This window comes from Melitaea cinxia, chromosome 5 (genome assembly GCF_905220565.1).
Source record: "Melitaea cinxia chromosome 5, ilMelCinx1.1, whole genome shotgun sequence".
NCBI classification, from domain to species: Eukaryota; Metazoa; Arthropoda; class Insecta; order Lepidoptera; family Nymphalidae; genus Melitaea; species Melitaea cinxia.
The window spans coordinates 9,774,973-9,904,937 of NC_059398.1; the positions used below are offsets into that span (position 1 = coordinate 9,774,973).

Consider the following 129,965-nt stretch of genomic DNA (forward strand, 5'->3'; position numbering starts at 1 on the left):
TAATTTACCTATCCATTTTGTTAAAATAAGAGATGTTATTTTAGTTTTTCAATTAAACGTGTTTGTACGAAGTACTTAAATTCACACTGATATTCCTCTACGATACGAGTACAATTACGCATTTACCACATACGACGACAACGTTTCCTTATAGAGATAGGTCGGCAAGCGAGCGTTCGGCTCACCCGACCGCGTCGCCGACCCCAGACGACCCAGCCGACCCCAGCCGACCCCGGCCGACCCCAGCCGACCCAGCCGACCTCAGCCGACCCCGGCCGACCCCAGCCGACCCCGGCCGACCCCAGCCGACCCAGCCGACCCCAGCCGACCCCGGCCGACCCCAGCCGACCCAGCCGACCCGTCGTCAGAGCAGCGCGGCGCCCGCCTCGGCGCGCGCGTGCGGCAGCGGCGGCGCGGCACGCCACGCGTCCCGCGCCGGCTCGTACAGCTCGGCGGAGGCCAGCGTGGTGCGCGCGCGGTAGAAGGCGCGCTCGCCCGCGCCCTCGCTGTCGCCGCCCGCCACCACCAGCACGCCGTCCGCCGCGCCCGCCGCGCAGCCCGCGCGCGCCTCGGCCAGGCTGGCGACCTCCTCCCACGAGTCGTCGTCGAAGCTGTACCGCTCGACGGAGGCGAGCACGGTGCGGCGCGGCGCGTTGCCGCCGATGACGTAGAGGTGCGCGCCCAGCACCACGGCGGCGGCCTGCGAGCGCGCGTGCCGCATGGGCGCCAGCGCGCGCCACTTGCGCGAGCCCGGCGCGTAGCACAGCAGGTCGCGCGTGTGCCGCCACGTGTGCGTGCAGCCGCCCACCACGTAGATCAGACCTGCGCGGTTGCCGCCGATCTAATCGTTAAAACCTTCCCACAAAACTGAGTGGCGCATTTTAATTGAATCTTATTTTCGCCCTATTTTATACACCGTAATTTATGTGGCGGCAAATTAAAATTGCTCATTTTAATTTGTCGACACATAAATTAAGGGAAAGAAATAAAAGCAGGGTATGTATTAAGGATCTAACATTTCGAAAAATAATCAATTTAATTTGAAAATTTTCAGTTGACCCTTTTCTTTTTAGGCTGTCCATTCCACAAAATAAGCGAGTCCAGTTTTGTTTACACAGATGAAAGATCAGTATTAAAAATCGATTTTTTTTTTCACATTCCTAATGCGTATACTCGGCATACGACGCCCCTCGCAGAGTCCCGCCCCGCATTATGGTCCTTTTGGCTCCAAGTTATACAATAACGCCCTCGGAAAAAGTACACAGTAACTATATACTTGTACCTACTCTGTGTTACGATAACAATGGAATAACCAAATATAATCAGTAAATATTATATATACACTAGCTTTGCCCCGCGGTTTGACCCGCAGTAATTCGAAAAAAAAAACAGTCTAAGATATTATATAGCCTATAGGCCTTTCTCAGTAAACGGCCTATCAAACACAAAAATAATTTTTCAATTCGATTTGATGGTTCCTGTGATTAGCGTATTCAAACAAACTCTTTAGCTTTATAATATCAGTATAGATACAGATAACGCATAGAACCACATTCATTAGTCGATAAAAACTATATTTTACTAAATTAACGTTGCGTTTAAAAATTCTATATAAAGCATTCGATGATTAAATTTAAGTCGACCAAATGATACCTTCAAAATTGACGACGCCCATCCCGAAACGCGGTTCGGGCATCTTGCCGCAGAGCGTCCACTCGTCGGATATAGGATCGTAGACCTCGACGGAAGAGCCCATGTCGGAGCCCACCCATCCTCCGAAGGCGTACAGGTTACCGTTCCAAGCGGTCAATCCGAATTCGCACCTCGCCTCTTTCATTGGTGCTATGTTTGACCATTTATCAGTCTGAAAAATGTATTTATTGATATGCAAGGAATATAACAAACAGTCCCGGAATTGAATCGAAATCGTTTGCTGATTTTTTAAATATTATTATCATTAGAAGTGACAGTAGTGTGTAATGTATATCTTATGTATGTACAAAATATGTAAGATACATATTCCAAAGCTAAAAAGTACTTTATCATATCGCACCTTCGGTGGAACAAGGGCGTATCTTACAAAAAATCGTAAAATGAGTTAAATATGCAGAAATGCCCAAAAAACACTCTAGTATTTAGTGGGACAAAGACTCCCATTAGATTCACTTTGAAAGTCGCTACACGGCAATAGTGTCTTTGTCATTTTGGATCGATTTGGTGGGCGTTTTGGCGCGACATCGTCTCATTGGTCAGTTGCGCCGTTGACCCCGCGCGCAATGTTTTTATCTTGGAGCGCCAAAGCCGCGAAGGTAAATATGCCTTTTGATATTTGATATTCCTGGAGAGACAAAGTCATATTTAGCACACTTATGCCTTTTTCGTGAGCAAATGCTTGGAAAGACAAAGGCATTGCAACATTTGTGACTTTGTACTTCCAACATTTTTATTATTTTATAGTGTTATGAACAAATGTGGTGTTGTTATTCCAATACATGTTTTATAAAATAGGCATAAAAAAATTCATACTTTCTCATACCGAATTCCTTTCTAATTTTGAGTAGTTCATTACACTGTGACAAATGACATTTTTTTTTATTATAAAATGGTGTTGCTGTTTAAACTCTGAAGCTTTATTCTAAGTTATACAGTTAAATTTTCAGGGAAAAATGGGATCCCGAAGTCGAAAAGTTTTGATGATATTAAATGATGACAAAGACATTCAGAATATCGAAGAAATGCATGTGCCTCAAATTGATAGCATCCAAGCCACCTTCATTGAAGACCACCAGAATAAAAAAATAATCATCATCATCATCATACCAGCTCATGGACGCCCACTGCTGAGCATAAGCCTCCCCTAATGCTTTCGACGACGATCGGTCCTGCGTTGGTTCTTTTTTTTGGCAGCGGGTCTTGAAGAACTTAGACCCCACCGCACGGGCAATTTCCACCAGCCCGTCGTTGAGCCACATTTACGCAGTCGGCCAGGCGACAGGCCAAAGCGATTTTGGAGTTCGAGTTGAAAGCTCTCGGGGTTTTGAATCTGAGCAGGCGCAGGTCGGAGCACAGACCCTATCAGTCGACCCCTCTCAAACTTGACATTGATATTCAATGTGCCTCGGACAAGTCGGTGATCACTTCCTGTTTTCACAGCATTGATCACTAAGACATCACTAAATATGTGCTTGTTTGTCGACATGATAAAGTCTATCTCGTTCCTGACGGTGCCGTCGGGACTCCACCAGGTCCATTTGCGCCGTTCCGGCTTCCTGAAGAAGGAGTTCATTATAAAGAGTCCTTCCTTCTCCATGAAGTCAGTCAGTAGCCAGTCCCGGGAGTTCCGTTGCTCGTATTCAAATTGCTCCACTCACAACTCATCACCGCATCGTCTGCTTAGCTTCACATTGAAGTCCCCCATCACAGCAGTGTAGTGGCATGTAGAGCTATGTATGGCTGTAGAGATTTCCTCATACTTGTAAGAGTAAAGTAAAAACGGACTGATTACTATGGGCAAAGATTTTATAACGTTAATATTGACGCTAATTTTAAAGGTAAATTCCAAAGAGTTTCGCTAGAGTTTTTTAAGATTTTTCAACAGAAGTTCCTAAAAAACATGTTTAATTATAAAACAAAACATTTTTTGCAACAAATAAATTAGTTTCTATTTTTCAAAATCTTTAAAACACGAACGATAAATATGGTCATAATTACAAAACGATTTAAATGTTGGTGGAACAAAGGCATAAATGTACACCTTATTTTGAAAAAAATATTAATAGCAATTAACAAAAAATATTTGGCACTTGCAAACTACATGGCCATATTCACAAATAAATAGGTCGTATTTCATGCAAAGAACAAACACTTTGAAGCAGTACAAAGACGAATAATACGACTCGGAATGTAAAAAAAACTTTAAAATGGCTCTCCTGTAAAATTACAAAAAGTGGATTTGAGCCCTTGTTCCACCAAAGGTGCGATATGATCGACAAATAAAAATTGTCTCATATTCTATCTATATAAATAAAGTCTTGTGTTTTGCAAACGGGACATATTTAATTGATTTGACGAGATTATTGAGTTAAATTTTTATATAATTATATATGATATATATCTTGTTTTTCGGTAACTTAATCTACTACTCTACAACTCTACTACTACTAAAATAGTAAAAAATGCTAACAGCACTACCATTCAAAGTGCTATTTACATATTATTAACTCCCAGTGTTATATCCCGAGACACATTAGTATTAAAACCTACCTGTGGGTCATACACTTCTCCATTGGCTAGTATCTGGCTGCCCTGTTCACCCCCCACCGCATACACTCGTCCACCCAACATCGCAACTCCTGGCTGAATACGTGCAATACCCATCGACGAGAGCTCCTCCCATTCTCTAGAATTATTACCATGTAAGCTTGTATGGAACAGTCTATTATTTGTATAAAACGATAAAAATATATTTGGTATTTTATTGTGCACATAAATCAAAGTATATCTCGGCAGTTAATCAAAATAACTGGAGACTATGTTTGGTTTTTGTGTACATCTTATTTATTATGTGCGTAGACAGTTCGTACCGCCAAAGTTTGACTTATCAATAACAAACAATATTAAATTGTGTAATTGTATTACTTTAAAAAAAAAAATCAAATGAATATAATTTAAAAAAATATATATTTATTAAAGAATTCAAATTATTATTAAAACCCTTTATTTTTTGTTTATTATGTGGTTACTCTGTATTTTCTACTTTTTCAATAATGTGAAATATCAAAGCAATTGTGTTTGATCGCAAACAAAAAAAAAAAAACCGAATTCGATTACATCAACAATTAATTAATACAACGTTACCTACGTTCAGTATTATTATGATGCCGCTAAATGACATTGTGTAATTTAGTTTATTATATTAGACACTTAATTTTAAATAATACTCGTATTTATATATATTACAAACGCGAATATTAATTTGTATGGACATTATTCACTCTTTCACGCAAAAACGATTAAACTGATTGCAATGAAACGTTGGCTGGATGTCCAAAATGACAAAGCCTAATACGCAAGCTAGTCTCCTTTATTTTCATTACTAATGATCCTAAGCGATTGTAACAAGCGAAATAACAATTGCGTTATTTCGCTTCTTCGAACCTACTTAGACTAAAAATAGTCAAATAAATTCTTACTCAAAAAGTATTCATTAGATCTCTATCAAATTTAAATACTACATGATAAAAGACTAGATGACAAGCACCAGCTTTTGATTAAACAAAGCTTCATCAAAATCGGTCCACCTAATAAAAACTTATTGACACACATAGTAAAAAAAAAATACAGTAGGATTAAGAACCTTCTCCTTATTTGAAGTCGGTTAAATATAAGATCGTTCACCGTACCTCTTGTGCAAGTCGAACTTGAGCACCGATGAGAGTATGTTGTCGGCGGCGTGCGGCGGGTGCGGCGCGGCGTCGTGGCACGAGCCGCCCGCCACCACCAGCATGCGACGCGCGCGCGCCCGCGGCTCCGCTGACAGCGACACCAGCGCCCCACGCCCCGATTTCTACGCAACCAACCCAACGACCCAAATATGTTTTTAAACTTGCACGGTCACGACGAACAAGTTTTATTCTACGGGACTTACCGCAAAGTTTATTTTGAAACTTGAACGCCCATGACCATGACGCCGGCAATAACGCCGAAATATCGGGAGCATCAAAATAAAAATCGTGGTAAGTCTCGTAGTATAAAACGCGAGCGATCGAAATGTTAACATCGACTCATTCCCATATTCAAAATTGTTTGGTTATACTCACGGAATCACGGTTTTGCAAAACGAATTGTTTTTTGAATTTAGGAATCGGGCTTAAATTATCTACTTTGTTAATGTTGTTTACTGATGCAATGTTTTTGTAATATTGTAAATTGAAATCAATCGACTCGATGATAGTTAATAGAAATTTGATTTATTTATATTATATTCTTTATTGCACTTAAAAAAAAAAGAAACAAGTAAAAATCATATTTACAAAGAAAGTTGGAAAGGCAAAGGCAAGATTTAATCAATTTTATAAATCTTTTTTAGTAAAATAATTGTATACCTACAATAAAAAATTGTAACACCACAATCCGAATTCCGTATTTGTATGCCTGCATTATTATAAGTATAAATGCATTTTACGTGTCCAATAATTTACTTGTCTTTACTGATTTTAATCAGAAGAAGAAGAAGATACCAATAATTATGATTTTTGACACAGTCGCATAATCGAATACGCCATCCGAATCAGTCGTGAATTTTTTTTTGAATTTTTTTATGCGTTCTTGTTATTAGTGAAAATATTAATATATTAGTGATGGATAAGTTTATTTGTGAAATATGTAACGGTGATGTGTGTTTGATGAAAGTACAAAATAATGGTTTTAATAATACTACTAGTGCCATCTATGATTTGTTATGTGTGCCTACCTAGCTGTCAATAAAAATTAGTCTTTACGAAGTCACTACGCAAGTTTCATTAAAACTAGCTGTGCTCTAGACTTCGTTTGCAGAGTTATAAAATTTTTAAAATAAAAGTAGCCTAAGTTACTCCTTATTATATCAAATATCTGCCAGTGAAATTCCTGTCAAAAAATGTCCAACCGTTTCAGAGATTAGCCGAAACTAACATACAGATAGACAGACAGACAAAAATTGCAAAAAATGTTGTTTTGGTTTATGCATCCTGTATACATATGCATTTAGTAAAAAGCGGTTATTTTAATATTACAAACAGACACTCCAATTTCATTTATTTGTATAGATAAACAATAAGACTAATATCAACACAAAATCCAATATTTTAATAATTGTTAGACTTGCAAATTAAAATGCTAACATGAGTCAAAAGAAAAAAAAGATATAAAAATAGTGATAAAAATTTACGAATATAGCATATTCCATGTTTCAAGCTGCATTCAACATACTTTTTGCAGATACAATTATTATCACAAGATTTGCGTGTCTCAATATTTATTTATTTAAAAAAAAAATGTAATCTATTATAGTCATCTTACCATGTCGACTCGGACTGTTTTTAGAGCCACCACTATCGAAGGATCTTGTACTGTTTTAATTGCATCATCTAAAATTTGTGGTGAAATAAGAGGTAATCGAACGTGACTTAGTACTTCAAAACAGTGACGTCTTCTATTTGCAGGATCATATTCGAGCCACTTTAAGGCCGGGTATAATACCTATATGACAATCAGAATTTTAATTTTTAAACACTGTTCAAAACCAACACAGAAATAACAAAAATTCTACTTAAAATTCTAGTTTTGCTATAATTATGTAAATAGTTTTTAATTAAATGTAATTTTAACTTTCACCTTTTATATACACATTTAAATGAAGTGAAATAATACAATTTTATTTCAAACTCAGTTGATTTTCACAAGTCATTGTAATAATATTTTCAGGTCATTTGAAGATCAAAATCATTTATTACATTCTTTCTATACATGTAATTTTAAATTTTCAGACCGAAGTCGGTATTTGACAAATATAAATCACAAAAATCATTATCATTATTATTATCATCAACATTATTTCAAAATTTTCTATTATTTTTCTTATTAATCTAATATTCAAAAAAAAAAAAAAAAGAAACAAATCACCTGTGCTTCATTATCTACTTTTAGTTGTTCAGATGACAGAAGTGTATTGAGTTGTTGCAAAGGTAACTCTAATAGTTCATCTCCATTTGCTACCAAATTCCAGTTAGCCTGAGCATGTGCTAAAGCTTCTTCAGCCAATTCAATACAATTATGAGTTTCTGCAAACCTTTAATTACAAAAGATAATATGATCAGAAGCATAAATTTACTGTCAGTTAATTTAGAAAAAAAAATAAAGTTTATTTGTTCATCTATATTTATTTGAAATGTTACTAATGAAAATTGCATAATTTATACTAAAATTACTTAAAATATGACATTTATTAATAGTATAAAATCTTTTGACATTTATTTACATACAAAATAATCATGTATCATACAAAATAGTTAAATAGTACTAAAAGAAAAAAATAACTATTTAACAATTTTACCTAAAAATGCCAAGTGCATTTGAAGGATGTAATTCCCTCTTTAAAAATTCACCACATCCAATTACAAGCTCTCTAAGTTGAAACATATCAGCTGCTATCATTAAGTGCTGCACTGTTGCTTTATCAATCTCAATTTCCCCTGTTTTGTCAGAAAACAAACAAAAAATACATTCAAATACAAATTGACAAAATATAAGCCATATGATTACTTTATCAGAGCATTACCAGTATAAATAAAATCAATTATCATTGGAAGTATCCCTGGAGGTACACTGGGAAGAATCACACGACCTTTTTGACTTTCTTCTAAGCCCACATTGAACATTGCATCAAAGTATTCACAGCTCGCAGCCAGTACAACTCGATGTGCCTAAATAATTTTTAAATCATAATTATCCTAAAAATTTTCATTTATTTAACACTTACGAATAAGGCAATATTTTCTATTAATTCTAAACAATAAAAATTTCTTGAATTAAATAAATGAACGCATACTTTATAACAATCACAATAGAATTCTCAGTTTCAACACTTTTTGGTCTAATTAGATTCATTTTATGATATAAAAATCAAATGGATCAAATGAATTTTTTTGTGTAACAAAATGTCTATGGGATAGTTTTAGTAAGTTTGTGTTTTAATTCAATCTTATTTGATATTTTTAAATCTAGAATAACACATTGTATGTTTATTCAAGTTTCTAACAAAGAAAATGTGTAACTTTAAATTTTCATGAAATTACTTTTACATGAAATTACTTAGTACTTATGCAAAAAGTAGATATTGGGTAGTCCACAAAATGATGAGTCAGAAAAAACTACTTTATTTATAAGAAAGGACTGCTCTATTAGAATATATTTAAGCTTACCCTGACTTTTGTTTTTCCAGAAATGAGATCAATGTCACAGAATCTGCCATCTCGCCTAAAGTGATTTAGATTAATAGAGACTTTGTTAGCATATTCGCAACACTTGTAGGGTCTGGTACCCTCTTTATTAATGATTTTATCATATAAAGTTGAAGACATTATTTCGTCGTTACAGTGTTAAACTTATCATATCTTATTTTTAACATATCCCTACATTACGTTTAAGATTTTACGAACTTGGGACGAATAGCACAATACCCGTGTATAAATTATAGTGTAAAATAGAAACAATTTAAAAACTAATAAATCTCACTGATTACTGACAAATTCACACATCACTGTCAGTTATCATAAGCAAAGAGCACAGATTTGGTAAAGATAAAGGCCGCGTTCCACTAAGTGTCCGCAACGATCGCGGTGCCCACTTCCACCACCTAAGGTTCCACCCATAGAGCAACACGGAGGGGAGTAGCCATTGCGTCTGCTACCGATACAAAATAGTCTGTCATTTTTTGCGGGGGGAAATTACACACATGCACACTTTATCTAATTCCCACACAAAAATAATCGTCTGTCACTACGAAACTCACACATACCAAATTAAAGTCACACTTACATTTTTCACACACACATAGATACATTCTGTGTCATTACAGTATAATGACATGCTGCAACTACACTGACAAGTTGCTTACAGCCATGGTTGTAACAACTGTCGATATGCATTATCGATAAATTCAAGTACTCGGTTAGAGTAATAAGGTTTTTAAAGTGATACAAAGGTAAGATGTTATTATAAAAATAGACTTAATTTATTATATACTACAAATCAAACATCTTCATGTAAAATAAACGATTATAAAGAGTAAAGATTTGATTGTTTGTTTGTTAGCATTGAATGGGCTCCGAAACTACTGGACCGATTCAAAAACTTATTTCACTGTTGAGAAGCTACACTATCTTTGAGCGACATAGGTTATACTATATTTTCAAAAATATTAGGGATCCTTACTAAAACTCCAATAATGTAACCCAAGGGATAAAAAAAATAACCTAAAAAATTCCTTACATTGCGTACGCTGCAAAAACTAATGATAATAGAAATATATAATGTAGTAAGACTTTGTACAACACATCATTATCTACAATAATTGTATTTGCTCGCAAACGAAAACAAAACTGACTTCAATTACATTGACAAGTAATACAATATACGTAATATATACGCGTTATCAAAGGTTACTCAAAAAGTTGTTATCAGATCTCAATGAAATTTAAACGCGACCACATGATAAACATCAGCTTTCTGTTAAATTAAAAATCACCAAAATAAGTTCACCCAGACAAAAGTTCTGAAGTAACATACATAAAAAATACAGTCGAATTGAGAACCTCCCCTTTTTGGAAGTCAGTTAAAAAGTGTCGCGACAGCCTATGTCTAACTATTATAATTATGTCACAATACGTTTGGTGCAACGTTGTTGTGCCAAACAATGCCATTCTACAATAAACGATTTAAAGTTAACATACATTGTGAGGAGTTGATGATGTACACGGTGATGTCAACGAATCGGGAGTAGGGAGCGTAACACTAATGGCATCATAAGATGATAGCTTGTCATCTGCTAGATTTAATGATTTTTTGATGACTCTGAAAGGATTGACATTGTTCATTTTCAAAGTTGATAAATCTAAGCTTCATTTCACTACTATGACTAAGGTGAACCATATCTTGATTACCTTGTACATCAGACAAAAAAAAAACTTACAGGACAAAAACAGTGTGGCGTTAGTGTTGGTTTGGTGCCCTCGACTAATCCTTCTATTGTTCGCCAACACTTAAAAATTAGTGGTATTGATATGATCTGAACAAATTGCACTATTTTTTGTGGGCTTCCAAGTTAATCTGTTATTACCATTTTTTTCCATGTATCCCTTAAATTTGGATTTTTTGGAAAACCTGCCAAATTTTTATATAAAACATTATGGTGGAAGTTCACATTAAGTAATTCTAGTAAAATGTATTAATACTCATAATACCTTTATTATATTTAATTTAATGCAATTTTATTATATAACTATGTTTATTAAAAAAAGCTAGCAATATAATATTTTAAATAAATCAAAATCTCAAAAATGTCTGTCTCCTCTTTTGCCTTTGCCATTTTTATCGATAACCATCTACAAACAAACCGGTAACAACACTAACGCTCGGCGACAGTGACTTCTCGGAAATAGACTCCGATCAGTCGCTCGACTGATCCGCATATTGTATGCGGGCGAGCGGCCTGTGTTGGTAAACAAATCGAGTCAACACGAACGATAATATTTGTAATTTTTAAGTTTAAAAAAGGTTTAAAAGAAGTATTAAAGTAATAATTTGATTAAAAAATACTTACGTATGAAAGGTAACGGCATGTTTTAGTAAATTTGACGTGGCAGATCTTTTTTTGCAGTAAAAAACAGAACAATTTGGCATTTTTTGAAGGACGTTGATTCAATCGCGCAACTAGATTTAGTCTAGTAATCAGTGTGGCGGCAAGTAGTTTTATTGTTTGCATATGGCCATTTGGCCTTATACCTTGACAGAGGGGAACGCCTGTACATGGCTACTCCCCTCCGTGTTGCTCTTTGGGTTCCACCTAAGGCCCACGGTCGTCGAAAGCAGATTCTCGACGTCATAGATGAAATCACTGTTCGCGACCGCAAAACACTTAAGCGAAATATATAAAAGGCATGTAAGACCCACAACGCCGTCAATCACGACAGCTGAAATTGCCGTTCCACCAACGTAAAAAACGCCGCAGGCGTTGTGGGCGAATTTTATGAGTGAAAAGTATATTTGGGCGCTGTCAAGTATTAGGTGTCAGCTATATGATCACAATATGGCGGGATAGTGAAAACATGCAGCTGTGGGGTTTTGAGTGAATACTTCAATTGGATTGGAGTAAAACTTAATTCAACATGGATTCGAGAGAATTTATCGTTTCGTTTTTGCAGAACCGCATGAGAGATAACATCCTCAATTTGTTATTGAAAAAAATTTTTTTTTTTAATTCCTGCCACATTTTGATGAAAGCTAACTTTGACCCACCTATATTTTGTGGGCGATGTGGTCGCGAACAGAGACGTCATCTATAACGTCGAGTGACCACTCGCGATGACCACGGGCCTTAGGTGGAACGATAGAATGAGCACCGCGGGCGCTGCGGACGCTTAGTGGAGCGCAGCCGTAGGTGTTAAGATTTTTCTCACAGATTAGTATTTTGCTCAAGCTTCCTGTCACTAGTCACATCAAGAATTTTAAATGTTATTGTAACAATTAGGTACTATAATTAAAATGCAAATATTTTGAGCTATGTGCTACTATCTGTACAAGCCGTAATACATAAATAGATAAATAAATAAACAAACCTACTAATTAAGAAAAAAAAAGCTGATCTCCCGTTTTGAACCGAAAAAAAATCCGATGATCCGTTAAGAGTTCAAAAAATTTTTCAAGTTAGTTATAATGGTAGTTAGTGAGTTATTATATAGTAGCACTAGCAGCTAACTTAATTTTTGGTAGCGAATTATTGACGCTCGCTTCAGCCTGTAATATCCCACTACTGGGCCTCTTTCCCCATGTAGGAGAAGAAACAGAGCTTAATCCACCACGCTGCTCCAATGCGGGTTGGCGGATATATTCCCTACTATGAGTAACGATCGCTATCAGGTGTACATGATAATAACCGGGACCGACGGCTTAACGTGCTCTCCGAGGCACGGTGGGGAGACCCACACGGACTGCACAAACACAAATTATTGACGAGGGCATCGTAAATCTCAATTGCGAGCTCAGAGTGAAGACTGACCGTAACAGCAAAGAATATTTTAAGCAGTCCTCAATTTTTTATTAAATTTAGCGAAAGCAAAGAAAGCGCTAGCTTAAGCTTATGAGCCCATCTGATTTTTAGAAATAAAATTTAATACAAAAGCCTATATATACTATAGTACTAAAAGCTATATTTATAACTCAACTAGCTGTGCCTGCGGCTTCGCCCGCGTTGAAATCAGTTTGTCACAAAGTTTTCCCGGCAAACTTCCAGTGAAACTCTCATCAAAATCGACTTAGCCGTTACGTAAACCTTCCTCTTGAAGCCCTGTCTACATTGATGACACCGCATGAAAATCTGTTCAGTAGATTTTGAGGGAATCGATCACATACGCTTTTGAGGACTTTGTTTTATAATACACTAACTGTTGCCCGCGACTACGTCCGCGTGGTTATGAATATATGCATTACTATTAAGATGCTTAACGCAAATTATTTTTTTATTTCAGTCACTTGAAATGCTTAGCACTCTGAGTAACTTTATTAAAGGCACAATTTAGTATAATTAATAGTTATTTTTATAAAACATCTCTATACACAACATTTTTGTTTTATTTTCAGGCTGCAGTATAAATAACTCATCAGGCGAACTTATAGCTGCTGTATATGTTTCATACAAACTATCAAGCCCAATTAAACCCCCTTAGCGGTGGAATATCGCAAAATCCGTTCTTAGCGGACTTCTACTAACTATAATCTGCCTCCCTGCTAAATTTCATGTTTGTCATCTGTGTTTGACAGAGTGAAAGTGGAAAACCTACAAGAAAAGGAAAATGGGTATGTAGAGAAACTGAAAGAAAGTTTTAAAGGCATAAAAGAGATAGGTGTGATTGAAGATTTGTGGGATAAATTTAAGAAAGGGGTCGTGAATGTTGCTATTGAGGTATGCGGGGTAGCTAAAAGAAGGAAAGGAAGAAAGAACTATAATGTGTGGATGGATAAAGATGTACAAAAGGCTGTGCAAGAAAAGAAGAAAGCGTGGTTGGACTGGTTAGCGACAAAAGCTAACCAAAAAGTTCAAAAGGCAACGGATGACGAGATAAAGGAAGCAAGAACGAAGTATAAAAGATTGAAATTAGCGGCGAAAGAAGTTGTGTCTAGAAAGAAAGAAGAACGAAATGATGATTTTGATAGACCGCTCACTGAAGATTTCCAGTTAAACATCAAGTTTTTTCTGGAAATCCATCAAAACAGTCAGAGGAGAAACTTCTACCTCGGAACTGAGTACAATCAGGAGTCAAGATGGGAGCATTATAAAATGAGAAGAATGTGTGTTAAAGAGATGCAAAGAGTATTTTGAAAGTTTTGTTCGAAAGAGAGGAACTGCAGGTACAACATACGACACCTTCCATGGAAGATTATACTCTATAAAGGGTGATGAAAGTGAGATAAGCATGGATGAAATAGTGAGAGCGTTGAAAATTATGAGATTAGGTAAGACTGCAGGGTATGACAGGATTACCGTCGAAATGCTGAAGGCTGGACATGGCATAGTGGCGAGCCAGCTGTACCGCTTTTCAATTTGTGCTGGCGAAATGGGCAAGTACAGGAAGACTGGTGCAAAGCCGTAATCGTCCCATATTACAAGGGAAAAGGGTTGTGAATGAAACAGACGATAAAGTATGGGATGCACAAGCGGGATTTAGAAAGGGAATGGGATGTACGGATCAGGTCTTTTCTTTGCGGTGTATAGCCGCAAAATGTTTGGCCAAAAACAAAAAAGTCTGTTGCCCGTTCGTGGATTTAGAAAAGGCTTATGATAGAGTGATGAGGAATGAATTATGGTCAGCATTGTCCGTGAATGGTGTGAGCAGTGTCCTCATACGAGCATTGCAATCTCTATAAAGGGATTCTAGTGCTTGTGTGAGGATAAATGGGGCATACACTGAATGGTTTAATATCGAAAAAAGTCCTCAAAGAAAAGGGTCTAGAATAAAGGCCAGGTCAAGAGTACCCTAAACCGAAGAGCATGTATGAAAGGAATAATGAAAGTGGACGAAGCGAAAGAAGTATGTGTGGCTACCTACCACATCGAACTATTATTACTTAAGTAGTAATAGTAATTCAATGAGGCTACTACAAGATAACTTACCTGACACCGATACCTTTACCATTTAACCTTACCGATACCTTTACCATAAAAATACCTTCACCGTTCATAACCTTAACCATTACCGTTATCAAGATACATTGACGTGTTCGTGAAACAGAAAGTACATAGCTCTGAAAAGAACTGTTTTATGTTCAAGAAACATGACGTCTTTAGCTCTGAAAAAAACTGTTTGAAAATAGCACAACACACCATGCGAGCGGATGCTTTGATTCAACTGAGGTAGGGCACAGCAGGAATTTCCTGCTCAAAATATGGAGCAGCCCGACTGGGGTAGTACCTCGACCTTACAGAAGATCACAGCAAAATAATACTGTTTTCAAGCAGTATTGTGTTCCTGTTGGTGAGTAAGGTGACCAGAGCTCCTGGGGGGATTGGGGATTGGGTCGGCAACGCGCTTGCGATGCTTCTGGTGTTGCAGGCGTCTATAAGCTACGGTAATCGCTTACCATCAGGTGAGCCGTACGCTTGTTTGCCGACCTAGTGACATAAAAAAAAAAAAAAAAAAAAAATGCACCAGCAATCACATGCACAGAAGTCTTCAAGCTAACTTGTACGTATTCTTCATGCATATCTTCACGAAGTACAATCACTCCGCCGCCGAGTGAAGTACACGTAAGACATCTGTTCGTCGCGCCGATCGCCGCCGAAAAGAGCGAGCCGCGGGAACGTATATTCTATTTATAATTATCGCTCTGTGCTACCGTGCCTCCGACTCGCAACGATGCGCATGAGTCATCGACAGCGGCACGCGCGGAAAAAGAGAGCCACGCGCGAGAAAGAGACGCAAGGCTTAGACAATAAACATCTGCGATTGGTCATAAAAACTTATGAACTATTGTGATACTTACTTTTTATTATTAATCATTTTATATAAATATTACCATTTTTTATGCAAATATATTCGATCGACACCTTCTGATCAAGACTTTCATTCCGACACTACAATAGTCCCTACAGTGGTGACCCCGACGTGATACGTATACTTAGGTAGCCACATATGTAAGGATCGTAGCAAGTGGAAAGAAGTGGTCTCTGCCTACCCCAACGGGAAAGAGGCGTGATTATATGTATGTATGTATGTATGTATGTAAAAATACCGTTGTTACTTGTATCGGGTAATGCATAATTTATTTAAAAAAAACATAGAACTTTAAGAAACATAAAAAACAAATTAAAGTACCAAAATTCTATATAAAAATATTTTATAATTTAATTTTTACGTATAGAAATATAAAAATTATGTTTTGAAGTTTCTACTTCCTGTTGTCAAACTCATTTATGAATTTATTATGATTATCAGAGCGCATGCGTCTAACAATATTCGTCTTTCGGCCATATTGTTATGACGCATACAAGATCATAGGTCTCCGCCAGTGACGAGTCTTCTCGCAGTTGACGTGGCTACTACGTACCGTCCCGTTCGCCCACTCCGGACGCAGCATATACGGTGACGAGGAATACGTAACTGGTGAGTGCTCGTACTGAAGACATCTTGCGGTCTGTCACGCTCGCTTACATTTGGCTTGTTAATTATGGTTATTTTGTACGTTGCCATTTAACTATTATAAATATACTGGAACTTAAAGCTTGAAAAATATCTTGCGTATAAGCTAAAAGACGCAATAGGAAAATTTCCTTGCAATGACGCGATGATTCCCATTTAGAATGCTTCTATCGAGTGTATAATCGAAGCAGATAATAATATCAACGAATCGTTTTACAAGTTTAGTGTATCTGAAGTTCAAGGAATACACAGAATGGTGACCTTGAATATTTTAGGTGATCATAGTGGGCATGGACGGAATGGTGGAGGAGAACGGCACATCTGGCGCATCAGGCGTCGCAGATCCTTTGGCGAGTGCTGCCTCTTCAGCCAGCACCACGCCTCACGTCGTCGTTACCAGCATTGTGCAACTAACGTTGCCTACCCAGGCACCGTCAGCACAGGTGTTTGTTTTGATAATTATCAACAATGTAACAGTCAAAACTGATAAAAAAATATATTTGTAGTTTGTGATTTTAAGAATTGCAGTGTTTGTTTTTAAGTTTATGTGGATTTATGTTATAAAATTTCACACCTTGGATCACCTGTATTCTTACAATAGTGATGGACAAATAAATGTTTGGTTACAGGTCCAATCAGTAATACAACCTAATCAACAGTCTGTTATTCAGACAGCATCTAATATACAGACAGTGCAGTTACCTAAAGGAAATGTTATATTGGTTAGCAAACCAAGCTCAGTTATACACACTACTCAAGGAACTTTGCAAACATTACAGGTAATGTACATTATTATGAACACATTGAGTGTTATTATTAAAATTGTTATTAACATTATTCACCATTATTAACCTTTTGTTTTAATAGATCAAGCCCGAACCAAACACAGTAGTAAATACACAGGGACAGTCATGTAGTGATGAAAGCTGTAGTGATGATGAAAGTCCAAAAAGAAATAAATACAGAGAAATGTTAACTCGACGTCCATCTTATAGGAAAATACTAAATGACCTAGGAGGTGCCGAAATAGCTGGTACGTGTTTCAAATCTACAATCTCACAGCGTTAATGTGGTACATAAAAGTCAACTTACAATGTGGTTAAAGTGAAAAAGATATAAGGAATGTGCTTTTTATTTTGATCAATATAATGTATCGAATTGGGACTTAAAATCTCAACAAATTATTTTTAAACAATTTCTAAAGAAGTAAGGAATATTTACAAACATTTACACTCTTTATAAATGAATATTTATTTAGTGTGTCAAAATGATTTATTTTCAATTATGGTAATAAAATATAAAATAAGGATCAATGGCAAATTCAATTATATTGTGTGGATATCCACATATAAGGTAATGATAATAATTACAGAAAATCGCATGGGAACTAAAGCGGGATTGGAAAATGAAGTGTCGCTGCCACCTTCTTTAGCGTTTGCTCCAGGTTAGTTAAATGTGCTGCAGCTGACACTTTTGTTTTGTGTGCAACATGTGTCACTAACCTGTTAGTCATCATAATTATTTGTTCTTCAATTCTATGCCTCATAACATTAGGCTTTTTAAATTCTGTCAATTACTATTTTTAATATTTTTTTCTCAATCATCATTCGTTTTTATAGCATTGAAAACAACAAAATATATTTTGAGATAGCATTTTTTCTATACATTCTGTATCAATATTTTAATAGTAGCGCATTGTTAAAATTTTTGTAATTTTAATTTTGTTAAAAAAAAATTCTAACTGGTGTCGTTTTTACTTATGACGTTCATTTATAACAGTTTGTATCTATCATTTTTGTTTTAATATCTGCTCATGGACACGTAAATATAACATTTTTAATATAACAATATTTAAAACAAACGTAAATTAATTAAAGACATTACAAAAAAATTAATGTTGGGAAATTATTTTGAAATAACAAACATGTTATCCTTTGTAAGAAGGATGACGTAATCGACGAAAGCTATAAGACGATGACGTCATGTTTGTATAAATGTCGAATGAATAATGCTATGTAAATGTTTAACTCACTTTAAAGCATTTTGAAATTCAAATGAAAGTTATAATAATAATGTTTTACATTTATTTTCTATAGTGTAAATATTAGTAGACATTAAACTTTAAACGAATATCAATATATATCTGTAACAATTTTTATATATATTATTGATTAGATTTCTGTTGAAAACAGCACAATCTTTATATCTCACAAAAATTTTACAATTCGAATGTAATAACATTGGAGTTGACATTTTATAATACTTTAACGCCATTTATGTTGAAAAATATTTTTTGTAATATTAGATAAGATTTTTAATGGAACCGTTTTATAGTGATTCCAGCTGGTGCCTTGCAGACAGAAAGTGGTTTGCATACATTGGCTGTGTCAGGTGCAACCGGTGGTGGGGCGATAGTCCAATACGCGCCAAATCAGGATGGACAATTCTATGTTCCGGGTTAGATATTATTTTTAAATATTCTATTTCTGATGACGAATATTAAAATATCAAAAACATTGGGAAGTCATGAATAAATCGTACTATAATTGCAGGGCCAATTTTAGAAGATCAAACACGAAAGCGTGAACTTCGGCTATTAAAAAATCGCGAAGCAGCAAGAGAATGTCGACGTAAGAAAAAAGAATACATAAAATGTCTTGAAAATCGAGTGGCAGTATTAGAGAATCAAAACAAAGCCCTTATAGAAGAACTAAAATCACTTAAAGAACTATATTGCCAACAAAAAACTGAATGAGGTCCAGCCGGCTAACCAGGTGTGCCGCTGCCCTGCCGGTAAGAGCCTAGAGGCACACATATTTTGCGCAATTGTACTGCAGTCAAAGTACACACTTGGTTGCGTCCAGGTAAAGTGCCGACCGAGGTGGACTGAAAAGATGACTAATTATAAATTTCTTAAAACTAATTAGTTTTGACATTAAAAAAAAAATATTCAAATTACTATTGCAAAATGCATCTAAACATTTGACATTCATTTTATTTAATTAAATGAAGTATATAAAATAAAATTATTGGTAACATCTATACTTAAACAAGTGCTATCAAAAGTTATGAAATAATAGTTGAAGTTTATTAAAAATAACAAAAAATGTGTCAAGAAAATTAACACTGCTGCAGTACAAACTGCTAATTAAATTAACTGCAACTAATTTTTCCCAAAATAGATTATGATTTTGTTATATGATTTTTATGTTTTATATGAGTAATTTAGTTTATTGTTACTGAAACTAATATATTTTTTACCAAAAATTAGGTAATATTATCTTTACTACTGTACTAAATAAATAACTGAATAAATAAGATTGAAGGTTCAATTTATAATTGGTTGATTCATTTTGAACAAGTAAAGTTTTACAGAAAAATATATATTATTAGATTCAGTACTGTATTGTTAGACTATTAATATAAACTAATCTATTAATTTGAAACAAAACATCTTCTTTTAATTAAAATAAAATAATATCTATGTGACAAAGGTGTAAACAGAGTCTCTGTTCCTTTTATACCTTATTTTTATGTATACAAATGCATTGATTCATAAAAGTTACATGTACTAGACAATATTTTGTTATTGAAATTTTTCAAACACAAATTATTAACTTTTTGTCATCATATTGCACTTTTACGAAGACGAAGATTAGTTATTTAAGACCCTCATTTTTCAGAAGTGTTCAAACAACTTTCTAATACTAAAACTGTTAATTTAACTTTTGTTTTGTTTGTTAAAAACTTGAAAATTTGAGAATTTTTACTTCTCTAGTTTGAATGTATTATTTTAATGAATCAAGTATAGTCAACCAACTCAACGCCTTCTTAGAACCGTGTATTCTAATTGTTACTTAGAACACATACCTTTAGAGTATGTGGAGTAATTATCTAGGGTTGAGATGTAAGGATAGATTTATTATTTCCTTAGTAGGATCCAGGATTAATATCGCAAGCTCAGCTTCACATAAAATATGTATAATAAATACACTTTAACATAACGCCTGCGCTATGTTTAATGAATGGAAAATAACTCTCTACTGAAAGTTTTAATTCACTTCAACTGTTATTTAATATAATATTGATTTAACAAATTAAAGTAGTTGTATGCATTGATTTTACACTTTAACCTTTGTTATATTTTATAATGTTACCACTTAAATAGAAAGGTATTTTATATCAATTTGTGTATTATACAAAAAATGTGAGATGATTGTGTATTACAGAAAAAATATTTTTTTAAAATACTCTGTTAATTTGTTATCCATCATTCCAAATCAAAATTTGTCATCATGTATTTGTATACACAACATAAAATCAAGTGCGAGTTTGAATATATGCAGTCTAAAAAATCATGTTCCTCTTTTAATTTCTGTATTTGAAACATAGTTGGGATACATATATTAAAATAAATTACCTTGACTGGACACTTGTGCCATTTACTAATCTAAACTTTTCAATTTATTGTAATTGTGTATATTCAATTTTTTATGAACTGCTGTTATGATTAACATTTTTTTTTTTTTTGTTTATTGTTGCTCTTTAAATATATAACATCATTTACATTGTCATAATTTTCTGTGATGGGGCAAGAGGAAGTGATAGATTTTACACAATGTAATTATAAAGAAAACTATTGTAGTTGCTTAGGTATTCTTTACACCATACATGGGTGTTTGTAATGGGTAAGCCAAAGTTAATTTTAATTTTTTTTGTGCAATAACAAAATTGCAATGTACAGTTTTAGCAAAGTACCGTTATTCAGTCCTTTATAAAAAAAAAAAAAAAACAAATTGAAATTGAAAGAAATGTACATTATGTATAGATAGAATAGATTTTATGTATAGTGTATTTTAAAAGTTTCAATTGTTTTATATATATATATACATATATGTATTTGTGAACAGAAGCTGATGTTGCATATCATCTAAAAGAATTCTCAATTATGCTGATAAATAAAAAAAAATTATACATATTATTGATTTATACATCATTTTGGTTCACAAAAATGTAAAAAATATATTTGTGGAAGGGTAAATTTAGTTACTTTTGAGAGTAAATGTAAGATTTTTATAAGCTATCATTTGCCATGTTTGATATGTGTATAGTGTTAAAATAGTTGTATTTTATTATATATTTTTTTTTATCTTAATTCGAGGTTATTGTTATGATAACAATATTTTATTACGTTAAAACATTTCTACCATGGCAAGTGATAAAAGATTTAATGTAAGACATGTGAAAAGTGCCTTTAAATTTAAAATGAATAAAGTTTATATCGATATAGCTTTTTATGTTAACTTATGCTATTTATAAATATTAATAATATTATCTGTTTTGATGTATCATTATGTTTTTTTACTTTAATTACTAGTTTACATCTGCAAATGGAAACACTAAAACGATATTACACAAAAATATACAACACAAAAGTAAACAAGATAATTTAGTGATTAACTTCAATTACATGTCAGTCATTGATTTTTTGCATAAAGTCTGTTTAACGAGAAGAGATACCGAACGTAAACAAAGCCCATCATTTTTTCGTAGCGACGACGGAACAAACAAAATATAGTCTATCTCTTTCTTTCTTGTTTATCTATATTTTAACTGGCTTTGACAACTTACAATATTATTTAAGAAGTATCAAATCTTATGTACATAATTATATTTAATTAAGTAGTTCTCAAAATATAAATATATTTTGCATTTTAAAAATTTGTGTAAATAATAAAAGGCTACAAAACCCTGCATAGTTGAATGACCTCGCATTTTGTTTGCTTACGTTTGGTATCTCGGCTCGTTGAACGCAATATAGACTAAAAACAGTAAGAGTTGTCTACCTCATAACACTTTTTTTTACTAATAATATAGGTCAATTAGAGAGTGATGAATTTAACAGTAGAAAAATACTCATTTACACGGATGAAACAGTTGCGTACTTTAAGAGCCATTTCACAAAAATCGGTAACAATCCGAGAAATTGTATTATTTTGACGTCGTTAATCTCAGTATTGGATGCAATAATATAATTTCTATTTTTGAAATATTATGAGCAACCTCCGTTGTAGTAACATAATGAATCAGAATTCAGCCGCCTCCCTGGGTAAACGGTCGATATGTATATTTTGAAGTCCTATTTTTCAATAGCCTCTACCTTAAAATTATAAAAAAATATGGTAATATGTGGAATGTGTTTTTGGTGATACATAATGTAAATTTTTTCCATTTGTGTGTCTGTTAATCCGTAATAAAATTTTAAAGTTACGAATATTTTCCAAATTAGTACAATTTCAAAAGCTATATTTTCTTAAACAACAGAAATTTTAAGGACTATCTATACCAAAGTAAACTTACATCATTTAGGAACATAAAAAAATATATAATTAAAATATTTAATTATTTTTAATGCCGTTTGTATTAAAAATAAAAATATAGTATATAATACCACGCATCGAACCCAACCTAGTAAAACAGTCGAGCGTCAAATTTCTGCGCAGCTGTCTCTTTCGCTCACACGCGCCAAGCGACTGTTGTTAGTGTGATGAACCGCATTTGATACTTTATTACCATAAAAATAAAAAAAATATGCGATAATATAATGATAATTTGTGTAAATTAATGTATAATTTTTTTCTCACATTATCAATACAAATAGGCATTTAAATCTGTTTGTCTTGTTATTTGTTGATAAATTTTATATTTGTCGGTGTCATTAGGTTTACAAAAAAATTAAAGCCAGCAAAATTTGAAGGTCTACTTGCATCCAAAACTATGTAACTCCACCCATTCACACTCAGATTTTCTGGAGCATAATAAAATGCTATTTTATTTATATCGTAAATATTCGATTCATTCGTAAACTCCTAACACAAAATTGATTTTTTATTACCTATTATTTTAAATTTTTGACCGTTGTTATATAACATACTTTTAATATTCGTCATAATTTTTTATGACATAATTATTAATTTTTATTATACATTAGAAAAAGATCAAGATGGTTTTTTGTGGACTCGTGCGATGCGACCAAATTTACCTAAACTTGCAGAGCGAAAAATTGTGAAAGATTCGTTGGGATAAGTATGAGGAGTTTTTGTCAATTTTGAATCACTTTACCGCCAAACCACCATTTTCTGGCTTTTGATCTATATACCAAAACTAAATCAAATTTTTCGAATAAAATACGTATTTCTAAATGATTTTTAATAGTTTAATTTATGTGATTTTAGTTAAAAAAAAAAAAGAAAATTTATTTAATTTTACAGTAACTTTCTGTGCAATTGAAAATTATAACAGTCAGTTATTTTCTTTAGGAATCAATTCAATTTAAATTTTAAACATTTTACTTTTTCATTTATTTACTGATACCTACGGACAGAAACAGTAAACAGGTGGATCATTTTAAAATAAAAGTATAGTAAGTATTTAGCACAACAGATTGCACACAAGAAATTGCACCATATTACACTAAATCGTCTCCATCTTAAGATAATAATCCTTAACGTTTTTTTTAAAAAGTCAACAGTGATTTGGCCTCCCTTATGGGTAAGGGCAGACTATTCCATAATTTAATAGCCTGAACAGTAAAAGACTGACTAAAGTACTTGGACTTATGTACGGGTAGCTTCAGCATAAGTCTTCGAGATGTTCTTAATTCTGAAGCTTCGCCGAGATATATAAATTTATCTTTTAAATAAGAAGAAGAATTTGGATTAAATATCACACAGTACAACAGAGAAAGAATATGTAGGTTCCGGCGAGGGCTTATAGGAAGCCACTTGAGCTTGGAACGAAATTCCGAAACATGCTCAAATTTGCGTAGGCAAAATATGAACCGGATGGCAAGATTTTAAAGTCGCTCAAGCCTGTTAAGTTGGTCCTCGGTCAAATTAGCTTGCAACTGCATAATCTAGAATAGATAAGAGAGTTTGCCAACATAATTTTTGTAGGGATTGGCAGAACGGATTTAAAGCGACGTAACGAACTCAGTGTCGCAAAAGTTTTCTTAGTAATTACCTTTAAATGATGTGACCATGACAGCGTCTTGTCTAAGTGAATGCCGAGATCTCTGACAGTGGAGCAGTAAGGCATGCTAGTATCATTATAGGTAATAGGTGGTAAATTATTTCTTTTTCCGATCATGCCAGGACTGCCTATAACAACGACTTCCGACTTGCCAGGGCCGATACTAAGTCCATATCACTTGCTCCAATCAGAATTTTTTTTAAGGTCCATATTCATTAAGTTGATTGCATTCACAACATTCTTAGGCGTGGAATGGCGGTAAATCTGAATATCGTCTGCATCAGTGGCGTAGCGTGGTTTTCGGCCGCCCGGGGCGGAAAAAAATTTTGCCGCCCCCTTATTTAGGTATTTCAATTTAAAGTATACTAAAACTTGAGTGGCTACGACATATAAAATTTAGCCACCCCCTTTCATCCCGTGGGTGTCGTAAGAGGCGACTAAGGGATAGAAAAGTTCCAATAATAATAATAGTAATAATGATAAAGCTTTATTTAATTCCATACAAAATTCATCAATCCTTATCTCAATTTGCCCAAATCAAAATTTCAATCAATTACAAAAACAATACAAAATAATTAATACTACTTATTAGATTTTATTAGATTAGTGATCATTATTAAGACATACTATTTTATGCAAAATAAATAAATTAATCTAATATATAAAATTCTCGTGTCGCGGTGTTTGTAGTTAATCTCCTCCGAAACGGCTTGACCGATTTTCATGAAATTTTTTGTGCATATTGGGTAGGTCTGAGAATCGAACAACATCTATTTTTCATCCCCCTAAATGTTAAGGGTAGTCCACCCCTAATTTTTTTTGATTTTTAAATAAATTATTTATTTTTTATTTTTTTATGATACGACATTAAAAAATATATACAACCCTAAATTTTCAACCTATCTATGATCAAGCCCTATTTTTCCATCGTAATTTTTATTTTAATAATTTGTGGCGACATCTAACGCGTGAAATACGAACGACTACAAACTACGTAATTAGAGAAAACTGACGTATGCTACATCGCGCTATCAAAGTTTTCAAAGTGATTAAGTATATATACAAGATCACGACAACAACCGTCGGGGCCGGTAGCCCGCCAGACACAACACCTGTCTGATTGGAGGATCCTCCCTTTTCGATGGCCGACGTGATTCTTCACACTACGTTTCACACGCATCGCCAAACTGGTGACCCCGAGCATGAACATCAGCGCAGCCTTCGTAAGTTACGTCATCGTGACGTCATCATCACTTGACCCCGAGCATGAACATCAGCGCAACCTTCATTGTCATCATCACTTCCTCAAGCTTTCGAGCAGCGAGAAGCATCCAACATCTACGGCTTCAGCCAGCCAGCATCTACGGCTACTACGGGTATCCTGACCACCAGCATGCAGCGGACGCGCATTCCTGGTCATCGCCCACAGCTTTCTCAGCGACTTTGGCACAGCACACTGCACTTCGGCCGGTCAGCAAGCAGAGACGCACTTCTCTCCTGGTCGACGCAGCAGCCAGCCACTACGCAGTACGTGCAGTACTGCGTAGTGGCTGGCTGCCTCCGACTCACTACTCCGACTCACTGGAGCATATGCAGCATCACCGCAGACAGTTCCGACTCACCGTGAACTATGCGGCATCTGGTTCCGACTCACTGGAACATTCCACTGGCCCGGCAAGCATCACAAGATGAATGGATGACTTAACCTACTATCGACCTCCGGTCTCGGAGGGGAGTGATGTGGCGACATCTATCGCGCGAAATACGAACGACTACAAACTACGTAATTAGAGAAAACTGACGTATGCTACATCGCGCTATCAAAGTTTTCAAAGTGATTAAGTATATATACAAGATCCCGACAACAACCGTTGGGCCAGTAGCCCGCCAGACACAACACCCGTCTGGTGGAGGATCCTCCCTTTTCGATGGCGGACGCGATTCTTCACACTACGTTTCACACGCATCGCCAAAAATTTTCTTTAATTATGATTTTTTTCTCAATTCAATTTGATCTCCAGCCTTCGCCGGTCGATTACTATCAATCGATCAGTTATCCCCGCTAGATGTCTACATTACGTTGTCGCCTCTCATCCAGCAAACATTACGGAGTAGGGATGAGAATAAAGCCGGTCTTCTGTCTTACTCACTATATCGTTTTCGGCCATTTTTTATGGTTTTATTTGTGTATTGATCGTAGCAGTGACTGTTATACGTATTATTTTAATTTTTCTGTGCACTAAATAAAGCATACTTTCATTGTCTACAACGCTTTCGATTATAAGTAAATCCCCGCACACTTATATTATAGTAGATAGTTTATTGGCAAAACAACGTTTGCTGGGTCAGCTAGTTAATAAAATAAAATAGCAAAGTTCCAATACCACCGTGGAACTAGTGAAGCCGACCGATGGCGGTATAGCCATCCTACAGCTGGCTTTTTAAATACACAACCGAAGACGGGCAGCAGCGTCTTCGGTACGACAAAGCTAGCCCTGCAGTCACCAACCCTCCTGCCCAGCGTGGGCAAAAGGGTTGGCCCCATGAGTTCGCGGCAGAATTTTAGGCCCTCAGTTCCCGGCAGCCCCACTATTCCCGGCCACAGCAGCGGCCGCGGTAACGGTGGGGTGAAGGGTGCTGAGAATCACCGGGTTAAGGGAGACTGCCGCTTAAAACTACACGTACCCTTTGAAGAAAGGGTGAGGACACGATGATCTTGGACTTCGGGCACTTGTTCTACTTCCGTGAAGGTGATGGGTTTTCTCAAGGTGGCGTCGATTTTCTGGTCCACAAGACTCTCACTAACAACGTTGTGGAAGTCAGCAATGTGTCGACCCAGGTAGCGTACCTTGTACTTAAACTCACTGTCAGGTACTCCGGTAAAAGCGATACAGGTCTATACGCCGACCTCAGCACACTCTGACAATGAAGTCGAAGCCTTGTATTACGATATTTCTAGGGCCATGCATGGGACTACTTCGGCCTTCTACAACGTTGTTATGGGAGAGTTCAACGCTAAATTGGGAATACAAGACCGCGACGAATCGAGGATCGGACCACACGGGTAGGGGCGCAGGAATCGCAGGGGGCAGATGCTCGTCAACTACTACGAGTCAGAGGGGCTCTTCTTGATGAATTCAATTTTTTGAGAAGAAGCCCCAAAGGCCTGAAAGACCTGGCAAAGCCCCGATACTATGACGAGGAACGAGATAGTTTGATCATAGCGGATAAAAGGCATATATTCAGAGATGTCTCCTTGGCTAATTGGTTTAACAATGGCAGTAACCACCGGCTATTGCAGGGCACTTTGAATATATGCCTCCGAAAAGAACGGGCCCGCTTAATGAAATCTACTCTCCGACCTACGCTGCCCCAAATACTATGTGGCTCCGAGCAGTTTCAATTGGAACTCCAAAACCGATTCGATTCGCTGGAAACTACTGGCAACGTGGAAGAGATGACCGACAACGTGGTGAAGACGGTGTGTACACTAGGTCGTAGGCACTTTCCGTCGACGAAGTTAACGAAGCTGTCCAACTCTCTTCAGAAGTTGCTTACTGCTCAAGCAGTTTCGCCAGAACAGAGGACTATTTCCAAGAAGATACGAAAACTTGTACGCCGAGACCTCCACTGCTCAAATACGAGAGAGATTGCTACTCTGATTGAGCAATTGCATTAGTATTGTATCAAGAAAGCTGAAGGAAAATGACATGCCGATAGAATATGCTGACCTTCTCAAGCATTGCCTTTCATCTGGCTACATGTTGTGGAATAATCAGTTCTACAAGCAAGTAGATGGCGTAGCGATGGGCTCACCAGTATCCCCCGTTATCGCCGACATATTTATGGAGGACTTCGAGGAGACTGCTCTGCGTACCTCGCCCATAACACCCAGGCTTTACAAACGGTATGTAGATGATACTTTCACAATATTACCATCTGATAAAGTATCCATATTCTTACACCATCTTAACTCCATAAATTCTAAAATTCAATTCACAATGGAGTTAGAGGCAAATAAATCTTTAGCTTTCTTAGATGTATTAGTCAGTCTGCGAGACAACAAGCTTCGGGTACCGCGTCCTCATCACAGTGAACGTGTGAAACCAGCCACCGTCGAACGAGTACCTGCTGTGCTACCTTTTATGAAAGGGGTCACTGACAAGATTGGCTTCATCTTAAAGCGAGCTTCTATAAAAACTTTTTTCAAGCCGCCAAAAACAATAAGTCAATTTTTACCATCTGTCAAGTGTCATATACCCTTACAAGATGCAGGAGTATACAAGCTTGATTGTGACTGTGGTCTCTCTTATATAGGACAAACAAAACGATCAATCAAAACTCGCGTTTAAGAACATATAGCTGACTTGAAACATCGTCGCTATACTAAGTCCGCAATCTGTGAACACAGTCTAGACACAGCTAGCCATTATATTAGATTCGATAAACCACAGATCCTCGCAAAAGAACACCGATTCCAACCAAGGATGATCCGTGAGGCTATTGAAATTAAAAAACATCCAAATTTCAATAGAGAAGCTGGCTGGCAATTACCACCTGCTTGGGACCCTATTATTAATATAATTAAATCAAAAACCAAGCATAATTTACCACAGATTAAAGACTCAATTAGCACATTCTGCGTAGATAGGACTAAATAAAATATTGATGTATGTCGGGTAGTTTCGAATGACTTTGTAACGTTAGGACCTCTGACACCTCAGTCCTCCCGTGACCATGGTTGCTGTAAAGTATCCGAAACGTCGGGAATCAAAGTTAATAAACCGCGATAAAATCCGAAAAAAGTTGTTTCATTAAATGTTTAACAACCAAGTCATTCCGAGACTGGTATCGGTCTATAGTATCCTTCTCGAAGCTGTTCAGTATTATATTTACCTAGGCCATACCATCCAACTATGCCGTAACAACTTCGAGAAGGAGGCCGATAGAAGGATTCGGTTAGTCTGGACGGCGTTTGGCAGGCTTCGTCGAGTCTTCACTTCGAATATTCCGCAATGCTTGAAGACAAAACTCTCCGAGTAATGCGTCCTGCCAGTGTTAACATACGGAGTCGAGACGTGGACACTGACGAAGGGACTAGTCCACAAGTTTAAAGTCGCTCAACGTGCTATGGAATAGGCTATACTTGGGATTTCTCTCAAAGATAGGATTAGAAATGAGATTATCCGTGAGAGAACGAAAGTAACCGACATAGCACACAGAATTAGCAAGTCGAAGTGGCAGTAAGCTGGTCATCTGTGTCGCAGGACCGATTGCCATTGGAGCAGGCGGATTCTGGAGTAAGGACCGCGTCTTGGCGAACGCAGTGTAGGACGTCCTCCGGCCCGTTAGACTGACGATCTACGTAATTAGTAATTACCGGTGTGGTCCTCAATTGCAGGAGCATTGTGGAGCATACAATACAATACAAATATACTTTATTGTACAACCAGAAACAATACCTGTTGGATAAAATACGCAAGAAAAAAATAATAAATAATTGTGTTTGTAGGCAAACGAAGAAAAACCGACTTTAATTATATCGAAAAGTAATACAACGTATGTAGACAAAAAAAAATAGTCAAGTAAATACACATTATCAAAGATTGCTCCAACGATCAATGAATGAAATTCCGACAATCCTTCGTGGTTTCGTGGTTTTCACATTTTCAACATCCAATCCTAACCCGGTAACTCGTTCTTCCACTACGTCGACATCTTTTCGAAGCTTAGTCACCGCGTCGCTAACATCTTTTATAGCCCAAAGCGTTTTTTCTTGGAGCTCTTTTTGTTGCTCTTGTAATTCTTGCAAAGCACCACGAATTTAAGCCTTTTGTTGCTCTTGTGATTCTTGCAATTTGAAATTTGTTTGCTCTTGTAATTCTTGCAATTTGAAAGTTGTTTGCTCTTGTGATTCTTACAAAGCACTACGAATTTCAGCCCTTTGCTGCTCTTGTGATTCTTGCAATTTTAAACTTCTTTGCTCCGTTAATTTAATTAAACTCCCTAATTGAAGAGCCACTTGAGAGTCTGTAGAAGCTACGGTGTCGCTGGTGGGTGTGGTAAGATGGGTGGATCCAGTGGGCGGGGCTTGAGACAAAGTGGGCGGGGCCTGAGCCTGAGTAGGCGGGGCCTGAGCCTGAGTAGGCGGGGCCTGAGCCCGAGTGGGTGGGGCCTGAGCCCGAGTGGGCGGGGCCTTAGTTCGCGTGGGCGGGGCCTGGGGGCGTGGTCAGTGGGCGGTGTACGATGGGCGGGGTCAGAGGGCTGGGCTTGGCCCACCGTGGGCGGAGTGTGGTCCCCAGTGGGTGTGGCCTCCGCAGCTCGTTGTGCCCTTGTCCTGACGCCCTCCTTGAAGTCTTCTCTCGGAGTCAAATGGCATCTAAAAATCTCACTTCCGACACCAGTTGTTACGTGTTAGGGTTCGAAGGATTTGGAGAGAAAGACCTGCTGACTCTTTTGGAGACTTTATTCACTAGCACTAGGTCCAACGCAAAGTACTAGGTTCAAACACTAAGCACTAAGTTCAAACACTAAGCACTCACGATGTCTTCAGTCGTAGCCAATGTCGTAGGTTTCGCTGGTATCACTCTTGATCACTAGTTTTCATTTTGAACTCGCCTCGAAGATCGCTCAAACTGAACTGCATTCGCTCGCCTACCTGCGGCTATTTTTATCGGCCGACACGAGGCCCAGACAATTCTGGAAAGTTTGCGCATGTACCCGGTTTTCGAGACTATACTTCTATATAGTTCCACAGTAGTTCCTCTAACGCCATCTAGTATTGAGTAGAGAGTTTCATGCTATCGCTGTCTTTGTGTGGTTTCAATGGTTGCCGCTAGATGGCGCTAGTTTCTTTGTGTGTTCGTAGCAATCCAATAAATTGCTATTAAAGTCACCACACACTATAATATCTTTGTTACGTTAAAGAGTTAGCTTTGTTAATAATTCTTCTAATACTGCTTCAAATTGTTCGTAACATGCACTGGGTGGTCTATAGATACGGACATTGCGCTAGCTCGATACAGGCTATCTCTATAGTTCGTTCAATGGAAAGACTTACAATATCTCTACGTACCTTAAATTTTAGGTTTTTATTCACTATGATTAATGAGCCCCCATGTATGGCTGTCTCCCTACAGAACGAACTGGCAACTTGGCGCTTATTAAAGTTTAAAACAGCCTGGTATTCTTTAAGCCATTGTTCAGTAATACAAATTATATTAATATTATATTTATTTCAGAAAAGTTCTGTTTCAGGTTCCTTAACCAAAAGGCCCTGTATGTTTTGATGCACCAAGTTTAAACAATGCTTGTTATGTTACACGAGCCTAACCCCACGGTATCAGTGTGCCTTCGACTTACCTTCATACGAAGATAATTAAAACAATATATTTTAATATAAGAAACCCAGGTGTGCCCACAGCCTTATTTCACTGTACCGCATACGTGCAAGATTTCAATATAATTTCGGACGAAGATGGCAAGCAATGGAAGGCGACAACCGCAGAGACCACCGCAGCGACGGCTCCACCGTGGAAACCTTTCTTCAACTTCGTTTTATTTAATCATTCTTTTACTTAACATCAGTAGGGAATCACCTCTCTTTAATTATAAGTTTAATTGTAATTTGAATTAATAAAGTAAATGGCTTTTTTTGGCGTCTGCGGCTGCAACAATCGGAACTGGCGCAGCTATAATTTGTTTTGTCACAATTATTGAAACTACCATAGTTAAGGAAAAAAAATATAACTAACAAAAATACGGACATACGTCTGTAATAAATTATTATTATTATTATTATCTGCCCCTTATTATTCCTTCCTTGTTATTCCTGAGTCACAATCCGTGTGGTCCGATTTTCGATCGGTCTTGTGTTCCTACTTTAGTGTTGAAATATCCCATAACAACGTTGTAGAAGACCGAAGTAGTGCCATATATGGGCCTTGTAATATCTTCATACAAGGCTTAGACTTCATCGTCAGTGTGCCGAGGTCGGCGCATACACCACCTTTCGATTAAAACAAAAATCATCGAAATCGAAATTAGAACCTCCTCCTTTTTGGAAGTCGGTTAAGTTGGTGTTGGAAATTGAATATTTAACTGACTTCAAAACGTGCATTTAAATGAGTTATTATTGTGTCTAGTACATTATTGAAAAAAGTGATCTGAAGATAATTCTTCAAATTGTTTTTTTATTTTCCGTCAAGTGTTTCTCATCGGTTCCGCCTTGCATCAAACGTGTGCTGTTGAACACGCTGAGAACAGGGGAGCTACCTCCAAGTTTCAAACAAAGATGTTCGAAACTTGTTGAGAATTCCTCTGTAATTTTTCAGATAAGTTACCATTATTAAATCGCGTTCATGGAATCGGGCTTATTTATATTCCGGATGTGGGAGAAATTTTCATTAGTTCAAATTATAGTTTGTAAGATAGAGTCCGGAGACATGCACGAAGAGAGAATGATTTGACTTATCCTTCAATTTCATGCCTCCGACGACTACTATAATACTTCGTTATTAATCGCAAAAGCGGGAAAACCACACACAATAATTATGATGCACGTTTTTTTTTTCAAGTGATCGAGACAGAAAGTCCTATTTAATATTTTGTCAGTTCAACAACTTCTACAGATGGTGCTCCAGCAATGACACGGTGTCATATGCCCTGCTGAAAATTCCAAATAAAAAATGAACTGCTTTTATCTTGATCCAAATAGCTCAGATAAAAATTGTATGACAACTTTGGAATCCCTGTTTCAAAAACACAATACCTAGTTTACAATAACTTCCCATACAAATCATCGTTTTTAACCGACTTCCAAAAAAGGAGGAGGTTCTCAATTCGACTGTATTTTTTTTTTTTATGTCACTAGGTTGGCAAACAAGCGTACGACTCGTCTGATGGTAAGCGATTACTGTAGCTTATAGACGCCTGCAACACCAGAAGTATAGCAAGCGCGTTGCCGACCCAATCCCCAATCCCCCCAGGAGCTCTGGTCACCTTACTCACCAACAGGAACACAATACTGCTTGAAAACAGTATTATTTTGCTGTGATCTTCTGTAAGGTCGAGGTACTACCCCAGTCGGGCTGCTCCATATTTTGAGCAGAAAATTCCTGCTGTGCCCTACCTCAGTTAGTTTTTTTTTTTGTATGTTACATCAGAACTTTTTACTGGGTGGAGCGATTTCGACAAATTTTCTTTTAATCGAAAGGTGATGTGTGCCAATTGGTCCCATTTAAATTTATTTGAGATCTAACAACTACTTTTCGAAACATTTTTGAATATCATATCAAAAATTGACCGCTCCAGCGGGATTCGAACCCGCGTCTCCGACTGACCGTGTCGGTCGACACGAGTTCGAATCCCGCTGGAGCGGTCAATTTTTGATATGATATTCAAAAATGTTTAGAATTCCTAATGTGTGGGTACACAAAAATAAAAATCGTACAAACTACTTTTCGAGCTATATCTAATAATGCGTTTTTACTTGACGCTTTTTTCGTCGACCTGCGTTGTATTATACCGCACAACTTTCTACTGGATGTACCGATTTGAATAATTCTTTTTTTGTTAGAAAGGGGATATACCTAGTTTGGTACCATGATAAGGAAACCAGGATCTGATGATGGGATCTCAGAGAAATCGAGGGAAACTCTTGAAAATCCGCAATAACTTTTTACTGGGTGTACCGATTTTTCGATTCGAGCAAACCCAATTATTTATTTGGAATTTTCAGCAGGGAGGAGTTCATTGCTTGCTTAAAACATGCAGTACCTACTACTAAATGTATTCGCTGTACCTACATTGTATTATTCATCGTCAGTATTTGGTCGCAAAAAATCTTAATGAATGCCTGCATGCATCGCTCCATTACGGCATTAGAGCAATCAACAAGATAAGAAACAATTCATTAAATGACATTATTTGGGCAACTTTGTAGTGAAAATTATGACTACCTACTATAATCGCTTGCTGTTGCACTCAAATTAGCCTATTTAGCTTACGCTACTTAGCTTAGTACGAGAATTCCTTGAAAACAGAGATTATGAATGCGAGGAAACTTATTTGCGTCCGAAACAGACATCTTTGACAGACTTTTAAAAAATATTTAATGATGTGAACTTGCAATTGCAAGGTGATGAGTTGATTTTATGAAAAACTGTTCACAATAAATCAAGAGGAAGATATCTCAGGGTGCATAAAATACTTGAAAAAAGGAAAGCATAAAAAATAAAAGTAGTTAATAGGTAGAGTAGGGCGAATAAATATTAATATCCAAGAAAAAGATCAAAATGCGCTTAAAAAATTGGCAAGAAAAATCCAAAAAAGGAAAACATAATATTGGACTTTTATTGAATCCAATAGTTTCACCTCCAAGCAATATCGAAAACATTGATATAAACAATTAATGAGGAATGCAGAAAAGAACAAAGATCTGTTTCCTTCTCTATTAGAGAAGCTAATTCTGGAGTCGTATAACCCAATATCCATTAATACTAATGAAGTTATGTAATAAAATAATAAACAAATAGCTATGTTTACGACTTAAGTTGCTTTTATAAATAAAAAGAAATAATGAATATTGTAAGGAACAATTCACAAATATAGCCTAGGGAAAGTCATTCCTTAATACGCACTGAGAAAACAAATCTCGACGACAAAAACCGATTAAAAAACTCCTAGTGGTTTAAAAACTTTTGCTAAATATATATTAAAATTTTATAAGCACATCTAATAGATAAAATGAAACAAACAAGGTTGAAGCCTGAAGGCTACTTAAAATAATGTTAAGTATTATTCATGCTCATCTGATTACCTGTATTTGCATGAACCTAACAATAGATGAGTTAAAAACTATGCTTAGAATAAATTAAAAGTAAAAAACCTCTTTAAAAAACGACTAAATTGTGAAAATTTTTCTGAATGTGCTAAAACGAAAAAAATAAATTATTACTTTAAAATGATTACTATCTATTTATAGTCACTACATAATTTATATGACAGAAAAGCTTCTTAATCTAACTTAAATAGTTTATTCTGTAAGGATCTCTTCTGATTTCCAATATCTCTAAGTTAATTGTGTAATAAGTATGACATCAAAAGGGATAGTAAAAATAAATGATAATCAGAAAACGAAGATAACAACAACTTCTTTATTTAAAGAGTTGAATAAGTTGTACAATAAGATATCTATATTATAGATGTTTTTATCGTGACAGTTTTTTTTTAATTTTAGTGCACAATTACACATTAAGGAAATGTACAAAGCAGGTTAGAACTATTGTAAGGCTGTTAATGTAAAATACAGTAAATGTGATACTGTTACTTTTTTTTTTTACATTCAATATAAGAAGTTTGTATCTTGATACTTTACTTTTAATCATCAAAATTTTGAGACAGTAAAAAGTTTGCTGCAAGATTTTCATTTTTTTCACATGCAAAATATGCTTGTATAACCATATGTTCGGGAAATCCCAATGCTTTTAATCGTTCAATGGCCTCTTTATCTTGAGGGGAAATTTGAATAACATTTTGTGATTGTGGTGGTTGGTTTTCAACAGAAATTTCATCTGGTGCTATAGCAGCAGCAGCAGCAGCAGCTGCGGCGGCAGCAGTAGGAGGAGTATTTACAGGTTCGTTAAGCATCCTTACAAATGCCTGTTGATGTTGGCTTATAGCTTGCAAAAGAGCTGGATTAGTTTGGCCAATTTGTTGAAGCACAGTGTTAAGTAAATTAGGATTCTGTTGGATAACTGCTCGCATCTGCTGAAATTGAGGTTGATCACGTAGAAACCCTAAAGGATCATCATCAGAACTCTCTTCAGCCTCTTGTTCCTGGAGCAATTCTTCTGGAATGCCTGTTATAAGATATTCCACAGCTCTTTCACGATTATTAAAAGATGCACGAAGTGCTTGCTCTACCTGTTGTCTATTATATCCCATATCCATTATGCTTTGAACTGTTGATTCAAAATCAAGCTCATTAGATTGAATTGGTGGTTCAGCTGCACGTTCGGGTTCAGTTTCCGGTGCAGGTTTTGGTTTTTCCTCGACGTTTTTATCTTTACCATCACCACTTTCCGTTGAAGCATTTTCTGCGGATGCTGGTGCCGAGGCTGATGATGTTTGTGGATTATCCGAAGATTTAGGTTTAGTCACCATTATAACGATGAATTTTTTTTCATCTATGTTGTATGTACGCAGTTTATTGTCATCGAGAAGGATTTTACCCGCATAAATAAGTTTTTGATGGTCTGCCGCATAATCTTTACCTTTTTCAACTTCAATTTTAAGCTTCAATGCTTTGACCGTTTCATCGGGATCAATTTCTATTTGAAACGTTTGCTGCTGTAAAGTTTTTAGCGTTACCAACATTTTTCTTGTATCCTTAATATAAAGAAACAATTATATGATTTCACAAATAACTAAACTGACTCGACAAAATTATCCAGTAAACATAACCTCGTAGCCAAAATCGCTTTTTTTAATGTCATCAATGTTCGGATACACCGATGTAGTATGTACATGCTAATCTTTTTTTTAAATAAAACTTTTAAAAATAGTTTTCTGCTACACTGATGAAAGGACTAATTCCATTAATTTTTTCTATTAAATAATAATATAACCAAAATACGATATATTAAGTCTGTTAACATAGGAACAAAGAAACTAAAATTGTGTTTGATCAAACGAAAAAAAAAAACCGATTCCAATTACATCGACCCGTATAACAGTAAATACAACTTAGGTAGATGAAAAATATTAAAGTAAATAGTTAAATACGCATTATTCTCTAATAACTCTCTAGTAACTCAAAAAGTCTTCAGATCTTAATCAAATTTAAATGGGGTCAGAACTAGATTTCGATTAAAATAAGAAACATCGGAAATCGGTTCACACGCTCAAAAGTTCTGAGGTAACATCCACAATCAACAAGAAGTAGGTTAAAGTGATTTCGAATTATAAAAAATAAGCTGTGGTATCCCTAATATCCTTAAGACCTAAGGCAGTTACTTAAATATACTCTTTGTAAAGCGGTGTTTTATGATAATATTTAGTGCTCACTGGACCAAGCCTGTGTCAAATTTAAATACGCTTCAGCCTGTAATATCCCACTGCTAGGCATAGGTCTTTTTCCCCATGTAGGAGAAGGGAAGGATTAAAGCTTAATCCGCCACGCTGCTCCAATGCGGGTTGGCGGGGCAATCGTAAGTTGGCGAGAGCAACTCAGTTATTTTTTGCTTTTTCAATTGTTCGCTAATTCAGATTCAATGTCCGATCAAAAAATTTTTTGTCCATTTTTAGTTTTTTTTTTCACTCCGGTTGAGTGCCGCTTCATTGTAATTGGTTATCTGTCTTCGTTGCACAGAACACACATCGATCGTCATGCGGTCATAAATTGAACCGTGTATAAAAGCGTGATACAAATCACGGTCTTCACTCAATATAACAATGTATAATGATGCGTCACTCAAAACATAACCAATTACAATGCTACGTCACTCAAACGGAGTGCGCAATGCGCACCGCATCACGTGACTGCACCCATCGATAGCAGTGATATACAGCGGCATTGACGTGAATGAAAAGTTATGACACAATCGTGCCAATCTCTCACCATTGAAATTAGGCTCCGTTGCATGACATGTATATAAGACCGTGATTGGTATCATCATCCGTCAAATAGCGTTATCCATAACTGTGTAACAGGCCCTAAAACCACGCCCTAAACGGTTTATCGCATATGCACTTAATTACTTACACAGCTTTCCAATACCTACGCAATCCAATACTACGTAATATGATCATTCCTATAATAGACTCAGTCCTTCCTGTCATAACCCATATTTTCAACGAATCCTTAAGTTCCAATACATTTCCTACTAGTTGGAAAAATGCTCAAATTATTCCCCTACCTAAAAAACGATCTTCGCCTAATAGCCATTTTGCCTTTCCTGTCCAAAGTTTTAGAGCGTCTTGTCCATCAACTGCTAACTTTCATAGTTACTTGTTTGGTCGTCGGCAGCGTGTTCGTGTCCAGGATTCTTATTCAGACTGGTCTAACGTTAATGCTGGCATTCCGTAAGGTGGCGTGTTGTCCCCGCTCTTATTTTGGATCTTCATAAATTCAATAATTCTCCGCATATCTCCTCTCTACCACTTGTATGCTGATCTTCAAATTTATTCTCACGCTAAGTTGACAGATTTACCTATACATCAATAAACAATTTAAATAATGACTTGAAGAACCTATATAGATGGAGTAACTCCTACGGATTAAATATTAATCTCTCAAAATGTCAAGTCATTATTATCGGTAGTCCTAAACTTGTGTGTTGAATACATTGGTCACTTAAACGACCAGTTGTTTATAATAACGCCGTAATCAGTTACAGCAACAAAGTCAAAAACCTCGGAATTATCTTCGATGGACATCTTTCTTGGGCACCTCAGCTGAGTGAGATGAGCCGTAAACTATTTGCAGCTATCGGATCACTGCGATTACTGTAATATTTCCTCCCTTTGCCTACCAAAATTACGTTAGCATAGTCACTCCTTCTATCAATTCTTGACTATGCTAACGCTTGCTATCTTGATCTTAAAGAGGAGCAATTAAATAAGCTTGAGCGCCTTCAGAATCTTTGCATACGGTTCATATTTGGTCTTCGCAAATATGACCACGTTTCCGAATTTCGCAATTGTCTCAAGTGGCTTCCGATTCGCTTTCGCAGGAATACTCACATATTCTCGCTACTATATTGTATACTTTTTCATTCTGATACACCTCTGTACCTTGACGAGCGTTTCAAGTATCTTTGTAATACACACGAACGCACCCTTAGATCTGAGTCTACTTTGATGCTCGAAACTCCAGCTCACACCACTTCTTCTTACTCGAATTCTTTTCAGTTAAAGCTGTTCAACTTTGGAACGCTCTACCTCTTCATAAAACCAATCTCTGTCTTGCTGTATATGTATTTGTATTTGTACTCGATAATTGATATTGTTCTAGGTGACACTAATTGTCACTTCTCTGCGTACACTTCCCTACCGCTTTCACTACGTTGTGTCCTATATGCCCACAGGTTCTCTGGAAGAGATCGCTCCTCTAGCGATAGCTTTTTACACTGTTTTTTATTTGTAATATGTTATTGTGTTGATTCTTGTTGTGTACAATAAAGAGTATTATTATTATTATTAGAAAGGTCTTATAAATATAATACATTTTGTTTGTAACAAATAATAATGAATCAAAACCTTTTATCTGTTAGATAGTCATCCGTGAAATAGCCTTATCCACAGCTGGTGAAACATGGCCTAACTATCTTAAGAGCCATTTCACAAAAATCGGTAACAATCCGCGAAATTGTAATATTTTGACGTCGTTAATCTCAGTGTTGGATGCAATAATGTAATTTATATTCTTGAAATATAATAGAGCAACCTTTATTGTAGTCGATAGTCAGATCAGAATTTTGATTTATATTATGTGTATAAAATTATTAACCTTTTCATCAGCCTCCTCCCTGGATAAACGGTCGCAATGTATACTTTGAAGTCCTACTTTTCAACAACCTCTACGTTGAAACCATTTTAAGAAAATACGTAATATGTGGAATATAATTTTGTTGAATAATAGAACAGTTTTATTCCATTTGTATCGTTATTAATCGATAAAAAAAAAAATTAAAGTTAGAATATTTTCCAAATAAGTATAATTTTAAAAGCGATATTTTTCTTAGAAAACTAAGAAATTTTAACGAACTATCTTCATCAAAGTAAACTTATATCATTAAGGAATACAAAAAAAATAATTAAAAGATGTAATCATTTTTAATACATTTTATATTAAATAATAAAAAGATAGTATATATTACCACGCATCAAGCCCAGTAAATCAGTCGAGCGCTTGCGCTCTTAGAGGTAAGGTCTACGCCAAATTCTGCGCAGCCGTCTCTTTCGCTCACACGCGCCAAGTGCCTGTTGTTATAGCGGATAAACCGCATTTGATACTTTCATAATAAAATATAAATAAAATAAACATATTACGAAAATGACTGTTAAATAATATAATGATAATTTCTGTAAACAAATGTATAATTTAATTTTCTTTTCTCACATTATCAATACAAATAGGCATTTCAATCTGTTTGTCTTGTTATTTGTTAATTAATATGTTTGTCGGTGTCGATGTCATTAAATGCTTTTTTATTCATATCGTAAATATTAGATTCATTCGTAAACTGAAAAAACTAAATCAATTTAAAAAAATTGTTTCATAAAATTGATTTTTTTTTAATTTTATTTTAAATTTATTGACTGTTGTTATATAACATACTTGAAATTTTTAACAAATTATTTATGTAAAAAACATTTTATACCATAGTTATTAATTTTTATTATACATTAGAAAATGATCAAGATGGTCTTTTGGTTGTCTTACTATACTTACTAACACAAAGATCGCGCGGCTCGTACGATTCGCGCGATGCGACCAAATTTACCTAAACTTGCAGAGCGTAAAATTGTGAAATGGCTCTTAATATAAGGGGGCATACACTCGTTCATATGTCCATAAGGTAGGCATTAGGCATCTTAATGCCTGTGTTTTAGGTCAGTTGGCTGATAAGGTTGAGGTAAATGAATAGATATATGATACTCAGACTAAACGGGAATGAAAGCCACAACCCACAAGGCAGAAAGCAGGGTCACTGCAAACTGCATCAATGGGCTAGTCCTGGGGTCGGCAACCTGCGGCTTGCGAGCCACATGCGGCTCTTTAGGCGTGAAGCTGTGGCTCTTTAGTTCCATACGAAAGTATAATTGATTTTATATAAAAAAAAATATTAAATAATAAATAAATAATCCACTAAATTCTGAAGTTTCACTGCATTATACACCAAGAAGCGCTTTGTGCGCAAACATTTTCGGCCGAAATAGTTGAGGTTATGAATTTGGTAATCAAAATTGTTAACAACATCTTGTCAAAAACACTACCATCGCCAGTTTAAAGAATTGTTAAACGAAGTCGAGACTCAGTGTACAGACCTCCTTCTTCATAATAAAGTGCGATAGCTTTCCAAAGGTATTGGAGTGCTGACTACAGTGGCGTAGCGTGGTTGTCGGCCGCTCGGGGCGGAAGAAAATTTTGCCGCCCTCTTATTTAGGTATTTCAATTTAATGTATACTATATATTACATACATTATTATAGAGAACTTTTCGGCAAGAACAGTCATCATTACTTTGCTTTGCATGGGTGCAATGCAAATACTAAATATAAAATAAATATTTGCAATGTATGCAAAAAAAAGTGTTTATTTACGACATTACATTAGAAACCTCTAAAACTATCAGTGGTCCTCTACTATATTATGCATGTATTTTACATATAAACCCTCCTCTAGAATCACTCAATTTACTAAAGAAAACCAGGTCAAAATCCGTTGCGAATTTTTAAAGATCTAAGCATATACAGCGGGAAGCGACTTTGTTTTATACTATCTATGTAGTGATGGTGTAACTTTTTGAAAAATCGACAATTTTTTTTTCACCGAGGTTTTTTCAATCAAGTGTCTAGATTACACCATAATTTATGAAAAAATTTACATTGTTATTTAATACTATAAGAAAAATTGGTTGTCTGTAAAGTTGGTTTACAGACGATAGTTTAACGTGTCAACGACGACGTTTTAGTGCTCCCGCAGACATACAACTGTAAGTTGGCCGACTAAATCGCAGAGTATACTAATAGGTATAGTGACATATGCTAGCCCCCACATCTTCTCCAACTAAATTGTCCAACTAATCAATTGGATACCGATCGCATCAGAATCGAAATTCACTTCCGATCGACGTACAATTAAAAAGTTGTCCAACTGTTCGTTAGCACGGTTACCTTATACAAGCTCGCTGACTATCCAACTTAGTTGGTCAGTCGCACGGCAAGATGGAAGACGACTACACGCGTGCGCGTGATTTCCCTACGACCGGATCTTCGTCAACGGGTACGACGTCTGCGTCCCGATGAGTTGTTGCAAACGAAAAAGTAGAAAAACTTATAGATGAACCTTAATTAAAAAAAAATAGCATGTTTTAGAAATAAAAAAGGACATGGGTTTCAAAAGCCCGTGGATATATATTAATTATATTTAAAAAAATCCTTTCTTCAACGGCTATAGCGAGTCGGAAAGGTGTGTCCTGTTTGATTATTGCTGGCCCAATTAGATATACGAGCTCATCAAAAGACGAAATACTCATTCTGTAGTATGAATTTTTTTTATCTGATAACGTCTGAGTTTGGAATGCAATGTATGATGCTTCCCATATTCTAATTTATTACTTAATATAGGGATGCACCCGAAATGTTCTCTTTTGTTTTCGTCTTCTTTTTATTATTAGAGCAATTAGAGCGTTTTTTTCCGCATTTTCACCGCGCTAGCAATACTGTCACTGATTAAATCGAATAGTCTGCGGCTAACCAACCAACAAAATAAAGTTGATCAACTAAATTGTAAAAGTACGCAATTTAGTTGTTCGGTAGTCGGCCAACTTACAATTGTATGTGTGCGGGAGCACTTAGACGGCGCGCCTATGCCGTAATGACCTCGCGGAGCACTATTTTCAGCGTTATAAAAAAATTATAACAGAGGTAGAGTTCCGGGAGGCGAAATTTTTTATTGAAAATTTCTTCCTCTTTCAGGATTTTTTTTCAAAATTCCATAAATATCATTATTTCGAAATTATTGATATAAAACTAAATACCTTTTTATCTTATTTTGTTAAATATGCGTAATTTTTTATGTGCTAATAAACCATTTAAAAACATTTTTCTAGACGTCATTCCAAATCGATTGAGCTATCACACATATTTTTAGGAGCTTTATTTTTGAACTTGTTGACTAGACTATTTGTACGAAACCCCGGGTACGCGAGTGTAAAACTCGCACATCAGCGGTTTTTTTTATTTTAATAAATTAAAGTTTGAACAACCCATCAGACAGTCCAACATACAATTACATAAATATAATATTTAATATGTACCTACTCACACAGTTGAAAAATTAAATTTTTCCCAAAGTTGTTGAATTATTTCACAATCGCTACACGTAGGTACTTTAGATTAAGGGCCGTCATTTTGAAGTTAGATAGGTTAAGGGTTTTTTTTTTGTAACGAAATTATACTGATAAACGGTCAACTTTTGAGCTTAGATCATTCAACGGCCCTTAGTCTAAGCTTACCCGTACTTATTTGCACAAAAATCACAATTTGGAAAACGTAACATAATTAAGATACAAAACGACGTGAAATGGACAACTGACGATCCATCAATAAAAATTTCTTTGAATTGTCAAACTTTTTCAAAGAATCGCGTACTTGCCCATACCTGAAAGGGACTTGCCCGTACGTGAAATAAATTATATTCAACTTAATATGTATACAGAATGTAAGGGGCAGCTATGTTTTAACTTCGCCAGTATACTCATAACACTATTCTGGGTTTAAAACTAATGGAATTTCTTGTCAGAAAATTTCGAATTTTTTCAATGTTTTTGGTAGGTTTATTTAAAAAAAAAATCTTGTCGCTTTTTTACGTGGTTCCAAAAACAACAACGATATTGGTGGGGCTAGTTATAAACCACAGAATACGATTCTGGATGAATAAGAGCGATTTTTCACTCACCGGAGAGGTATAAAAAACCTCCAGATCTTTGTCTCTGTGGTTTTGCAATAAAAATTCTTGTTGTCTGATACTCAGAATAATGGTTCGAATAAATGGTTTCAATTAAAGGATATTTAGGGACTATTGTAGTGTCGGAATAAAAGTCTTCTCAGAAGGTGTCGATCGAATATTAAAACAGCTCTTTTCAGAGCTATGTGCTTTCTGTTTCACGAACACGTCAATGTATCTTGGTAACGGTAATGGTTAAGGTTATGAACGGTGAAGGTATTTTTAAGGTAAATTATCTTGAAGCCTCATTGAATTACTATTACTACTTATGTAATAATAGTTCGATGTGGTAGGTAGCCACAGTGCTCCCCCTCAAGTGAAACGTACTGGAAGCTTGACGGAGCGGCCGGCTCGCGTTGTGACTTTATTATTATTCGCAGTCGGTTGTGACGTCACGCTGCCGTGCGGCTTGTCGGAAGTATTCTGTGGCGAGGTACTATTTTGTAGTGACGTATCGTTAGGTAATTAGGTATGTTTTCTTGTAATAAGTAAGCGGGCTTGAGACGATCTATTGAGATATTAGTTTCACGATTTTGTAGTTGTAGCGTATATACTTTCTCTGTTCTTTTTATTACACGATACGGTCCTTCGTAGGGTGGTTGTAAAGGTTTTTTAATTGTGTCGACTCTAACGAATACGTGGCTGCAGTTGCGTAGGTCTTTATGTATAAAAATAGATTGCTTGCTGTTATGATGCGTCGTCGCTGCTTGCGGTCTATTTTGTTCTATTGCCTTTCTTATCTTGTTTACGTAAGTATAGTCGTCCGTAGTTGTAGGTATCGATGTAGTGAAAAAATCACCCGGTAGACGTAGGTTATAGCCGTATGTAAGTTCGGCTGGGCTAACTTCGGCGTCTGTGCGTAGGGTGGCTCGTAATCCTAGTAGTACAGTAGGTAGCTCGTCGATCCATGACCTTGTACTTGAGAGTTTCGTGCGTAGCGCGGTTTTTAATGTGCGATGCCAGCGTTCGACTATACCGTTGCTATGCGGATGATACGGAGTTGTACGATTTTTTGTTATTCCCATAATTTTCATTAAGTTATTAAATAGTTGACTTTCGAATTGTCGGCCTTGATCGCTAGTGAGTGTTTTTTCACCGTATGTCGATATAGTGGTGTTGTTAGCGGCGTAGAGTTTGAATGGCAGCGGTGTAGTGAAGTGAGTTTTTCTCCTAGGTAGAACGGATATGTTAGCTCCCGTGTCTACCAAGAAAGATATTCCTGTTTTCTTGTCTGTGACAAATAGGCGGTAAGAGTATTCTTGAGCGCCGGATTCCGCTTCTGCCAGCGTTCTCTCTGGTTTTCCGCTTGCTTCTTTAGACGCGAAGGAACACGGTGACCTGCAGTTTCTTGCCTGAGACCCGTGACGCTGGTGGTAATAGCACACTGACGATTGTGTGTTGTCTCTTGATCGTAATTTATATTGAGGGTCGTATGAGCGGCATCGAGAAAGGTTTCTTTTGAAATTATGTTGCGGTTGTCTTGATTTTAATTCAGCGATTTCTATGGAGAGTTTTCTTATTTCGTTTATTAAGAAGTTTGTATCAATATTCTGAGATGCGGACGTAGGAGGTGGTAGTGTTGTGCTGACAGCGGCGACTTCGCGATGTTGTTCTAGCATCTTGTCAGCGAGCAGTGCGAGTTCTTCCAACGCAGTCTTCGTGCTGAAGGAATCGCTCACGGCTAGAACTGAGCGGATGTGTGGTGGTAGATGGTTGGTCCACAGGATGCGTAGCGTTGCATTAGGGATTCTATCGCGGGCGAGATCGCGCATTCGTCGTAGTAGGTGTGATGGTTTCTGATCCCCTAGTTCCATTTCTGACAAGAGCTTTTGAAATTGCCGGTTGTCTGACTCTTCGTATGCAGTGATGAGACGTTCTTTAATCGCTTGGTATGGCTTGGATTCGGGTGGATTGTAGAGAAGGTCCGATATTTGTTCGATATCTTGCTTCTCTAGTCGAGCGATTACCATTTGCGCTAGTTGTTGTTCGCCTTTCTTCTGGTCGTGAGTGGCGGCTTCGAAGCTGTAGAACCATAATCGAACACGGTCTCGCCAGAAAGGTGGAATTCGCAGCGAAAGCGAAATGCTCGCGATTTCTGACGGATGGTCGACGGTGGCGGCTGCGGCGGGCAGGGATTCGGTGGTTCTTGATTGATCCATTTTTCACGAGCAGGGATTCTTCTTCTTTACTAGCAGGGATTCTTCGTGTTCTTCGTCGGGTCACCACTTTAGGGACTATTGTAGTGTCGGAATAAAAGTCTTCTCAGGTGTCGATCGAATATTAAAACAGCTCTTTTCAGAGCTATGTGCTTTCTGTTTCACGAACACGTCAATGTATCTTGGTAACGGTAATGGTTAAGGTTATGAACGGTGAAGGTATTTTTAAGGTAAATTATCTTGAAGCCTCATTGAATTACTATTACTACTTATGTAATAATAGTTCGATGTGGTAGGTAGCCACAGATAGCTGTCCCTCACATCCTGTATGTAATAGAAGTCATTCTCGCTGATTAAGTATTAGTCATAAACGGTGAATACACACAAGTAAAGACGTTAGCAATCGTTACAAAATATTATTCAAAGAAAAGGGATTCTCCGACTTTGCCACAATATAATTAAAAATTCCGTGCACCTTTCAATCGGTCCAAATTTGTAGTTGCGATAAAAATAATATAATATGGTTCAATATTTACAAAATATTTTATTTATTTTATTATTTAAGTATTGTTAAATTTTGCCGCCCCCTAAAAAGTGCCGCCCGGGGCGGGCCGCCCCTGCCACTACGCTCGTATATTCGTGCAGGCAAGCGGACATGATTATAATTAAAAGTAAAGTAAGAAGCCAGTTAAAAAAGGAATATTTAGAGCCATGTTTGAAACTTCAAACAACAAATACGTATCCAATCTTTCTAAAACCATGCAAAGCCAACGCTCGCATTGGATTTGTTTTCTAAAAGATAAGTTTTTTTTTACCAAAAAACTTTTATTACGCGAGTGCTATTTATTATTGAAAAAAAAAATTGTGCCTCTAATAATTGAAATTTCGTAAATTGTAATTTTTGACTCAGAAGGTTGCTAAGCCCTTAAATGTTAATAGTGACATATGTTAATAATAATTGATTTTGTTTGAAACATCCCACTGTTGGGTATATAAAGGCCTCTTTTTCTATGTCAGAAAAAGATTGGAGCTTGAATAACTATGCTGCTCCATTGCAGGTTGGCAGATATATTCCTTTACATATTTAAAATACTCTCTGAGGGATGGTGTGAAGACCCTTAAGGATAGATGCCTAGATTCGAAAGAAATATTCATACAAATACAAATATCTATATTCTATCATGTAATTGTGACTATTTGAGACAGACAGACATTTTTACATTATACATAAAAATAAAACTGCTTTCATTATTAAAAACATATTATGTACTCACATGTTTATAGACATTTAGTAAAGATTACAATTTGATTTTTTATGACAGTTATGATTTAAAATTACATTTTAGAGAACAATCTTTTCACAATCATCGAACCATTGCTGTGGAACATATTTAGTACCATTCTGCAACTGTTTAATTATATTAAAAACCGCCACATCGACTATAGAAAATTGACTCTTGAAAATCCATTTAACATAATTTTTAAATAATTTAGGAATTAAAGTTAGTTTATTTTGATCTGAAGAAGTTTCAATTTGGTAGCATATGTCTAATAAACCATCAACTTCGTAGTTAGTGTAGTCATAAGGTACAATATTAGGGTAAGTTAGACATAAGTATCTTAATATGTTGCCAGTGCCTTTAATTGGAACACCAAGGGTTGAAAGTTTCAATTCAGCTGCAGTTGAATCTGAAAAGATTTAAAAAAAAAGAAATATTAAGAAAAGAAGAAAGGGATATTAAATGATTTCAGGAGTAGGTCACACAAAAAAGGTAAAGAAAGACCATATTAAAATAACCAGTATCCAATCTAATTAAGTTCCATCATATCCTATATATGTAAATATTAGCTGACCTAGCAGCCTTCATACTGCCTTATTTTTTTTCTTGAATATAATAATTATATATATATATATATATATCAAAATAAAATATAGCCTATCTTTCAAGTTGGATCAAACTGCACACGGTGTACAAATTTGATTAATTTGACAACCAATATGATGCGGTAATTTATATTAACTTAAGATTTCTTTTTGTACATATTCTTTTGTTACTATATTAACACATTTTCATTGCTAAACCAAAAATATAGGTATTTGGAGGGCCCGATACTCTTTTTCAACAATTTACACCTACGTACATAAAATATTGTTTCTAGAAATATTTATAGTAGCTCAATTTGCTCTAGATGCCCATCAGGTACACATTTGCAAAGTGCTATGGATGGCACAAAAATCTTCATAGAAAATTCTTTAAGATACTCCATACAATGTCAAGTGATGGGCCAAATTGAATCAAGATTTATAAATAAGATGTATTTGTTACTTTTTTTTTTCTTGTAATAATCCCCACTAACTTTGATAATTATTTCAGAAAGAAAATGCAGGTAATGGCTTTTAAGAATCAGAAATTATTTTAACTATAAATTTTCAAAACATTAAACACTTACCTTTGAATATCAACCTAAAATTAACTTTGGAATCTATTTGAAATTTATATAAGTCTTGAAATTTTTTAAAGAAGGCTTCAACTTTTGTAACTTTTGCACTGGGTACCGTTGAATGGATGTGCCATGAAACATTAAGAGTCTGAGATCCTTTTAAAAATACATTTAAAAACCATGGTAGACTTTCAGAATTAAGAATTAACACAACTTCTTCAGGATTAATCTAAAAAAAAGCATGAGAATAATATTTCTTAGATATTGCAACCCATATACTGTGGACCCGCAGTAATCCAATATGTTTAGTAGGGTGCTATCAGATTATAGAATTTGTGGAATTACAGAAATACTGCCTAAGACTGCCATTAGTAGAGAATTTTTTGATTTAGAGTAACTTATAATGAGACAAATTACATATAAAAAGGCTACTAAAATAATCAAAAATCATAATAATATAAATGAAGCAATGAGTGACAATGAGCACTAAAATTCACAATAGTAATGGCATATATCGCTGGCCCCGGGCAATAAAGCGGTAAACGCCGGTTACACCCTTTTTAATGTTATTTAATTTTTGGCTTCTCTGAGTATCAATCTATCACTCTTATTTTTTTCAGTTTTTTTTATTAATATTTCGTTAGAATAAATGACAATAACCGTTTTATTGCATGGATAATTCTCTTACGACTAAGCTATGTATTATTGCATTACTCTAAGAAAAATAACAAAACCGGTGAACATCTTTACAGTAATTGTTAATGATCTTGCAATTAAAATAGTATCATCTATGAATTATATTATACATTTTTTTAATTATTTCATTAAAAAATTATACTATTTGTTTTTAAAAAATTATTTTTAAAAGCTTAAATTGGTAAAAAAAATAGCTTTCATTTGACATATTGAACGTCTGTTTTGGATCACTGTACACTGCACTATAAACAAATTAGCTTCTTGTATTTCTCCTGTAAAATTTGATTTTTGATATTACCGCTTTATTGCCCAGGGACAGCGATATGAGCTACAAAATGTGATAGGCCTGACCACGGGGGGCACTGGATTAGATAGAGTTCTGTTTACCACGGGTCCGTTGTGTAATTATATACTTTTTTTTAATAATACTCACATTGGTTGCAAATTTATTTATGGTTTCATGTTGATTTTTTATTGTGCATAGAGAACTTATTGTTTTTATTCTTTCATAAAGAATATCTAACTTCTGCAGTAGTTTATCCTGCCTCTCTTCCAAGTCCAATAATTGATTATTTGGCATTTTCTAAAAACAATGTAATTGGAAAAATTTTGGTTAACCATTTATGAAATAAAAAAGGGTATAATACTAAATTATCTTTTTTAATTGTTATTTTTTTTTTTATTATAGCTCAATTTTAAATATTTGAAATAAACCTTAAGAAACTTGGTAACCTGCTCGCAAATTTTAATATCGGTGACATTTTCGGAAACTTCGATCAGATTTTTTATAGTATACATGCACTTTGGCAAAACTATTTTGTTTTCGAAAGAAATAATATTTTTCATATGATACATGTCGATTTTTATAAACCTATTTATTGTTTAATAAATTTAATTTAAAATAGATTTACTTCTCTTCTTACTCATAATTCTTTTCGCCACACTTTAATCCAAGAGCGGGGGGTGGACAACTGGACAGTTACATACAGGCAGTGTTGCCAACTTTATTTTTACCAACCCACCAAATGAAGCCGTGTAAACCACCAGAAACCACTAAAACTTATTGGCCTCTCAAACCACCAGAATTCCACTAAAAAAATCAAAGACAACGGCTCCCTACCTAAATATAATTTGAAAATACAACAACAACAACGTAATTATTATCAAGAAATAAAATAATAATTATTTAAGTTACGTACTACAGGAAACAATAATTAATGTAACTACAGAAAAAAAGGAAACAATTACGTAAGTACATAACTACTAAAGAAGATCGTCTTCTGATGAATCAGCTTCATCTGCAATTTGTAATGTAATTACTTTCTGCTTTAGTAACAAAAAAGTAATATAAACAGATAAATAATTGTGTTTGCTCGCAAACGAAAAAAAAAACCAACTTCAATTACATCGACGAGTAATACAACGTAGATCGACGAAAATATAGTCAAGTAACTACGCGTTATCAAAGATTACTCAAAAAGTAGTTATCAGATCTCAATAAAATTTATATGTAACCACATGATAAACATCCGCTTTCGATAAAATTAAAAATTATCAAAATCGGTACACCCAGTAAAAAGTTATTGCGGATTTTCAAGAGTTTCCCTCGATTTCTCTGGGGGATCCCAGATCATCAGATCCTGGTTTCCTTATCATGCTACCAAACTAGGGATATCTCCTTTCCCAGTAGAAAGTTATGCGGTATAAAACAAGGTAGATCGACGAAAAAAGCGTCAAGTAAAAATGCATTATTAGATATAACTCGAAAAGTTGTTGTTAGATCTCAAATAAATTTAAATGGGACCAATTGGCACACACCACCTTTCGATTAAAAAAAAATTTGTTGAAATCGGTCCACCCGGTCAAAAGTTCTGATGTAACATACATAAAAAAAAGAAAAAGAATACAATCGAATTGAGAACCTCCTCCTTTTTTGGAAGTCGGTTAAAAAGTAATTTTAATTACATGTTCCGATTCATGCTTAAATAACTTTCGTTAAATTGAATCCAGAAATAAAATTGTTAGAAACAAATTATAGAGAATTTAATTATTAATAACATTGCTCTCTTTAACAATCTTGATAAAGTTAATAGTTTTTAAGATAAATGATAAATAATGATTCAGGACACAGAGAGGCTGGTGCAGCGAATACTTGTGAGAGCGCGAAATTAACAATTAAAAAACAAGTATACACAATGAAATTTTTTAAAATCTCTATTAAAAATATCATTAATTACTGTAAAAAGAATTTTTAAAAAATATATATTTTATATTTTAGTTTTTTTCTTTAATATATTTTTCATCACCAAATTTAACGCCACCCAAACCGCGCCCGAAAGTTAGTTAGTATTAAACATTCGAAAACAAAATTTTCGTTCGTTAATTAATATCCGCTCGCACAGGTCTTGCCTCTGACACACAGGTTTGTACAAGAATTCGTGGCTATGATGTACATAACAGGTAGACTAATATAAGGGAGGTTAACTTTTTGTTATTTCTGATTCTACCTTAATTCTGGTGCTGCGGGAAGTGTACTCATGCTCCATTCTGCGACTTTCACGCGTTATTTTCTAACAAATTTATGTAAAAATGATCTTTACTACAAGATCAAAATACGATACGAACTGACCTTTAACGACTGACAAATAGACACTTTTAAACAAAATAACGCGTCAGACATAGTATTCTAATAAAATTTGTAACATTGTGTGCTAGAATATAGGTATAGAAATTCGAAAAATACCCAAAACCGAATCGGAGCACCCCACTGTCCACGTGGTCTTGGTCTGCCTTACCCCTAGAGTTTTTTTTTTAAGCCGGAGGCGCGGTGGGAGGGCAGCCCTCGGAAGGGCTGCACTTCCCGCAGCGCCGTAGCCAAGCGTTATTCTAACCTGAAAGGTGGTAGGTTAATTTTTTCCGATTTAAAAATTGAACCTTAAAACTTCAACCACGATATCTATGTAACAACGGGGTTTACACCAAAATAGTTGTCCGGGGATTGAAAAACCCACACTCCCTCCCACCCCCCACCCCCGCTTTCCCCTCTAACCCCATCAATTTCTTGTCGGCGATGTACACATTTACCTGATTCCTTAGTAACGTACCACACATCTTGCACTTAGCTACTGGACCACCAGTGCTTTCCACAACTTGCAACCAATCCTGTAATCCTGGGTCACGTAAGCAATAATCTCGAAAGTTTTGGGTGTAATGTGGCTTGGGCGTTATCAAACACTATTTAAAACTATTTCAAAAATAATTTTACAGCGCTAAACAGTTGAAAAACAAATTAAAGCAAGATTGAGAAGTAAGTATAATTTACAGATTAGAGAGCGATAGCGAACCTATAGCGAACTGTACTGTTCACTGAACTGACTGACGACTGAGTAAATAAATAACAACTTGGTCTTTCGAATCAAATCAAACTTAACCCAATAGTTGAACATGATATAAAGTTTATGTCAAAGAGTAAAATAACTTGCATAAGTTTATGTTCATTCAAGAAATTCATAAACAATTTTCGGAGAATTCCCAACAGCCGACAGGTTTGAATTCGTTCGGTGTTGCCTACGCAACAAAAATATACCATTTTTGCCTGTTGTGTGTGCCTGTAAAAAAAATCCTAGAAAAATACTCATTCTTTAGTGGTAACCTATGAAGCTTACCACTAACTGGAACAAACCTAAACCACTAAAAAATCCACTAGCCACTAAAACCATTTTTTTCCCGCCAAAAGGGGTGTCTAAACCACCAGATCTAGTGGAAAATCCACTAAGTTGGCAACACTGCATACAGGGCTGCCAGGTGGACAAAAAGTGTGATCGTACGTCAACTACAAAAAAAATCGTATGCCAAGGAAATTTTGAAATAAGAAGATCGTACAGCCCTTTAAGACTAAGTACTAATTTTTTATTATAAATTATCAAAATTCGTTTAGTTTTAGAAAATAAATGTAATAAAACTATTTGTTACACTCATACAAAATTTTCTGTGGTCATATTTTTTAATAAAAGAATTTGTTGGGTTAAACTTCGTAAAATTTTCGTTTCTTCTTAATTGATTGCTTAGCTAATAATTTGCACTTACGTGTATTATTGGATAAACTGTTTCTAAGTTTTGTTTTGATTAAATAAACTTCGCTGAATGCTCGCTCACAATCTGCACAGTAATGGTTAAAACATAACAAATTGAAAGCAAATTGAGCCAGTGTTTTATAATTTTCAAATTGTTTTTTATTTCAAAATGTGTTTTTTTTTTCAAGTCGCAATTAATACCGAAAGAGAAAATATCTATATTATATATATTAGTTTTGTTAGAAAGCAAACAAATACAGCTCTTATATGATTATTCAAAGAGACTTCATTCAAGTAAAAGAAATAGGCACGCGTTAGGTAGTTGGGGTAGTTCTCCTAAATTCGTGCTTGCCGTTGGATGACGTTTTTTTAATTATGAAATGCTTCCAGGTAATAGGAATATAAAAATCGTACATTTTGTGTACGATCTTGGTCTAGCGATCGTACATGACTAAAAATGCAAAAAAATCGTATGAGTACGATTTAAATCGTACATCTGGCAGCCCTGATAGTAACCTTCATTTTCATATGAAATGGTGCCATATGTTTTAAGATTCCGATAAAATGTGCACAGATAATAAAAACAGATAATAATTTAAATCAAAATCAAATGCCTATGAACCTATGCTATGAACTATGAATTTAATTTTTACAAAATGGCGAGAACTCATTGCGTATAACATGCGTGTATCTTGATTATTTGTTCTCGTTCAATTTTGTAGCTTTTTGGTTGTGATATCTAGTTTTTACGTTGAGTTGAGCTTCGTATTCCTCCGTAAAACTACTAGGACTTCGCCACGATTCGAGATTCCAATTCGCTGCCAGTATGAGTGGCCGGTATAGTATTTTGAGTTCCAAAAGACAATGTTATGAATCGAAACAGGTGTTTCTATTTCTAGATCTATACATATGTCATCAATCAGAGAAGCAGAACCTTATCTCAAGAGCTCTTATATCAGTGTCAGTCTCTCTATCAGATTCTAAGTCCTTCTACTGAAACTTCTTTTGAATTCTCAACTTCGGTTGATACTTATTTCAGTGCACGTTTTATTTCGTTCGCTGTAATTTTTCGTTCTTTCTCAGTTTTTTTCATTTTTTTTTTGCTCGTGCAATGCCTTCAAGTCTTTTTTTTCAAGGGTTTTCTTGTCAAGGGTTTATTTGTCTTCCGTTCTTAGCTATTGTAGATGTATTTTTACCCGACTGCCAAGGAAGGGTTATGTTTTTCGCGCGTATCTTGTATGTATGTATGTAATATTCTTTACTACCTCATATTTCCAGAACCACTGAACGGATTTACATAATTGAGGTATCGTTAGGTTCGTCATAGCTGCCCAAGTGTTCTTAGATAAGTGACATTAAAAAAATCAAACATGGCGGCTGCGCGAAGCCATTTTAGTTAATGAAAAAAAATTTTTTTTCTCGAATACTACAATATGGGTATCAAATTGAAGGGCACAATACAAAGATTTTAAAAAGGTATATCATGATTATTATTACCGTAATACTAATAAAGAAATACAATATTAAAGTTTAAAACATGTGGACTTTGCTCTTTCCCACGCCTATGCCATGCCAAACTCGCCTCCTAGGCGACGATCAACTTCGGGGTGTAGCCTTTCTAATAAAATACAATGGTAAAAAAAACATACAATTAAAATTACAAATAAAAATTAATAAATGTCACACCAATTTACAATTACATTAATAAAACCAATAACAAATACATAATACCAAATACAAACAAATAATTTTAATAATAATTTCATTATATTAAAACTAATAGTTGTTGACTTAAGCAGTCACCTATTTGCTAAAGGTCAGGCTTACGTTGCTTTGAGCAGAGTGAGATCTTTCTCTGGGTTTGCTATCAGTCCTCTTGACCCTAAAAAAATACTTAATCAACCACATGATGTAAACTGTTTTAATAATTGAACCGATTACGTAATTTGTCTGACTAAAAAGACATAAATAAAATAATAATTAAAAAAAACCCGCCTGCGTGAAGAACAACTATTAAAAAATCAACTGAAAAAGCTGGAACAAGATAAAAATTCAATATGCACACAAAGTCAGCGAAATAAATAGAAACAATATCAAACATTTTGTGCTGTACATTTAAAATATATTAATACGGTAGTCCTTCGAAACTTTATGCAACGTCGTAGATAATATGCAGTCGGAGGCATGAAATTGAAGGATAAGTCAAATCATTCTCTCTTTGTGCATGTCTAGGACTAATGGACTATAAGTCCGCGACAGCATATATCTATCATTTTTAATTAAGTCATTTTCGCAAAAACCGTGAAACATAAGTACAATAAAAGTTGATAACATATTTCAAATACACATTTGGTAGTAACGAATTGATTTTTAAGGTCACAGAACCAATTTTGGTGAATTTTGGTATTAACATTGATATTGAGAAGATAATAGGCTACTCGAAGTACTAACTAATTTTGCGTAGAAGATGTCGCGGGTACCAGCTAGTAAATAAATAAATATCTACACAATACACACACTGTCGTCTGTTCCTAAAGTAAGCAACTTAATGCTTGTGTTATAGGTAAAAGCTGACTGGTATAACTACATTTTTTTTTTCGATAAACATACATATTACACCAGACTCGGGGTGGGAATCGAATCCACAACCCGCGGAGCAGAAAACAGGGTCACTACAAACTGCGCCAACGAGCTAGTCAAATGAACGGTAGGTTTAAATGACATTACAAGTAACATAGGTGGATCCATTTTAAAATGAGTAAACTGTTTTAACCTAATTTCAATTCTCAATTTTTCATTGAAGTTTTTTAAGAATATTATTAAGTATTTTATCAATTTTTCTCCATATATAACACTAGCCGACCCGTGCCCACTTCGTTGGGCGTTAATCTATATCTATATCTATAATCTATAATCTATAATATATATAATATATATAATAATATATATAAAAGCGAAAGGTCACTCACTCATCACGAAATCTCCGAAACTATAACACCTACAAACTTGAAATTTGGCAGGTAGGCTCCTTATAGGACGTAGGCATCCGCTAAGAACGGATTTTACGAAACTCGACTTCTAACGGGATAAAACGGGGGTCGGAAGTTTGTATGAAAGTCTTATGTTTTTGAAGTAAGAGACTTGAAATTTAAACTATATAATCTATAGATGGTGAGGAGGATATAAAAGAGAAAGGTCACTCACTCATCACGAGAACTCAAAAACCGCTGGATAGTCCCTATCTATCCAGGTTGGACAAAGACAAAATTTGGCAGGGAGGTAGATTATAGTTAGTAGATGTCCGCTAAGAACAGATTTTACGATATTCCACCGCTAAGGGGGTTTAATTGGGGTTGATAGTTTGTATGAAACATACAGCCTGAAAATAAAACTAAAAATGTGGTGTATAGAGAGGTTTTATAAAAATAACTACTAAATTATACTAAATTGTGACTTTTAAAAAGTTACTCAGTTTGATAAGCATTTCAAATGACTGAAATAAAAAAATAATATGCGTTAAACATCTTAATAGTAATGCATATCTTCATAACCACGCGGACGTAGTCGTGGGCAACAGTTAGTGTATTATAAAACAAAGTCCCCAAAAGTGTATGTGATCGATTCACTCAAAATTGGCAAGAGGAAGATTTACGGAACGGCTAAGCCGATTTTGATGAGAGTTTCACTGGAAGTTTGCCGGGAAAACTTTGTGACACACTAATTTCAACGCGGGCGAAGCCGCGGGCACAGCTAGTTATTATTATATTAACCAAATAACATACTTTAAAGAACAAATTTTATAGCACTTAAATAAATATTATGTTGCTCCCGTATATTTATTATTTTAAATTACAGAACCAAATAACATACTTTAAAGAACAAATTTTATAGCCCTTAAATAAATAATATGTTTGTTGCTCTAACGCCATCTATCAAAAATCGAGAAAACGTCGTTGATAGACTATAAAATAAGACTAAATTAATAACGTCGAAAGACTAATAATAATTAATTTATTAATATTAATTGTTTTCTAATAGCGATAGATGGCGCTAGTTTATTTACCATTCTGATATTTTATTTTAATCTTTTTCTTATTTACTGAATTTTTTGTTCAATTACAATAAAATATAGCCTATAGCACTCCTGAATAGTGTAGTTTTCTGTTAGTGAAAGAATTTTCATGATCGGATCAGTATTTGCGAAGATTACCCCCTACATACAAACAAAGTTATAAACTTTACCTCTTTATAATATTAGTATAGATTACTGGCTTTGTAATTTTATAACTAATTATTTTATTTTTAATTATTAACTAATAGTATTAATTAAAGTTAAAAAATAAAACATTTTTATGAAAATACCATACATCACAACAACATGTTACAACTACGTTTGATATAAATTAGACTGGTACGAATAATTTATATAACTAGTCGACTACCTCCCTATTCATTTACATTTCAAAATTATATTTATATTTTTATTTTGTATTCATTTTTCATTTGAAGATTCGAAAAAATGTTGCCTGTGGAATTAAAGTTTAATTCCATTTTTAGTTTTTCTTTTAAAAAAGGTGTTTTAGGGTAGAAAATTTTGTTTTTTATTCTTCATAATTTTTTACTATAAAAACGTAATAAGAAGTATTAAACAATTTTATAAGTAAGAAACAAATGGACTTTAAATACTGGGGTAAAATAAAAATGGCCGCTGTCTACTGAGCCTGCCTGATAGCGATGTGAATGGACAGTGTTGTGCGCATCTCTGAATTATAGAATTCATGATAAAATTACAACGGATGTAGCACAGAGGGATATGAGAATGTACATCTTTTATTATTTATAATAATTGTGTGTATATTATGTTTACTTTTTTAATGATATTCTATTGGTGTAAAATTCAATAACCCTCAAGTTAGAAAAACGACATGGCGGCTTGACAATCGACCAATGAGAAGCAAGCATTAAGCGTTTCAGAATTGCATGCACCTATTCATATTTCGCGTCATTACGTTTTGGTGCCTTGTTTCTTAGATAATAATCCACATTTGTGAAGTGTTAAGTTATGAACAGTTCATTTTTTTGAGAAAACACTAAAAAATACTGTGCTGAATCGTGGAGCCATTGTTTCTGCAAAAGCGTCTCATAAGGCTGGCATCATGAATGCCTTAGATTTAGGATGAACCTAAATACAATTATGTAGGTACATCGTTTTGTTTTGGTAAACAATTATGTGTTTGCAATACACGTGCGAATTTGTTCAAAATTGACAGTTGTTTATAAGGATGACGGGCAGAGGGGCTAAAAAACGCGGGAGGCCCCCGAAATCAGGAACTTTTGAAAAAAATAGGAAATTTCAATATCATTTATTAAAGAAACCAAAATATTTACAAGCACAAACTGTGGGATCGGGATCTCTCGCAAGTACTCCGTCTGCGTCAAGAGCGTCCTCGCCACAAGGTAGTGACATAAGTAGACGAAGTTCGAGAAAACAAAGAGGTGGAAAATCGCATAAAAGCAAAAGAGGTGGATTGTCAAATGCGTATTCCCGAAGGGGATACAATCCTCATGCTGCTGATTATCATGAATCGGAGTATCATTATGGATCGGACTTCGGTGATGATTACAGCGATAGATCAGAACCTGAAGAAGATCGTGCAAGTGAGAGTTCAGACGGTTCTATAGGTGATGGTGCTGGAAGTGACAGTGATTTTTCGATAAGTAGCTATAGTTCAACTGGAGGAAATCCTAAAAAAACTAATACCAATCTTCTAAGACCTCCAAGTCCAGATCCTCTCTGGTTACAACAAGAACGACAGATACCACAGTTAGACCTTCCTGCATCATCTGATGATTTGATTATTTCCCACCAATTAGTTTTACAAATTGTAGGTATATATGAGGTATTACGGCACTTTAGACATTTAGTCAGACTGTCACCATTCAGACTAGAGGATTTTTGTGCGGCGGTGAGTTGCGAAGATCAAAGTAATTTGCTCATTGAAGTACACATTATGTTGCTTAAAGCTTTGTTACGAGAAGAAGATGCCCAACAGACACATTTTGGACCCCTAGACCATAAAGACAGTGTAAATATTTCTCTCTTTTTGTTAGACACAATGACGTGGCCGGAGGTTTTAAGAATTTATGTCGAAAGTGATAAATTCTTTGATAAAAATGTAGCTAGGATCTTAAACTCTTGTGAATATCCATTTACTACTGTGGAAGATCGTTTGGCTGTGCTTCAATTTTTGTGTAATCAGTTTTTAATTACAAATCCAGTACGAGATGATCTTATAAGTGAAGGTTAGTGTAAACTGATGTTTTTTATATTCATTTAATTCATTAATCTGTTGAAATACAATTTTATATACATGTGTTAATTGTTTGCTTTACTAAAAAAAATTTAACTACCACATGTATCTTACATATTTTACTATAACAATGAAAAACTAAGAGAGTGAATAATTTTGTAATACGTTTGATGACATTGTTTTTGCATTACAAAAAAATATGAAATGTAGGAGATTTGAACTTAAAATACATTGATGTATCCATTTTCATTCATGTTATATTGTGTACATTGTAAATTTGTAATACTTAACTGCTTTGTTATTCCTTAAAGTTGTTGTCTAATGTTTTATGAACCGCAATTTTGATAACTTCTGTATCAATTATGCTACTAAACAAACACCTTTTATTTACTTATGTAATACTATAAGAAATTTGATTGGATGATTCGGGCAAAATATATTTTGAATACTTCCCTATAAATTCATTCATACATGGGACATTTAATCAAATCATATATGTATATGAATGTTGCACACCTCAAACATCCGTTCTTGTACGTCCTAAAATTGGCTGGTAGAGAATGCTTTTATTATTAAGCCCGCCTTTTGTACAATTCTTTAATGTATTGTCCAATAAAGTAGCAATAAATAAATAAATAAATGTTCCATGTGTATTTAGATGTATTATATTTGTTGATTTTTAGCAGTTAATTTTTATACCTTAAAAAAAATTCTTATAATTAATGTTATTTATTATGTACCACTAAACTAAAAGTGATTTAAATAATATATGTGGCTTCTAAACTTATTGATGTTTATATATTTCAGTTCCTATACATTATGACGATCACTGTCGAGTATGTCATCGTTTGGGGGATCTATTATGCTGTGAAACCTGTCCAGCAGTATTTCATCTTGAATGTGTTGATCCCCCGTTAGTGGATGTACCTTCTGAAGACTGGCAATGTGCTCTATGTAAGCAACATAAAACTGTTGGTGTAACTGATTGTTTACCTGATGCAGAAAAACAAGGTTTATTGTGTCGCCACGAACATTTGGGTTTTGATAGGCATGGAAGAAAGTACTGGTTTATTGCGAGAAGGATTTTTGTGTAAGTACCTCTTTATTGAATAACATTTCAGAACATAATAATATATTTTCAAATAATTATGGAATTTAAATTAGTCACTTATTAACTTGATATTAAATTACCAATTTAAATGATTTAGTATGATGATGTATTTAACATATTTTTGTTTTAATGAAAATAGTGAGGCTGAAAATGGCGATGTATGGTATTACACAACTGCCCAACAATTTGAAAAATTGTTGGAAGTTTTAGATGCAACGGAAATGGAAGCTCCACTTGTCCGTGAATTATTAGAAATGAAGCAGGAAATATTACGGCAAATGGATGTAACTGAAAAATTAACTAATCAAGCTAAAGGTAATCGTAAATCGTATCTAGAAGTTGAGAATGCTAATATTATTAAATTGAGAAAAGTTAAAGAAGAACAGAATAAGATAGATCAAGAAGCTGAATTTAAAATAGGTGTGAAGGATGAGTCAGAAATATCTATGGTCACCGATGGAGATGTTGTGAATGAGGTCACTATAACCAGTGATGAAATAATAAAAGACGATAATGACGACATTGAAGAAGAGGATCCCAAAAAAATAAAAAATAACTGTACACCTAAGCTGAAGTCCTTAATACAAAAGAAGAATGATGACAGTGAGTTTACTTTTCATACTGTTTTGCAAATATATATTACCTAATAATTGATATTTTTAATTAAAAAATGATATGAATAAAATCTAATTGAGTGTCTTTTGCAGTTCCAGAACGAGTTACAAGATTAAAATCAAACCAAATTTCAAATGGAACCTATTTATTCAAATTAGGCAATGAAAATTCATTTAAAAGTTATGTTAATCAATATACGAGTAATCCATTAGCTTTAAATAAACCTCAAAGGAATGAGGAAAGAGATAAGAAGCGATATATTTCACACAAGTTTTCTTTGTCATCAGGACAAGAGTTTAAATGGGTTGGCTTGTTAAATGGTAATATTAAAAATAAATTCTCTTTTCTTAAATTGTTTCTATTTGATAACATATGAATTTATATTAATGTAAATATTTTCAGCAACAAAACCTTTATTTGTCGCCACACTGAGGCAAACATTGCTACAACTAGAATCTAATATAGTTCTGCAATTTATGCATCCAAATTGGACATTGTTACGGAAGCCGTGGGTTCAGGCTGTCCAACTTAGTCAGGCACCAAGGGACTTTGCTAGAGCTCTATGTGTATTACAGGTATTTATTATATTTTTATTTAAAGTTTATGAAAATTATTTATTTAAACAGCTTTCATTAAAAAAAAAATTATCAACAACAGGCATGCATAAAAAGTGCTGTATGGGTACCAGCATGGCATGAGCAATTAGGCCATGTAAGACTTATACGTACTACTGCAGTTGAGAGAGAAGAGCGGAAAAAGCTGGATAAAAGAGAGAAAAAAGAGAGGGATGAAGAAGAAGAGCGATATAGAACTGCTTATAACTTTGTGAAGTATTCTCTAGGGCTGAGACACCAGGTAACATTAATTATAAATAAATAAATATCTACACAGTACACACACAGTCGCTTGTTCCTAAAGTAAGCAACTTAATGCTTGTGTTATTGGTACAATAATACATATATAAATATATAAATCAATATATACATTACACCCAGACTCGCGGTAGGAATTGAACCCACAACCCTCGGAGCAGAAAGCAGGGTCACTACAAACTGCGCCAACGGGCTAGTCAAATTAGTATTCTTAAATATTGGTTTTCAATTTTTTAAATGTATTTTCTCCATATGTATTATATGTTTCAGGTTTGGAAACAAAAAGGTGAAGAATACAGAGTACACGGCCAGTGGGGCTGGTTGTGGAATTCTGGTACAAGAAAATTTAAAAAGCGTAATACTAATTCTAAGTTGAGTTTATGTAATGGTCCAGCTAAAGTTGCAGTCAGAGTTAGAGAAGGAAGTGTGATAAAAGTATTAGCAGTGGAACCAAAGACTTACACATATTTAACATCTAATGATACTGTTGACAGAGACGTCTCTGAAAAATGTAAGTACTTTTGAGTTTTTAATTAATTTTGAACATGCAATGTAAACAGATCAATGCACTGTTTTAATAAAATGGAGTTATTTCCTTAATCTTGATTTTGCTTAACAGTAGTGTTTCATATTGTTCGACTAGCTATGCCCATGACTTCATCTGCATGGAATAGTGACTTTGGCCAGCATTTTTTGGATATATTTTTTGGTTTATTTTGAATTATTAACACAGTAGTTTGGGTATTTACATGTTCAACATGATTATTTAAATTGCCATAACTTTTTTGTTTATGAACCAATTGACATGAAACAAACATTAAATGTTAAGTGAAGCTCACAACAATATATTAGTCAAAACCACATCTAAATCGAATAAGTCGAATATATATATTTGTTTTATTATTGGTGTGCGTTTTTTTACAATAGTTTAATTTCAGACCAGCACTTTTAAAACTCTCTAAAATTGCTAGGATTGTCTGGCACTGACAGCTTTTTGCTGTTATAAATATATAAAATATACTAGATGTGCCCGCAACTTCGTCTGCATGGAATTTATCAAAATAATTATGGTTGAGTTTGCAGTTTTAAAAGAAAAATAAAAACTAAAATAAAAAAGCCTAAGTTACTCCTTATTACATCAGCTATCTGCCAGTGAAAATCCTGTCAATATCGGTCCAGCCATTTCAGAGGTTAGCCGGAACAAACACACAAACAGATAGACAAAAATTATAAAAAATGTTACTTTGGTATATGTAGCGTGTATACACATACATATGAATTTAGTTAAAAGTGGTTATTTTAAGATTACAAAGAGACACTCCAATTTTATTTATTTGTATAGATGTATAGATAATAATTAATATACAATACATATTACAAGTTTTTTTTTTCATTAATTTATCGACAATTATATTTATACACATTCATATTTCTCTTATTATACTCTCTCCCTTATTTTCTGTGTTCATTAATAACATCTCACATGCTATCTCTTCATCCTACCACCTGTATGCAGATTATTGGCAAATATATCGTCATTTTGAGCTGACCGAGCTGCATGAGTCTATTAAAACTCTAAACGAAGACCTTTCGGCTTAATAGTCGATTTAACCTATGTGCTAAATCGTTTGGTCTTCTTATTAATCCATCTAAATCACAGGCAATAATATTGTGGGTAGCAGTCATTTAAAAAACCGAATCGATAGTGCTATTCCTCCCATCTTGTACCGTGGCACACCTATACCTTATTGCGACAAAGTTAGGAACTTGGACTTGATTATAGACTTTTTTTTTATGTCACTAGGTCGGCAATCAAGCGTACGGCTCACCTGATGGTAAGCGATTACCGTAGCTTATAGACACCTGCAACACCAGAAGCATCGCAAGCGCGTTGCCGACCCAATCCAGCAATCCCCCCAGGAGCTCTGGTCACCTTACTCACCAACAGGAACACAATACTGCTTGAAAACAGTATTATTTTGCTGTGATCTTCTGTAAGGTCGAGGTACTACCCTAGTCGGGCTGCTCCATATTTTGAGCAGGACATTCCTGCTGTGCCCTACCTCAGTTAAGAGAATAACTTATCATGGATAGCTCATGTCAGCGAGGTCAACAGAAAAATGTACCACACCTTTTACTCTCTGAAGCGTCTCCAATTCTTTTTACCATTTAAAACCAAAATTTTGCTTGCGCAATCCCTTCTCTTTCCCATTCTCGACTATGCAGATGTGTGCTATTTAGATGTGATACAGGAGCTACTTAGTAAATTGGAGCGTCTACAAAATCTTGCTATACGCTTTATTTTTGGGGTACGCAAATATGATCGCATCTCCTACTTTCGTACTAAACTCAAGTGGCTTCCTATCCACCTTCGCCGTGATATGCACATCCTTTATAACATAGTCCACGATCAAGTCTCCTTCTTACCTTCGATCCCGTATCAAATTGCTTTCTATCCCCACATGCTCTAGGCGTTCTTGCATAACAACTATGCTTGAAGTTCCTAGGCATAACCCACTTCCGATTAAATTCCTTTTCTGTAGGCGCTGCTAACCTTTGGAATAATCTCCCAAAATTCATTCAAGAAAGCTCATCAAAGTAGTGCAACTTTGCTCCGCGTTCACACCATCTCTCACTCCCATGGGTTGACTGGAAAAAATCTCTTAGAGATAAGTTCGCCCTTGCAAACTTCCTATATTATAATGGCTATTGTAAAAATAATTAGTGCAATAAAGAATATAATTATTATTATATTTCTAAGATAGAGATATTATTTTTATTAGAGATATCTCTCAAATATATTTTACATTTGCATGCACTACATTATTATCTTATACACACATATATATACAACTACACTATTAGATCCTGAAAAGAACCAAGAACTCCACGAATGCGTTTTTAGCATTGTCTAGAGATTTCAATGCCAATCTCAGCTTTGGTGGAATTACTTGTCCCTTATCGACCTTGTCCGTGTGGGTGTCAGTCTATCTGTTGCGCGGTCTACCCTAAGAAATTCCTTAATAGCTATCGCTTGGTGGTTCCTTTATCTCCCGGGTCCAGAGGCAAGACGAGTTGTACGCCATTTTTGCGGGAGTATTTTATAATATGGACAGAATTCTGCAGCGCCATCGAAGCAGGAATTCACTGTTTTCGTTGGTGTAAGAAGTGGCTGCGGCAGATCTTTGGGCCGCTATTCTAAGTTGGAGGTAGTCAGACTCGTTCAGTGGGAACTCCACGAGGAGCGGCTCTTAAGAGGGGAATAGTATTTGGACTGAAGATTTTAGGGAGCTTAGAAGATCTAAGATCTCCCCTCTGATTTCGTATACTATAACCTCGTGTTTTGCTGGGCCATGAGGCATCCATAATGATTGGCTATTTCATCTTTTACAAAGCCGACCCTCTTAGCGTCCATACTAAACTTATGTGAGCCATCGCCCCGAATGTCCCACCAAATCTTGCGCGCATCGAGCAAACCCTTGCGAACGGATCCTGTTCCATTCGGAAAGGAATTACGACTATTAGGTTTTGATATATTGCTTTAAATCAAATTATGTTAAGTATTTGTGCTAGATGAATGAAGTATATGCACATGTAAAAAAATATTACCTTAGGGCTTATCTATACAAACATTAGTTTGATGATGACAGGCATGGTATCAAATGTTTGGCTTGAGGTTAACCTTTACATTTTCAAAAGTATATACTTCGACATTCAAAATATTATTTTTTGTTACCAACTATTGAATATATTTTTTTTATGAATTCATTGCAAATAATAAGTCAAACTTCACTATTTTCTCATCATATAATTCATAAAACTTCTTTTCAGTACCAGCGTCAATGAAAAATATGAAAGTCATAAAAGAAACTGATGATTTTGAAGAAATCGACGTAGAAAAAGCTCTAAGTTCTTCAACAAGAAGATATTATCCCAAGATAGCCAGAAAATCTAAGTTGGATGATTTTTTAGCCCGCCGTACATATTTAAAGTTTATGGAAGAAAAAAAGCTAGGTAATCTTTTGAGCAATATAAAAAAAGAAGTAGACATTAAAAATGAAGAAGAGAAAAATGTTGATATTGAGAATGACGAACCAGAATTTGACGATGTTTCAACAGCTGTTGATGGAGACATAAAGACCAGAAATGTAACTGTTGCTACTAAGAACGTGGATGCCATCAAAGAGACATATATAAGTTTAAATAATTTAACAAAGCATTATAAATGCTATTCAGCAGGTTGTAATAAACTAGAATTGTCTGCAATATCCACAGGTGTAAAAGTAGATTGTTATTCACCACTATGTATGGAAAAAGGTAAATTGTTGAACCAAATATTTTCTTTTTTAAAGGATGGTACTAATAATTACAATTTTCTATTTGCTGACTCAAAAGACAATAATAAAGCTTCCATATTAGAACAGTATTTACTAGGGAAGGCACCTAATTCCAATGAAAAAATACTGTCTGACTTATTGTCTGCAGTTGCATGTGCACAAGAATGTGATAATAAAAATTCAGACAGTTATGTTAAGAGAAAATGCAATGGAGATCGTAATGACATTTTTAAAACTGAAAAAGGAAATGATAATAATAATTCAATGTGTTTGATAAAATCTGAAAGTACATTAGAAGAATCTGCAGTTCCTGCAGTTGGGAACGAAATGGATATTGATATCACTAGCAATACTCATGAAGATAATGAAGTGGAGATTGGGCCACTTAAAGAGCTAACTGACCATGAGCAACAGGAGAATTTACAATGTGATGACAACAAAGATCGTCCTCCGATACCGAAATTAAAAATTACTCGTGGAAAGTCTTCAAAAATATCTAGTAACTCCAATTTATTTTCTGTTAATGAAAAAGGACATGACTCTTCATATGAATGTTCCTTAAAAACAGAAAAAGGATCTCTTAAACCTCAATATCGTGCAGTTGTAAATAGGCGTTTTGGTTTGACTAGAAATGTTAAAAGAGAAGAGAAAACTTGTGAAGAAAAAATTGATGGTGCTGTTGTAAGGGTATATTCAAAAGAAAATCCCAGTGGAAAGGTGTATCTCAAAAGAGTTCAAACCACAGCTGTAGAGAAGAAAAAGAAAAGAACTCCTGTTAAGTATCCACTATGTTCGTCGTTTCATACAAAGAGCAAAGCTAAAACTATTATGGTTTTACCTCATCATGAATTGAAAAAACTTTGCAGGCAAGCTGGACATAGTACTGTAGCAGGTTTCAGCCATAGTGCTAAGCCAAATCAACTTGTATGGCCCTATCCTTGCGCCAGACCGCTCTTTAAGACTTGCTGGCTATATCGAACTGTTAACTTGCAATGGCTAGCCAGTGCCGCATTGCAACTGCGTATAATGTGGGCGTGCTTGCGATGGGACGACATGGCAGCTAAGCCTGCTACAGGTGATGGTAAACATCAACTCACGACGGACACAGAGATTGTTTCACTGGAATTATTGAAACATCGTCACATAGGTCAGTTTTCCGAGCGAACGCAGTACCTTCGTAGAAAAGTCGTTATACCATTAGAACTGCCAAAGACAGTACGAGAGGTAACTTCTATTCGAAGTGGCTTACGTAAAAGGAAACGTGCTGAATCTCCTCAAAATACTGAACCTCAGGTAAAATTTAGAGCCTTTAAATGTAATTCTTGGTACGATAATGACAAATATAAATGATTGTATTGTTGTGTTTCTGTATATTTTTAGGTAACTGAAGAATGGGTGGACGAGGATAAACTAGAATTATGGGAAGTACGGCAGTACGGCGAGCGTGCTGAAAGAATAACGCCCGTGACTCGCACGTCGACTGGCAAGTTACCGCAACGAAATATTGCCCCGGCGTCTGCTAATGCCTCTGATCTAAAAGACAAACTAGAGCAACAGTTACGTGAACAAAGAGCTGCACATCAACAGAAAAGAGCTCTTGAGTTGTCACAAGGTTTGTATATTATTTTGGTTTTATATTGTTTCGCTAAATTCACTAATGATACAAAGTCTGAGCGGATCCATCATTTAATTATAAATTGTAATCGGTTCACCAATTTATGTTGCAGATAAGTCTAAATCTACACCTAATCAAAGTTCTACTAAAACTACTTTGACATCGTTGCTCACGACGAGTGCCAATACACCGACAGGCCAAAAAACTGTAATAGGAACTAGGAGAATTATTATGACGAAAGGTGCAGACGGCACCACGAGAGTCATAAGTCAGCCAATCGGAGCCACTAAATCGATTTTGGCTTCGGAAGCGACAAAGTCGCATAGCACACCACATAAAGAGGGGCCACAGAAAGTTCAAATTATACGAGCCCCCGACGGTAAAATCACAGTTCGAGGCCTACTGGCCGGGCAACAATTGATACAGATGCCGGACGGCAAGCTACACGTAGTGATGCCCGGACAGCAAGGTATCGCCGGACAACTGGTTGCGGCGTCACCTGTTCCAAAAACCGATGCAAACTCCGTCTCCAACGACACCACGGACAAGGTCGGCGGCGAAAATAAGAGCAACACTCTGAACACCGCGGTCGCTCAGACGCCCCGAATCGCCAGCCAAGCGTCGACGCCGAGCGTGCTGCCCGCCGGCCGCCACATCGTGGTGCAGCCGGCGCAGCAGGTGGTGGTGCAGGCGGGCGCGCCGGCCGTGCTGCTGCCGGGCGCGCTGCTGCCGCGCGCCGCGCCCGCGCCCCGCGCCCCGCCGCCGCGCCCGCGCGCGCCCGCGCAGCAGATCGTCGTCAGCAACCCGGCGCTCGTGCAGCAGATCGCGGCCGGCAAGATCCAGCTCGCCACCGTCAACGGCCAGCAGGTGCTGATCCGCCCCACGGGCAACAACCAGGCGCAGATCGTGGCGCACATCGGACAGAGCCCGTCGGTCGCGCCCGCGGCGGTTTCGGTGGCGGCCCCGAGCCCGGCCCCGGCGCCGGCTCCGGCGCCCGCGACGGCACCGGCGGTGCGTCCGCTCGCCGCCCTCCCCGCGACCGAAACGCAATCACAGCTCACCGAGGATCAAATGATGGAGAAGCGTCTCCTGGCCGGTCAGCCGCCCGGCACCGTGATAAAGACCGTTACCGCTCAGGTGATTATAGTTCGACGGCTTCGTAAACTGGCGACGGACTCTTCGAATCTACCGCTCGACTCACATCGTTCGATTTGTTAAAGGTCATGCAGACGAGCAGCGGCCCGAGCATCGTCCTCCAGGGCCTGCACGGCTACTCGCTGACGCCGCAGCAGCTGGCGCTCGTCCAGCATCAAGTGAAGCAGCAACTCCTAAAAGGTAAAAGTCTGAGCCGACGGCGAGATCCGGTAGCGGTCCCTCCGACGTTATAAATGTGTCGTCTCGTTTCAGCGCAAGAGTCGACGGGCAAGCAGGGCATGCTGGGCCCGCGCAAGATGTACCTGGCGGTGCAGCCGGCGCCCAGCGCGCCGCCGCCGCTGACGCCGGTGACGCCGCAGCCGCTGGCCGCGCTGCCCGCGCTGCCGGCGCTGCCGATATTGGCGCCGCCCGCGCCCGCACACCAGGTAATCTATTATTTTTAGGAGCGGGGAGCGGGATGCGGGGTATGTGTCGAAGCGTGTCGTAAATTCGGAAGGGAAGTCGTCGCTTACGGTGTCGTCTTTAGTCTCGTTGAAGGCGGGAATTTATTTTTGGTAAAAATAAGAAAAAGTTATGGAGTATAACTAAAACCGTAAGAGGACGATTTCTACTTCTGTTCGAAATTTACCGTCCTAGCAAATTCTAACGATGAGTGATTCGAACACAGTATTAGAATTTGGGTTAATTCATCCCTTAGGAAAATCGAGATGAACGAATGTGATTAAAGTTACTGACTTAAGTTACGCTAATCTGTAACTATTTAAAAATATTTTATTACATATAAAACCTTAAAGAATTAGACACAAAAATTATTTTATAAAAAAAGTGCGTTATAATTTGTATTCATTTCCTGTACAATTTTATGTATATAATCCACCCATCCAATATTATTATAATCTTCATTAGTGAAAAAAATATTAGGCAAAAGTTTCATCCTCTGCATACATTTTTTAGTCTATTAAAATGTTTTCTTCTTGTTAGTCAATTATTAAATACTTTATTTTGTGAAGCACAATCAATTCTCGTGTCTCGCTTAGTCTTTATGTGACATTTTTGTAATACATTACAGATACACAACATCACCAATATATAATTTCTTACTGTTTTAATTTACTAGAATATCAAACATTTTAGCGGTCGAAATAAACGTTATGTTTGGCTTGAATCCATACTCTTTTTCGTAAACAATTTGTAAATTGAAAACATATTTAGATATTGCTAAATATTTAAGCATAATTAATAAGGTACTGTGGTAAGACTGGATATTTTTAAATATTAGGAACATTTAAATATGCAGCAATAATTTTAGTAGTTTAATATATTCACCAAAGACTTCAATGTAAATTTGTATGTAGAAAATGTAATTATATTTTAAGAATTTACCTATCACAATACACAATTATATCATTACAACTCGATATCCAATCGATAGTCAGTATATGCCGTTTTTTTAATATTTACGACTTAATTATATTATTTTATACATAGCATAATACATGGCACATACTGATTTACAATTTAACTTTTATAATTACAATTTTACAAAATTATTGAAAAGTACTAGCGCCGCCCTCCTTAACATAAACTCTTAAATGTTTTGTTTTTAAAATAATATATAAAAATAGTATTAAACTTATTGCGTTTTGGAAATGACAAGAGTCTAGATCAATAGTCTAGATCTACAAACTGCACTAGCGTTAAATAAAAATTATCTTTTTTATGTTAGTTATTAATAATTGATTTTATTTATTACAATCACATAAGTGCTCAAAATATCAGATCATGTAATGCAAGCAAGCAAGCAGCGCAAACAGCTTAACCGATCACATGATCCGTTCTAATTTTATCAATTTCTTTCTGAGTCTTCTAGTTGTTAATTAGTTGAGTTTCAAGTACCTTATAACGTACAGGTTTTTCACCACGCTGTGATTACCAGTTGCGAGTGGTACGGAGAACGCACCGTCACGGCAGATGGGCGTTAGACGTGTTGGCATAATAAAATAATAATTAACGGTATATTTAATATGTATTTAAAACAAAACTCACGATATAAATTTTAAAACTAGTGAAGCCCAACTTTTCCACAATTTCTCAACAACATCATTTGATAATAATCTGGTTTATAATAGGCTCTTTTTTTTAAATGAGGTTGAACCTAAAAGTTTTTAAGAAAATTACAATAAGTTAGACTTAGTTTAAAAGGCTTTAAATTGATTGCAATCTTCAGTAGTAGTATCTGAAAAAAATATGTACATAAATTTAAATCTCTTCAAAATCGTGTGTCAAATAGTAAGTCATCACTGTCAGGTTAGCCATGTCCCTTGACTAATTAAATCTTAGTAAAACAGCACGCTGTGTAAATTTACCAGTTGAAGTAAGCTATTTAAACAGTCGTTTTAATTTACTGTGATTTAATCTGTCAACCGCGATGAGTCATTATTTTCTCAGCGCGTATGGGTATTAGTTATTTTGACCTACCGAAAAAGATTCTTGGACTTTCATATTAATGGAATGGCAAACTGGCAAAATTCGCAACAAAATTGTCATTACAGTTTTTATATTTTTGACAGATTGAAATGTTTACAACATGTTACTGACTATAAATGTTAAATCAAGTGTCAAATCTTTAGTAAGATATATGTAAGATATACTCAATCAGAGGTTACAATCCCAGTCCGTGTTACTCCCAAAAACTCTAATCGAAAGTTTTATGTTAAAAATAAACTAAACTAACAAACTGTGTAAAAAAAAAAGATAAATTAATACAAAGTAAGAAATTTTTAGTTGACGCTAGTGCAGATTTTAATTGGCGTGCCCATTTCAATTTAGAAGTTAATTAAATTAGGTTTACACTTGGTTTTAAATGTTGACTTTTAGTACAATATTGTTGCGTGTTTTTTTACTGTTGACGTAACTATTTGTTTAGAACTTTCTCAAAATTTCTAAAATTACAAATAATAAATGAATAAAATATCAAATTATAAAATGTATGTCTAAACAAAAGTGGGAGGTTTTCAATAATTTTGTATTACTCTTATTGCTTGCACAAATTTCATGGTTTATACAAAGTATATGCCGTTATTGCATTGGATTTATAGAAACAAAAAAATATTCTTGACATTGTTCAAATAGTCATATTACGAGTATGTATTGGTTTGCACATATCTAGAAAATTATTCGAATACCAAACTAGATTGAAATAAAAGTAGTAATTATTAAGAATATTTGTTATTTTCTATTTTCCAAATTCTATTATTAATTATTAAATTTGTAAGTAATGGTTAAGATTTGTTACTGCTTATCTACACTAGTACGAATTCAATAAACTGATATATTATAACACTATGAGTTCATTTATTCGAACTATATATAAGATTTTTCTCTCAGAAATTAGAAGTATATAGAAGATTTTAGTTGAAAAACACGCTGTGGATAGCACTGCTTGTTCTCTTCTCTATTTGTCTAGTCTACATAAGGTATATAAATCAAAATAATTACAATATAATTTATATTGTTTAAATTAGTGACAAAGAGAGCAATCTGTGTTTTGACACAGTTGTTTAGAAGTCATAAATTTGTTTACGCAATTAAATGTTTAATGAAACCTGATTTTGGCAAGTATTTAGAAGGTTTCCCCTAGTAAACCATATTAGGAAATTTAAAAATATATATTGGCCAACTGTAACTATTCCTAAATAATTAGCTTCAGCTTTCTACCAGACATTTATTTTTACTTTTAGAGAATACATATCGAATAAATAAATTCAATAGTCATACTTTATAATATTTATCAATATTTTTAGTGTGTTTTTCGAAATATTTTGTGCAACTGGTAAGAGGAATTGCTCATACACCACCTGTTTATATGTATGTAGATCTAATATTCAAACCATTTATAATAAATGGGTAGTGCAATATGATGATTGAATAAAAATTTTAAATAATTTTTGACTTTTATTTATCTCAGTCCTTTTATTTGTTTACGTAAATTGATTTTCTTTTTTTATTTATTTTCATTTACAATGCTTGTGGGGGTGTATGGGCAATCGATTACTAAATGTATATATATTTAATTATGGAAGTTATTATAGAAGTAACCTAACATCATTTGTTAAAATAATATGTAAATATTTGTTATTGCTGCTATTTAATTGTATCTATTTGTTCTTATATATTCCCACAAAGAATTTTTGTTATTTTTTTTCTATTAAATTTGGTTTTTTAACGTTTATTCGTTTATTTTTTGTTAGCACGTTTTAAGTGACATATTTTATTACTTTTCCTTTTAGGATAGTAAAGCAGAAGATAAAATAAAGCGACAACCTTTATTTAATGGTGAAGATCATGTCGCTGAGGCCGTTAGTCATAAAGAGGCAATACCATCTAAGCCTGAGGATATACCAGAAAATAATACTAAAACTGATATTATTAATTCCGGCCACGACGGAGCCCAAACTAATAAGTTTGTTCTCACTCCAGATTACATACAGCAAAGTAAGTATTGTTTATTTTAATAGATACAAAGATACAATTATGTATTTTTTAATATTATTTACTACACGTATAAGCGTTAAACAATGAGAAATGAAAGTAAATTTTGAGTGTCGTAGTAGACTCGAAAATTACTGAGTACCATAAAAACTCGATATTTAGTTTGCATTCTTATTATTTATAGAACATACATAGTGAAGTATACAGTGCGCTACTACTACTAGTTATTTCCTATTGCCTCAAATGTTTTTACATTAAATGCAAGTAAAGGGTATCAAAATATAATTACATTGTTAATAGCAAAGACGTGCAAGTTCATCTCGTACATTTGAAAATTTCTAAAAAACCAGGGTGAACAAGGGTTAGGGTAAAACTATACAGATCCACAGTCCACTGCTGCCAAATTTCTTTTTTTTTAATTCTATGAAAGAGTTTGTCTTTTAATCTACCCTATCGTTTTACTGCTAGGTGATCGGTAAATATGTTCTCGAATTTCTTCTGGATCATACATATTTCCACGATAATTTTCTTCAACGCCGATCACGAGGTGAAATTTTAACTCGCGACCGTTTAGGGTCGACGCCGCATTCTACACAAAATTTTATCTCGATACCATTCTTAAAATATCTCTATCTATTATTTGGTCATTTCTTACAGCGATAAAAAGCGCGCTAAAGCAGGAGAACTTAAACCCCGAGATCGAGGAGAAACTCCTTCAACTGCAGCGCTACCAGGAGAAGCAGATGAAGCCGGAGGCGCCGGTGGAGCGCGAGGTGCGCGTGCTGCCGGCGCGCTCGCCCTCGCCGCAGCCGCGCCGCCGCGGGCCCTCGCGGCACGACGACGACGACGAGTGGGTGGAGAGCAGCCCGCGGAAGCGCTGCCGCGCGCGCGCGCCGTCGCCGCCCTCCGTGCCCACCACCCCGCCCGCCGCGCCGCCCGCGCCCTCCGCGCCGCCCGCGCCCGCCGCGCTCCCCGCGCCGCCCGCGCCCGCCCCGCCGCCGCCCACGCCGACCGCCAGCGCCCCGCCCGCCGCACCGCTCGCCGCGCCGCTCGCGCCCGACGAGCGCCGCCGCGCCGCCTCCACACACTCGCGCCTGCTGCTCCTCTACAAGCACAAAGAGATGCTCAAGAAGGACATAATTAAGAAGCGGGGCCTGCTCGAGAAGGAGCTCGGCGTAGAGATTCAGGTAGGTTTCGTCAGAACGCTCACGAATGGGAGATCGCTCGACGATTTTAAAGCCCTACGTTAAAAATTTACAGTATACAACTATCACAATAGCTTACGAATTGCACTAAAAAGTTACCTCATACCAGAAGTTCATGTATCTATAGAAACACTTGCACGTTTTGGCTTCGATGGCTCACCGGAAGCTGGAACGTTCCGCCCTGGATCAGATCAGAATCATTGTGGCATATAGCAATCACTATTTCATACCATCATCACCATTTTCCGCGATCGTTAGGTTAGGTTTTAAAAATGACAGCGGTATCTCCGGTCCCCGGAGCGTGCACTATAGAGCCGTGTGTCGCAGAAGGAGCTGTCGGCGGAGCTGGCGCTGCGCACGCGCGCGGAGCGCAGCAAGCAGGAGGAGGTGCGCGGCAAGAAGCGCGCGGCGGCCGGCGCGCCCGACCGCCGCGGCGGCAAGAAGCCCGCCAAGAAGGAGAAGCTCCTCTGCGTCTGCCGCACGCCCTACGACAACACCAAGTGAGTACTTGCAAGCGCGTGTTTACTCTTAGTCCAAAATGGCCATGGCGGAACGGCATTCTGCAAGGGACGTCGCAAGTCGAGCACGATCATTTTTTTGCCATAATGGAGTTTTAAGAATAAACTCACATGTGTAAACAAGATACCTAAAAAAAAACGAGTGTGCTTTAGAACACACGACTGAAGTAAAATTTCTTTGGTAATAGGCCAGCACTGTGTCCAGAAACGTGCGTACGTATACAACTTGCTATGAGAGAAAGAGAGGAAAAAAATGTGTGCTCGCTCCTCTCTCTCTTGATCCGTTCGTCTCGCCTGATCACACTTGTCGTAACGCTCTCGTCACACATTCACCAGCTTACTCTCCAAGTCAAGCGTGCGTAACTGAAGTTTTACTTCAAAAATTACTCTATTTAAGCGATATAAAAAATGCGGCCTAAAAGTCAGCTGAATATTTTCTAATTAAATCGATAATTTTATTAATCGGGTATTATATTTATAAAATATTGAATCTTTATTAATTGATTTTTTTCCGAAATGTTACATCCCTATAAGATACGCTGCTTTTGCCTTTTTTCCTTAATTTATAGACGGTAAGCTTTATTGGACCGGTGCACTGAATCTTAAAATACGACACTGGCTGCCTGAGTTAACCGCCCCAGGGCTCTTTGTGTCTATCCAATAAATCTCAATTTGTACATTTTATGTCGTTCGATACAGGTTCTATGTCGGTTGCGAGCATTGCAGTAATTGGTTCCACGGTGACTGCGTCGGCGTTACGGAGGAGATGAGTAAGACGATGGAAGAGTACGTCTGCTCGGAGTGCCGGCGAGCCGAAGAGACTCAGGAGCTTTACTGTTTGTGCCGGCAACCCTATGACAATTCGCAGTATGTGTTCGATGATCGACATCGGCTCTAAATATGATATAATATACGATTATCATTTATATTAAATTATCTATATCTTCTCTTACGTATTATTATAATATCCTGTCTTTACAGGTTTTATATCTGCTGCGACCGCTGTCAAGACTGGTTCCATGGCAGATGTGTCGGAATTTTGCAATCTGAGGCTGATAACATCGACGAATACATTTGCCCTAATTGTCAGAAAAATAACTCTGTTAATTATGCTAACATGAAGGAACTCACACCCAAAGATTTTGAAAATCTGAAAAGGCTAGTAAAACAAATACAACTTCACAAAAATGCGTGGCCTTTTATGGAGCCTGTTGATCCCAGAGAAGCTCCAACTTATTACAAAGTTATAAAAGAACCGATGGGTTTGTACTTTTTATTTATTTTAGTTATGCATAGTTTAGCTTACAACAATGTATCAGGGGTTTGTGTTGTGATTAACATTATTATTAACTAACTAGCTATTTATGCATGTTAAATAATAAAACAGAACAAATTTTATCATTATATTTTCATTATGCTGGCCGTGTTGACCCATTTCGCTAGGTGTAATTTTATTTTCGTTTAACAATACTGTAACTTACGTTAATTTTGTGTTCCCGTATCTCTAAAACTATGCTTCCATAAACATACAATTTAAGGTAAAGTTTATTATCGTACAATGTATTGATGATGAAATAACTTTTATTCGTAAGAAGTAATATGCCAAGCTTTTGTCATAATGCTCATATTTTAATATATATTTTGAGATCTACTGAAGACGAAAAATTATTGTAGCATATTGTATTAACATATACTTACAATAACATAAGCAGATATAGTAAAGCGAGAGTGCTCTTTCATCTCTCTTTTTTTGAAACTTAACAGTATGACACTCTCAAATAATACAGTTTTCTACTGGAAAGAGAATTTTCAAAATTGGTTTAGTAGTTTCAGAAATTAGTCCCTACAAACCTAAAATTATACATTACTCTTTATTATATTAGTATTATTAGATTTACCAATATTCATGAAATATTATTATAGCGTTTTAAATCGATTATATTAAAACGTTTTATACATATAATAATTATATTATTACTAGCTGACCCCGCAGACGTTGTTTTGCCATATATGTTATTAAACACCCCCGCCCCTTATAATTTAGGGGTTTGAAAAGTAGATGTTGGCCGATTCTCAGACCTACCCGATATGCACACAAAATTTCATAAAAATCGGTCCAGCCATTTTGGAGGAGTATTTTAACTAACATTATGATACAAAAATTTTATATATAAGAAGATTATTTTCATATATGTAATGATTATATTTAAGAATAAAAAAAAAATAAGGTGGTACGAAGTTTGCCGTGTCAGCTAGTAAATATATATAAATCCAAATATTACACCCAGACTCAGGCGGGAATCGCCATCGCCGCCAACCCGCAACCCACGGAGCAGAAAGCAGGGCCGCTACAAACTGTGCCAACTATTAAAGCTATCTAATTAATTTTTTTGTTATCTTTACAGATTTGCAGACAGTGGAAAGAAAGGTTAATGAACAGACTTATAGTACATTGAGTGAATTTATTGGTGATATGACTAAAATATTTGACAATTGTCGTTATTTCAATCCAAAGGACTCTGAATTTTATCGATGTGCTGAAGGTTTAGAAGCTTTTTTTGCCCAAAAAATAAAATACTTTCGTGAAAAGTTGTTCGAATCTACACAATGATAATAAGTGCAGTGCATTATGAATAGAGACAGTGTATCGCCTCAAAAGGCAAATATTTAATTTCGTTAGCGTTTGCTATATTTGTTATCTGTAACACTTGTATATTTAAAAGAACATGTGATGAAATTCAAAGATAAAAGTAATTTGTAAAAATATCGCTGGAGATCAGTTGAGTCAGTCAGTTCAATTTTCATGTTAAGTATTTATTGTATTTATTAATGCTATACATTTATAATAATCTACATTAAAGCTGACACTCATTTGAAATGAAGCTCTATTATAGAGGATATGATTATGTATAGTTTGTGAAAAATTGTATTAGCCGATATGACTATAGCGACCTTAATTCTAATTAACTTTAGTTTAAGTATTAAGTAAACATTGTATGTAAGAAATAAATTTTATAATATAAACATTACGAAAAATTTTGCTTACTCCCTTACAGTCATGTGTTTGAAATCATTACTGGTTAGTGGTACTTGGTGCGTCAAAATTAGTCTCCATCAGAAGGTATCGATTTAATTAATGAATTTATTAAACAAAAATGGCAATGGACAAGTATATATACAGAGACATTTACAATTAAAAAGTGCATTAACCAATCAATAAGTTAGTTTTTTAACCAATCAGAAGATTTGGATTTCGGTTCTGCGAGTACTTGCGCAGACATAACCAAGTAGCCAGGATTATCCACCAACAACTTGATATTCGATACGGCCCCGTTGAAAATGAATAGCCTAATTATATTACCTAATTATAGGTATAACCCAACGCCATTTCTTGAAAATGGTCATGCATTGCTCTACTGGGATGGGTCTATTGTCACTCACACTTGGACATAAAGCCAATAAACCTGATATAGTGCTAGTAGACCGATCAGCGCGCCGAGCAATTATTGTTGGCATTACAGTTCCACATGACGATAATCTCGTAAAGGTGGAAAAACAAAAATCTAGTAAATTTTTAGACCTTGCCCACGAGATTACCAGCATGATGAATGTAGACTCGACAATAATTGTTCCTATTGTTTTGTCGGTCAACGGTCTATTAGCGACGATTTTCGACCAACTCCTTAAGAAACTCTGGCTTGACTTGAATCAGCCCTGAGAAAGCAATTGAGAAAAATTGTGTGAAAATTGTATGAAAATTTTGGAATCCCTGTTTTAAACACAATAGTTTACAACAACTTCCCATACAAATCATCGTTTTTATTAGGAATTTCCAGCACTGTGTGGGCGCGCAAAAACCGATAATTGCGGGTTCGATCCCCTTTCGGATGGATATTTGTATTTGTACAATAATTTATTTCCGGTCTGGTTATCTTATCCTTGTGGGCCTCCCCACCGTTCTTTGGAGAGCACGTTAAGCAGTCTGTACTGGTTGTTATCATAGACACCTGATTAGTGATTGCAATCCGGAAAAACGGATTCGGTAATTCGGCGGATCTGCATTCTATTGAAAGAGCGTGGTTATTATTATGAGTCCTTTGACGATGAGACAAAAGACTTGATTGTAAATTTTCAGACATTTCAATTATCTATAGATGCGTTACGGTGAAAGTATTTACGACTAAAGTAACACTGAAGTTGCTTGACTTATTGTACGAGAATTAAAGAACTTTGCATTGTACTTAGTTAGTTGCAGATTACTAAGAAATTATAAGATTCAACCTAGGGATCTTCTCATAAAGTCAGTCAATTTTGCAACTTAATAATTGTCGGATTCATCGCTGTTATACATAGAATTAATTAGCTCATAGAGAGAAGTTGGGTTTTTTATCGACTTGGAATTTGAAAAAATAAAATGTTTGCTATAAGCTTAAGTAAAAGTCGTAAAATACGTGCAAAGACTGTGCAACTACTTTAGTTACTTTATTATTATTATTATTTTTTATTTATTTATTTGAAAACCAACAGCGTTACAGCGTATATGTATATATAATTTAACATAATATTAACAGTAATAAGGCCAATAATAGATTTGCTTATCTGTACATGTCGTACTGTTACAAAAGGGCAGTATTGAAAGCCGGTATTAAAATTTAAGTTAATAGGAAAGTATTTTTCTTAAATCTGTGATAGTAACATAAATAATTATAATTGTGATTGCTCGCAAACGAAAAAAACCGACTTCAATTACATCGATAAGTAATAACGTAAATAGACGAAAAAATTAACAAACAAACTAGTCGTCACTACGATTTTCGAGGATTTCCCTTGATATCTCTGGGATTCCATCATCAGATCCTGGTTTCCTTATCACGGTACCACACCTGGGATATCTCCTTTCCAAAAAAAAAGAAATATCAAAATCGGTTCATAAATGACGAAGTTATCCCCGAACATACATAAAAAAAATATAAGTACCTACGGTTGAATTGAGAGAACTCCTCCGTTTTTGAAGTTGGTTAAAAATACGTAACCCATCAGATTAAACATTACAGCCTAACAACAAGACTTAGAATGAGTACAGTGAATCCAATCGTATACTAATAGACATTGTAACATAATTTTTATAATTATGAACAATTTTATTTGTTTGTATAGATAATAAAACTTGTAGTAGTTATATAATAAACACAACAACATACACATGCAGACATATAGCTTGTATGTCACATCATCATCACTTCAGCCTATGGCAGTCCACAGCTGGACATAGGCCTCCCCAAGTTCGCGCCAGACATCCCGCTTTTCCGCAATCCTCATCCAGTCTACACTGGCAATCTTACGTAGATCGTCGGTCCAACGGGCCGGAGGACGTCCCACACTGCGTTTGTCAAGACGCGGTCTCCACTCCAGGACCTGTCTACTCCAACGGCTATCGGTCCTGCGGCACAGATGACTAGCCCACTGCCACTTCAACTTGCTAATTCTGTGCGCTATGTCGGTTACTTTTGTTCTCTCGCGGATAGTCTCATTATTAATCCTATCTTTGAGAGAAACCCCAAGCATAGCCCGTTCCATTGCACGTTGAGTGACTTTAAACTTGTGGACTAGTCCCTTCATCAATGTCCACGTCTTGGCTTCGTATGTTAACACAGGCAGGGCGCATTGCTCGAAGACTGTAACTTGTACGTACCTATTACATTTACTTCGCTTGTAATGATTGCTTATTGGAATTCTAATTTGCTTTTTTAAAAACTTCAATTAAACTATTTTTTAACTGAGACTGTACGAATATATTTATGTTCTTACACATCTCATTGAATAGACGCGGCAGTCTAGGCAGTCACATATTTATAGGTATATGTGGTGTATGTGTGGTAGTCAGTAGTGTCTTACAAACTCGGGACAATCCACGCGGCCATGGACTATGTCATATAATAAAGAAAGACTAAGTATTTTGCTGTGTGGCTACGGCAGTAAAAATATAGCCAACCCCCCCTCTCTTCCCGTGTGTGTCGTAAAAGTCGCCTCAGGGATAACACAGTTCCACTACCGCCTTGGCACTTATAAAGCCGATATAAAGATTTTTTAAAAGCTTTTTGCGTGATTATTGAGTTGTGAAATGAAAATGTCATTTTAATATCAAAATACACACCAAGGTCCCTTATGTGGCTTGTCCCCTCACTTATTTGACCATCAAAATGATAGAAGAAACTTTTAAGATTCAATGTACGAGTAAACGTTATGCATTGGCATTTTTCAATGTTGACATTCATCTCATTATGTTCGTAGTACGCACAAAGTGAATTCAAATAAGATTGCAAATGAAAGCAATCACTTAAATTTTTTATTTTTATGTATACTCTTTTCTTGTCGTCATTCATCATTGGGAAGGCTTTAAGCAGGCTGATATGTCTTGAAACCACCTATGACGACTGCTTGTGAGTACTAAGATAGGATTTTATCCATCTTAACAAATCTCAATGTATTCCCAACCTCTGTAGTTTGTATAGAAGTATCACGTGGTCCACACGGTCGAAAGCCTTTTCGACATCCGTGTAGATAACATCCACTTTACCACCCTACTCCATATTAGATAGTACAAGTTCTGAAAAACGTGTAAGATTGGTAATCGTCGAACGTACTTTATGAAATCTATGCTAGTTGTTAGGTATGCCTTTAACGATAACGGGATATATAGCATCATATATGTACACATCTTTCGAATATTTTAATAAATTAATTCTTGATTCCTACTTTAGAGCCTTTTTTGTAAACAACTATATGTGCTTTTTTCCAAATACTGGGAAATACGCCTTATTTTAGATACTTATTTAATACTAGCTGTGTGTGACTTCGTCTGCGTGGAATTTAACAAAAAAGTTATTGTTCAGTTCGAAGTCATAAAATAAATAAATTTCTGAAATAAAAGTAGCATAAGTTACTCCTTGATACGTCAGCGTTCTGCCAGTGTAAGTCCCGTCAAAATCGGTCTAGCCGTTTCAGAGATTAGCCGGAACAAACAGACAGACAAAAATTGTAAAAAATGTTATTTTGGTATATGTACCGTGTATATAGTACGTGTACCATATGTTTTTAGTAAAAAGCAGATATTTTAATACTTTAATGTTCACACGGGGACTAACGCGAACAAATTTTTTTTAGGGTAAAATATATTACCTTGAGGCCTGACGTTTCTGCCAGGTTACACCAGCGGTGGTCGCAGGCAGACTGATCCAGCGATGTCACGACTCCGCCGTCAGGGTAGATGTTTCTTCATCCACCCTCAACTCGTGATTATTGTCAGTTGTACCGCGATACACAACAAGTGCGTTGGTAATTATATTTTACCTTAAGAAAAATTTTTGTTCGCGTTAATCCCCGTGTGAACATTAAAATATAATAATGCAACGCGAAAGTTTAAAAGTTGTTACAGATATTTTAATGTTACAAGCAGAAACTCCAATTTTATTTATTTGTATAGATAAAAGTAATCAGGGCTGATTGCTGATTTGAGGTATACCATCGCTGCCTGCTCCTTTGTTAATATCTAATTGTAATAAAGACTTCCCTACTGTGTCTTTATCAATGTGAAGCTTCGAGATCGAGTCTGACGCAGGCGTATGTTCTTCTTTGTTTAAAGTAAAATTTGTGATAGAGTGTAAATTAATTATTACAAACTGCCAGGTATTTTTATTCAAATTTAAAATAAAACTCCACAACTTAAATTCATAATTTATTCAATTACTAATCTTTGTATATTTTAAATATGTGTAATAAAAGAATAATATAAAATTAATTAGCTACAATAATGGCACCATTACTACATTTTTATTTTCAAAAACCATTACATGAATAATTTAGCAACAAAGCCAATCATACATTTTTGTGTATTACGATATTAAAATTAAGTCAGAATATAAAATTGGTGCACAACTATATTTATCTTTGAATGGAATGACACCTATATTAAATTTAAATACTTACTGCTAGTTTTGTAAAGTATTTCACTGCAAATAAAAATAGATCACAGATTTTTTTAAAGAATTGTGCCAGATGAACATACCGGAGATACATGCATCATAGGATAGTAGTATTATCTCTATATACACCAATCAATAGTGGATTATTCTAAAACTATCAGTCATTTGTAAGTTCTTATACATAGACAAAAAATTAAAATTTTAAATTTTAATAAATAATATTGCTTTCATACTTCAAACAATATCACTATACATTAAAACCGCGATTAAAAGCCTATAAGATATTACATAACAAGAATTTCTTACAATTATCTCGTATGTACTAAGTACAATCAAAAGTTCGTTAACTTCAACACGTATATTAGTGTTAAATTACGATCAACAAGTAAGAATAAGAATGTTTTAGCACTTTTTATAATTGGTGGTTCGACAATATGAATAATTAGCTTTTAAGTTGCTATGAAACAATATTTCAAATCAATATTTTAAAATAGATGTTTATGTCATGTAGTTTAGATAAAATTAATACACATTGTAATCACCTCACTCTATATTAATATCTTTATAAAATTGGTGTATCACATTCGTGAACAATTCAATTTTTTTACTGTTTCAATTCTAAAACTACTACAAAATGCTTCAAAAAGTAATATATTCAAAACGTGCGAAATTTGTAATTTTGTAATATCATTACAATAATTTTGACTTAATTAAAAGTGGAATGATCTTTTTAAAGACACACGTGACGAATATAGTCGTATAAGCAAGTTTTGTTTAATATTTCATCAAACATCAATACAAATCAAATGTACTTAATAATTAAGTTTACTAATGCGTTTCAATCATTCAATAAAATAAAATTTAATTAATACATTAAATGTTCGAAAATGAATAAAAATGCATTCGAATAATGATCTAGCGAGATCTTCCTTGAACAATTTATAACTCTATTAAAATTACTTCTAAATAATTAAGTATAAAATCTTAAAATAAAAAGGGAGAAGTCGAGAAGTCAAACTATGTCCTTATAATTAAATATATTTCTATATTATACAGCTACTAACTGAAGTTAGTTAAAAATAAAACTTAACATTTATCAATATGTACAAGCATGTTTTCTAAAACAAATTCATTAGGGCTTCTACCCGTGTCCGACTTAGCTGGTGTGACTTGCATCGAGATTCTGTTCGATTCAATGCAACAGTCTTCCATTTGCTGTCATCTCTTTATCACAATAAAATAGACGCTACGAATTAAGGAAATAAGTAAATTTACAAAAGTAGTCGAATTTACAAAAGGAATTTAATATACTGATGAATGTGTATGGGTCCATTTGAGTAATACAAGAAAAAAAGATCTAGGTCGTTTCTTGTAAATGTTCTACTATCTATCGATCGATAAAAGGATGGGAAGCACCGTGCGTTTCAGCATATAATTGCATAACAAATATCGATCATTGACAGTCAGACGCGGGAGGCTCATGAGATTGGGGCGGCAGTGCGTACTAAATGTGCAGGGCGGGCGCGGGGGGCGCGGGGGCCGCGCCGGCGGGCTGCTGTCATACGAAGGACGAGAAGCCGGGCAGCGGCGCCCGCGAGCGCGCCATGTTGTTCATGACGATCTGGCCGCCGTTGAGGCTCACCACGGCGCTGCCCTCGGGCTCGGAGTCCGTGTAGCTGGAGTAGTTGCGCACGGGCCGCTGGCGCTTCCACGACTCGCGCAGCGTGTCGTTCACGTTCGCGTAGTGGTTCACGAACGAGTGCGGCTCCGATCTAACGCTCTCGTTTTCGCTCTCCGAATTCTATATGCATAAATGTTATGTTACGTTAGTACTCGTCGCTCGTCTTGTGTAATGAGAACTATTCGATTTATGTACATCTAATGGCAGTTTCAAATTTATTTATGAAGCGATAAACTAAAAAGAATAATTTTAATTGACAGATTTAGATTTAAGAAAAAAGATAAGATGAAATAATTCAAAGTAACGCTTGTTAGAGAAATACCTACTATTTACAAAAAACTGAGGATCATAGTGTAGATACATAAAGTGTAGTCAGTAAATATATTAACATAAAACTGCAATATTTTTAATCTGCAATCTATATAAAATTTTATAGTCATTAATATATATTTATTGACCAACTATGTCTACACTTGTGCGTTTGAGAATCGCCGCAGCACCCTAGACTGGTCGCGAAGATGAGAAATTGCAACATTTTTTAAAATTAAATTGCACTTGTATAATCATTCTAATCAAAGTTCACCGGGAGTAGCGACGAGACAACGCAACCAAGTACCTACATCTCAAAAGTGCTAGCCGGGTGGGAAGCGTGACAAAAATAAACGAATGCGATAGTTAGATTACATCGAAATAGTTACCGTGGGAGCTCCGTTCGACCGTAATGAGGAAAAGAAATAAGACTAGTTTAGTGAGACTCGGAGAAGTTAGACGACGCTGATTTTGATCGTGATCACCTGGGAGTCCGACGAGCTCATCTCGGAGGGCTTCTCGGTGAGCGACGAGTCGTCGGGGTTTTCGTCGTAGCCGCGCAGGCTCTCCTCGTCGCTATGGTACTTCACGGAGGCGGGCAACGGCCGCGGCGGGGACTTGGCCAGGGCGGGCGGCTTGCGGCGCAACGTGCCGCCCGCCCCCGCCCCACCCGCCGCCCCTCCGCTGGCCGAGTTCTGCCGCGAGCGGTACAGGTCCAGTGCCAGTGAGCCGCGCTCGTCCGTCTCGCCGCCTAGCGACTCCTCCAGTGTCCTCTGCGCCTCCTCTGCGGGTGAGACACGCTCGGTTACTATACTAATTAGTTTTGCTAATGAACCGATAAATTTAAAACATGTTTAGTTCTATTACAAGTAACAGGACTTGAGCTGATTAATGCATGTACATAATACTTTTTTTTACTATCCACTCGTGCATATTTATCAATTTAAATTTTTAGTTAAAAATTACAATGTAAAGAAAGAGAAGGTTTAAATAATGACATTTCTTACTTTTGTACTTGTAACTTTTGCTTTTGACGCAAAGTATTGCGATGACCATAATTATGATGACGATGGAAGCCGCAGCTAGTGCGACCATAAACCAGGTCCTTCGATAAAACGGCCGATATTGTAGATACCCATATTCCAAGTATAGTTTTGAGGGTGTGACAATGACTTTGTCACTATATGCCGGGTTGCTGATACCGTACATATTGTATGCTATCACTCGGAATGAGTAAGCTGTTGAGGGCAGCAGGCTTTGGTAAGAAATAGTGAATTCTTCCAATATTCCATTGCTCGTTCGAGTTATTGTCTCCCATCGTGTGTCGTCTAGAAATTATAATATAAAGAAAAGTTTAAAACTAATTTTATCTAAGCAATGAAATTCTAATATTTTAGTATTAATTAACATAATTTTATTTTATAGTGGCATTCATGAAAAAAGAAAAAGATGTTCTTCTAATTTCATGAAAATTAAATAATTTTTACGCGTGATAAAATTAATAAAAGTACATTTCCAATGGGTTAGTGTCGTTCCATCTAAATCTCTTTTAAAATAAAACACAAATAAAAGAAAAAAAGTGAAAAAAATAACTATGAAGAAAAAGGTAAAATAACTATGAAGAAAGGTAGCACAGCCTTAAAATAGCTGCGTTTCTATGTTTTTACTATACACATTTTTTTTTATTCTAACAGCAAATTAAATATTTAATACAAATTAAATTATGTATAATAGTAGTTTAGAAAAGAAGTAGTTTTTCGTAGACGTATTTGTATCATATCTGTATAGTCTATTCGGGTTAAGAAAATAGTAACTTATCGCTGTCACTTAGATAAGTCAGACAAGCGTTTTAATTCAAAACGATTTAATTTGTCTAGGGGCGTCGTTAAGCTAAGGAACGGCGGTAAATCTTAATTTTCTTAAGAAAAAGGATAAATACAGAGGTAATATTGAAAACATACGACACTTACAGGCTTGCCACGTTTCCTTCGCTGCATGAAAGATAAAATATGTCTCGTATTTATGTGGTCCAAAATACACAAACAATATAAAAGTGCATCGAATACGAGACATTATTGATTAAGACCGAAGGTACAAATTCAAAATTCACATCCCAGCGAGCAATTCCTATATAGCATATATATAGACGTACCCTTCTTCCTCGCCTCGAAGTAGTAGCCGAGCAGCGGGCCCTTGCCGGAGGCGGCGTTGCTCCAGCGCAGCAGCAGCGCGGCGGGCTCGGCGCGCAGGCGCAGCGCGGCGGGCGGCGCGGGCGAGCCGGGCTGCGGGCCCGTGCGCGCGCGCGCCTCGGCCGCCGCGCCCGCGCCCACCGTCAGCGCGCGCACGCTGAAGCGGTACTGCACCTCCTCCTCCAGCGCGCCCACCGCCAGCCGCCGCTCCGACACCTTCTGCTTCACCTGCTTGCTGAACCCTGGCCGCCGAGTGCCGAAGTATTCTAGCTTAAGCGTTTCCTCAGCGACAGTTGTACATGGGAGTAGCGCTCTCGATATATACCGTAACATTACTCGACCAAATTTAAAATTTCACATCTCTTTTGCTTATTAATTTTTTTGAACCAAATGAACATAACGCGCGTCATTTGTACGAAATTAATTCGATAGAAATCAATAAATACCACGAATAGTTCGATGACGAGCATATCGAATTGTTTACTATTACTCACGTTCATCTTGTTCGATAGTCTCGTACGTGACGAGGTAGGAATGTATGAGGCCGTTCCGACGGTGAGGAGGGTCCCACGCCACGACGAGACTGTTCATAGTAATCTCAGAAAACGTAATATTCCGAGGCGCAGAAGGCAGTCCCTGGTGCGTCCGCACGAGGATCGCCTCAGACCTCGGTCCGTCTCCAGCGGGATTAAACGCTAACACCTATTAAATGATATAATAGTAGTTTATGCAACTGTCATATAATGAAGGGTATTAAAACACGAGTGTGAGTTTATGAAACGAGCGCAGCGAGTTTCATAATAGTAACGAGTGTTTTAATACCCGTGTTATATGCAGTTGCATACACTACTTTATCTTCACTAATGCAATTAATCAAACAACAAGAGTAAAAGCTGACAATAGTTTATTTATAATAATTGTTCAAAGGACAATGCCCATTTTCTATGAAGCCGTGCTCCGGTACGTGCTTTGACGTGTTCAGACAATTCATATATTTAAGTATCCTTTATTAATTGAAAATATATTTTTAATAATATTCTTAAATTGATTAAATCCGTAGTTTATACTTTAATTAAAAAAGATATTTTATTTGTATTCCGGGTTTGTGCTGTCAAAACATATTAAATATAAATACCAAGTCGGAAACGCAACTATAGAAATAAACGCTTTTTTTTAATTAAATTATAAACCCCAACACGACCAGAAAATTGACATATTAAAGTTTTCTTTATTAATTAAAACTAGATTTTTAATAATAGTCTAAAAGTGATCAAAGCCGTGTTTTATAGTTTAATTAAAAAAAGCATTTGTTTGTATGGTTGCTATGACGACTTGCTATTTATAATTAATCTATTTTGACATAAGAAACGCGGAATACAAATAAAATATTAAATTAAATTCACGCGTACGTGTATTGTCACAGTGATTTTGCCGCCATTAAAATCTAGCCAATGAGAGCGCAGCTGCGCGCATGCGCGCGATGTTATAATGAGATTTTACGATATCGATGTGGATATTATACCATCATGTGAAATTGCTTAAATTGAGTGTTTTGTTGTCTGCGCTATAACAGTAGTAATTATAAGTCAAGTATTGGAAACATAAGTAGAATGTTACAACATTAGTGTAGATAAAAAATATTAGGTTGTGATTAAAATAAAATATATAGCGTTGTTATGCTCCGATTATAATACTACAAACCTGAATTCGGTACTGTGTAAACTTGTCAAGAAACACGAGCGAATGCGAGGTGGAAGTGGCCGGCACCACTTCGATCTCTTCCTCTGCCTTTCGTCCCGGTTCCGGCTCCTCCGGAGACTCCGTCATTAAGTAAAAAATCTAGTAACAAATAAAGAGAAAAATAATTTTACACACTTCATACTAACAATAAGAAGAAAAATTTATCGTATTCCAGTAATATTTACATATTAAACTGTCGAATAGTCCTCAAAACGTACAACATTTTTTATATCGCGTCATTTTGGATTTGAGGGTTTTTTCAATGGTTAATGCAGCATCACAAATGTAGGGTGTCGTGTCAGCATAGGATTTTAACAGACAACCATTTCTTCATTTTTGAGTTTTATCTAGTAAAGAATTGAATTTGTATCGTCTGCTGATCTCAAACCGTAGAGAGTGAGAGACCGCTCGGGGCCAGCAGCGTCCCAACCTTGTAGCCCAGCAAGTCCCCGTTCTGCTGCGCCAGGAGCGGCGGGCCCCAGGAGAGCGCCACCTCGGTGGGCGACAGCGCGCGCGCGCGCACGGCCTGCGGCGGCGCGGTGGGCACGGCCTCGCCCACCCACACCACGGCCGGCGCGCCGCCCGGGCCCGCGCCCTGCGAGTTCACGGCGCACACGCTGATCTCGTAGTTGCGGTCCAGCGCCAGCTCCGTCAGCACGACCTCCGAGCTCTGGGAGACAATCGCGAGCGTGAAAATATTTCGAGTTGTCTATAAATGTAAAATGTATTTTTTATAAAGCGAATAACACCACTCACTAAAACATTTTTTGACTAACCCATATTTTGGATCTCTAAAATTCATTTATATCGTGCGCTACAACAATGTTTCCGTCTTTTAAAACTCATTTATGTAAGTGTGTGTCAAGTCGATGTGATAATGGAGAGAGTGAATAAAGTGAGTCACCGCCGAACGTGGCGCCTGCACCGACACCGAAATATCGGAAGTTTCAAAGTATTAATCGCGGTAAGTTCCGTAGAATCCAAAAGTCATAACGGAAACCGAGGCTAAGCTACGCTAAGTAAGAGTAAGAAGCGCGCACCTTGATGCCCGGCACCTCCTGCTTCATGGTGGTCTGCAGCGAGGCGGGGAAGTCGGTGAGCGGCTGGTAGGAGACCGCGTAGCCGCCCGTGCGCGCGTCGCCGCTCCAGTGCGCCTCGCCCAGCGGCGCCCACTGCACGCGCACGCTGCTGGGCGTGATGGGCACCACGCGCAGGCCCTCCACCGCCTTGCTGGGCGCTAAGGGTTGGCTTTCGTCAGAGGTGGACTTGCGTCAGGTTTGTGTCACCGAGTTATCGATTGTGACTTTCTGATTGAACAACGGTAATGTTACTTTGCACTAATATACAATTGTCGATACTACGGGTGTAGAACATAATGCATTGTAACAAAAATTAATACTCAATAATATTCAGAGTAAATTTTATTTCATCAAATTCGATTTTAAGTATGTCAAAACGAACCTTTTTTTAACAGACCTCAAAAGAAGAAGGTTACTCAATTCGACCATATATATATATATATATATATATATATATATATATATAATGTGTGTGTGTGTGTGTATGTATATATTTATGTATGTTCGGGGATAAGTTTATCGTTTATGAACCGATTTTGATAATTCTTCTTTTTAGAAAGGACCGATTTTGATAATTTTTAATTTAATCGAAAGCCGATGTTTATCATGTGGTCACATTTAATATGGAGTAATCTTTGATACTGCGTATTTACTTGACAAATTTTTCGTCTACCTACGTTGTATTACTTGTCGATATAATTGAAGTCGGTTTTTTTTCATTTGCCTGCAAACACAATTATTATATTACACCAAGCACAAAATAATAGAGGGAAACCGAATGGTTGCTGGATGTCTGTCTGCTTCACTTGAAATATAATCTTATTCATATAAATTTAATATTAAGGGTCGCACATACCTGCCGGTAAAGTGCGGACGGTCTCGGTAGCGTTACTGTAACGACTGGGTCCGATGTCGTTGGTGGCACGGATTCGGAACTGGTACGCCGTGTAAGGCTTCAGGCCTTCCACAGTGTAGGAAGTCGCGAAAGGGTCGACGCGTTCTGGAAGCGTTTGCCATGTCCCCCCCTCCTCCTTCTGCTGGATCGTGTAGTACCTAGGGGGCAGATGTTACTGTAGCTTTGTGACGGAAGTGAGGGATTAGAGAGGTTTCAGGGAGAGAGGGATTAGAGACTTTTCACAGCAGTAATAACTAGTTTCTGTTTATATCGATAGTAAGTTGGGTTACAATTATCAAAGATCAAAATCAAAGATTGCTTTATTTACGTAGGCTTCAGAAGCACTTTTTTAATCGATATTTTACAAATTAAAATTATATTAGTATTAATTAATTATAGTTAAAAGTGAAGCTAACACCGATTCGTAATGTAGATTTAGCAGAGAAGAATCTACAAGAAATTCCGCAGATACTCTCTTAAAAAATACCGTGTTTTATTATAGAGCATGTCTATTTATTTGTATCATTGACAAAGATAAGTGACGCGTGTGCCAGCCAAAGAGTAACAAGTCGCTGTCGACATTTCGTCGCGCCGCAGAGCCCGAGCGTACCTGAGCGGCGCGTAGCCGTCGTCGCCGGGCGCCCAGGAGAAGGTGATCTGGTGCGGCTGCAGCAGCGAGCGCGCCACGAGCGGGCGCGCGGGCGGCGCGGGCGCGGCGCGGTTGGCCGTGGTGAGCACCAGCGCGCGCAGCGTGGCGCCCCAGCCCAGCCGCGTCTGCGCCGTCAGCGCGAACGCGTAGTACTGCTCCGCCTGCAGCTCCGTGGCCCTGCGGACGCTCGGGCGGGTTAGTGCTCGCCTGGGCCGGGAGACGGGTAGCGGGCCGGAGCGAGACACTACCGTGCACTACTGACCTGAACGTTCTATCGGAAGGCAGAAACTCCTTCGAGAACATGTGCTGCGTTGAACTGTTGAGATGATAGGTCACTTTGTATGCTAAGATCTCGCCATTAGGGTCTTCGGGGACGTCCCAAATGATACGCGCCGTAGTAAAACTAACGTCGGGGAAAGATACGTTTGAGGGTGGGCCGGGTGCTGTAAAACGAAAATAATAATTATCGTGTTATAAATAACGACTATTTAAATTTTAAAATTTTGTCAAAAATCAAGGCACTCACTGTCCTCAAAAGTTCTGACGGTGACGGGAGGATCGCTGAGAGCCCCGTCGCCCAGTCGCGTGTAGCCCAATACTTGAATTTGGTATACGACGTACTTCCGTAGTTCTGTCAACGTAACCGTGTGAGTTTGGTTCGACAATATGGGATGGCACTCTACTTTCTTCTGCTCTGGCCGAGGTGGTGGTACCACCGCAGCGTAACACACCTTGTACCCCTCGATAAGACCATTTTGATCCTGGGGTAAAATATCGCCCCATACAACAACTACTGTCGTAGATGATGTTGCCTTGGCTGACACACCGACTGGGCCACTTGATGGAACTGTAAAAGTTTATTAATAAGTTACAAAATACCAGAAATTCACAAAATACCGATAAAATGTGAAGTAATTTTAGTTAACCTGCTTCTCTGGTCCTCTCCGTAGCAGTTGGGCTAGCAACGGAAGTACCGACTTCGTTAATAGCGGTCATCGTAATTTCATATATAGACCATTCTTCTAAGTTTGAGAGAATATGCGAGTTAGCCGTATGATCCTCGATTATACTGTAAAGGGTGTCGTTACTGCCGCTGCGTTTATACGTTATGTTGTAACCTTTCGGATTACCATACCATTCGCTTTGTTGCAAGGGCTGAAATTTACAAAATATGGTTATCAGTTTGAAATCCTAGGGTATCTCGAGATAAATTCTGGTATAGTGACTTACAATCCATCTAACGCGAAGGTTGTTGGCACTAACGGCGCGCACGGTCACGTTCCTGGGCGGATGTTGCGGAGGAGCTTGGATCGTTTGAAATTCTTTGCAGGGCTCTGAAGGCGGGGACGAACCAACGACGTTAGTAGCGATTAATCTTAAGCGGTACGTAGTGAACGGTACCAGGCCGGTGACGAGGATAGACTGCGCGTCAGGGGCGCTTACTTCGTAAATTGTCACCCACGATGAGTTACGGGCAGTTTGAGCCTGTGAAAATAGCAGTTATAGCTATGGATACTATGTACTTTGTTCCATGTGTTCTGACGAGCATATTATATCTTATTTTTTTTAACTCTGCATTTCTAAAATTAATGTTCTCAAACAAATAGACAATTTAACTTAAACATCAAGCAGACTCATTTGTGTAAAATTTTGAAACTTGTAATATCATTTGTGGTCACCGCTACACTTCTGTAAGCCGTAGCGCAACGACATATATCTTACACATATACTTCTATTAAAATACCACGAAGAAAAGACTGTAAGCTAAATTCGCACAGTATTTCTATTTTATATCTTTTAAAGAGAAAGTTTCTTAAGGCTTAATATCGAATTTATGTTTTCCGTTTATGAGCTTGTTTATCACAGTGGCTAGATGTTCAGGGGTACCTGCACGGTCCAGAGCGAGACGGAAGAGTTCCCGTCGAAGCCGGGCGTGAACTGCAGCAGCACGGAGTGCGCGGCGATGTTGGACAGCGCCAGGCCGCGCGGCGCCGTGGGCAGCACGGGCTCCACGCCCGACTGGATGGCGGCCGAGCGCGCTGCGCCCTCGCCCACGCCCGTCAGCGCGCTCACCCAGAACTGGTACTGCGTGCTGGCCTGCGGGGACTCCACACATTCTAATACTAATACAGGCGAATCATTACTTCGCATTAATCTACTTACTAACACTGATCTCCATTTTGGTAATATTTACTAATATAGAAAAAAAAAAAAAAAAAAAAAAAATCAAAATAAAATATTACTTTATTCAAGTAAGCTTTAAAGACAGTTTTGAATTGTCTTTTTACAAATTAAAATTAATTATTGTTAATGTGAAGATAGTAATAATTCGGGATGGTATTTCCGCACAGAAGAATATGCAAGAAATTCCGCAGTTAATATTAAAAAAAAAAAAAAAAAAATCTGTCTAGCATGAAATTGTAACTAAATCTAATTATCAACATAATCTTGAACCGAAAAATTCGCTTTAGGTATATAATTTCTAAAAAAATGTAACTACATATTTATAATAGGGTACTTTCGGTAGTGAAAAATAAATTATAAAATTTGATAATACTTAAATACACTTAAATATTCTGATTTGGAATCATAAAAGCGCATTATTGTTTTATTATATTGAAATTAAAAGTCGTATATTTTAATCTGTATATCACGTGACCTAAAACACGGCCCGCCATGGTATGACGTAATACGGGCAAAAACAAAATTCTGTCAGTGCCGTAAACAGCTAGGTACATAATTATCTATCAACTTTAACTCCAAGGAGTAATAGTTGTGCTCTTTCGTTAGTGCATTTCATTTGTAGCTATTTATTTATTAAAATGCAAAAAGGTTTTGTAAAAACAGATAGTACGAATCTGCCAGAAATTGATTCAATGATGGTTGCAAAGTTTTTTTGCATGTAACCTAGACTTCTGTTCTGTCGAATTTCGGAATGTTAAAACATGTTTGTAAGTATTACTTGTTATATTATACTGTTTTTTTTTTTTAAATGTAAGTGCCAGGTATACCTAATTTGAAAAATAATGTTAGATCGTGTTAGGTTATGTTTTATTCCTCATGTTACTGCCAAATTAAGACTTAATAGTTTTTTTTTTAATGCTAGTATTTGTACAACTAGACACTACACACCAACGATAGCTATTGTAATTCATTATTTTACACAAAAACACCAAATATTTGTAGCTGTTAACGTTGAACGACAAAGAGTATATGTATAAGGTATTGAATTTTTGACGTATTGAACGAGTTCGGTCTTACATACGTCTTACATATCATACAGGACTTTTGTTATTAACCATATTACGTCACCAAAATGGCTGATAGCGTTTTCGCGAAAATAAAAAAGGTTTAAAATGTAATTTCATTTTATGGCATGAAAGCGTGTTTATTTCGCCGAAATATATTTCTTTTCTTTTTGTGGCTTTTTATTGTAAAATCAACGAAGAAGAAAATGAATGGAGCGGAGTGTTAGAAAATGTACGAAGTAATAAAGGAATGGTGAAAGAGGTAAGTATAGAGGAAGTGAAGATGGCAGTGCAGAGTATGAAGAATGGAAGTTGGGCCAGATGGTATACCAGCGGAAGTATGGAAGTTTTTGAAGGCGGATGGATGGAAGTGGCTGACTTTATTTTTCAATAAGTTGCTGCAAGAAGAGGTCATACCCGAGGAATGGTGCTACAGTTCACTGGTGCCCATTTTTAAAAATAAAGGTGACATACAGGACTGCAGCAGCTATCGGGGAATAAAGCTCATGTCACATAGTATGAAGATATGGGAGAAAGTGATAGCGCGACGAATGAGAGAAGAATGTGAGGTCACACAGAACCAATTTGGATTTATGCCGGGCCGGGGAACTACGGACGCCATATTTGCACTCCGCCAACTCTGCGAAAAATATCGACTCGCACAAAAAGACCTACATATGGTGTTCGTAGATCTGGAAAAGGCATACGATAAGGTCCCCCGTAAGGTTCTGTGGTGGGCTATGAAAGGGAAAGGAGTGCCAGAGAAGTATGTACGACTTGTTCAGGCGATGTATGATAGAGCTAGCACCCACGTCCGGTCTGAAGCCGGGGTAACTGACAAGTTCAGTGTGGCTGTAGGTTTGCACCAGGGGTCGGCTTTAAGCCCGTATCTATTCCTCCTGGTAATGGATGTTCTAACATCAGACATACAGGAGGAAGCACCCTGGTGTATGCTGTTTGCTGACGACGTTGTTCTTGTCGGAGATAATGTCCTTGAGGTACAGAGCAGACTGGGAAAATGGCAGGAAAGACTGGAGGGCGCGGGATTGAGGATAAGTAGGTCTAAAACCGAGCACTTGTTCTGCGATTTCAGCGGTTCGTCCGGTTTTTCCCATATTGCCTTGGATGGTGTATCCCTACCAGTCTGCTCCGACTTCCGCTACCTTGGGTCATTAATACAAAATGACGGCAACATAGACCGTGACGTGAAAAATAGAATAAATGCGGGATGGATGAAATGGCGACAGGTCTCTGGAACAGCTTGTGATCCACAAATGCCCCTTAAACTTAAGGGGAAAATCTATAAAACGATCATAAGACCTGTCGTAATGTATGGATCGGAATGTTGGGCAACAAAAGTGACGGATGAAAGAAGAGTGCACGCAGCCGAGATGAGAATGCTAAGATGGATGTGTGGAGTAACGAGGAAAGATCGGATTAGAAATGAGTATAAAAGGGGAAGTTTGAAAGTAGCACCCGTGACAGAGAAAATGAGGAGCAATAGGTTAGCGTGGTATGGGCATGTAATGAGGAGGGATGACCGCTATGTCGGTAAAAGAATGTTAGGGATGAATGTCGAAGGACGAAGAGCGATCGGCAGACCGAAAAAGCGATGGATGGATTGTGTGAGTGAGGATATGAGAAAGAAAGGAGTAAGCACTGAAGTGACGAATAATAGAGAGGAATGGAAGAGGAAAACATGTTGTGCCGACCCTACATAAGTGGGATAAGGGCAGGAAGATGAAGATGATGATGATTATTGTAAAATCAACGTTTTGAAGTACTTTTTCAAACATAGTGGAATGCCCTATTGCTTTTAAATTATAACGTCACCTGCAAGTGCTCCACGCGTATGCTGGTGTCGTTGGGTGGTAATATTTCTTCTTTTAACGATTCGGGATTGTCCTTTATTTGGTATTTAAGCTTGTAACCGATGAGAACGCCGTTCGACTTCTTCGGCGGCGACCAGGAGACTCTGACCGCACGATCCGAGACATCATCGAATTGAAGGTTTACTATTTCATCAGGTGCTAAAATAATGAATATAAATCAAAATAACAATTAAACAATAGGCCTATGGTTTTATAATTTGGTATTTGAAGAATTCAAACTTCTATAGCATAAAATGTATCGAAATAATAAAAATGTAATAAAAAATATTCCTTAATAGTGTATTTTAAGATTAAACTTACTATCTTCTTTTGTCCTTATTAAAACGAAATCACTTCGTGGACCGTCGCCCGGCTCCGTAAAACATAAAACAGATATATTATATTCTGTAAATTTTTCCAGGCCGTCAATAGCGGCAGTCTGTTCGGTGAGGGGATCCAGCAGATTTGGTGGCACGCTTACTAGTTTTTGTTCCACACTATCGTTTGTAGCTTCGTCCCATCGCCACGCTTGAATTTTATATCCCTGCAACAATTACCATTTACCAATTGGGTGTAATATTTGTATTTATATACTTATATATGTATTATTTCTATGTATATTTATAAAAAAAATATATAGTTATAACAGTCGGCTATTACCTGTAACACAAGCATTAAGTTGCTTACCATAGGAACAGACGACCGTGTGTGTATATTATAAAAAAAAAAAAAAATTACCGTCTTTTAACAACTGAAGTCGATTTTTGTCGAGGAGAGAGGCGATAAGGGAAAGAGTTTTTGGAGGATGATTATGATTATCATAACTACTGATAAGGGCTCAAAAAGTTTATTAAAAAAGTAAATACCTGATTGATGCCGTTTATTTTTTGAGGATTGGGTGGCGTCCACCATACTTGTATGGCAGTGGAGTTAAAAGCCTCGCAGCGGACACTGTCCGGCGCCGCTTCGGGCACTCCTTCTTTCGTCTTGATTGTGTAACTGTCCGAGAACATACCGACACCCTTATCATTGTAAGCGGCTATTTGCACGTTGTAATCTTTCCATGTTATCAAGTCTTGAATGAGATAGTTCCGTTGCGCTTCATTGGTAATGTTCTGATACGTCCACGGGCTGTTGTCGTAGCCTTTCAAGCGATACCTGATCACGTAACCCAAAATGTGACCATTTCTATGTTCCTCTAACGGCGGCTGCCATTGGGTTATTATCTCCGAAGAGGATCGCGCCGACCCCATAAACCCTACAGGAGGTCCAGATGGCGCTAAAAATGAAATATAATTATATATTTTTAAAAATATTGCACAATTATCAACTAAAATCTTAAAGATATCAATTGCAATTAATAAATTCATGCATTACTGATGAAACGTTAAAATATCATTCAACCTGAATAAATAAAAAGTAATTTACTTTAGGTACTTTAAAAATACTATCATTGGCGATGAACATTGAGGCAGGCATAAAACATGCAAACAAAACAATTACGACGGACAAATAACAAGGCAAAGTATCGACAACACTTTGCAGGCGGACAAACGAAAAACGTAAACAAAATGTAATCGTACAATTATTAATGCTTTTAGGTACCATGGGGCTTTACTTTTCTGCATACCTTGGCAGCATATTATGTCGCTGGCTGCTTGATCATAAAAAGAATAAAATGTATTTTTGTTGTTGACAGATGATATAGAAATGTGAAATAGGCTATATCTAGTTTACAAGAGATTAGTGCAGTACGAATGATGACCATTTAAATATACACATTTATAGCATATAATTTAGTTATGAAATTATTATATGTTACACGGAAGAAAAGTTAACTACATATGTTTTTAATGTTACCTTCTTGAGGTAGAGTCAAGACTTCCGTCGGTTCGGAAGGCGGGCCTTCTCCTACTGTATTTACTGCAGAAACTCGAAATTGGTAGGAAGTTGCCGCCTTCAAGCTTGTTAGGAGCACCCATCGCTGATTAGCAGATACATTCATCGGTTCTGTTACCCAATTCAACAATGGGTCTGGGGTGGGTCCTAAGATAAAATAGATTAAAATTAAATCACCCGTTTAAATCTTTAAGTAGCGGAGTATGTTGACACGGCAAATGTAGGAAATGCATAACTCGGAAGGAAACACATGTATATTTATCAGTTTACAGTGGAGCAGCGTGGCGGATCACGTTCAAAACATTTCTGAATCTGAAAAATGTATTAATACGGCTGAAGTAGTATACTGAACAAGGAATTACCAAATTCGGGCACGACGCGACGCTGCACTATGTACTTCTGGATGGGCGAGTTGCCGTCGAAGCCGGGCGTCCAGGACACGTTGACGGCGCGCTGCGGCGTGGCGTCCAGGCGCTCGGCGCGCACGTTGGTGGGCGCGAAGGGCAGCTCGATGACGGACAGCAGCGCGCGCCGCGTGTGGTTGCCGCCCGGCGACGTCACCACGCACGCGTACTCGCCCGCGTCGCCCGCGCGCACCGCCTGCACCTGCAGCGCGCCGTCGCCCGCCACCCACACGCGCGACCCCGCCGTCATGGGCCTGCGCGCACCGCACGGCTTAGGGCTCGTCCGTTTACCACGCGAGGCTCGAAAGGGGGGTCCAGAATAACACAACGAACAAACACCCAACCTTGATGCCTGTCTAGAATTTACATTGTACAAAAAAAATCACGTGATTTTTGAGTGGGTGGGAGAATCTAAAACTGGACGACCCCTTATATTCATCATCGAATTCGAGAACAAATTTCACTTTTTTGCAGTGCTCGTCTGAATTCGAAAGCGAAAGTAATAGAAGCCATGCATGAAAATTAATAGCGTGAAGGTGGAACTCGATCTCGTGGCGGTTAAATATAGGCCTTACTGTTTGTTATGAAACCAGTCGATGTTGTATTTGACGTTCGGGTCGCTGGAAACTTTGCACTGAAGCGTCGCCGTGTGACCTAGTAGAACTTTGGTGTCGACGGGAGGAGCGATTATTTGAGTCCTTACTAAAATATCAAACGTTTAGTTAGCATTAAAGTCTTGCTTAAAACATTATAATTTATAACTATTCATTACATAAATGCTAACCGAGTATTGTAAGATACGCTTCGCCCGAAACATTGCCCGCGTCGTTTGCACGTATGCAAGTGTATTTTCCACTATCTGCTGTTGTCGTGCTGGTAATTAACAAGTCTCCTTCCTCTAAAGCTTGTAATCTTCCGGACAGGTTTATTATAAGAGAATCTGAAAAATATTATTAAAAAATCTACTTTAACAACTCGAACCTAATATTTAGTTTTTGCTATTGGTTGTTAATAGTTTATGTACATTATTATTTTAAATCTACATAATAAACGTAATTATCGTGTAATAATTACAAGAAATATACATACAATAACATCGATGGTAACTTTTACAGATAATAAATAATTATCAGTTAATTTCATATTAATTTACACCAATGAAAACTGTGTATCTATGGGATAGCCTACAAATCGGTGCTCGTATCTTACCGTTGAAGTACCACGTGACGTTGGGTGTGGGCGCGCCGACTGCCCGGCAGGCGATGGTGGCATCCTTCCCGTCAAGCACGGTGAGGTTGGCCGGTGCAGTCTGCATAATGGGCGGAGACGCTACAAGCCACACACGCCACTTAGTACGAGCACTACATTTTTACACTAGGCTAGAGAGCTCTAGGCTAATATACAGTGTTATCAATTCGTTGTTACAAGATTCATTATTTTTAAACTTTACTATTTAATTTGTAAAGTTTAACACGTATCATGATGGTATTAGGCATATCTATAGAAACCTGACCGTGTTATTGTGGACAAAATAATTTAGAATTTTGAGAGATCATAAACTTTCGAAGTTGTTAACACCAACCCACATTGCCTGTTTAGGCGGTTATTATTATTAGTCGCGTGTAAAAACAAAAAATCTTCTTAAGTCTATATATATTTTTTTTTATTATAATATCCAAAGAATCTTATCTTAATCTCCTTTTTTCTATTACTTTTTACAATTTAATTATTTTTTATATTTATGAATTTATAGTAAATAATGATTTGACTAGCCCGTTGGCGGAGTTTGTAGTGGCCCTGCCCTCTGTGTCGCGGGTTGCGGGTCGATTCCCGCCTGATGTAATATTTGTATTGATAATATATGTATTATTTATATTTATAAAAAAAATAGTTGTAACAATAGGCTGTTACATGTAACACAAGCATTAAGTTGCTTACCATAGGAACAGACGACCGTGTGTGTATAAGATATTTATTTATTATTTTATTTATAATCTCTCGTAATAAAGTAAAAACTATGTTCACAACAATACAATTTTAATTTATAAATAAGATATATATTTCTACAAACTAATATAATTATGAATCAAGTAACATTGAATATAGGTCAGTATTAGTAGTCACACAAAAACTTATTAAAACTATCAAACTGCGTCGAATTATAAAATTTAAAAGAATATTAGAAATAAACAATACAGGCAAATTCGCATGCAGTGGATTCTACACGTGTTTCTACATTGAAATGTTACACATAAATCATAAATCCAATTTGAAATGTGTTCTACAATCCGGCCGTACGAACGTGTTCCTGACTCATGTCGAGATTAGTGATGCGTAATGAGTATTTAATAAGCACTATTAATATTTTTATTTATATCTTTTAAGCTCGACGATTTATTTGTTTGACGACATATACTTATTACTCTGTACTGTGCATTTATACAGTAGCACAGTAGAGCAGGTGCTATTAGTTAGGTAACTAATTAAAATTATAGATTAAATAATATATACTATGCAAATATAAATTACTTTGAAATAGTATGTGACACTCGTGTAATGTACGAGTATGTGACATTTTGAAGCTTCATTATAAACCATACATACGTCCGTCGACACACTTTTTCATACACACACATACACATTTACAATATTAGAAGAATTTACATGTGATTAAATGTAGTCATCATTTTTACATATTGTTTAACTCATTTGTATGCGTGCTTGTACCAATATACTCAACCTTTGTATATACGTGGTTGTGTAGCTCGGCAAAATAACTTGTGTGAAGTCAGTAACTCTGGCGCAGCTTACGACTCATTAACAATAAGTTATACGAAATAATTGTGTTTGCAGGCAAACGAAGAAAAACCGACTTCAATCAACGTAGGTAGTTGAAAAAATAGTCAACTAAATACGCATTATCGAAGATTACTCCAAAAGTTGTAATCAGATCGATTAAATTAAAAATCATTAAAATCGGTACACCCAGTAAAAAGTTATGCAGATTTTCGAGAGTTTCCCCCAATTTCTCTAGGATCCCTTTATCAGATCTTGGTTTCCTTATCATGGTATCACACTGGGGATATCTTCTTTCCAAGAAAAAAGAAATCAAAACCGGTTCATAAACGACGAAGTTATCCTCGAACATACATAAATATATATATATATCGACGGTCGAATTGAGTAACCTCCTCCTTTTTTTGAAGTCGGTTAAATAAAAGGAACGCGACACAAACTACGCTCAGCGTGCAAACACGTTGTCTAAGCCAATCAATGGGAGAATTAAATAGAGAATGTATGGTTATTTTATTTAGTACTTTTTATTAATACTAATATAATTATTATACTAATATTCTAAAATGGTATCTCGGAGGGCTAAAGTTTATTTTTGGAGCCACTAGTAAAAAGTATATATGAAGTCAAGTTATTTCTAAGTGTCATAGGCGACATTTTATTTCCGTAATTATAATTCTATTGGCGAAAAATTATTTGTTTATAAAACAAGTTGAAAGAAAAAAGCACTACTGCGCCGCTTTATCCAATTACGTTGTTGTGATGGTATAAGATACGGGATTTTAATTTTGAAAACAAGAAATTGATAATTTAAAAATATTTTCTTTTATATAACGAGAAACTCATACGTGACTGTATTTTATTGTTTGTACGTAAGCTTGTTGTATGTATGGTACTAATAATAAGATAAATTCAATCATCTATAATGATGTAAGTGGCCATTAATTAATTTTGTAAGGATCATTTTGGTAATTTTTGACCCCTACCATCATGTAAGGGTACGTAAAATTTTTCAAACCGCTTCGTCCAATTATTACTTAAGATTCAGATATGCGAAGTAAATAAAGTACTTTAAGTACTGTTACGTATAAACACAAACAAACATCTCAATACAGTTCTTTGCCTAATGTATACGAATCTTCAGCACTGAAATCGTTATTAAGTTGATTACGTTTTTTACCTTCCAGGCGAAAATTAAATATTGTGATCCCTGCCAAATCACTTGATCACGCGATTTCTAAAACTAAATTATCGACTTGGAAAATATTACGTAGAATCTGTTTGAACCTCTCTCCCTATCCCCTCGGTACCCTTACGTAATTAATGAATGGCTCCTATCAAAACACCAATAAACCAGTACCTACTCACCGATTTACTATCTACTATACACATAGTATTTATACTTTTTTTTAAATGTTTAAGTTATAATAGACGAGTCGCTTTGAGTACGTTTGTCCTGTTAAACAAGTATTTCATTTATTTCGTAGAATACAGAACTTTTTAAGTTCCCATTTGCTACAAGGTACCTATTACCTTTCACGTTACTATCTCAAAATGACAACAGAAAAGACAGTTTCGGTAACTTTGAAACAATGTCGCAAGAATATTGCAGGACTGCTGGTTTTATACTTTTCTGTTAAAGATTAGTTTTAAGTTTTTATTTTAATTTCGTTTTCATGTGATCACACGAGAATATAAATTATAGAACTATTATAATAGTACTTTAGTAGTTCATATTTTGTCAACAAAATAATTTAATGAGTACCAAGAACACATTTTTACAGCGTTCGAATTAATGAAAGTTATAAGGTAAATAAAAATATTAATAAAATATCGTATAAAATTAAGAGACAAGTTTACGAAAATATCCTGAAAAAAAATTAGATACACAAACAATGAATACATAAATAAATAAACAATGGCTAAAAAACTTTAAATAGTTATAAAGTACACAAACTTAAATATATTTTAAAGAATAGAACGACAGGTAAAGACATCGCAAAATTTTATTTTCAAATGCAAGCTACTTGATACGATATTGAAATATAATATCTTTGTCAACTTAATACTTTAATGCGCTGCATGTCCTGCATGCTAGGAGCTGACAAGTAATAACAATCGACTTTTTTACAATTGGTTGTTATAATTTATTATGAAGTTTTGTAATTGTGGTGAGTATCAGTTTAAAATGTATTTTCATATTATTTAAACAATAATTTAAAATAAATGACACGCAAAGACATTAGAGTTAGAACAGTAATATATTACTTGGTTAAAAAAATTATCATCCACATAACTTTATTATATACATACTAGTTTACCCCGCAAATGTTGTTGTGCCATTTATGTTATTATAGATTTAATAGATCTTGGCCAATTCTCAAACCTACCCGATAACACAAAATTTTTCATAAAAATCGGTCCAGCCGTTTCGAAGGAGTCTGTTAACTAACATTGTGATACGAGAATTTTATATACAATAAATAATATTATATATTGGAATACTAATATAGTTAGATGATATAACTAATATAATCTGTGAAATCAATCGCTAACCGAAACCAAAAATATGAAAGCACGCAAATCAATAGGATATATACGAATAATTACCTACGCTTGTACATACTCGTACTTTATATATGATATTTTTGATAACTTTCAAATTAATTTACAAATTAAAATGATGGATTTAGATAGTGTCTAGAAATTAAAGCAAACAACACTGTGGTGTAAAACAAAAAAAAAAATTATAATAATAAATGCTCAAAATCCAACAGTGCGAAATACACCAACAAATTGCTTACTGCCGGTATCAAATTTGAACGTTTTTGCTTTATTATCTGCAGTCCTCATTCTTATCAACTTCATGTGACTGCGTGGAACGCGAATATTTTCCTTGGCTGTTTAAGTATCAAGGGATTAATTAAGTTATTTTTATACAATAGAAAATAATAAAAGGGTAGTACGTACTTTTTATCTTTAACCACGTGTAGATCGAGGACTCCCCAGCGTCGTTACTAGCTATGCACTGATATATTCCCATATCTTCCATCTTGAGATTACTGATAACGAGCGATCTGTCGACTTCCACCCTATATCTACCTCCTCCATCGTCGACGTCCGCATTATCGGACTCCTCGGTATCAGCTCCGACACTCGCAATTTTCTTCGCGTCCTTGTACCACGTGATACCGGGCATGGGTATACCTTGCACGTTGCACTCTAAGACAATAGTACTGCCGAACTCGCCAAAAGTTTCCGATTTTAAACTGGTCACCATCACCGGTTTTTCGAACACCGTAACGGACGCAGAGGCTGTAACTGTAGCGAATCCGCCAGACTTTAATCTCGCTTGACACGTATACCGGCCGGTGTGGTTTAAATTGGCCGATATGAGACTCAGCGTGCGGTTCCATTGATCATTTAGGTCGTAAGTAATTCCCGCTAAATCGATCAATATCCCGTCTTTAAACCATAAAGTTTCGAGCTCGTGCAGCGGTCTCGCGTTGGCGATGCAGTAAATATTTGTGTATTCTTGGCCTTTTATTATCTTCGTATCTCGCGGCTTAATAATAATTTCGGGTGCTATTTCTTTGTCATCGTCTCCGTTCACTTTTAACCTAATGTACGGACTGTTTTCTACCTTTCCTAACTGGGTGTTTATTGCTCGCGCTCTGGAAAATAGCAAGTATTAAGTCTAAAGATAGAAACGTAAATATTTATGGAGGGAATGAATATTCACCAACCTATAGGCTCGCTGATCGTCTTTAGACGCGCATAATATTACTAGTTGGTGTTTATCGGTGATAGCATACTTTTGATCGTACCGCAGGACACCGTTTACACCATTTTCGTCCTGCCAAATAACGGATGGCGGCGGTTCGGACTCTATGTGTGGAAAATCGAGAATCGCCGCATTACCGGATTCAACAGTTATAACTTCTTCTAAAGCGTTTTCAAAAACTCCCATGACTGAAAACGAAAAAAATATATAAATATATAGTGTTTTTATTTGTTTAAGGTTCCCGCACTAATTGTATTTAATAAATGTAAAAAATTTACTCACATGCAACAACTATGTTATTCTTTTCACTAAAAATTGCTCCTACATCATTCCTTGCGATACACTGGTATGCGCCCGCGTCTTGCCGTTGTGTATTGTGAATTTTATAAAATAATTCTGAAGAGTAATCCCCTAACGGTTCACCGTTTTTTAACCATCTATACATGGGTTGCGGTATTCCTATAAATAATAAAAAAATAAATATGTACATTTTTGCTTTTAACATCACTTAATGATTTTACAATTAAATTTTATATCTCTATTTACCTATCGCGGAGCATTGTAAAATCTTTGTTGTTCCTTCTCTAACTATGCTATTTGACGAAGAGGGTTGCATTGTAAACCGAGGCGGTTGCATTAGACCTGGAACAAGAAAATGAATTAGCTTTAATAATATATAAAAACGAACGTGCTAAAACAATCTTAAGAATAAAGTATGAACATTTCTCACCATTACTTTTTATTTAGGTTAACAATTTAATAATTTAAATTTATTTAAATTTCAAGTTATAAAAATATTAGTAGCTTAAAAATTAAGTTACATAATAGGTTAAACACTCGTAGTAAACATTATTTGTGTAAATTATCACCACAGACATTCCAATGGTTCAGTTTGTTTTATGATGCTAAATGCATCTTCTCATACACAACGAGCATGATTCATCGAAGTTCGTAAGCGAAAGAGTAAAAAATGCAATTAGGAATCCTCCCACTCAATTTAGACGATTTGACCATCCAGCGACATTAATAAAACGAATCGCTCGTTGACCGAATTTATCTTCATGAACGAAATATGCGAGACTTGGTTAATAAATTATATTATTTAATAAATTAACTACATATATATTATTACACTAAATGTTAAAAGCTAAGCTAGCCGCAATATATTAGTAAATATAATAAAATGGTAGGAAAGTCAAAAATGTACATTGAATATTTTTTTAAAAGAATACTTGGGTGTGATCTACAATCGATACCGAAGCCAAAAATATGGTTTTTAGAATTTTTGTCTGTTTGTTTGTATGTATGTCCGGGATAAACTCAAAAAGTACTGCATGGATTTACTTTGAATTTGGCACGAATATTATTAAGAAGTCGGGTCAACATATAGGCCACATATTATCACGCTATCACCTACGGGGAACGAGCAGTGAACCTTTATTTCTTCAACGCATTCTGTAACAAAGTGTAATCTAACGGCTCATATTTGAATGTCGTTGTTATTATGTTAATAACCATACTATAAGCTAGCTTTACACTATAAATAAAGACTTTCTGTAGTATATTTAGTATCAGCATTGCATCCGTGCGAAGCCGGGGCGGGTCGCTAGTTAGTAATAAATAACTGTTTGCAGGCAAACGAAGAAAACCCGACTTCAATTATATCGACAAGTAATACAACGTAGGTAGACGAAAAATTAGTCAAGTAATACGCATTGTCAAAGATTACTCCAAAAGTTGTAATCAGATCTCGATAAAATTTAAATATGACCACACGATGAACATCAGCTTTCGATTAAATTAAAAATCATTAAAATCTATACACCCAGTAAAAAGTTAGGCAAAATATATAAATATATAAATTAGGCAAATAGTTGCATAGACCCAAACGCCTTATCTTTTATCTATAAGTGGGGTAGCAAGCAAATCCATGGTCGACCTGATGGTTATTAGCGTAAAAAGTGCCTTTATATAGATGTTAACAGAACCAACGATGTTGAAAGAGAGAACAAAAAAATATCGTTCCTATTCCCGCTGCCATACGGAGCTTCTTCATTAGCTCTGGCTACCTTACAATATAAACAGAAGACTGCCTTGAGAGCGGTATAGTATAATCTTTTGAGAGGTTGAGAAACTATTAATAAGGCTGCTTCAGATTTTTAGTATGATACTTCTGCTGCTGATGCTGTGCCTCAACAATAGTACAACACACTTATGACAAATAAATTACCTAAAATAAAATGATAGTAGGGCATTCAGATATATATTCATCAGATCCTGGTTTCCTTATCATGGTACCACACCGAGTATATCTTCTTTCCAACAAAAAAAGAATTATCAAAACCGGTTCATAAACGAAGTTATCCCCGAACATACATTAAAAAAAATATATATACGGTCGAATTGATTAACCTCTTTCTTTTTTGAAGTCGGTTAAAAACCACATCTTAATCGAATAAGCCGTTTCTGAGATTAACGTGCACAAATGCACAGAGAAACAGACAAAAATTCTGATAATCATTGTTTTGGGTGCTATTTGCGTTGACAAAGCTCCTAATAATATGTTTTCTCATATTTGTTAAACGTACAGACAGTGACCCGTTACATTTTTATTATATGTATTGATAGCATATCATTAAAGTCCATCTAATGTTTGTCATGTATTTTATAGTCAAATGACGTACCAGAAATTGAATGCTTAAAAAATTTCTAAAATAGTTAATGTTCACAATAGTGAATATTTCAAATTATGAGTAGACATGACCTTGTTATGTAATACTAAGTAATAAGTTTATGTTAGTATGGAAGCGTATCAATGTTCACGACATGATGTCGTCATAAGTTTCTTAGGACCTGTCTCCATGTTGCTGATAAAGTTTGTCTGACATATAAGTCTTTGATGGGGTATCAGACATTTTAATGGCCCGTAGAACTTATTTTACTTCAACTTACAACTATAGCTTTTGGTTGCACAAGAAATCATATAGAAGAATCAACAAGTTGCAGAAGAAATCAAATAGAAATCGGTTATATTTATCTCTAGGTAGACGTCGGATAACTATTCGAGACTTATCAGGAATCGATGAAGTAAGCCTGTGGAATAGTAATTCTTTAATAGGGTTATAGTGGAATAACTTTGCTAACCAATTTATAATATAAAACATATTTAAGTTAGTTAATCAGCTCGATTAAAGTAACCACTTTGCTAGCCTAGTGAATTGTTTTCAACAGCAATCAACAAATAGCTTCTATTATCATTATGCTTTACGTTGTTGTACTGCTTCTTAAGGAGATTATACAACTCGCCCTGGAGTGATTTTTTTTTAATCTATTTTACCCCTACCCGCAATGCCTCTGTATTGATTTAAGTTTTATAGTACGTAGTTATATTAATGTGTTTGCTAAATAAAGTAAGAAATAGTTTGTTTTTCTTTGAAATAAAAACAAAAATTGTTTTTCATTAGTCTATGAGCTCATTGGTTCAACGGAATCCACCCAAAACTAGGCAATTTTTTATACTTTGATCGGTAATCTGGCAGTAAAACACAATCTGGAAGGGTGATAAAAATAAATAAGAGAGGATTTCGATTTTCGATTCCGCCTTTTTGTAACTTAAAGAAAAGAGTTACAAAAAACATTATTCTCTATAATGGTTTTATAACTAAGTATTACTTCAACCAAGTATACGTAAGTATGTAGAAACGTATAGTTGACAAGAGTAATTGTAAATTCAGTTACCACCACTTGTTACGTTTTAACATTACATGAACGGAAATGATTATTTTGCTATTTTTTGTATACGAGATGATGTCGATGTTGACGACGTTGACGTAAGTATCGTAAACTAGTCTTCCCATGCAGTTTTATTCGTATTCATTATTGACATTTATGATATCGGATCACACTAATAGCACCCGTGATTAGCGCGATTAAACAAACAAACACGACATAACTATTACATTAGTAAGTATAGATAAACAGACTTTATAACAACATATCAGCGTAATTTAATCTTTTAAATCTTTCCCATGGTTTTGTTAGCATCGGAACTTGAAAAGCGTTTTATATCCTATAGTTGAAACAATAATGAGAAACTCATTTGTGTAACCACAAAATGTTATTCGGACGGACGTAAACGTCATACATTTTTTGTAACAATATACAATGATGCCATAGTACGGTTTAAAGAGTAGGTAATCAAGGTTGATAAGCACGATAAGATATCAAGTGTACATCACCGAAATATAAACGTGATTAAACATAACCTACTTACAAATACAACATAACACTCAAAATAGTTTTCGACGAGTATTACTGGTTTATTGTCTTTTTACAAAAAAAAAAAAAAAAAAAATACTAAAGAAAAATAAAAATAGGTAATTGATTAGTGTACGTGTAATTACTATTGTTAACGTTGGTTAGGTCAGCGTGTCGCTGACTTTTTAGAAAAAGTCTGTTAATTTTGTCAGAAATACAAAAAATACTAAATTATCTATATAGCTAACATTCAGCAAAAATATATAAGACATTCCTGACCGACAAAATATATAACCCTTTTTGAAGTAGGTATTATTAATATCTTGAGAAAACGCTAGCAGTTGCGATTTCTAAACGTCAGTCATTTGTGCTATTTATTATCTTCAAATTCCTATCTTATTTATTAAATTTTACTGATTAACTACCACGATAGAGCCGCAGTCAGTCCTACTTCATAGGAATAAAAAAATAGAATTTAAATGCAGTCGTTAAAGTTCAAGAATATAATAATTAATTTTATTTTATCTTATTTTTTGTTCTTAATAATTTCCGTTTATTATCTACCTTATTGACTCACGCTATAGCGCGTGAGGCATTAATATTATCGTCATTATACAAAAATACTTCATTCACCTAAGGTAAATGTTTAATAGTAATGAAAATGGTGTTAAGCTTAATTATAGTTTTAAGATGATGTTCGAATATTTTGTTGATTATAAGCTCATCCTGCAATGCGATTGGACTTATATTTTTATATTAGAATTTGCCTATCAAAACCTATCAAAATTAGATAAGGACTGGCCTTATATATCTGTTGCCTATATTAACCGTCACTTATCCAAATAACGAGTTTGATAAAAAATTAGCTCTCTTTGTAATGTGTTTAATACGCAGAAAAAAAAACAATTACTTTCAGACCGATAATATATAAAGATTACGATGTGTAATACGTTTGTAGTACGTAGTGAGTGTGTATATGTGTATACTTTATAAGTATATTTCTTAGAGATAAAATCTATTCCTCTGTACGACGTTTAATATTATTTATTAGAAACTTCGAATAGTTATTCTACACATATTTATAATATTATTTATTAGAAACTTCGAATAGTTATTCTACACATATTTATTTTAAGAAATCCGTAACATATTTGTAAGGTAAATGATCTTTATTCGACTAATTTAGTCATATTCCAAAAAATATATTTAAATAAGTAAAATATATTATAATCAAAAGTAAAATATATTCATATTTACAATTTATTATAGACAATATTTATTGATAATTAAGTGAAGAAAATTCGAAGAACTCAAACCAATCAAGCTAAAAGTTAATGTTTTATTTATACAAATTGCATATTTTTATGAACAAATACTTTAAATTATACATAATTGTCGTTAGCGACTAGCAATCCACCTGAACGTACTCCACCCTTGTAGCGAAAGAGGCTCTGGCGGCATGCCAATGTCCGAGTCCACTCTCGACTAACTGTTAAAGTATTTAAGTTCCAGGTCCATTGTCTAAGTTTCAATCAAAGACGCACTACCAAAAAGCTTCTCACTTTGAAGAATCATGAAATAGTGATAAGTTTTCCGAAGCAAGAATATTTTATATACATAGGTCGAATTCTCTCTAAACAAAAAGATTCTTTTCGTTTTAATGACATTTGTTAACTCCTAAATACAGAGATTACAAGAATAAAATAAAGAATAAGTCCTATGATTACAGTTTAAATTAAAGGAAATATAATTTGCATTTTCTTATTATAAGATGTCACTTTATTAGAGTTTTTTTTTTTAAAGAGAAACAGTCGTTCGGGCGAGTTTAATTTAAACAACACGCTGGTACCCAGATGTTTGCTGATAAATGGTATAATTCATGAGAATCATTAAATTTACGCTTCGTCCGTTTAAAGATACTGCTAATTTTAGGAATTATACACGAAACTTTAAAGAATAAGCGTCTATAGAACGAAAATAATAATCAATCAAATGTAAATGATTGAAGTTACGTAAGATTTAAAATGTATCCGATACAGACGTGAATTTCGAAGTCGAGTGCGTTTCCGTTACGTGACTCACACCCATGGCACGTTCGACCGATGCTAGACCGCTAACATACTAATCGAGAGGCTTGAAAGGCCATTTTTATTTCCAAGAAACTTGAAGTCCGACGGCGGAATTGGAATTTGTAAATGCAAGTACTAAGTAGGCATACATTTATTTAATCTTCCATCGTGTATTGTCATTGACCTGTTTATAATAAAAAGGTTCATAGACAAAAGTTCAGTATTGTCTACGTTTAGTATTGAGTCGTCGCGCTTCGTCAGTTAGGCAGCTGGTCGTGTAATTTGAGTCCGACCACACCCGCCGCGTATTCTTGCTTCACACACTAGCCAGGGAAACCTTTCGTTCTCGCATGCCTTATTTCAATTTTACAAAGAAGCCTTATAAGTCGTTCCGCTGTACAGAAATCTCCGTTCGTTTATAAATAGTATATGTAAATAAACGTTTCCATTCAATACGTATTAAAAACAACGTACCTACAGGTTATAGAAACGAAAGTGATATTTTAAAAGTTTTAACTGACTATTAAAATTTTAATCGTAGCTATCCAAACTTTTAACTGGGGTATAAAAATGTAAATATGTATACAATAATAAAATCACAACAGAAGCTTATGGCCTCGTTGCAGCTGGGTAAAATTTTTATGAAGTAAATCCATTTCGTTTTGCTCAGCAAATAATTGAAATGCTGTAAAGTTTGCTAATTTAAATGTAACAGTTAATCGAATTTTACATAAATAAGTACGATTTTAATAATAAATTATGTATTTCTATTGTACATCATCATTCATCATTACAGCCTATATATACAGTCCACTGCTGGACATAGGCCTCCACAAGTTTACGTCAAAAATAACGTGAACTCATGTGTTTATCTATTGTACATGCTTATGTCTTTTTATTATAAAAAATCGCCAAGATTCCATATTCAAAGACTTATAAAAAATTTGTAGTCGCTGGCTTAAAAACTAAACTGGTAATTGAGTTAAGTCTACATGTTACGATTTGTACGTTTAATTGTATTTCTGTCGTCAGTATTATTTATAAACGAAGCCAATAATGTTTTGTTATAATAGTCGAAAAATAGATCTTTAAAGAAATTTAATATATGTAAGGTTTATAATAGTAAAGTTGATTAAAATGTCATATGCTACACTTTAAAAGTTTAGCTCTGAAGTCTAGGACTTAGATCGAGTTTACTGACAGTGTGGCTTGGATGCAAAACTGGTTTCATATATTTATAATATATTGTCACAGAGCGGCGTATTAATTATAATATATTTGTGTTTTTTCGAGAATTTATAATTGTTTTTTAAAATGACTTATTCTTAAACTTTATGTACAGTTCTTTAACTAGTATGTTAATTTAATGTTTAATTACAATTAATTTTAATATGATATTAGTGAATTGAACCCAATAATAATCAACACCACCATGAAATAGTTTACATTGAATAGAAATAACAATAGAATAGAAGTCTATTGATTTACTACGTTCACTACCTCCTGTTCAACAAGCAGGCGTCTATGTGCACCAGAACCGCATGCGACAACCGGTCTTTATATTTAATAGATGACGAATTTAATACAAAGCTTACGTCGACGTGGAACCCGCAATAAGATTTAATTATAAAAAAAGCAATTTGGTGTCTAATTAAGTGATACATTTTTATTTTCATTTAGGTATTTTATTAAAGCACTTTGTTATAAATCAGTTTTATTAAAAATTTTATTGAAATATATAGTGCTACTTTTTCTCTTAGTTACTTAGTCATATAAAATAAATTACATTTGTATTATAATATTATAAAGATTTTAAAGTTCATGTCTACAAAGAGCTACATTATTTGGAAGTAGCATAAGATATAAAATTGCAACTCATCGTAGTAATATAAAAATGAACAGGATAGAAACGCGGCGGAAGTGTAGTACACATTTTACATATAAAAATAAATAGTTCCTAAGTAGATACGTATAAATACGTCTTTAAGTTAATAGACGAAAGATTAGACTGATATTTCAGACTTAATTGACGTTTTAAATGGCGAATAATAAATACATTATTATATATACATAGTTGCAGTATTTAACGACGCGTTAGTGTAATGGTAAAAGTTCGGCTGATAACTGTTGCGCTGGCGATCGCGGGTTTGATACCCGCACATAGCATACATTTTATATTTTCTATGCAGAAGTTTGCCGTGGTCTGAACATTTGTGCTTGAGTATTGCGTGTGTTTCCGTACCGCTTTTTTTTTTGATATAGTGTTCCTAGTGTATGAAATTGATATTCTACGAGAACAAGTCTTATTTTAATGTGCAAGGTGTCAGAAGAGGTAGATACCGTTAATGATAGTATAACCTGTTCTAAAAGATTTACTCGTTATCCTAAGTCGTTTGTCCCTTGACGAGAATCCTATTAAGGACCTATCGATCGCATTGAGAAGACGATCAGAAAACTGGTTTTACTGACTTTAAAATTCAAGATCATATATTCAGCCTTAACCGAATAAACCACGTATAAGATAAATTTAATATGTGAGAATAACTTATTTTGTTTTAAATTATTTTATTATTAATTATTAATGTTAATTATTATTATTATTATAAATAAGAAATATTTACGTTTAGCGACATTGTTACTGGACATCATTCTGCAGGGACAAAGGTTGTCTTTTTATGGGATAAAAACAATATATCCTCGATATTACATTTTTTATGATTTACAAGAGCAACTTGTAATCTAATCATGCCTGTCTGAGTTTATTTCATAATTTTGCGAGAAAGGTTACCAACACTGTTTCACATTATTTAAATATCCTTTTTTATTTTTGAACACAAAGATTACGTAAAACTAAAGTAGAAAGCTCGAAAACTTTTTTGTATATTTTGTTAGCATTATTTATAATAATTTTATAATCACAGCATCCTGTTTTTGTTCCTATTAATTTTACGTATCAACAATTGCTTGACCCGTTTTTCATTTTTTAAACACAAAAAAATATATATATCGGAAAATTGTATAAAATTAAGCAAATGTTTGCATGTTGTGTGTAACTAGGGTTGCCAGATGGTCGGGATTCGTCGGGATTATCCCGACATTTCGTATGATGTCCAGAGTCCCGAAAAAATACTAAATGTCCCGACAAACAACAGCAAAACAAAAATCTTAAACTATCGCGATAATAAATGTAATGCGAAGTATATGTGGCAGTAATTTATCAAAAAGGAGTTCAAATTACTAATAATTATAGGTAATACTTATTAGAATAAGTGATTGTGATAATTAATGATCTCAGAATCTGCCAAAAAATGCTATTTTTTTTTTGTTTATTGTTTTTGTGATTTTTATTTTTATAATAAAAAGTAATTTTGTTTATTGTTTTTGTGATTTAAATTTTTATAATAAAAAGTAATTTTTTATATTTCTTAATATTTATTTGTCCCGTTGGTCCCGACCCTAATCCCAAAATCCCGACTTTTTGAAAATTTGCCCAGATATTTTAGTCTACCCATCTGGTAAACCTATGTGTAACGTATGAAGCTTTCTTTACCTAATTTAATCATTGTCGTTATGTGAACATAATACCGTAAGGTAAATTAATTATATCATATCACTACGACAATCGCTGCAATATGTAGGGACGTTAAAACATAAAAAGGCTTTCAGGGTCCAGCGTTTATGATGTCCTTTGTTTATCAGAGTTTCAGCCCAGCGGGCGACGAAGCTGCACGTCACGAGAATGAGTAAAAATAGAAATTAATCGATTCCTTTATTCGTGTCACTTGTTCGCTACCTCAGGAGTTGCTCGCCTGGAGAACAATGATTAATTACTAATACATTTTAATTTTTGTATTACCTTTAGCATAAATTCGAATTATATACACTTCAAGCAAGTAGGCTACAAGATTAAACAGCGTTTTGGTACAATTTTCTGGAACTTGATGAGTTCGACTAAAAGCAACTACGAAATGTACTTATCGACTTATTAATTGAAAGCCTAGTTAAGTTATAGAGTACAGCGCAGTACAACGTAGCAGCGCAACATTATCACGGAAAATCGGATTGAAATGGCTACAAAAATTTACTAAGAAGCAGACTAACACATCTGTTCAATAATCATCATCACAAGACCTGGATGGAGGCAAGTCCCATCCAAATGAATCAGGATGACAAAGATGTGATTCTTCTCTGGTCACCTATATGACTTTTGCACAAAACTAGTAAGATCTTCAAACGGAATCATTGCATCACAACATTATTTTGGCGAAGAACGAGTCCGATTTGGATGACTGCACCTTCACCGAGGCTGCAAAGATAAAGCGGATATAACAAGATAGGAGATACCGACAGACTGTTAACTAATCTTGCAAATGTCTTAGCATCGCCATTGCCTGAGAATGGTAAATTCTGTCACGAGAGATCAAGTAAGATTTCTCCTGAGGACCTGGGAACAAGACCTGGGAACCTGGGAGCGGTCGTAACGGGGATGCTCCGTAGATAATCAGCATAAGACTGTAATCTCATGAGAAACCATATAATAAGAGAAGACCGATGAGGTCATAAAGATGCATTGCCTTTCATTTTCATATGGTCTAAAGGTAGACGGCAAGCAGGACGGCTTCGCTCTACCGTATGACAAAACCTGTGGGGAGGGTTGGTGGTTCAGCTGTTGCCATCATTCGACATTGACCACCTGCATCTCATCCACCTGAATCTTTAGCCTTCTTCATCATTGATAATAAAAAACTAGCAGCTTTCAGTGATAATAAAAAATTGGGACCATTTAATAAGTGGTTTGGTAAATGTGCGCTTTCCGGTTCTTCGAACTATATTCCCAGGTGATTATTATTAGCTGCCTATTATTAGGCTGCTTATTTAGCTGCCGGTTACTCTTGTTCTTTTTCTTCATTTTCTCTTATCTGCTGTTTGAACAGATATCTGTTTATTTTAGGTTAATAAAAAAAATATATGCAGTTATATTAAGAAAACTTTTCCACGAACTTTAAACCACTTTCACTTATTACATTTTTACTAGGCTACTGAACCCTACAACTCTGCTTATTTTTAGACAAATGAAAAGCGAAGTCTTTGATATACATATATCAATAAACAAAATACAAACTCGAAGGGAGCTTTTGTAATTATAAAGGCACTTAAAAACAAACTTCAATAAATAATTAACAAAGTTTCTCTTTATTTTGAAAACGTTAAAGTCTCAGCATTAATATTGAACTTAGTAAATATTAATTGTTAACCAATGAATCCTTGAAGTTTGTTTATAACTAGGTATACAGAAAATTTTGCGTTGTTGTTGATACGTTTGAATACATTAAATACTTGTTTGATTGCCCCCGCACCCCAAGCACTTGCACGAACTGCCGTAAATATATAAAGTATTAATATCCTAAAAAGGCGCAACGCGTCTCGACTGCATGAACATTTTCAAACAGAAAGTTATAAATTTGAATAACAAAAAATTTACCTTTTGACCTTAATGCAGAAAATCATACATTTTTTTTGATTAGACAAGTTACGAACCAATTGGTTAATTACGAAGTAGGCCAGTAAAAATAGAATTTAACAAAATAGAATTTTACATAACGCACATTTATTTGAAAAGTGCTATTATGCTTTTATTTGTATCTAAACGCAAATAATTATATTTTTGTTTGTTCTTAGTAACTTTTATAAATCTATATTAATGTAATGATGTGAAATGTAGTAAAACGGAACAATGTTTGTTTTTAGACGAATAATCGCAGTATCTGCCGGGTGCAATTATCAATTTATGTTTGCCTTGTTTTTTGACGGAGGTCATAAGTTAAAAAAAACATCACGCTTCATCTAATGGGTGTAAAGCATTAATAAGTGAAGCCTTAAAGGAAGTCTAGTAAAAATATATAACTTAAGAAAGTTTTAATGAAAAAGTTTTATTTACAGACTTTCCAAATATATACATATATATTCTTAGTTTTATCCAATCACGTCGGAAAGAGCGCAGAAAACTACGCTAGTACTGCGGGTAAGGGTATATGAATTATAGAGTAGGGATTCTCGAGTTACTGTTCCACTGAACCCAAAATTATCCCTAAAATGTCACCTGACCTTCGTACCCGACAATGGGACACAATTTTTATCCTTTTTTTTAATACTAAAACTTATATTATCGAAACAATTGTTTCCTTATTACAGTAATACAATTTTTAATGAAAAATATTGTGACAGTGAGTACGATAATCTATACTAATATTATAAAGAGGTAAAGTTTATAACTTTGTTTGTATGTACGGGGTAATCTTTGCAAATACTGATCCGATCATGAAAATTCTTTCACTAACAGAAAACTACACTATTCAGGAGTGCTATAGGCTATATTTTATTGTAATTGAACAAAAAATTCAGTAAATAAGAAAAAGATTAAAATAAAATATCAAAATGGTAAATAAACTAGCGCCATCTATTGAAAACAATTTATTAGCCTTTCGACGTTATTAATTTGTCTTATTTTAGTCTATCGATGACGTATCTCGATTTTTGATAGATGGCGTTGGAGCAACATATTATTTATTTAAGTAATTTGAAGTAAAAGACTTGAAATTTAAAACGTATGCTCTATAGATGATGAGAAGGTATCCAAATAATGTATCTTTAGAAATCAACTCCCTTTTGGGGTTAAAACGGGGGATGGTAGGTTGACTCACTCATCACGAAATCTCCGAAACTACAACACCTAAAAACTTGAAATTGAGCAGATAGGCTCCATATAGGGCGTAGACATCCGCTAAGAACGGATTTTACGAAATTCGACAATTAAGGGGATAAAACGGGGGTTGGAAGTGTGTATGAAAGTCCTATGTTTTTGAAGTAAGAGACTTGAAATTTAAAATGTATGCTCTATAGACGGTAAAAAGGAGTCCAAATAATGCATCGTAATCTATATATATTAAAGAGATAGGTCACTGACTCACTCATCACGAGAACTCAAAAACTGCTGGATGGTCCATCCATCCAGGTTGGACAAAGATGAAATTTGGCAGGGAGGTGGATTATAGTTAGCAGACGTCCGCTAAGAACGGATTTAGCGATATTCCACCGCTAAGGGGATTTAATTGGGGTTGATAGTTTGTATGAAACATATACAGCAACTATAAGTTCGCTTGATAGGTTATTTATACTGCAGCCTGAAAATAAAACTAAAAATGTGGTGTATAGAGAGGTTTTATAAAAATAACTATTAAATTATACTAAATTGTGCCTTTTAAAAAGTTACTCAGTGTGATAAGCATTTCAAGTGACTGAAATAAAAAAAATATTTGCGTTAAACATCTTAATAGTAATGCATTTCTTCATAACCACGCGAACGTAGTCGCGGGCAATAGTTAGTGTATTATAAAACAAAGGCCCCAAAAGTGTATGTGATCGATTCCTTAAAAATCTACTGAACGGATTTTCATGCTTCAACAATGGGCTTCAAGAGGAAGGTTTACAGAATGGCTAAGCCGATTTTGACGAGAATTTTATTGGAAGTTTGCCGGGAAAACTTTTTTGACACACTGATTTCAACGCGGGCGAAGCCGCGGGCACAGCTAGTTTTTATATATATAAAAAATATATCCGAATACTAAATAACGTTCATGTCCATGATCACTTTTGAGACGATTGATTAGAACTGTCAATTGCGATTAAAGTGAATTTGCGATTGAAGTTTATTTCAATACTGCATTTAAAGAAAAAAATGTTTGTCCTTACGTTGACTTATTGATATGTAGAAACGTATGCTTACAGCCAAACTCTCTCTTCTTGTTATTACAACGTCTAGCACAGGTAGAATTCTAGAATATAAATTTTACACAACAGTTTATAAGAGATCAGGGATGTTATAAAATTAATATTGACAGCGGAATTGTACTCGGTACTTGAAAATAATTTTCTGAATACTATTCAAATAGATAGTAAATTTTACTATGGTTATTCGACATTTATTGATATATCTTTGTATCAAATTATTGTTAGATAGATACAAATGCTTGTACGAGTAGAAGGTTAATTTTAAATTAATTGTAAAATTAGCTTATTAGTAAGCAGCAGTATTACTTCTAACACGTACGTGCAATGTAACTATAAAAATTTGTTAAATATTATGTATGGGTTTTATTTATTTATGTATAGATATTTTTAGTCATTAATGAAATATTTCGTTTAAAATAGGGAATCAGTAAAATGAAAAGATCACCATCTTTTCATACATAAAAAAAATTGATAACTTACAACCGCTTAATACAAAATTATTGTTTTTTCTAGGAAAACTGCTTATTGTGATATTTTTAGATAAAAACTCAATATTAGAGGAACTAATGTTATCAATGTATAGGTCAATTTTTTAAAGAATTTGTATTACATTAAAATTTTAAAACAACCGTAACGTGTCAATGTTTAGTTGATTCAAAAGCATGCCGTTTTAGAGTTGGTAGTTCACGGTGGCCCGTATTTACTCGGCCCGCAACACGATTTAATATTAATAACCCTATACAAGTGAGCTCCTGCAGCTGCTTCTTAGTTCGTTCAAAGCTTGGGAGACTCTTGCTTTCATGACTATGTTTACCGCTAGCACCACCTTCCGTTGCCGTTGGCCTTTGTCCTCAAAATGCACTTGCACTCTTCCTAAATTATGTTAATGGTCGATAAGCTTTTAAGTATGACCGAGCACAATAGTTAATTATTCACTTGAAACAAAACTGTATAAGCGTTGTTTATACAAATAATGGAAAATATATTTAAATTTTATAGAATCCATAGTATTATTATTTAATGAAATATGTTTAAACTAGCCATGTACACTCGAGAGCAAAGAAATCGCACACCCCTACATTTTCATTTTGACCAACAGTATTTTTTAAATTTAAGGTTGTTTGCTAATACAACTTGAATTAAATTGAAGTACACATTATTAGCTTTCTAAAAACCCATTATGTATAGCCTTGTGCGAGTGTGCGACTTCTATGCTCTCGAGTGTAGTTCAATCAATTTTTAAATATAAGTATATTGATTTGTTGTTCTTTACTACTTTGCTACAATGAGTTGCTTAGTTTGGTCAATGGAATTGGAAAATGGCGTGACATCTATGTTTTTGTATATTAAAACTTTTATTAATACGAGCTTCCACAAATCGAAATTGTAGCTCAGGAACAAACACGCTTGTAGGGTTTTTAATATAATTTCACCCAAAATTTTAAAAAGGTAAACCATTATCTTTCTTATACTATTAAACGAGCAATTCTTGTAGATATATATGTATATACACACACATATATATATATATATCGGAAACGGCTCCAACGATTTTCATGAAATTTAATATGCAGGGGATTTTGGGGGAGATAAATAAATCTAGCTAGGATTCATTTTTAGAAAATGCCGTTTAATCCCTTTTTTAGACAATGAAAAAATGGCAACAATGGTAAATATCGCAATTGTCAATAAAGTTGTAATAGCTCAGGTGGGAAATCGGCCGATCGCGATTGACCGAAAAGACCACGGTTCAAATCCTCAATATTACAGATCGATTATTTTTTCTTTTTTTTTCTAATTGCATTCTTTATTTTTTAAATAGCCAGTTATTATTTTTTATTATTATGTCGGTAAAATCGAAAAATATTATTCATATTTTATCATCATAATTTTTTAATTATTTTTTATTTTTGATTTTTTATATTTATTTATATTTTTTATTATTATCGGTAAAAAAAACATTATTCATATTTTATAAATATGTAATTCATATTTAAATATGATTTCCAAAAAATATGAATTACTAAAAATACCGAGCTAAGCTCGGTTACCCAGGTACTGTTCTATAAATAACATAAAGAAAAAAGTGACAAAGTTTGACGTGTTAATCTGCGTATCTGCCTTTGGCATTGTAGCTCTCTAACGCTATATTTCAAGAATTTTTAGCTGTTTGAAGATCTAATATCTAAGATAAACTTTAGTAATTCAACTTTCATGGGTTAAATCGATTTTGAATTTGGTCTTCTCTTATATCAATACTATTGTAATAATTTAGAAACCTAGATCTAAGCGCTTAAAAGATATAGATAACTGTCCTGCTTTCAGAAAAGATTCGTTGGTAAAAAAAAAGTGTATCTGTATCTTCACCGGGCTGTTTCCTTAATAACAGGACCATAGGCATTATGTTGTCTACCTTGGGAACAGAACTGTCTTCTGTGTCTGACCGTTAGAATTTTCATCGACAACAAACACAATACCTACACTACGCGTAACACCGCAAAGGGGAATGCCCACTCTCCATAGTGTCTCAGGCCCAATGTGGACATCAAAAAATCGTATAAAAATTGAGTGTTCTAAAATCATAACAGCATTAGATATCTGGGAAAAAAACTGAAAATGGCGCCATTATTGTATAAATATGTTTTTTTTTAACTTTTTGGCTACTTTATATATTATTAAAATGTGCATGAAAGAAAGATAATTCAAGGTCTTTTCCTGGTTTTTCAATAATTTATTATAATAAGATATTGAGTATAACAACAGGTGTGTTTCAAATATAGCTTATTAAGTTTGGCAAAAAAGTTCTGGTGCGTTTTGAGATAAGAGATTTTTCAACAGTATCTTTTAAGAATTGTAGATTGGCATAACATTTATACTACGTATTTTTTATCTTATATACCGTGCGTTTTCCTACTATGCAACTGCAATAATATAATTCAATTGCATCTCTGCCAACAAAATTATTATTTATTTTAATATACAAAGGCATTCTCATTGAGCACCAGCAACAAGCGAACAGTCAACAACTCAACAGAAACATATTTCATTAGTTTGAAAAATGTCATATCAGTCACCAGTGTTGCCATTTGTCACAAAAAAAAAATAATTAAATCGATAAATCGGTTACATAAATAAAAATAATCGATAGACGATTCTTTTAAAATCTTTACTGAATAAAGTAACAAACGTACAAATTGGTTGTATAATAAATGTTTTCTTTTGGTTAATTCTATATAGAATTACCAACAGCGGCCCGTTATTTTTACTTAATCTGAGTTTAATTTATTTGTTTATAAATCGATATTCGGATCGATTGACCATAGTAAAGATATTTTATTTTCGGGCAATATTTCACCTCAACTTTGTTATATTTATCAATAAAATTCCCTTTTATTGAAAAATTACTGATTGTTGTGGCGGTTATTTAAGTGTTATCAAAAATCATGTCTCTTTATGGTAATTTCTAGACAAAACAAGTCTTCTTAAGACAGTTGTCCACTGTGGGCCTGAAATGGGCTTTCCCTTTTGTTACTTTCTTAGTGCCTAATGGTATGAGAGATATTAAAAAATTTATTAATGATTACAAAAAAAGGAACTTTTATAATTTATTATTTTGGAAATATGATCTTTTATAGTTACTGCATTTATTTTAATTGCTAATGTGTATAAGGCCACTAATTAAGACGATTAAAGGTTCTGTTCTTAGCGGACGTCTACAGACTTATAAAATGGTAGTTTTTGTAGCACAAAAATTTATGACTATATGCGAGAACTCTCGGGCCTAGTTAATGCGGCTGTGTCGTTAAATTCTTAGTAGATATATATCTACGAACAATTAACTATCTCCATGGTAAATTTCACGTGTAGCACAAAAATTATACTATTTTACAAAAATGTTCGAGAGCTCTTAGTCTTATTTTTTTAGTAAATTTTTTAATGTAGAATAATGGCGCTTTGTCGAATATTAGATGACTTACCTTATACATTACGAGAGGTTAGTTTTAATACAAGTATTTTTGACACTTAAAAATAAAGTGTTTATTACGTTTTAAGGTATTTATTATAATAACTAGCTGTGCCCCGCGGTTCACCTGCATTGATTTGAGGAAAAAATAGCCTTCCTTCTTCTTAAAGTATACGCAACCTTTCTCTTTAAATGGGCTATCCAACTCAGAGGAGTTATTCAATTCGAACCAGTGGTTCTTGAGATTAGCGCATTTAAATAAACAAACCAACTTTTAAGATTAAGATATACAAAACACGTCTTTTACACTTTCGTGACGTAAATATGATATATATTAATACGCTAAGGTTTAAGATGTTTGCCTCCCTTTTTAGAAAAAGCCTCACAATTATTCCACATAAATTCTATAACATTTTATACATAATTGCTTGCTCTACCGGCTACCACAACTAAAAAAATTGATTTTGCTTTTTTTTGTATATTAATTAATTATAAACTTCTCTGACTCTGACTGTATTGACAGAGTAATTTAAAATGATTCAGTGATTTCATTCGATTTAATGTTTTTTTTTTTTTTAAATTAGGTCAGTTGATCATTTGTCATCTGTTGTATATTTAAGTGGCTTGATATATTTTTCTTAGCTTACACTAAATAAATTTCTGAACGCACGCATAAATTATTGACAACCAATATATATATGTCTATCCTTTTTCATTTCTGACATTATTCTACATTTTTAAAATCTAAAATACGCCACTATCCGAGTATTTTGGATATATAATGTCGATTCAAAACCTTTTTTAAAAATTTAAATACGTTATTTAATTTTATGGAAGAGTTTACCGTATCGACGGGATGAACATTAAATGTTTGACAGTTACAAAATCCATAAACAATTTGTATTGGAAAATTGTTTTTCTTTTATTTTACTTTTTTGTCAATTTTCCATGGTTTTAAGACTTACTATCATCCTATTCCGCCTATTCCGGACTATGAGAAATCCAAAAATCAAATATCATAAAAATTGGCCTAGCTGCTCCTAAGTTATAAATGTGTAACTAACACGATTTTGTTTTATAGGTATATATGTATAGTATATAGTATATTTTACACTCGCTTAACACTATGAATTTTCGTGACATTATATAATAAATTGAAATGGCTAGTATAATCCAAATTTCTTAATCTTAAGTCACGTAAGTTTACTCCATCAAATGTGTATAAATATGATTTTGTTTTTACGACATGCCTTTTATTTGTATACTATAAAAAATAGCAATTAATTTATGTTATCAAATACAAAATACCTCTGATTAGTCTATTGAAAAGAACATGACCCATTTTACCTTGATTATTATGTTCCAAAAATTATATCCTCTAAATGGTATTACATAATTATATGTAAATAAATTAGGTATATTAATTACTTATCTTATAAATTGATTTTTAATGAAACTTTACTTTAGGTATAAATATATATTTTATTAGATATTCCAATTGCACTATGTAGTAGGAATTAATAAAGGCAACTGAAAAATATGTAGAAGACTATCCAATATAGGTTTGCTGCACTTTGCGTACGTGCTTGTGAATGCATTTCTGTAAGACCGCTTGTATTCACGTCCTCGAAACCCCTGAAAGAGTTATTCAGCCACAAAGGAGTCTACCTACAGAAAAGGTTACTATCTTAAAAGTTGCGATCAATTTCGAATAAACTGTTAATTCTTTACAAGTGAATGGAGACGTATTTTTTTATAAATAAAATAAATAAATAAATATTTACGTTTTGCTGTTACGTTCTACCGTTATTAGTTCAGTCTTTTAAGCTTTATATACGACTGAGATATTTTATAGGAGCTAAGTAGATACAGTAATACGGTCCTCTGTTCCGCTACAACGCAATTCCCACCTCTGAGAATAAGCCTACTCTAACAGGCCATGCTCACTTATTTTGTTCCGTTATATTAAAACTTACTTAATACAAAATATTTTTTTTTATCATTTTATCGTAGTTTTTATGATATCGTATCGTTCAAGTTTTGAGAGTTATTAAATTATGCATTTGCAGCTTAAACAGTATGATGTAGAAGATTTTTTATTATTAAAGCGATTTTTTCGTTGTTAGTAAAATACCTATTATTAGTTTATTTATGTAAGTAATATTGTGTTGTTTTCGTCTATTATTTTACACTACTTAAATTTAGTAATGGCTTACTAATTACTATTTTTTTATGTAATCCGGGCGAAAAACGTAATCATATATATAAAATATCAATATGACATTATCTAAATAACATATAATAAAGAATAAGAATATAGACAACGAATGTTTTTTTGGTCGATTCTTACATTTTAGACCAAAGTATTTTGCCCCACAACAAAAAAGCTTTTACTATTTTTGTCATCCTTCATTAGTAAGGTAATAACGCCGTTGCTGCTGTACATCTGAAGTATTGCAAGAAACTATACTTTTAGAAAACGTAAAACTAACGTTATACATAATATATCACAAGTTAAATACAATTCCAATAGTTGATTAAGTGGTGTATCTCACACACTTCTTATGATAAAAATGAGACCAATGAGGCGAGTATAATGACTGGAAACTGTTAGTCAACATGTATATTTATTGATTATGGAATGAGATAAACAAGTTGCTGTTAGTTTATGTGTACACTATTTGATTCATTTAATTTTCGTCTTAACTTAACCGATAAAATTATGTAGTTATTTCCGTTTATAAAAAGTATTTGATTACTATCAATAAAGGCTTAGCATGGTTGAACTATTTATACTTAACCATTTTAAGGCATTATAAAATATATTTTTTATTAGCGATATATCATCGAAATCTATAATAACATCGCAGGTAATTTTTTTTAACCGTCTTCAAAAAAGGAGGAAGTTACTCAATTCGACCGTATATATTTTTTATTTTATTTTTTCATGTATGTTCGTGGATAACTTCGTCATTTATGAACCAATTTTGATATATTTTTTTTTGTTGGAAAGGAGATATCCCAGGTGTGGACAACGAAATGGATCTGATGATGGAATCCCAGAAAAATCGAGGAAAACCCTCGAAAATCGCAGTGACGACTAGTGCGTTTGTTATTTTTTTTCGTCTACTTACGTTGTTTTACTTGTCGATGTAACTAAAGTCGGTTTTTTCATTTGCGAGCAAACATAATTATTTGTTAATAATTAAAAAGAGAGATGTTTGTCTAGAGTATCTTATGCATAACATTAACACGAATAAAATTCACTCACTTAGAAATGACTCAGATTAAACCCATCCCAGGTGAATGTATGTCCGTTTGGACTCCCTTCCACTTTGTATACCACGCCCATATATTCCCTTTCTTGACCACGTTACTCGAAAACGCTCTCTGAATAAAATACGAACGCGTAATTAACTAATTTTAAAAGTTCTTTTTAATTGGACCAGAATCAATTCAGCGTACACGCGACGCTGACTGCTTAGATAGCATCCTTCAAGAAATAATCCGTAGCTTTATATCGCAAGTTTCAGGAGAGTACGTAACGGATTTATGTATTATTTTTATAGAAACTCATATATGTTATTATATACGGATTCGAATCGTACCGCATTTATTGAACAACCGGTAATGCTGAAGGAATGCAACTTTACCGAAGCCGTGGCGATGGCGTATTACAGACTGCTAATCAGTGGACGTAACCTTCGCATCCGCTTCGCCGTGTCGTACTATGTCGAATGAGGCATCACCTCATAAAAAATAAATATCATTCTATGGACGTTGAGAGTACTGAAGGTGTTTCTTATTAAAATCTACACTAAGATAGTACATTGGTCAGGTTCCTATAATAAAAGCTTTCGTGACTCGCTTGGAACTTTCTCTCGCACTTGATATATTTTTCAACTACTAGGTATTCTATAATTTTGCATCGTTCAACAAAAAGAAAGCATATAAGAAACATGCCTTTACATATAACCTTAGTTAATGTCTTTTGTGTATATTTTGATTATATAATAAAATATTGAAGTAACATTCAAGAACGAACCTGATTGTTTTTATTGGAGTAATTGTAAAAGTTAGAGTCTCTCATGTGTGTTTTATTTCATAAGTAATTACAGTCATCGTCTATTTAATTAGACGTGCGTCAAGACGCCAGTAATCTCCCTTTCCATACATAAGCAAATTGAGGAGGACAGGCGTTAATTTATATTGAATATTTTAGCACCACTTTCAAGTTGGTGAAGTTTGTTAAGTTGCATGATTAATTTGTGTACGTAACGTTGGTAAGCTTTACAATAATAAAACAATAAGGTGAAAAAAGAACTTTTGTGACATCGAGAAGTAATTTAGCTTCTGTCAAATTATTTCTCACTAGCTTCTGCCCGCGTCTTCGTCCGCCTGGACTCCCTTCCTATTGGTCTTACGCCGAGTTGCACGAAACAAAATTAAAATTTAAGTTGTGATTAAACTAATTTAATCACAAGAATTTCATACAATTCTTACGATTAAATTAGTTTAATCACTACTTAAATTTTAATTTCTTTTCGTGCAACTCGGCGTTAGTGTGATGATAGCCTTCCTCGATAAATGGGCTATTTAACAGATAATATAACAGATAATTTAAAGAATATTTCAAATCGGACCAGTAGTTCCTGACATTAGAGCGTTCAAGCAAACAAACTCTTCAGTTTTATGATATTAGTATAGATTATTTATTACATATAACTACAACGATTTATACTAAAAATAATTTATGTTCGAGTTGACATTTACAGGAATGTACAAATCAAACAGCGACCTTGTTTCCCAACGGGACAATATTGATGAATTGTAACCATTGTCGTGTACTAACTTTTTCTTTGAGAAGAAAATCTATTAATATTCATTCGATATTCTCTGAGAATTAAAAAAAAAGAAGACTACACATCGAAACCGGAAAATATTATATTAAAAGTGACTTTATAATAATATATTTTTAATAGGTCTCTATGAAATTGCCGTTTCGTCGTACTGGCTATTTCAAAACTAAAAAAAATCGCTAAGAACTCGAATTTCAAATTATTTTTATTTTAAAAATATAGAATTCATTTTTTTATAATTAGTCATTGGTTTTATGGTTAGCGTTATGTTTACATCGCATTTGTCATCATCGTCATCATGGATATGTTAAAAATTCGAGTGATTATGGAGTAGAAGTTTCTACGTGTAGCAAAGCGGCAGAAGCGGCACGCAACATCAACGACGTTCACGGTGCGAACACTACTAACGATCATACCACCCGTTATTGGTTTGCTCGCTTTCGTTCCGTAAATTTTGACCTAAGAAATGAACCACGTGGTCGGCCGAAAATGTTAGTCGACAATGACGAATTAAAGGCGATTGTGGAGGCCTAATATATCAGTCTACCGCGACTCTACTTAAAGACATCTAGTATTAGAGATGTACTCTTCTATTCATAACTTACTAAATACTAGAAAATCAATGAATTAATTGAGACTAAAGATATAATTTAAAGTTTTGTTTACCTCGACTAACCTAATACCTCCTTTGA

General features: G+C 35.3%; 6 protein-coding genes across 15 annotated transcripts; 2 read left to right on the forward strand and 4 right to left on the reverse strand.

Annotated features, from left to right (window-relative positions):
* Nucleotides 1-364: 364 nt before the first annotated feature.
* Nucleotides 365-16,655, reverse strand: LOC123653554 (actin-binding protein IPP-like). Its single transcript, XM_045589544.1, has 10 exons — nucleotides 16,356-16,655; nucleotides 8,961-9,015; nucleotides 8,318-8,462; nucleotides 8,093-8,231; nucleotides 7,663-7,828; nucleotides 7,060-7,239; nucleotides 5,403-5,566; nucleotides 4,264-4,399; nucleotides 1,654-1,864; nucleotides 365-822 (listed from the first exon to the last, which is right to left on the reverse strand). The coding sequence occupies exons 1-10, from the start codon at nucleotides 16,436-16,438 to the stop codon at nucleotides 365-367; spliced, it is 1,737 nt and encodes a 578-aa protein (XP_045445500.1). The 5' UTR covers nucleotides 16,439-16,655.
* LOC123653556 (cyclic AMP response element-binding protein B) lies at nucleotides 16,228-19,477 on the forward strand. Of its 4 annotated transcripts, none has more exons than XM_045589545.1 (7): nucleotides 16,228-16,415; nucleotides 16,727-16,894; nucleotides 17,081-17,230; nucleotides 17,319-17,484; nucleotides 17,824-17,895; nucleotides 18,786-18,908; nucleotides 19,004-19,477. In XM_045589545.1, exons 2-7 carry the CDS (start codon nucleotides 16,742-16,744, stop codon nucleotides 19,204-19,206), a joined length of 867 nt encoding a protein of 288 aa, XP_045445501.1. In that variant the 5' UTR covers nucleotides 16,228-16,415; nucleotides 16,727-16,741; the 3' UTR covers nucleotides 19,207-19,477. The 4 variants fall into 4 exon arrangements, with proteins under 4 accessions (XP_045445501.1, XP_045445502.1, XP_045445503.1 ...); XM_045589546.1 differs by having other exon boundaries at nucleotides 19,016-19,477; XM_045589547.1 differs by lacking the exon at nucleotides 17,824-17,895.
* A 16,140-nt stretch (nucleotides 19,478-35,617) lies between these two features.
* Nucleotides 35,618-36,987, reverse strand: LOC123653558 (UV excision repair protein RAD23 homolog A). The gene has a single exon (XM_045589550.1). The coding sequence runs from the start codon at nucleotides 36,858-36,860 to the stop codon at nucleotides 35,862-35,864; it is 999 nt and encodes a 332-aa protein (XP_045445506.1). The 5' UTR covers nucleotides 36,861-36,987; the 3' UTR covers nucleotides 35,618-35,861.
* Nucleotides 36,988-47,620: 10,633 nt separating this feature from the next.
* Nucleotides 47,621-50,511, reverse strand: LOC123653559. 3 transcript variants are annotated; one of them, XM_045589552.1, is made up of 4 exons: nucleotides 50,434-50,511; nucleotides 49,944-50,093; nucleotides 48,824-49,043; nucleotides 47,621-48,061 (listed from the first exon to the last, which is right to left on the reverse strand). In XM_045589552.1, the coding sequence occupies exons 2-4, from the start codon at nucleotides 50,088-50,090 to the stop codon at nucleotides 47,715-47,717; spliced, it is 714 nt and encodes a 237-aa protein (XP_045445508.1). In that variant the 5' UTR covers nucleotides 50,091-50,093; nucleotides 50,434-50,511; the 3' UTR covers nucleotides 47,621-47,714. The 3 variants fall into 3 exon arrangements, with proteins under 3 accessions (XP_045445508.1, XP_045445507.1, XP_045445509.1); XM_045589551.1 differs by having other exon boundaries at nucleotides 50,422-50,495; XM_045589553.1 differs by having other exon boundaries at nucleotides 50,225-50,494.
* An 8,319-nt stretch (nucleotides 50,512-58,830) lies between these two features.
* LOC123653560 (nucleosome-remodeling factor subunit NURF301) lies at nucleotides 58,831-78,842 on the forward strand. The gene is made up of 18 exons (XM_045589554.1): nucleotides 58,831-59,886; nucleotides 60,702-60,984; nucleotides 61,145-61,608; nucleotides 61,713-61,940; nucleotides 62,023-62,195; nucleotides 62,278-62,475; nucleotides 62,763-63,003; nucleotides 66,324-68,122; nucleotides 68,210-68,441; nucleotides 68,557-69,581; nucleotides 69,665-69,779; nucleotides 69,852-69,985; nucleotides 73,889-74,093; nucleotides 74,748-75,277; nucleotides 75,623-75,795; nucleotides 76,513-76,680; nucleotides 76,795-77,075; nucleotides 78,219-78,842. Exons 1-18 carry the CDS (start codon nucleotides 58,866-58,868, stop codon nucleotides 78,422-78,424), a joined length of 7,476 nt encoding a protein of 2,491 aa, XP_045445510.1. The 5' UTR covers nucleotides 58,831-58,865; the 3' UTR covers nucleotides 78,425-78,842.
* A 5,973-nt stretch (nucleotides 78,843-84,815) lies between these two features.
* Nucleotides 84,816-106,980, reverse strand: LOC123654025 (protein sidekick). 5 transcript variants are annotated; one of them, XM_045589985.1, is made up of 28 exons: nucleotides 106,883-106,980; nucleotides 106,619-106,795; nucleotides 106,299-106,524; nucleotides 105,523-106,226; nucleotides 100,969-101,088; nucleotides 100,544-100,699; nucleotides 100,335-100,461; nucleotides 99,712-100,013; nucleotides 99,317-99,508; nucleotides 98,323-98,735; nucleotides 97,778-98,000; nucleotides 97,419-97,615; nucleotides 94,225-94,434; nucleotides 93,568-93,822; nucleotides 93,264-93,492; nucleotides 92,864-93,184; nucleotides 92,600-92,780; nucleotides 92,299-92,514; nucleotides 91,650-91,846; nucleotides 90,755-90,951; nucleotides 90,145-90,384; nucleotides 89,676-89,813; nucleotides 88,469-88,676; nucleotides 87,934-88,216; nucleotides 87,743-87,771; nucleotides 86,793-87,113; nucleotides 86,271-86,569; nucleotides 84,816-85,596 (listed from the first exon to the last, which is right to left on the reverse strand). In XM_045589985.1, exons 1-28 carry the CDS (start codon nucleotides 106,971-106,973, stop codon nucleotides 85,354-85,356), a joined length of 6,495 nt encoding a protein of 2,164 aa, XP_045445941.1. In that variant the 5' UTR covers nucleotides 106,974-106,980; the 3' UTR covers nucleotides 84,816-85,353. The 5 variants fall into 5 exon arrangements, with proteins under 5 accessions (XP_045445941.1, XP_045445940.1, XP_045445942.1 ...); XM_045589984.1 differs by lacking the exon at nucleotides 87,743-87,771 and adding an exon at nucleotides 105,357-105,452 and having other exon boundaries at nucleotides 87,938-88,216; nucleotides 99,317-99,502; nucleotides 99,718-100,013; XM_045589986.1 differs by lacking the exon at nucleotides 87,743-87,771 and having other exon boundaries at nucleotides 87,938-88,216; nucleotides 99,317-99,502; nucleotides 99,718-100,013.
* Nucleotides 106,981-129,965: the final 22,985 nt, after the last annotated feature.

Bases quoted from the DNA above. Each gene is read 5' to 3' on its own strand.
- LOC123653554 (XM_045589544.1), bottom strand. From the start codon at position 16,438: ATGTCTTCAGTACGAGCACTCACCAGTTACGTATTCCTCGTCACCGTA. The intron at 7,829-8,092 runs GTAAAATTGTTA...TTGTAATTAAAG, and splicing joins AATGCACTTGGCATTTTTAG to GTTTGCAGAAACTCATAATT. The intron at 823-1,653 runs GTATCATTTGGT...GCAACCGCGCAG, and splicing joins GGGCGTCGTCAATTTTGAAG to GTCTGATCTACGTGGTGGGC.
- LOC123653556 (XM_045589545.1), top strand. From the start codon at position 16,742: ATGGACGGAATGGTGGAGGAGAACGGCACATCTGGCGCATCAGGCGTC. The intron at 16,895-17,080 runs GTGTTTGTTTTG...GTTTGGTTACAG, and splicing joins CCCAGGCACCGTCAGCACAG to GTCCAATCAGTAATACAACC. The intron at 17,231-17,318 runs GTAATGTACATT...TTGTTTTAATAG, and splicing joins GAACTTTGCAAACATTACAG to ATCAAGCCCGAACCAAACAC.
- LOC123653558 (XM_045589550.1), bottom strand. From the start codon at position 36,860: ATGTTGGTAACGCTAAAAACTTTACAGCAGCAAACGTTTCAAATAGAA.
- LOC123653559 (XM_045589553.1), bottom strand. From the start codon at position 50,365: ATGTATCATATGAAAAATATTATTTCTTTCGAAAACAAAATAGTTTTG. The intron at 50,094-50,224 runs GTTTATTTCAAA...CATTGTTTTTAG, and splicing joins AGGTTACCAAGTTTCTTAAG to AAAATGCCAAATAATCAATT. The intron at 48,062-48,823 runs GTAAGTGTTTAA...AAATCTTTTCAG, and splicing joins TTTTAGGTTGATATTCAAAG to ATTCAACTGCAGCTGAATTG.
- LOC123653560 (XM_045589554.1), top strand. From the start codon at position 58,866: ATGACGGGCAGAGGGGCTAAAAAACGCGGGAGGCCCCCGAAATCAGGA. The intron at 62,196-62,277 runs GTATTTATTATA...TATCAACAACAG, and splicing joins GAGCTCTATGTGTATTACAG to GCATGCATAAAAAGTGCTGT. The intron at 75,278-75,622 runs GTAGGTTTCGTC...CGTGTGTCGCAG, and splicing joins AGCTCGGCGTAGAGATTCAG to AAGGAGCTGTCGGCGGAGCT.
- LOC123654025 (XM_045589984.1), bottom strand. From the start codon at position 106,973: ATGCAACCGCCTCGGTTTACAATGCAACCCTCTTCGTCAAATAGCATA. The intron at 90,385-90,754 runs GTGCGCGCTTCT...ATTGTCTCCCAG, and splicing joins AGGAGGTGCCGGGCATCAAG to AGCTCGGAGGTCGTGCTGAC. The intron at 88,677-89,675 runs GTTTGTAGTATT...ATCATTTAATAG, and splicing joins TTACACAGTACCGAATTCAG to GTGTTAGCGTTTAATCCCGC.